This window comes from Dromaius novaehollandiae, chromosome W, assembly GCF_036370855.1.
Source record: "Dromaius novaehollandiae isolate bDroNov1 chromosome W, bDroNov1.hap1, whole genome shotgun sequence".
In the NCBI taxonomy this organism is placed as follows: Eukaryota; Metazoa; Chordata; class Aves; order Casuariiformes; family Dromaiidae; genus Dromaius; species Dromaius novaehollandiae.
The window spans coordinates 18,351,965-18,496,143 of NC_088130.1; the positions used below are offsets into that span (position 1 = coordinate 18,351,965).

The 144,179-nt window shown below is 36.9% G+C and overlaps 4 long non-coding RNA genes across 4 annotated transcripts; all 4 read left to right on the top strand.

The window, feature by feature from the left end:
* Nucleotides 1-30,176: 30,176 nt before the first annotated feature.
* LOC112978794 (uncharacterized) lies at nucleotides 30,177-44,891 on the top strand. The gene is made up of 4 exons (XR_003258018.2): nucleotides 30,177-30,307; nucleotides 34,157-34,250; nucleotides 38,486-38,625; nucleotides 44,814-44,891. It is a non-coding gene; the product is annotated as an uncharacterized LOC112978794 (long non-coding RNA).
* An 8,145-nt stretch (nucleotides 44,892-53,036) lies between these two features.
* Nucleotides 53,037-55,250, top strand: LOC135324348 (uncharacterized). The gene is made up of 4 exons (XR_010385708.1): nucleotides 53,037-53,601; nucleotides 54,003-54,275; nucleotides 54,718-54,846; nucleotides 55,147-55,250. It is a non-coding gene; the product is annotated as an uncharacterized LOC135324348 (long non-coding RNA).
* An 11,512-nt stretch (nucleotides 55,251-66,762) lies between these two features.
* Nucleotides 66,763-94,360, top strand: LOC135324311 (uncharacterized). The gene is made up of 9 exons (XR_010385678.1): nucleotides 66,763-66,873; nucleotides 78,164-78,245; nucleotides 80,987-81,112; nucleotides 82,189-82,316; nucleotides 82,801-82,960; nucleotides 87,348-87,571; nucleotides 89,904-90,010; nucleotides 91,077-91,212; nucleotides 94,231-94,360. It is a non-coding gene; the product is annotated as an uncharacterized LOC135324311 (long non-coding RNA).
* A 2,246-nt stretch (nucleotides 94,361-96,606) lies between these two features.
* Nucleotides 96,607-112,773, top strand: LOC135324195 (uncharacterized). The gene is made up of 3 exons (XR_010385553.1): nucleotides 96,607-96,660; nucleotides 108,152-108,328; nucleotides 110,093-112,773. It is a non-coding gene; the product is annotated as an uncharacterized LOC135324195 (long non-coding RNA).
* Nucleotides 112,774-144,179: the final 31,406 nt, after the last annotated feature.

The window sequence follows — 144,179 nt, forward strand, 5'->3', positions numbered from 1 at the left end:
TTTATTGGTCTGTAACATAATTAGGAGTACCACAGGTGCAGTATACATTCAAGGCTATACCTTCTCTAGAAGCATACAAAAGGAAATTGAATGGAACAAACCCTGAAATATTGGATGAGCCAACACAGCATTTGTAAAGTTTGGAAAAAGTTAGGTTGCTATCCATTCTGAAAGTCCTAGATTTCTTTGTAATTCATTCATAAAATATTTTCCTGGGTTAATGCATCTAGACATAAGTTATTGCTGTATATTGCTTGGAAAATGACAGGTCATTAAAAATGTAATGAAGATTTGAAAAAGTTCTGCCAACTTACAAATGTGTAGAAGAGCTTAATTCAGGTTTCATTTGCTCTTCCTCCAACCAAAATTGAAATGTAATGATGTAGAAATGCTCAGGATCTTTGTTTTATCATGGTATGCTTTACTGCTTCCCTTACACATTGAACTATTTAAAACTAATTTAGATAGCTCTAGCAGGTTATCTGCCAATATGCAAATAGGATAGATGATTTAATATTCCCATGAAATCCATCTTCAACTGGTAATTTTACATCAGATAATTTGTATCTCCTGCTCTTAACCCTACAAGCAAGAAAACAAATTGTATGACAACGGAAAACTGCCAGTCCGACAACCACTGTTTTCAGTTCAGTGCAAAGTAGGGTTAGCAGTCTGTACACACAGAGCCTTTTACTGGAAAAAATTTCTGCAAAATGAATATAAAAGTAAATCCTGAGTAGTACATGGATTCAGAAGCCGTCAGTGTACGCAGTGCTTCCAGTGGGGAAGTTTAATAGTCACACCTTGTGTTACTGATATTATGGCACTCATTATTGGATATTGTTCCTATGTGATGTGAAGACACAATGTTAAAGTGAGAATATATTTCTTTATTGTTTTCTTTTCATACTTTGGAGTGCTAATTATGTCAATCACTAGTGAGATTTGGGGTGCACAAGATTTGATTTCATTTAGTTCTACAGAAACTATTTCATTCATGTGGCATAGATAGTGGATTTAAAGCAGATCTATTCTACCATTTGCCACGTTATAATTTATATTTAAGTTTGCTAAAGAAGCCCAAAAAAACCCAAGAATGAAGGATGGTCATTACTGTTCGGGCTAAGAGTGCCTATTTTCATAGTCAGGTATGCGCAGCTGTATGCATGTGTTGGAACCCACAGTAAAAATGCAGATAAACGCTCTGTGCAGGTTGGATCAAACTGCGCTGTGATGAGGAAGCTGCACAGCTACAGCCTTCACTGATCCTAATGATTTAGAAAGGTGAAGGACTACATAGTTCTTTTACATCCCTGCTGGTGAATTGGTGTTGGAGTGTGTTCGCAGATCAGGCGTTGCTATGCATATAGTTGGTACTATCTACAATTGCCTGAAAAAAAAAACAGTCCCTGTCTTTTAAAGTAGCATATGCTGCAGTCCGTCTGATTTCTGTGTGTATGAGGTGTAGTAAGAATAACTTGTTTGTGTGTGCCAGATGATGTTTGAATAAAACTAGTCATAAGCATAAGGTTGTGCTGTGAAGACTATTTGGCTTTGGAGTGAAATAGAAAATATCAATAAAGAAAACTCAGAGTAAGAAAAGGAAGGAGGGAGAAATGTTACTATAAGCTAAATGAGTTGAACAGGAAAAGTGGCGGTAAGCGCGATGGCAAGCAAGCTGAATTATTTCTGCTCGGTCTCCTGGTAAAAGGACACACAGTGACAGAGAAAATAAGATAGATGGAAACAATAAACACTAGCTAGATGGTCGTTTTCTTGTCCATGCTTGGACTCCATATGGCCTTTCTTACAATTTCTAATGAATACAATAAAACTCCAAAACATTATTGTATACGAGTGCCATTTGAACTGTTTGGCTGGCAGTTCAGCATCAAGGTTTGAGATCAGCGCAGCCGTAAAACACTTTCAGAAATCACTTAGAGGAAATCGCTTTTATTTTCAGGACAGTGGCTATCTAGTCAGACTGGACTTGATACCAGTTTACAACAATCTGTCTGCTGAATATAAACGTAACAATTCAGATCCTATGAATGTGTCTGTGATTCGGTGAGTTAAAAGTGTAGCTGAGATTGATTGATCCAGCTGAATTACAATAACAGAAAAAAGCAATCTGCAGCCAAATTAAAGTTTCCTAGTACCTTGTACTTCAAGTGGCATCAGTTGAAGTGGCATGGAGAGCCTGAATAAAGTTCCTGTAGCTGATGATTATGAGGCAGGGAATCTAGGAGAATAATGGCACTAACAACAGTAAGTTAGGAGTATAAATATTCCTTAGACTTAGTTTACTTTTACAGACCTTGTGATGCTTGAGATAGGAATTCTATATTATTGATGCTGTGTACAAAATTAAGGCTCTAAATAGACTGCATACAGCCTTCATTTTCTTTTTAAAGACCTTTCCCCATTCTAGGAAATCCTGATTTAATTTGCTTATTGAGTAGTGCCACACAAAATAATATACATTAAAAAAAAACCAAGTAGATTAGTTGGTACTTGTGCAAGTAGATTGTTGGTACTTTATTGATTCTGGTGCATATTTTATTTCCTCTCAGCTCTGTAAGGAAATACAGAAATACAGCAGTCTTCCTTCAAAGTAACCTGCCACACTTTACTGTTTTCTGGGTTTGTGGTGTTTGGAAATGGCCAGAAAAAGCTTCCTATACTACAGTAACTAGCTCTCATGAAACATCGTGTTCTGCTGAGAAATTGACATTCTTCTTATTTTTTGCTGATAACTAGAAAGGATATAACAAACATTTTACGCTTTCTTTTCCCCCTTCTTGGTTATGCATTCAGCACTACTCCACTCCTGCTAGGCTCCCTGAGAAACACTGAATATTAGCTTCCAAGTATGTTTGAATTTCTGATATATATCACATACATTCAGTTTTATGATCACATTTTTTTCAGGTTCATTCCTCTTCATTTATTTTCTTGCTTCAATATCCTTGAGGCAAATACAACTTGAGATACTCCGAAGAGTTTCCATGGCCCTGCGGCCCTGCCTGTTCTTGATCTTGGGAACAAGTACAATATAAAACAAGTCTGCTTGGGTAAGTGCAAGTTCCTCCACTGTCTTCTCAGCCCTATGTGATAGCTTACGATTATAAGAATATATTAACTATATGACAGATATATACCTAAAATTTAGCTTCTCACTTTTTCCTCAAAAATTATGGCAGAAAAAAAGAAACAAACAACTGCAATATTTGTCTCTGCTCAGAATTGAAGAGCATAAATCCACTTTTTATCTTTGTCTTACTCTAAGGGCTACCTCTTAAAATGTATTTCTCTTTACTGCAGTAGGGACATTAATGCACTCAAATACTTTTGATTTCAGAAACCATAAAGATGAAAAGAGTAAGGACGTGTTTATAAAAATTTCTGTGTAATTCAGACATACTGCATTTAAAAAAAAATTCATAGTTTTGCTCTGACTTATAGTAGCTAAATAATTGATCCATTAGTTCTTGATTTAAAATATGCTCAATTTTAATTGATATTTCTAATGCTAAATAAAAAAAATCTTGTTACATGTACATATAAACCAAATAGTTGCTACTGGATTCCCATAATCAAACTGCTGTTGGTACAGAGAGAGTCAAAATAACTAAAACAACTCTTAAAATAATCACATTCCCAAGTCAGATTTTCTGAATCACCATGCCTAATCACTATGTTAATTATAGCTGAGCCCTCAGCTTCTCTGTCATCCATCCATCATCCACGGAGGGATTTTTCTCCCTACATGCTGATTCTGAGCTATTACTTGGTGAAGACTTTGGGGCTCTGTTACTTGCAGTATCCCTTGCTCACATGTTCTATGCTACACAGAACTGAAGTAGAGATATCTCAAAAAAAAAAAAAAATGCTAAGGAATTAAATTAAAACAAAATCTTAATTAAGCTGGGCATATTTTACCCTTAAAAATTGGGCCTTCAAACTAAAACTTAAGTTCAGAATAGCACTAAAATGCAACACAAATTTGGCACACTCCTGAATTTTTCTTCTTGACTCATACTGCTGTGAACCACTGCTCAATTCTAAGCTGCCATCTCTTTTTAGATATTTGGGACAGAGTATACTAGGAAAATAATGTTTTATGGTTAACTATGTAAAACTCAGAGTAAAGGGAACAGTCCATCTTTTCTCCTAGTAGACTACCTTGAAGTCATTTTATATTAGATCTTGCTGAAGCTTTTCCTTTTGAAATATGTTGAAGACCCCTTAAAAACTGTAGGGCTGAGAATCTTTCCTTCTCATATGATCCATCCTGCTCTGCTTGAAAGATCACTATATTGGAAAATGTGATGGGTGTGGTTAAAAGTCAAGTGAAAAGCTTCTGGTAGAAGTTTTAAGCTAGATATAACAATCTGTTTTGGAATAGAAAGTTTTATTTTTTTCCCCCCTCAAACTAGAACAGAGTACTAATAAATGTCTCAAAAACTTTAAATAATTTAGGTAACTTGCACTTCATTTCATTTTATTGCTTTTAACTAGATCTGAAACAGAACCGTTAAAGTGATAAATGTTAAACTGCTAAAGCAGAGATCATCTCATATTACATTTGGTATGGTTCTATGTGCGTTGCCATAAAATTAAAAATAAAAAAAGTTGCTCTCAATACTGGTGTTTTAAAAAATGCAGAAAGGCAAAGCTAGTGCTAGGGCGTGTGGGGCTCCTCTTGAATCAGAGAATATACTTGAACTCATTAAAATCTCAAGAACTTTCTCAACACTGCTCATTATCTAATGGAATGTAAATACTGTTTCAATCCTATGTGAATATTGACTTCATGGAAGATTCTTATGGAAAACTCCTTATATTAAGTTTATATAAGGGGTCAGTCTGAGGTTAAGTCCCTATGCGTTCTATTTCTTTGCTTTATTCAAAACTGTGTAAATAAACTTAGTGGTTGAAACTCAAAGTATTAGCACAGCTTTCCTACCAAGATCAGTGAGATTTCTGTCTAAACTTTCTCAGAGAAAATAACTTGACGCATCTAGATGGTGCTAGAAATTCAGGCTGATTGCTTCTGTTACTTAACATACATTATACAATTCTTAACATGGTAGAAAGTTGTGAATTAATGTGGGACGCAGAAGATTAAAAAGGCAGAAGGTCTAAACTGTATGACAGTCTTTTAAAATCTAAAATCAGAAATTCAATCTTGCTTTAAGTTGACAGGATATTTTAAAAAAGGTAAAGAGTAATGATTTTAAGATAGACTTTAGAACAAGAATAACACTTAAAAGAGATTAAGTACGTTACTTTACTTGCTTGTTTTTCTTTACCCCTCACATTGGTTACATCGTTAAAGGAAAGCTAATGATATGTTAGCTTCTCTGTTGCTGTATTCTGTGAAGTACTTGGTGTGCAAGTTCATACCACATTAAGCAGTCCTGTGATAAAACCAGTTCTTGGAGAATAATGACAGCTTGCAGTGCAACCCTGTCTAATCATGAAAATTTTCTCCTGTGTTATCTTGTAACTGCTGTTCTTTTACAGTGGGTACTGGCTAGTGCTGTCAAAGAGAGGACAAGAAAGGAACTCTTTAAATCAAACTTTAAGCTGTGAAGTCTAGCAGAAAGTGCTATGTACTAAACAGTTTTGTGAAGTGTAGATCCTTGAAAGCTCCAAGTAACCTCACAAGAGGTGGTAATTCCCTTATACATACAAAATAATCTCAGAGGACAATGCCAAAAGGATCTTTTGATAGTCTGGCACCATATAGATCAGAGAATAATAAATTTGATGAGCTGTTTATCTCTCGTGAAGAAAAAACTATGAGGGATACCTCTTTGGGAGATGATAAACCTCCAGAAGTGGCTCTGTAAAACAAAGATGTACACATTCGTGAGTAGAAATGTTGAAGCAGGTTACAGTTAGGTCTGGGCTCTCACACCTAATTCTTATTATTCTATTCTAATAATAATTGGGGAGCATTGTAACTGGACTGTCTTTTCTATACAGAGAACATCTAAGTGTTTCAAATTTCAGCCTAATATTCAAAGCCAGTCTATCTTCCCTCTTAAAATAAGGCTGTAACTTCAGAATGTTACTAATAGGAGGGGAAAAATGGTCTGCCCAAGATTAAAGACTATGCCTGTGGGTCATTTCTTGAAGGTCTGGATTTGAATAACGGTGATACCAAACGTTTTGACTCAGGGTTAAGTTACCATTTCTAAAGATGCAATGGTATCTTTGGATTTCTGAGTGTGTAGACTGAACTTCAAAATTTCTGCCGTATCAGTAGAAAGCTTTATCTAAGAAGAATCAATTTCCTTCTTTTTTGTGCATTCCACAGAAAGTTGGAGGGTAATCCAAAAGTATGTATGCCTATCCTGAAGGTCTAAGTGGGCAGAATTTGCAGACATAAGAGCTAAGGATCTCCTGCTCAAGAAGGAACAGAAGAAAAATCATGCCTGAAGGGATACTGCCAGGGCTTTGTGTATACCACATTCTGTATCAGTGCAGCCATGACATTTAATGTGATAGTTACACTATTATGGATATAGTTTTATTAATATTAAAGTTGTTTTTATGCAGAAAAGTGGCGTACATCACTTGAGATAGGTTGGCGCAATGTCACAATGATACTGCTTTCACTATTTTAACTAGTTCTTGTCTTTCTGCACATAGCTGTGCACAGTGTAATGTGCACCTGCACAAAGATGTCTTATGCATGATATTCAGTGCATTTAAATACTGAGGCTTATTTTGGGATTAAACTAAACGTAATCAACTAATATTTCATATTGCATAGTCATTTTAATGTAGAAGTTTTCCTGTCTGTAGAAATAGCAACACTAATTCTAATTCCAAGATAAAATAAAAAAAGAATATTTTGCTTTTTTTCTGTTTCTTGTAAGAAATATGTAGCCAGTATTAAAGAATGCCTATATATGTGTGTGTGTGTGTGCACGGCCATGTAAATATGTGCATGTCTGTGTGTGTAAACAGATGGATACACACATGCATCCATATCTTGGAAATTCAAAGACTCCAACAAGAAAAAAGAGGAAAAATATGCATTTCACAGCATGAACAGAACAGATCTACAAAATTACTTTGTTTGACCCAGAGTACAGTCATCTTTTTATCCTTCCTTCTTTGTTCCATTTTTACAAAGTTTAGAAGCTATTTATTTTTAGATTTAAAAGTTTTCTGAGACCTGTGGCTTATAGCCAAAGAACATTTTAACCTTTGAAACCCAGAACATTAGTATAATAGCTGCATGACCATAACATTCCATTTTCCTTTCATCCTGTTTTTTCAGTATAGGATATCGAGTTTTTAAAAATAAATGGATTGTATTATAGATTTAGAAATGGACTGCTAAGACATGCCATTGGAATTATTTCTTTAACAGTTTTTTATGTATGTTTTATCTTTAAGATTCTAAGCACGATGTTTCATCCTTCTTCCTGTAATTTCTTTTTCTTCTTCAGTATAATTTCTTTTTCCCCCTTAAAAAATGCTACAAGTGTGTTGGATAAATAGTCTCAGAGTCTGCTTCTTTATTCTTATCCGGAGAAGTAAATACTTTCATCTGTGAAGGATGTCTTTGAATGCATTAAAGCATTACTTAAGATTATTAAAGTTATTTCAATCATCATTTTTAGCGTAATCCTAGAAAGAGATATTCATTTGAGTTCTAGTTCTGTAAACAGAAGTCAATAATAATGCCTTGTTAACTAATATTTACTTTGCAAAAGTCAAGAACACTTAACATTTAAATTGTTACCATCGTGTTAATGTAGTACAGTATGTGCTTATCAGCTTAAGGATAAAGAAGGCTTTTAACAGACACTAGCAGGGCACGCAGCTCTCAGTCAACATTGATGTTCTTTTCTTGGCATCCTTCCCTTTATGTGGTAAAGGTTGGTTTAAGTGGTAGAAGGTCGGTCCATGTGAATGGACAAAATGCAAAACAGCAGGCATGAGGTGTGTCTAGATAGAAAAGTTTTTAGACTAATGTTCTTAATATGTTTGTAATTGTATGTCATCTCTTCTTGGTGACTAGAATACTGTGATTGCTACCATCTTGTTTTCCCTGCACAATTACCATGTTCTCTTTTTCACAGCTGTGGGTGAATGCTGACAGCAACTGCAACAGAAAGACTGTGCAGAACTCTGATACCTGATATACTGATATCTGATAACTTTCTTCTATGGATTTTTTTTCCTCTTTCCTTCATCCATGACATCAATGTACATTTCTAGAGAACAGCATTTGTGCTTAGTGTTCCTATATGCCAAAGCTTCACACTTTGCTTGCTGATTCACTGAGCACCCATTTATAACTTATTTTGTCAATGCCAAATATTCTTTGTTTTAATGTAATCATTATAAGGGAGTGCTTGCTAAACAATTTCTGTCAACAGTAACCCAAGTGGTTATTTTTTGTTAGTGTGAGTTAAAAATATATATTGATGCTGTTTTTTAGTATCTTAACTTTGCTTGCGTGGTGGACAAGGAAATAGCCTTTCCCTATAAGTAAGTTACAACTTTCACCAACTCTGTCGGGTTCATATTTGCCCTCCTAACCTTTCCCTCTTTTAATCATTAATCTTTTTTCCAGCCAGCCTTACTGGAACTGACTGTTTATTGGGGTGGTGGTGGTGGGAAGCTGTCATTCCTGGAAGCGATACCTGCAGGCATGGCTTTTGCATCTTTCTTTTTACCATGTGGTAAGTGCTTTATCTTATATTTACTTTCAAAGAGCTAACATAGTCACAGAGTAGTTTTCTAGTTCCATTCCCAGCTCCCAGTACTCCCAGAAGGTATTTGGATTTTTTATAAAAGCTATTAATATGGTCAAAAACTTTAATATGACATATAAAAATCTAAATTCGGTAACAGTTTTTTTTCATTTTATGAGGGATTTGGGTAAGTTCATGCTACTTTATGCAGTAGGAAATCTTAGGAGAACAAACTGTTAGTGAAAATTACAGCTTCAACTTGACCCTTACTAATATTAAACACTGTAAATCTTTTGCTCCTTTAGGGGATAAACTATCTGTCTGTGTTTCCCAGGGCACCTGTAGCAGATAATCCTGTTTCCTTGCTTTGTGACAGGAAAAGTAGGGCAATGTGTACGATACAATTATTTAACATCACCCTAAATCTGAAGAAGATAGTGATTTTGCAGCAGATGAATTACAAGAAAAGAATCGAATACCAGTAATGCTTTTATAGCAGCTGACTTGCTGCTGCTGGTGAATGATATGGAGCCTCTGTTGTGGACGTGACCTTGGAGTACTGGGAATGCCTTCAGAAACCCACAATACCTCCTTTTTTTGTGGCTGGTAATGGCATAGAGTTGTCTTATTTGGATCTTCATTAAAGTAGAAATCCAAATGAATGAACTGGATGTTCATTTAAATGTTGCTCAAATGGGAATGCTAGTTTGTAATTGGTTACCAGTAAAAAGCTGTTCTTTTAATTTAAGACAAGTGAGGCAGAAACACTGGATGTGAAGCTGTAAGGGCGTGTTCCTGAGCCACTGAGTCTAGTTTCCTGTTTTATAGGCAGCTGAGCTGTATAATCTCATTCATGAATTTGCCACTTAAAATCAGTTGGTTTATTTGCTTGTGTTTCCCTGAGGAGGATTAATTTCACTTCTGTTTTCTAGCTAATTTAGATCAACTTTTTGAGCCAATGTCATTCTTCAGGTTAAATACTTTTCTTCTTTTCTTTCCTCCCTTGTATTTTGCCCTCCCCCCCCACCTCTGCCCCTCCACCCCTTCCATCCCTGTTCCCAGCTGTGTTTAGAGACACCAGACACCTGCGTCTCTGGCTAAATAAAACAGGCTCTGCTCCTTTAATCTCATCTTGCAACACAGGCGATCTGTTCTATAAAATTCCAGATGCTAAAGCGCTAAGTTACCTCCTGTGCGGCGAGACGCGAAGGAGAGGTCGCTGGGATTTCCGTTCTGATAATGGGATTGGGCAGGTCTGGGGCAAAGCAGACTCTCCGCTCTGTCTGAAGTTTTGGGAAGAGTTAGGCTAATGTGGCTCCTGAGGTCCCTGGCTTCAAATGGAGCAGAGTAAACAGGCCACCTCCACCTTCAGTGTGGCGCAGAAGCAGCCTGTCCTACGGGGATCGTATAATGTTTCCTTCCACAGTGGCAATGAGGAAGGCTGTGGAGTATATTATCCCCAGTCTCTTACGCTTTTCTGCTCTGCAGCTGTTGCTAATCAGCCTTGTCCCCACAAGGGGAATCTTTAGTGATCTAGTGCTGGTATGGCCCTTACGTTTATTGAACTGAAGTCAGCAATTGCCAATTAAACAGAAATTTGCCTGAAGGAATGGATGAGCTGATCTAAAGGGATTTTCTTTTCTGACTTCCATATCCACTCGCTCAAGTATCTTTAGTGTTTGCCTTCATTGAACCACATACAAATGCCTGTTGTAAAGTTGTTCATAGGAACTGCTATTTCATTTTTAGCAGAAGTGTTCCTCAAAATGAAATAACAACAATTATACCTTTTCTTGCTTGTTTCATCTTTAAAATTGCAGTTCAGCATATATTCTGCCTTCTCAGTGCACTGGCCCTGTGCTGACTACAATGGAAAAATCAAAAAGCAAGTTTTACTTTTTGTTATGTTATACCTATTTATTGGATGCTCTTTTTTTCAATGCAATACTATGAAGTGATACTGGTTTAAAATCTGTTCTGTCATCAAAGTAAATTTGGAGTAATCCCACTGAAATGGATCAGAATTTGGTTTTTCAGATGGATGGGTTTACGATTTCATTCCCACATTGTAGATGTTAGATAATACTTTAGATTTTAATGAGTCGGGTTTTTTTCCTAAATCTAGTAAAAACAAGAAATTTTATATTAGTTGCCTCCCAAATGTGGTTCACATATGAAGAACCCATCATCTAGGTGAGTGCCTGAATGCTACAATCGAAACTCTGTTCTGAAAGAGTTGGATTGCTGCGGTCGTTCATGCCCTGTCCTTATGCAGGGAACCATCAGCTACTTTTCTGTTCATGATGTAATGATTAACCTTACTGTCCACAGCCTCACTTCTCAACTGCTGTAATGAGATATTTTTAATGCATCGCTTGGACCATAGCAGACTGCTGACAGAAAGAGATCTGTTAGTCTTTTGTCCTTAAACTCAAAACCTTAAACAGGCTGATTCAATCTTTGACACTCTTAGTAGTTGAACGTTATGTCAGTTCTTTAGGATCACCCGTGTGAAACTTAAGGAAGATAACAGCACGTGGGTTCCAGAAAGGCTTTTGAAGAGTTAGGAGAGGAAAGCATGTTAAAAGAAAAGAAGCATCTTTTATACGATAGATGTTTGGAAATGCTGCCAAAATTGGTCTATACATACCCTTTGTTTGTTTTCCCTTTTAATGATACAGTCTTCAATTTCTTGAAAGCATTTTTCCCTAAAATTCTTGCCCAGCATTTCTGCTGTAGATAAAATCTTCAGTCTCAAGTCTTTCCCTTTTTCCTTTCTTCCTGTGAGCATTTTTGGTTAACCTCCTCAGAATTGGATCTGTCCACTTCAGATATCCTTTTTAGTGTTATTTTCATCAATATCCCTCAGACGATATTTTGAAGTCTCCTAAGAAAAACTCATTATATTTTACTCTGTGCTTTCTGCTTCATATGTACCTCTTATAAAATTTCTGAATTGTTTTCTAATAGTGATGATTTGCATGTTACTTCTAAAGATGCTCTTTCTTTCCTGTATATTCCTTCTCTCTGTAGATATTAACCACAATTTTATACATCATCTTCTTTTAAAGAGAGACTCAAGCAGGTTTTCAGTGGCTTTGTGAGTGCGTTTATTATTTTCTGTAAAGAGGGAAGCAGTTTCTTTAGGTGAAGCTCTTAATGGTAATCACAAATTTAGTAATAGAAGGATGGAGCATATTGAAATCAAATATCATATCTAGAGTGTAAAGGATTGCCAAGGTAGAATTCTGTCTTTTACATTCTCTCTCTTTCCATTTAAATGTACTCCAAACTTGAGATGAGCATGAAAGCAACGCTGAAGTATTTTGAATTCAGCATTTACTGGTAGAAGTGTTGCCTTTACTTGAGTAATGTAGTTTAAGCTTCTCTAGAAGGAGATATTTTAAATAAATACACTTCGTTCAAGTTAGATTTTATCATATTTTTCATGCCTTCTAAAAGGAATAGTAATAGAATGTGAATCATTAAGTTTCACATACCTTGTCATAAAGGGCAGAAACATAGTCTAAAAACCTAGATGAGCTGTACAGATTGTGGATATATGCCGTGTGTATGATACACATTTTGTATACTTGTGTCTGTGTGCATGCACATGTGACACATGGGAAAATGTATGTCAGGTTCTCAGCAAAAAAATTGATTTTTTCAAAGAGGATCTTAAAACTTAGTTAGATAAATGGAATATAATGGCTTCTTTTTAAAGAACAATAGGTAGAAAAGCAATCTTTATAACTTTTATGACAGTTAGCTAATACAATGTTTTCTGCATTTGTTTCAGAAGAGATCATAAATATTGCAGTAACAATAGCTGTTTAACAAAGGCAGTCCTATATAAGCACTGATATCACACTAGATGCAAATCAATTCTGTTTGAAAGGATTATCACCGAACCAAAACTATGGAAATAAAAGTAATATCAAATACAGAAGACCTCTGGCAGACCGTACCAGAGATATATAAAGGGTGGACTGTTTATTATAATCTTGATATTATACCTGTAACTCTTTAAGTTCAAAAAAGCATGAGAAAATGCATCAAAATGGAAAGTCCTTAGAGAAAAATATCATAAAAATTATAATTCATACTGTAGCAATTAAGCATTTTACTTGGAGCTTGAAGAACTGACATTTAGGTTATGATTTTTTTCCTGATAACAGTAGTTCAATAAAAATTGTGTAAATGAAATATAAATGTAGTACATTATATATTTTATGAACTAATGGAATATGGACTTCCTTGGCTTCAGGCTCATCTGTGAAAAATGAAAACTAAGTGCAGCTAAATTTAATTGTTAATTCATGACTTCGCAATGGCAAGATCAGTGAAATTCTAGATTATTCCTGTAGATGGTGAGTTCCCGTGATAAAATAAGCATCTCAAAAAGACACATCTGTGAGTACATTAATTTTCCTGATTTACCTGTGTACAAGAGCAGAGATAACGTATGTTCTTTTTTTATGACCCTTGTAGTCTATGTTTTAACTTTTTTTCATAGAAGTAATGGAAAAAGTTGCGTACTAACACTGACTATGTCCTAACTGCCTTGTTTGTGTGTAGATCATCGTGGAATTGTGTGTAGGCCCAGAGACTCTTCCATCCTCGAAGAAACGCCCAGTGAATAGATTTTCTCAAGCTACTTGTTTCCTGCCACATAAATACAGAAAATTAAATGCGAAAATATTTTGGTATGGAACATAAGCATCTCCTGTTGAATTAGCTCCAGATCTGTAAGACTGAAGCTCTTCAATACATCAGTCAGTCAACACAGCATCATAGTGACATGGTTACTGTTCCTAGGAGTGTAATTTTTGTTACTGTCTGTGCTGTGTAGGAGCACTGGCCCACTCAGTGCATCCTACGTACTATCACTGATTTGCAGCTTATTGACATGCACGTTATTTCCCTCTTTAATTTGATCTTAAAATATTTTTAATGTCTTTGTTTGCTTAATGTGTTTTATAGGTCTTCAGTCTCAGAATGACCTGGACTAACTTTCCCACCAGCATTTTAAGTCAGCTGACCTCCTTAAATGTCTGTTTTGCTTGGTTTGTGTGTTTCTCACTTCTTTTTCTGCATGTGCCCCAGTAATGCTTTCCCAGATTTTATTCCTCATTCGGGATATTGAAATTTGCATGACTTCTCCGAGATTAGTATCATTCTCTATTTGCTTCATGCGGTTTATAAGGGGAAAAATCCACAGGGCTTTATTTTCCCCTCAATACGTGCACAGAACTCCCATTACTGTTAATGAAAGTTTCATGCACCCGTTAAATCGTAGAATCATTTAGAAAAGAAGGAAACTTAATTGGCCTATATTTTTGCAACATGGCAGAATTTAGTTCATTATCTCTAAACTAAACTTAATCAGTCTTGTCATGTCTATAGGCTAACCTTAAATATCTCCAGTGATACTAATTCTGCTGTTTGACTTTGCAGTTTTCTCCAGTGTTTGTGGGAGGAAGAGAGGAAAAGTAATAAAGTGTTCAAAATAAGAATTCCATCTATTTTCAGAGGCTTCTGTATATGTCATATATAATGAGCTGTGTATAACCTTCTGGTGATCCAAAGAAAATGTTTGGAGGCTACAAGAAATCTCTGGGTTGTGTGTAGAGCTGATGTGGAGAATGCTGCCTCTTCTCTCTGCCTGCTTGCATATGAGTGCTTTCGTTTTCTGCTTCTCTTTCAATTTTCTGAAATAGTTTTCTGTGGATACTACAGATTTCCACCTGTAAAGAATAATGTATGTGGCAAATGGCCAGTAACTAATATTCCAAAGCACTTATAAACCTGACTATCTTTTGCAAGCATGATGAACTACTGTAGATTTTAAGCCATTCCACGTTAACACCAATGGGGTGTCACAGCATAAAAGAAAACATGAAACAGACTCAGGAGCTCAGTTTTACCTTGTTAGCCAGATATTTTGTTCTTTTCTGAAAATACATTAAGCAGTAAGCTGTCTTAGCAACCTACCTTTGGATTATTTTGAAAACAGTTGGCTTACAGAGAAAGACTTCTAAGATATATATTGTTTAAATAGGACAAAGCGAAAAAATCTCATATACTTCTATGATAAATCTTTATCCACCACTAAAAGGTAGCAGATTCTGGATTTGGAAGCACATAGAAGTTCTGAAAGTATCCAGTACCTTTACTTGCTGATAGTAACCTAATATTTTGGGAATGCTCTTTTGGCACAGTTACCTGCACTACCCTAGAGACAAAATACTTGGAGAAATAAGCTTTTACTAGAATAAGCACAGTTAAGAATAACTGACACTATATAGCTTATGTACTTGAACTGCTGGAGAAACAAATCTGACTTTGTGGGTATCATTTGTGAACCTACATTTAATAAATGGACTTTATACACATACACATCTCAAATGCATAAAAGTCCAAAACTCTCTCCTGTTGCAGCTAGGTGCTACTTGTTTTACGTGAAAGCTTTCTGTTTTCTTACAGTTTTGCCTCTGTGCATGCTAAGGATTGCTGCAGTCCAAGAAAGCCAATAATTCAGATGCCATCCAAAGTCAAATAGCATATAGAAACTAAGTTATTCCAATAGAGACTAGTGTGATAAGTGAATGTCTAAAGATGGACTTGCAAGATTTATTAATTTATTCAAAAAAAAAAAAAAAAAAAAAAAAAAAAAAAGCTGGGGGATTGGAAGTGATGATAGGGCTGCCTGCCTGTTATTTAATAGTCTAGTGGTTAAGAGCATTTGCTCAGGCCACAGTAATTTCTGTGCATATTGCCAATTACTCAAAAGAGTGCTGTTTAAGATGAGGTGTAGATGATGGAAACTGGTACCCCTTTTCCTAAAATGTGCACCATTTGTGTCACTGAAAAGAGAGCAAGCATAGTTCTCTGGGCAATCTCTATTTCTTCTCTGTAATCTAGTTCTAAGACATTAATCAAGAAGGGGAGAACTGGATTTCTGGATCCTATTCTCCTGTAATTTAGATTTGATAATCTTTGTATAAAACATCCTAACAATCTCTGGTGCAGGAAACAGTATCTGAAGAATTCTCCCTGCCAAAATATCCTTCAATTTTTTTTTTCCACAACATGTTCTGTAGGGAAGATAGTTCTCCCATGTGCTGTGAGCATTTGCCTCCCTGTTGCTTCTTTCTTTGAACCTTCCGCACTTGCTGTCCCCAAAGCAGATCATTATGTGAATGCTGTAGTTACTATTATGCTGTATTTTAAAAGCAGACATTAATGTCTTGGAAGACGATAATGAACCGTGTTTGATTCTTTGAAATAATAGCTGTAGGCATGCACCCTCAAGGGGGAACTAAAAAGAAAGGCAGGGGAGGGGAAATAGAGACGGTCTAGGTCTTGCATGTACAGAGAAGCTTGCCTGCAGGTTATGTGAGACACAATGTTAATTTAGAGTTTTCCTATTATTAATTACATTGAACTCCCATACATTAGGTATGTGTTTAGATTTCCATGGCAAAGATCGAGACTCTTCCATGTTCTGTTTTGGAGATCTAAGTGCCTAACTCAGGTTTCTGGGACGTGCTTTGGAGAACTGGGTTTGTATACTGCAGCCTCAAAACTTAGCTTAAAGTGTGGTTGCATTTATTCTTCGAAGTAACTTCAACCTAAAAATATGAGGAGAAAATCAACCCCTATGTGTGGTGGCATATTATAAAATTTTTCATCATTGACTTAATTTTGTTTTTACTCAGTGGTGAGACAGATGGTAATGATATCCCATATTCCACATGCGAAAATATAGACAAGGAGGCAAAATGAATTCTTCACAACAATAAATCAATATTAACACTCATAAAGTATTTTTCCAGTCCAGTTCATATGATGTCTTTCTCACTTGTCTTTATTCTTTTCCTAAACTTAGGGCTGGTCTTTCCTAAATTACCCTTGAGCTAAGCAAGATAAACATCCTAAAAATCTACAGAATTTTGTTAGTGAGAAAGTGACATAAAAGCCCCTGATTATCCAGTCCTGTTGTTTGAGTTCTTTTTCATTCTGTATTCATATTACAGTTTATGTGAAATTCACTAATTGCTAATATTCATAGCGTGAGTTTATTTTATAATTAGGACAACTCAAAGTTGTTATTGCAATTGATGATGAATGTTACCTAATGCATGTTGTATGTTTATTACCTCAAATTATTTAAAAAAATGGTGTTTTTACAATTTAGAAGTTAATTCAGGGACAATTATTTAAAAGTGCTTCTGAGTTTTCTGAACCAATTAGGATTATATTGCTATTTAAATAAAACCTCTAAAATAGTTTCATATATTTGTATATATAGTCTCAGCTGAATATGGAACCAATGAGGGGATGCATGACTTTTATTAAATAACTAAAATATATTTTATGGATTATAATCCAGATTGGTGATGGAAAGTGCTATTAAAGTGGATTAATAATTTTAAATGTTTTTAATTGAATTAGAAAAATGAAACCATGTGCACATGGTAGCCTTTAAAATGACATATCTTTGCATTTTTGTATAATTGGCAAAACTTATGGTCTACACTACAGGGTATATACAAAGTATTATCCATATTCAGTAAGGACAGAAATCTAGTTTTTACACATACACTGTGTTTCCTTGAGGAGCAGAACTCAGTTGCAGAAGCAGATTTACAAGGTTAAGGTTAGAAGAGGAAGCAGGACACTGTCATTTCATTAGGGGCCCAACTTCTTCACATGTAACTCCCACAAATGTTTCAGCACTTATTGGTATGAATGCTGATTAAATTCAGTTTTAAGCTTGAAAGGTTGAATTTTTGCCAGAAGCAAGTTTCTTATTTCATTATGGAATTTAAACTTTGTGACGTTGGTTAGCTACATAAACCATGGAACAGAAACAACACTGCTCCAGCTATACAATTAACAAGTGCAGCTCTAAGTGTGAATATTCTTCACTCAAAAAGTAAATGAGGATGAGGAAGTAGACACTGAAGTGATGCTCGAGTGCTTTTGCCTAAAGAGTACAGAGAATTTCATGAACAGTTCATAAAGAGAAAAATTTAGATGATGAGAATAACAGTTATTCTGTCACTTCTTTAACTGAAACAATCTGGCCAAGAGAGGTGTATGCCAAGCCACTGATAATACATCTGCAGGTGCTATTTTAAATTGGGACCAGAGGTTTCCATCAGAACTACAGAGAATCATCATATTTAAAAAAAAAAAAAAAAAAAAAAGAAAAGAAAAAAAAAAAGTACTTACAGGTGTGACTTTAATGTCCTAGCTTCAGTCTCAATCGTTTCTTTTCCAAGAAGTTAGCTAGGTACAAGCTTGAGCACTCTTTTAATATTGTATTTTCCATTGATAAATTAGTCATGAAAAATGTTTTTTGCCTATATGCTGCTTTTGCCTGTGGCGTCAAACCATGCTTTTGATACCCTAAAATAAATTACCTTGACTTCTATGAAAATGGAGAGCTACACTTAAACTACAATTAAAAAACCCACTACAGCTTAAATTACAATAAAAGTCTATCTTATAGCTAGTGGAAGAAAAAGAAGAACACAAAATAACTATTTAATATGTATAAAAATAAGGTCTTGCAGGAGCATTCTGCTCCTTAAAGGCATCTTTGAACTATTTAATTGACACAGGTAAGAATTTGAGGCAGCCAGGAAATATCTAAAGCTTTTAGACTGATATAAGTTAAGCTCAGATACCCTGTAAGTCTCTGCATGTTAAATGGGTTGTATTTGCATTTAATAGGAAAAGAGAAGGTGGAAATATAAGGGAAATGAGGAGGAAAAGCAACCAAAGGAAATGCTAAAGGAAGAGTGGGGGGAAACATGAACAAAGCACTGGAGGCCCAGGAGAAGATCAACAGCATTTTAATGCAGCAGAGAGGGAGGATGAGGGAAACGCCGTAGGTAAGACAGAAAGGAGAGTACTGGAAAAATGGAAAAGATCTACAGTGGTGGAGAACAGCTCATGACAACACCTATACGTGGGTAGGAAACATTAATTCATTAAATTCCTTTGTAATTTCCAGCCTGGAAACAATAGTGGCAATTTTTTTGTTGTTGTTGTTGGCTACAGACAATGAAAATTTTGATTTAAAGCTGTGTGTTGAGAAATAACATAGGGTGTAGGTGGGACTGATTCTACAGCATCAATGTAGTTCCGTGAAACTTTGGTCTCTGATGGATTAGACAGTTTTGACCAAATGGGTGGATAATACACTAAGCTGGGACAAATTCAGTAGGGAGCAGGAAAAGGAGGGAAAATGCTTGTGGATTGTAATAATAAAAAGAATAATTCAGAAGCAAATGATTGTTTGAAGAAGTGGCTTGTCAAAAGTAAACACACCTAGACAAAACTAATGTTTATTACATTTTTTGTACTTTATTTTGTGTATATATTTTTGATTGCCCCATGTTGTTTTTGTGTTGAAACCCCTGTATTACAGTGATACTGAATTATTTCTTTTGAGAAATGCTAATATGAAAAGAAATTCATAAATACTGTCCTCGTACAAGGACAAGATGTAACTCTATCTTTATAATCGGAGAGTAAAATTGTTTATTTAACATGAAGGGAGATAGTTACGGTTACTATCTTCTCCCAGAGTATTTGTAGTGTAATGTTTTCGTAACGGTGAGGTAATTATTAAATACAACTGGAAGACAATTGCTTTGTGTTAATGGTGCAAAGTAGCAGGTACTCAGTTTCATGGTTTGCTTGATGAAAGCTTTGTCTGATACTAATGCATTTTGTAGAAATCTTTTGTATCTGGTCAGGTCATGCACTCTTGGGGCTGCAAGGAAGAGAAGCCTCTCTGCAGCCACCTTCCAGGACACGCATCCTTGGGAACCACACATACAAAGTCAATCTCTTACAGAAAGCTGGAGTGCAGTTATTGTAACCAGTATTAAAACAGTATTTTTGTAGTGAAGAAGCTCACAAAGGGGCAGGCTATCACACAACTGTTTCATTTTTTGATCCACTGGTTAGAAGGTGCCTTTTACGAAAAATTATTGCTCTTATTAGCAACACAGACTTGGTAGGAGACGGAGAAACAGTGACATGAAGCGACTCCATAGCCTGTATTCTACCTGAATTCTCAATATTTATGTGATTTTGGTAATTCAGAGAAAAAAATATTGCAACAGAAATGTCTGAATTTTCAGTACTCATTTCATTTTCCCATCGATTTTTTTTTTAATACAGAAATTGTGATGTTATGGCACTTGGAAATCATATTTATAGTTGTTCTGTGGGTAAAAATATATCACTGTCAGTGTTGATTTAATATGTGACAAACTTTTGTAGCTTTTTCTTTATCAGATTTATTTTGACCCTTGTAAGTAAGAATCTTCACTGGTTTTTTTTCTTGATCATTATTTCTTATCTGAGTTGAACTCCAAATTCCGGTGCATATATTTTGTTGTGTAGCAGCATTGCTTTAATATTTTAAACTACAACTGCTCATGAATAATAATCCTATTATCACCTCTTTTGGAATTCATCAGTTTTCTGTGCGGTTTTGGCAAAGTTGATTATTGGTCATAATTAATAAATTATTAAATTCAGAAAGGATATATAATTATAATTTATTTTGTCAATATACTTACAGGAAACAACATTGGATCACTAAAATCTTCTAAAGTGTGCCATCAGTGTTACCATTGTTCTGCCTCACAAAATCCTGTTTGTACTGTTATGGTCAAAAAAGAAAGGACTGTTTTATGAGGCTGAAGTCTATGATCATTACAACAGTTTTCTAAAATAGGATTTTTAGGGTAGACGTTATTTTCCATTTAATACCTTTAAGAGAAGGAAAAAGAGAAGTTTGTATTTTGTAGATCTTTTTTTCTCCAGTAGTTTGGTTAGAAAATGTTTTTTGATATGTCTTTTGTAATAATCACAGTCAAGCTATTTTATATCTAAGCTGTGCATGCTGAGAGGAAGGAGAGAAAGCTCAGAAGCATGCTTTAGCTAAAAAAGTAAATTTTTTCATAACACAAACTTCTCGAATGTGTTCGGGTGCATCCTGAATCAGGGAGGGAAGCTCATTTTGGCATGGAGACTGGAGCAGCAGGTGGGAGAGGAGGAGGAGAGCGAGGGACGTGTATCTCCTTTCACCCCAACACCCTCCTCCGGCTGGAGGAAGGCTCAGAGGTAAGCCCCGGCTCCTGCGGCAAAGGGGTGTATTAGGAGGAGGAAGACAGAGTGAATACCATGTCCTACAGGGCTCTTGTCCCATGTCCAAGAGGTTTAAAGTTTAATAAAATTGCAAGTAAATTTCTTTTTGTTTAGTATTGATACTGCAAGGAAAGCCTGTTTGGTTGTTTTTTTTACAAAATATTTGAATTCTGAAGCCCTTTTGGTATTTTAAAACAAAACAATACAATCCTCTTATTTAGGGGCCATTTTGAAAAATGAGTTAGTTTCTTAAGTGCTCAGCTTTCAACGACACTTGTCGAAGATCAGCATTTTCAGGTGTGCGTGTGTGCATGCGCGTGCACACCTAGCACTGCTTGGGAAAAGAGTGGTAAAACTGGCTAGGAGTCGTGCTCAAATAATGGTTGCCACGGGGGCTGAAACAAAAACTAGGTACCGCAAAGGATCGGCGGATAAGTAGTTTTTGAACTTGAGACTTCAAAACTTCTGAAAATATTCCCTTCTGGCACTGTTTTATTAACAAAATAGTTTATGTATCAAACTATTAGGTATATGCGTTTTCCCCTCTTTTAAGAGTTGAGTTAGGTCCCTATAATACATACTGTTTATTTGGAGAAAAATGTTGAAAATCTAGTACAGGAGGTAGCTACACTGCTGCCATTGACTTTGTTAGGGCTTAGGCCTTAAAAGTTTCTTGTCAATGCCAGTCATTGGAAATGCTTTTGAATTTGGCAACAGTTCAAAATTTGGTGGCTATCTTCTGTTTGCCCTTTTGAAATATGTTAGCATTTATCAGTGTTTTGTGTCACTTTCCATACGTCACACAAAAACGTAAAATGTTATTAGAGACAATAATCTCCGACGTTGTATTTATTATAATCGAAGGTGATCTCTTTAAAGCATTATGTTAAGTAGTATGTTAAAAATCTGTTACCCTGCAAGATTAAGAAGTGCAAAGATCTTTCCCAGATCCTTCTCATGTAAGCCTTTCTTCTTTATTTTCCTCCAGAATTTCTTAAAGAACATAAACCAGAGGCTCCATATTGTTTTTAGCCTATTAATCCTAAATACCAAATGTACTTTGTACATTTTAATTTCTGCTATCTGTATGCCAGTCCCCATCATCTTCATAATGGTTCTCCAGAGCAGACCTAAAATCAGCAAGGGGGAGGAAAGATCTTTAGGTTGCTTAAGTCACTTTAACCTTGTATGCAGATGAGAACAATTTTTTTCTTTTCAAGTGGTGATTCATATTCACCATCTTCACAAGGTCTCTAAGCCCAGTTTGCTAAGGTTATCCTAGGCTGCAGACAACATCCTAAGTGTCCTTTGACCTTAGTGATAAGACATCTGCTGTCTTAATGAAATCATTTCTCTATTTAGTTTTTTTAAGCTTCTCATGTGGGTGATGATGCACAGGATTCAAGTAACCATGTTAGTTTTACAGAGAGTCCAGCAGTGAACTTACACGTGGATACAAGTATAAAGGGTTGCAGGCTAAGATTATAACTATGGACTTTTCTCCTTTCTTAACATTAGTTACCAGGATGATCAAAACCAATAGTTGCTTCCAGGAAGAAAAGGAGCAGATGGGGCTCTGTCCTAACTTTTTTTCTTATAAGGTGAGAAAATCTGTTCTGCCTTATCGCTCAGTGTTTCCAGTGAAGTCCTAAGTACTCAGGTCACTGCAGGAAGAAGGGACAGCTATAGAAACCCAAGAAATGATCCAATACCAATAGACTCTGGAAAAAGCAGCCCAATGTATAGCTTTCATGAGCTAATGGTAGTTTTGATAATTTTTAATCTTTACTTATCTTTCTATTTCAGGGAAATGAGTTTTACATATTAACTTCATCTGTATAAAATGTATGGGGGGATTAGCAGCGTTTTTTACATTTATTATTTTATCGTTACTCTAATTGTCTGAATCGATTACTACAGTCTTAGGACGTTATATTCAGAAATGGACACTGACCATTTTCCAGTAATGGCTTGAGTCTTCCTGCCACTTGTTGTGTGTCAAAAGCATCCTAGCATATCATGTCATATGATGAGGGCTGGCTTGAGCACAGACAAAGGAAAAAAATATATATATAAAATTGCCAGCTCAGTATTTGCAGTGCTGCAGGTACTTTCTAACTCCTTACTTTTGACATGTGGATTTGGATGTCAAAAAGGATTTATGGCACTGTGCTTGGGATTCAGGGGCTGAAGTGGTCTTAAACACTCTGCTAGATTTGCGTCTGCTATACTTATTACATATTTTATGTATATATTTCAAATTCTGAGGATTCCCCTATCTAGTTAACTTTCATGTATATTTGAAAACACTGAAGAGAGAGAGAAAAACTGCCCAAGAGAGGTCAGTTCCTTGTACTAATCTCCTCTGTCAAGACAGCTCCTGCAATCTTAATCACATTAAGAGCAGTACATATCAACCCAAAGAGGAACATTTCTGTTTATCAGGATTTTGTGGAAATGGAAAGTGAGTTCTGCTGGCTCTGCACTTAATAGAGAATACATAGTCTCACAGTCACTCTATATCCAGCTTTCAGTATTTCTAATGTCTAAATCATTTATTACCGAAGTTTATGTCCACAACTATAATGCCATTTCCTGAAGCTATTACTATGATATTTAATCAACCTCTGTTGGACTGTGGAACTCAGCTACAACAGTTTTATACATCTATTTCATGTTGTCTTAGCTGGAAGTCTGACAGACACATCTGCAAAGGAATTCTGTAAAGTGCCCTAATATTTTATCTTTGCCTTTCTCTGCTTTGCAAGTATAGCAACTTTGGCTTCAAGATGCTGTGTCATCACCCAATGCTTCACTTCCATGAATATGCTGTATAGTATAAGGCAAGCAGCCATTCAGTATTGCACTCTGTGCAGTAAATGACTGCCTGTATCTCTTTTGGTTTCCAGTTTTCAAATTTCCCGGGTTCTCAGGTGATAAGGAGACCAGGAATACGGAGACAGATGTGGGAAGTCTCCTGGGGGACAAGCTTCCTCCATCCTCTTGTACATGTGCACAAGTCGGATAGGGCCAGGATGCCTAGGAGATGATTTGATGTGCTTTGTTTGGCTGCTGTGGAGCCCTCGCTTGAACCCAAGCCTGCCACACTCTTACAGGGACCAACAGGATTGCTCCTTACGCTGTATACATGAGAGAAGTGAGAGCTTCTCTCTGACTTGTATGAATGAATTGAGCCTGTTGTGTTCCAATTAATATTGATTTTTTTCTCTTATTTTGCCTTTCTAGAAACTCTAAATGTATTGAAATGTTTGGATGTTCAAAATACAATGATGCAATGTAAAATATCCTATATATAGTATATATGTGTATGTATACAGAGAGAGAGAGGATATAAATATAAAGTATCTGATTAGGTGTTTTCAAAATGGCTTAAAATGCAAAATCTGAGTCCACATTTCAGTTTCTGTAATCTTTATAATTCTGATTTGATTTTGGAGAGAGTTTTGAATAGAAGGTTTTGGATGGCTCATAAAAAGGTGAGGAGGCGGGAAAGCTGTTGGAATATTTGTATGAAGTCCAGAAAATGAGATGGAAAATTTGGATTTAATCCTAAATCTAATCTACTTGAAAAGAAGAACTTCACCCACTGTAAAACTCTGTGCATCTGCATAAGTGGGTATCAACTGAACTGATTTTTGAAGAACTTGCTGTACTGCTGCCATTTCAAAACTCAATTAAAGAGTGTTTAGTGGCAAGGTCATTAACTGACCAATACAATAATTTTACCTAAGGCTTAAAAATTACAGGTATGCACAGTGCATTTTATACAAATGACTTTAAGAAGAATGTAATGTACTTGGTGTTATGAATCCATAATATTCAAATTTGCATTATAAGCCATTGTACAAAAGATTCTAGTCTGTCACTGATGTATGAAAGATTTACCTGGATAACTTCCATCAGTGCTAATGGGACCACACTTCTGTATGAATTCATAACATCTACAATAATGGCCCTGAGATTAGGCAAAATAACCATGAAATAGCCAATTGACACGGCATGGTGCCGTCTTGTTACTCCAACCTTACAAATTTGACTTTCTTTCTCTGCAAGCATTATTTTAAGAACGTGTCCAGGATGAAAGAAAGGGAAAATTCCTGAGAGTTGGACAGCAAGTGTAAGGATATCTGCTGGGATTGGCTTGAAATGTGAAATGTGATAGCCCTGAATTATGAGATTATACTGCTTCAGCTATGTAATGAAATACGTATTAAGCAAGGAGGAGGCACACATCTCTCGCTCTTTCCCTGTGGTCCAAGGCAGTTAAATCTGAGGTGAAGGAGAGCATGCAGATGGGGGCACTGCAAGCACAGGGGATAAACGGAGTTTTGGTGTTGGCCAACTTGCTAGGTTACTGGTGTAATGTAAAGCCTTACCCTTTGTCGACAGCTCCTCGCTACTTCCTAGCTAACACATTAGATTAAATACTACTTTTAGTTAAAGGCTCCCTTTGCTTCTTAAGAAGCACCGTGTAAGGAAAACTTTGGCCGTGACTGTCAAGAGGATGATGGCACTGTGGAAATAGCACTGTGCTGTAAGACAAAGAAGGAGTTTTATACAAATGCTCTGACTTTGAACCTGAGGTCTAGGCTATTTACTTGCAGCAGGGAGCATAGTCTTGGAGTGTTAATAAAATAGTCTGTTAACAAATGTGTTTGAGTGTTGGAATTTCCTTTAGAGTACAGAAGGTGAAGTCTACGTTTGGACATTGCGCTCATGCTGAAGAAGATGACAACAGAACTAGGCTTGCTATTTCGTATTTGCTTCTTCCACAAGGCTTTTTTTGGCAAAAATGGGTTTTCCCTCTGGTTTTGCTGCAGCAAAGTTTGACCCTTCAGTTCTTTCAAGTAGTACCTCTATATATTCCTATGCTTAGGAGTGGGCTCTAGATCCTGAATGAGGAGAGGACATACCTTTGAGCTAGGTTTGTAGTACTGTGGCAATCAAGAGGTGTATGTGTGCGTTCCGTGCATGGCCACACACACATTTTGGATTTTCTTCTTTTAATTATCTTTCAAAGGAGCTTAATTATCTTTCAGGGGAGCTTGCATCTTCTTCAGTAGAGTAGAGGAACTCAAGTGCTTAACTGTCTTTTGAGATGCAGATCTTCAAGTTCTTGGTTTGATTTGTTGGGTAATCATTTCTCCTCCTTTTAAGACTTTGTAGATGCAGATGTAAAGTAACTGATGTCATCTGTAGTTCAAGCATCTAGGATTCAGTACAAATACTGTTACTTTTTTTTCATTTTTAATTATTCTTGGGCATGTATTTGGTCTCTTTTGCTGCCCTATTTATTTTAAGGAAGTGCCTTTTTCAAGGGGAGTAGGGGTAAGGTTTTGTTTGTTTTTTCTTTTGTCCTTTCTGCCTACCTTTTCTCCTCAAGCCACACACTACATTATTACTATTATTTTCTCTTGCACTTCTTAGTAACAGCTTACATTGTCTAATCTTTGTGGCATTCATTTCACTCTTATCTTATAGTATTATTTTTGCTATCATCATAACTGAAATTTCCTGCACTATTTTACCTGGACTGTCTTTTTTAAGAAGGCTTGTCCTGTTACATAGTGCCATGTGGAGGCCCACTTTACTGTAGTCCTTCCTCTAAGAGATGTGAGGTTGCTTGATTAAGCTCTGTCTTTCCAGAAGTGCTGTAGTCAGACTCAGCTATTTTATGCTTCACATGTAATTTTATCACCTGTCCCTGATTCAGTTAGGTTGTTCTGATTGCATGCTCCTTGGAAATGGTGTTTCTTCCTTGTAAATTTGAACTTTATTCTGCTGACACCTGTTTTCAGGCTTTCTGAATGAATTCAGAAGTTATACATGATGTCAGCCAGAGCTGAATACAAACCAGCGTGGTGGTTTGTATATTGGCTGGTAGTTCACTCCTCTTTGGCAGATGTTTTCATTAAAAAAAAAAAAAAAGAAAGAAAAAAAAAAAGAACATTTCTACTAATGAGAGAAATTTATTCCAGTAATTTATTTTTCAATGTAATGTCATTCATAAGTATTTTGTATGAACAGAGAAATGAGATCTAATATTACTTTGAACAGAGAATACCGCTGTCCTGTTCTCTGCATTACGTTTAGAAAAATACTGGCAGTATTAAATGTAAATATATCAGCTAGGACTAGGTACTGGTGAGTCTGAGTCTGCTCATAACTGGCTTTATCTCCTTTGCCCAACCTCCCCTGCCTTAAATACTTCTTTTATCTCAGATATATTCCGCCATTACTGGGGAAATAATTGTCCCTTTAAAATGATTGGGGCTACTTGGTAAAGTACTTCAGCATATGCTGAAGTACATCACTGGAAATATATACACAGTGTATGTTGTATATGTTTATGGACCAAGATACTCTTTTGTTTTGGGTAGTTGATTGTTGTTTTCTTTTCTTCTTTGATTTATCTACAGTCAACAACACCAAGTTATTATTAGTTGACACTGGAAATGATACTCTTGGCCCTTCACAAAGAGGAGTGCACAAACTGTTACAAGGCATCCATCTCCAAATGCTTACATCCACCACCCTTCTGCCCTCCCTGTCTTCAGCTGAGCAGTAATCGTAGGGCAAACAAAACAAATATGGGTAAGTATTAATAATTCTATATTACTTTCATAAGTTATAAGTACAACATATTTTAATTGTTTTGTAAAGTTTAAAGTAGTATTCTGTATTGCAGTACCTGCCCTAATTTGCTAAAGCAGAGGCATGTTAAGGGGAAATTAAAGATGAGATCACATGGGAAAGAAGTTTTTGAAGCAAATGAGGTAAATGACAGTGTCCATGTTGTGGGCTGGTTGCCATCTTGGGTATAAAATCTCTCTTATGTTATTCAAGTGATATGGTATCCCTCTGCTTCCATGGAATACGTAATTAAAATTGATTAAATTTAATTGGGAAAAAAAAAGGAAAGATGCTCTTAGGAATAGAGAGATTTTTCTTCTGGGAAATCAGAAATAATATGCATTGTTGATTTTATCTAATAATATTAAGGATTAAATAAAGATGCATGGTCTTTCATTTTTCTGTATGCCATATTTTACATGAGAAGCAATTCTTTGCTATACTAACAGATGGCAATTTAATTTTACTGCAAGCCGAAATTGGAGAGTGCCCTTTGGGATAAAGGGAAAAGGGAGTATAAAATCCAGATGATGTTTCCAGTGGAATTATGGTGGCTGAGGAGCAAAAGAGGTAACTTAGAAGGTGTGAAAAATGCTTGCAAAACAGAAAAATGCTCCTATGGAACAAGGCAAAGCTTTGAAGGAGGATTTTGAATGCTTTTATTTTGGCTATCCTGCTTGAGATACCAAAGCCTAACTTTTTAACATACCTTAAATCCATCCTCCAAAGGTGAAAGAACCAAATCATCATAATATTTGAAAATGAGGTGACCATGTCCAAGGTGAATGCTGAAAAGCTGATGTTGACACATTGATGCTATGTGATAAGGTGAGAAATAACATGCATTATTATGTATTTGCCTTCCAAATGGTTCTTTTTCAGAGTCAGTCCCTGCTTTTCTTTCTTTTCTTTTTTTTTTTTTTTAACTGTGATTTTTCTTGGGGGCATTATACAGCAGTCACTTCCTGAAATATGCTTTATCACGCATTGCCTACCAGTTTACAAAAATAGAGAAATGCCATCATCAGGAAAAGATTTCTTTTTTTTTATTTAGTACCTTCCTTTAGTATTACAGTGCGTCAGTCAACTCTAAGTATTTTATTTTATTTTATTTTATTTTATTTTATTTTATTTTATTTTATTTTATTTTTTTATTTTATTTTTTTTATTTTATTTATTTTATTTTATTTTATTTTATTTTATTTTATTTTATTTTATTTTATTTTATTTTATTTTATTTTATTTTATTTTATTTTATTTTATTTATTTTATTTTATTTTATTTTATTTTATTTTATTTTATTTTCTATGGATTAGTGTGTGTCTAATATGTGAAGACTTCCAGAACCCAGTAGTGAACTTAATGACTAAGTTCTTTAGGGACCGCAGCCCTGGTCTTACTCTTCATAAGATCCACCAGCTGTGAAACACGTGCACACATATATGTGTGTGTTTGTATACATACTATGTATATTTATATATATAAAGTTAATGAATAAATAAACTTTATTTTGACATTTCTTCTTTTGTGTTCCACTGGCATAACAACTCAGAGGTAGATCCTATTACAGGATTTTCTTCAGTGGGGATCCATTTTGAATGAAATGATACACTTAGGTTTAACCAGGTAGAGGAACTAGCCTTAGAGTATCAATTCTACTAATTTCTTCTTCTTCTTTCTTTTCCTTAAGTGAAGCTCATCACTTTCAAAGGTATATTGTAATAAAATTTGTGATATTGTAAAACGTATCTGTATAAATTTCCTTGTGGTTGCAATGTTTTAAATAGATAATCTTTATATGATGTCATTAAGCTACCGTTTCTCTGTAGGCTGTAATATAAATTGCAAAAGTATCTATTTTAAAGCCATTAAAATGAAAAGACATTGCTCGAAGCTAAAAATCTATGTGCTCCTTAATAGTATCCAGAGTTTTAATCTATGTATGAGAATGGCTGATTTCTAAAAATTAATGCAGCAGCCAATTAATACTTGCCCAGATACATTATAAATATGAAGATAATGAGATGGCAGAACACAGATATGTTCTCTCCCATTTGCATAGCATTATTCTTTAATAATTAGTAGACTTGGTCAGATGTTTGCTGATTATGTAATATGACAGATTTTTCAAATATTAAAAAATATATTAGTCAACTTCAGCAAGGATATATTTTGGGCCAAATTCTGCTTTTGTGAAGGTTTGCATAACTTAAGAATAGCTCTGTTAATATTGGTGCACTGTGCATCTTCTTGATGAAGTACTGCAAATGAAATCTGTTGGTCAGGTTAATTTTATTTTTCTCAGAAATACATTGCAGTGTTTGCTTCTGTTGTTGACATGGAAGAAATCACCAAGGAAACCAGGCAGTATATTTCCTGCTACACAGCAGTGTAGTCCTAACTCTACTGTATGCAATTTATATTGCTTTCTCAGTATTACGATGATTAATGGGGTAATAGGATAAGCCCCATATTTTATTGCTAGACCATAGTGAAATCACACACAAAGCTTAAGTGAAGTGGGTTATATTACCAAGGAGAATGATGCACCTGCCTTTTTACTATTATTTTATTACAAGTGATATCCTGGTCCTCTCTTTTTTTCTCGGCAAAAAATACAAAGTAAAATAAATCTAACCAACTTCTTTGTAGTCCAGTAGATGAAGTGGCTGATTCTGTTTTTCCAGGACTCAAGTCCTCTGTGGAGGTGATTTCTTTTTCCTAATCTTCATGGAGGCATCGGAAAGGTAGGTGTTGTGATACTAGCTCAAGCACCTAGATTAAATATATACTATAATTGGCCTTGTTGATGACGAGAAACCACTTTGGGAGGCAGGGGGGAAAGACGTCACTGCCCTGTAGCTACCGAAGCCCCTTTTGCTCCCTCCGGCTGGACTTGTGGGGCGTCTGCCAGCACTGCCTGCAGTGGCAGAGGTGGCTTTCCTCTCTCCCCTGGCCAGTCAATCAAAACTTACCTTGCTTTTGGCATCCAGCCTTTGAGGGAGCTTGCAGGGCTTCAGGGAAGTGCCGGGGGCTGGGTTTTTATTAGCTGAGTGAAGGAGCAGACGGTGAGCTGGAAGCAGAGAAAAGGCAAATGAGAGGGCTCTCCAGCAAAATCTGGGGACTTGAGGAAGGCAGCTATGCAGATGAGCCGTAGCCAGGGACAGGCAAGCTGCAGCCCTGGTGAGCTGTGTGGTTTGCAGGCAGCATAAATCTCGCTTTGGCTGCAGGACTGTGGCGCCTCCGGGCCATGGAGGCTGCCTCCGAGAGGCGTGGGGGTCATGGGGAGCGGTGCTGCTCTCACACGAACATTGCTGTTTCTCCTCTGTAAAACAGGAGATGGGTATGTAATAGGCAGTTTGAGGGTCTTGGAAATACGAAATTTTGGTATTTGGCGTGTAGGATCAGAAAGGTTTGTTATTTCTGAGTAAGGTATTTAGTTATTTGAAGGCAGAGTCAACAGGCCACAGATTCTTGCTTGGGTTTGTATATTTCCCTTCCTCTGTGGCCCATGTCATAATTTATATTTACTTTAATGCATCATTTTTCTTGTTGTTATTCCTTCATTTTCTACTGTTTCCACAAAGGGAGGAATGGCTTCATCATATAGAGTAGCAGCTTCTTCACCCAAAACTACCTACAAATAAATTCAGAAAGTAAGAAATACATACTTTTAGGAGACTAGTTAAAGTATCATTCTCACCCCTACACCTTGTATCTGCATGTTAATTATTTGGAGAGGATGGTGAAGACTTCAAAGTAACAGGAGAAAAGCTTAATGCAAACTTTTATTTTGTTAGTTAAAGAGCATTCAATCACAACCAAGTGCTTCAAAGAGCTCACATAGGTATCTCCTGCCAGTTGGCCTTGGGGGTCACTGCAGTCCTTGACTACTTCTTCCTCTGAAAGGTCTAGGAAGTGGAGGCAGGTTTCACCTTGTATTTCAGGATTTAACATGAGAACTCTTTTTCTTCCCTCTTTTTATTCAGTTGTGGTGGCGAATTTCCATTTTCTTTGACCGCATTTCAAGCTAAAGGATCTAAAAATGTTGTAGTTGAGATTCAGCATCGCCCTCTGGAAAAGGACTGACCAGTCTTTGGGATTTTAGCTGTGATGGAAAACTCCATCACTGAATGATTTAAAATCAATAAGGTTTACTGCGGAGCTTCCCCTTGAGTAGCGTAAAAGACAGGTTATGTGAGAGGTCTTTTCAAGAAAGGTGGTGATGGTTAGCCTTCTGAATAAGGTAACAGACAGAAGACATGCATCATTGTCAAGGCAAACATCTAATGATTTAATCAACTTACTTTAATTCTGGCAGCTACTTAAGGATTCCTGGAGCTTCCAAAAATAGTGATATTTTTTCTTTTGCTGTCAAGAGATTGTTGACAAGCTGCAAATAAAAGGAAAAAAAAATCCTTTTTAAACTGCCACTGTGTATTTAAAGGGACGCCAGGTGTGTGTCTCATAGATCTGGTAGATTTGGTACCCCAATAAACTGTTGGGGGATTAATAGAATAGAAAGCATTGTTATTAAACTTTTGGATGACACCAAGGCAAGTACGTCAGGCAATGTCACCAAGTTTTAAAGGATGTTTCTTCAAGGAGGGTGTCGATCAACAGAAGAAAATTCCAGAGGACATCAACAACTGTTAAAGAACCAAATCTAGAAAACAGAAGGAAAGAGTGAATGAATTGAGGGTTTTTAGTCGGTAAAAAAGGCAACTGAAAAGAGACCTAATAACAGTCTTAAAAATTGTAAAAGCCTGCTTCAGAGAGAGAGAAGAAATAGAGTAATCACTTCTCCATGTCCAGTGTAGGTAAGACAAGAAATAATTGGTTTAAATTTCAGCAAGGGAGTTTTAGGTTAGACATAAGGAAAATTTTTCTAATAGTTAGGACTGTTAAGCATTGCAGTGTTTTGGCTGGGGTGCTATGAAATCTCTGTTGCTGGAGGTTTTTGAGAAAAGTATAGACTGTTGTGAATGATGTAGGCATTTTGCTGATGTTGTCCTGGGGCAGGATCAGCCACCAGAGGACCTTTCAAGGTCCCTTTCTGCCCTATGATTCTAACTGTGCAACTGATAAAAGCTTGTGGCTTTGACCTAAGAGGTACAAGCTGTTAGCAGAATAAATCCTTATCATAGTTGGAGTTTTCCTTGGTCCAATCTAAATCTGAACCTTGAGGCAGAGAAAGGATTAAAGGAGAAATGGCAAGAATTGAATGACTGGACTGGGAACAGTATAACAGGTTAAAAAATATTGTTGGGGGACTAATGAGTTATGGGGAAGGACAAAATGAGTAGGGATTTAACTAAGGAAGGAAAAAAAAATCACATGCTTTTAGGGAAAAGGAATTACTTTATTTGTGTGAAAGTGGTGGATGGCTCTGAGGGGAGTGTAATGAGATGTCACTTTGTGACTTTCAGTGTGGGATAACATAAATAATATTTATGGAAAATTTCTTAAGCTGGTTGCTTAGAGAATTAGCTTCTATTTTATTTTTCTGATACCACTTCTGAAATTGCCAGGTCTCAAGAAAGAAGAGGGAGAGAGAAAGAAGGAGGCAGAATGCCTTCCTACAAGGCATTTGCCCTGACAGCTTTGGGCTGGAAGGGAATTAATTAAAAACAAATACAAATCTTTTTTTTTTTTTTTTTTTTTTTTTTTTAAATCATAACTTTGCTGTATATCAGGATCATACCCTCCATCCACTAATTGCTATACAACCTTGCAGCACAATAACTGTTAATGCCACAGCAGCTCTAGTTTGCTCTGCTTCTCCAGGCTATGACGCTAACGCCCAGCTCTGCGAGTATTAACCAGTTTGTGCCAACTCCCTGTGTAATCACCATTAAACCACAGCTCAGGGCTACAGTCGCAGTAGACTAAGCAGCCTGTGTCCTACCACTATAATACCAACACTGAGATTTACTATTGGAGCTCTGCAGTATGACTATAGTTAGTTTAAATTTTATTATAAAACCTTTCTGTTCTGTGTTTGTTCTATAACAGGCATTGAATGTTGACATTTTGAGGCTAGATTGCTGCTGCTTTTTCTTACTCAACTGTGTCGCATAAGGTGGGTGGTTTAAGGGGAGAAGAGGAAGGGAAAAGCAAAATCTCAGCACTGTTTTTCAAGGAGATAGAGTTACTTTGAGCAAGATCGAAACGTACACTGAATTCTTCAAACACCCCTGGTGTCCTGGGAAGCACAATGAGAGGGGAAAAAAAACTATAAATGTTCTGAGGTATAACACTTTTCAATTTTTGTCTTCATCTCTGCTGTACTAAACTCTATCTGACTTACGAATGTTTACTCTCCTCTAAGTTTCTCAGCATTTAGTAAAGCTGCATATAAAAGCAAACCAATTAAAAAAAAATTCTTGTAAGAAAAGGTAAAACCTTTTTTTTCTCTCTCTCTCAGGTAAAAACACCACTGAAATTGGTGAGAAATTTTCCTATGGGAGTTAGGACTACAGAATTTGGCCAATAAAATCTTTTAATGAAAGTTACTGATTTTAAAAGTTCGAAGGTTTATTTGTTCATTTTTTTCCTCATGATTTTATACATGTGAAATGTTTTGTTTTGCACAGTCAATAACTGCTGCTTACTGCAAGGGGACTGAGAAGAGACTATTTCTGTGCCTACAAAGATGAAGGAAAAAGGAACAGCAAGAATCGTTTTCTGGTGAGTGGTCATGAGATAACGGGAGACTTGGTGATGGTCCTTGAATTTCTAGGGAGATCAAGCTCCAGGAAAAAAAAGGAAGAAAGTGTTGATCTAGATGTAGACTTTCCTGTATTTAACTGCCATCTTGTTTTGTTTTTCAATCCTGAAAATAGAAGGTAAAATAAAATGTAAATCAAAGCCCGTCCTTCAGCCTTCTTGAAGGGCTTACATCTGCTGCAGTGTGGCTTCAGAATTGGAACACAGTTTGTCTTACAGATTAACTTCAGATGTAACTGCTGTTGCTTAATGTTTTATTTCTAAACTGGCAATTGGAATTAGTAAAAGGAAGCAACAGGAAATGAAGGCCATGAAACTCTTATTCCCAAGTACACAAAGGATGTGAAAGATTGAGAATAATGTATTTACATTTATGAAACTGCATTGAAAGTTTTAAACATAAATTGGAGATAATACATTTTATGATATGTTCCCAATTTTTCCCCAAAACAGAGAAAATAATTTTTACTACTGCAGCTTTATAACTCACTACCACAAGGAAAACTGTGGTGTTTCATCTAGCCAGCAGTGATGATGACTACATGACTGTCCTATGGAAAAAATAAATATACAACCAGTGTAAGATTACATTGAAATTATATTTATGGAAGTTCTTCCAAACCAACTAATTAATCGCAATATTCTGCATCAGCTGAACTAGGCATTTTTTTTCCCGCATAAGTATCCAGTATTTTTATCGCGTTAAATGGAGTTGCAGTCTGTGTTCCTTCCAGGCAGCCTCAGTGTCGGGCTTGTGGGTGGTAGCTCTGCTCTGACATGTAGCGGTTCCTCTTTGGGCACCCTGCTCTTCCATGGTTTTCGACATCTGCATAACAGTATTCCTCCCTGCCTCTTCTGCCGAAGAGTTTTGTAGACAAATGTCAGCACTGGCTGCCAATCCATAGACCCGCACTGATGTTGTGGGTACTTTTTCAGCAGTTTCAGATACTGCTCTCCTGTCAGTTGCTAACCCATGGCCTGTGTCAAGCCTCATTACGTGCTTTTTCTGTTTGTATTGCCCTAATCTCCACAAATCATTGTAATTGGTCTCTGTTTGCAGTGTGCTTGGCTGTTGGCCATGTTAAGGCTATGATACTCCTGTGCTACAAGGCAAAATATTGAACAGTGGAAATGAATCCCCACAATACTGTGAAAAAATTATTCGTATTTTTAACTGAAGATAAGTAGAAAATGGTTTTCTTGTCCTGCATGATTCTGGAAGATTTCCAAACATTTCTCATCGAAAATATGCAAAATTGAAAGATTTTAAAAATGTTAATGGGCATGTTTGGGCGGAGGATTTAGGAAGAAAGACAAGTACCTAGATTCAGAGCAGGTCCTTGAGCTTTGGCCATTCACATTTGACTTCTTATCCACGGCTATTTAGTGGTATGCAGCATTTATTGGAGGTGTTGCATTCTGCAGAAATAATTAATTTTTTAACTGATCAGAGATCAACTTTTCTCTCATGTTTATGAAAGTGGAGGAGAATGGAATAATAGGAATCCATCTGAGGCGAACAGTTTAACTACCTGGCAGTTGGAGTGGCTGCCATAGGATGCACTTCCTTACTTGCATTACTCGTGTTAGGAGTGCTGACAGAAGCATTTCTGTTTCAAGAAAGTTGAGGCTGTGGGCCACCAGTGAAGGCAAAAGTTTATTTAACATAACTGACTGCAATCTGTAGGACTAATACTGTAAGTACGCAAAGACTTCCCTATTGATCAACGTTTCTTTTGGCAAGATGTTTCTGTTGGTGAGATGCTCTCTCGTCTTTGGCTTATTGGGTTTTAGAAGTTTCCTTTCATGCAGGCTCTTAGTGAAGTTAAAGAGGATTCAAAAGATTCCAGAGGATCAAAAGATTGTAGCTTCTGACCCTTTATCACCACTATTTAGTAGCAGATCTTAGGTGTTGATCTTGTTTTGCTGTCTAACTGTTTTGCTTTCTAATTGCTGATCTTGTTTACCAATTCTGCCTAATACGTGATGAAACATAAGCTGTTTTAAGCTAACTGCTAAGCTCAAGCGAGACAGAAAGAACACTAACTCCTTATTTCTTATGGTAATAGATAAAGAGACTTTCATCTTTCCCCATTTTACGTACGTCTCTCTTCTTCAAGCTTTGCATTGCTAGACTTTCAGTATTCGCGCCACGAGCACTTGGGCCAGAAGAGTGAGTGCTTCATCTGCAGAATAGTTGTTTGGCGATTGAAATTTCTTTCCCAACATCAGTGTGATTAAAAAAAAAAAATGTACTTTTTCTCAAATGGCTTTGGTTTCAGTTAATCAGCATTTTCTGACAGAAAGCTGTTTAATTGGAAAATCCCCAATAGAGCTGATTATTGTTCAAATAATTAGTGGCCAAAGAGGGATCAGGTAGGAGATGGATTTAGAATGATGATAATGATTATCATGTTCTGCACAGTGCAGTGCTCTGCCTGTCTATGTATGCATTCAAATACTTCTAAATAATATCTAATGATGATCATCCTTAAGCTCTGGATTTGCAGTATACTGAAACAGTCAGGGAATGGTTTCTGAGCTTGTAATGAACTGTTGGGAAAAGGTTAGACTTTATTTTGCAGGAATCTTTTTAAATTTGGATTGTATTATAGTTTCTTAAACATATACCATTAAATATGAGGGTACGTGAAAAAAATGAGAGGTAGTGTTGCAAAGTAAGGATAATTTATGGCTTATTTGCCAAGGAAGGTTTTATAACGTGACAGAACAAAGAACACGTAAGAACACAGTACAAAGTAAAAGTTACAGAATGGTATAATTGTCTGCAAAAATGAAATGGTAGAGTTGCCTTAAATTATTCATTAAGAATAATAAGGTTAATTTTTAAGCTTCGTGTTATTAGTCAGTGACTGATTACAAACTTATGTTGATGCATTTATAATTCATAAGAGTATTTTTTCAGATCAAATTGTTCACAAATTCTGTGCCTTGGCAGTCTGGTTTTTTTGGTGTTTAATCATTTCGTTGAAGGGTTATTATTGTTGTTTCTTGACTTCAGTTGAGCTAATGGCAAGACATTTTCCACTGGATGTGTTGATCTATCCTTTTCCAGTAAGCAGTAGTTTATTAAGATTATCTATAATCTCAACTGTAGCTGTTGGTAAAATTATTACAGTAATTGTGTTTAAATTTTACCTAATATAACCTGTTACATGAATTAAAATGTTTTGAAATTGTGATGCATCTCTGTTTGAAAGCCTGACATACTTGTCATAATATAAAGCTGCTTTTATTTATAATTGCTATTCTAACAGCTTTATGAACCTCTTACTAATATTTGCATTGAGCTTCCAACAAAAATGATCTGAATTTTTTTTGTATACACTTGATTTCACTTCTAAAAAGAAAGACTTTTAAAGAAATATTTCTTCCTCTGCCATACTCCTAACACTGAACAGACGTACTCAGCTTTAAAATGATTATTTCCTCAAGACAGCTCAACATATGTTGAAAGAAAAGGCACTAACTGGAATGCTAATGGCTTTACAGTAAATGCCATAGGTGCTTTTGCAGTTGTTACCTAAGCATCTGAATAGGTTGTAAGATATGATACCATTATTTTTCCTGAAGAATCCCTGTCAGGGCTAATAATACATCTACTGTAAAGGTGCTTTTTATTTCAGGGAGGCTTCAAGCTACATCTGTTACCAAATATAATAAAAAGTGTACAGTATAAACTATATCAGTTTGTGAAACTTCAGTTCCTATTAGCTGTGAAAACTATCTAGTGCCATTTTTATATTAAAAGAATAAAGTAAAATACAAGAATCTATCCTGCCTAGTTCTGCCCTACTGAACTAAGTCCAGCAGAGAAGGTAACAAGAAACCCAACAACTTTTCTCTCTGCTGCTACTTTTTAATGTATGTAGTAAGAAGAATGGCTGCAGATTCTAGTTCGTACGTTCAGTGCAAAGTGGCATCTTTGTAGCTATTGCATTTATTATTGCCTTTGACCTCTGTCTTTGAGCTATCTGACCATATCTGTGAGCTATCTTACCATACTGAATGATTTGGAAGTGTTGGGCTCTAGAGCAGCCTTTCTTATTATTTGTAAAATATATATATTATATATATAATTTAAGCTACTTTTTATGTAATTTGCAAATAACTTTTGAAATGTAAAACTGTAAGGATCGTTCATGCATGTGATTGCTTCATCACCTGTCATTCAGAACCGTGCAAGTGGAGAAGACATGACCATTTGCCTGCTTTTGGGGCTGGCGGGTCATGGACGCTTCGTGCAGCATGGTGCTGGGCCGCAGAAGGAACATGCAACTCTGTGGATGACTGAAGATGAATCCTACATTCGCAGGTAAGAGTAGGGCCTGGCCACCACAACCTTTTTGCCTGCTCTGGAGAGCATGTATTGGAAACTCCGTGAGCTGCAGGTTAACTACGTTGGTTTTGTCTTTCCTTGGACTCTTCTGTAAAAGGTTTGGGTTCATATTAACAAAACTAAATTCTAAAATGACTTAGAAAAGTGTAAAATACTTAATTTTTATAGCTGAAATGGAACATCAAATTTAGTAAAGAGAACTAGGTTAATAGTTATAGCCCTGTAAAAATGTGAGGAAAAAATGGAAGTTACAGTCCCCGTTCTAGCTGCATCATCTGGCGTAGGTTTGATGCTTTATATTGCTAGCTATGGCTATGATCTTAAAACTTTCACAAATTCTTACCTTTATGTGCTACATATTCAGTTGGTCTATTTTCATTTATAAATTGAAGCATATAGGAAAACCTGTGTAGGATTGACATCTAAGCTGTTAATACCTGATTCAAAGCAGCTACTTTCTCCTGTGGGTTATGGGATAGAATTTTGAATTTGCTGAAGTTGTTTTCTGTAAAATATCAAGGGAGAAACTGTTTTAAACAAATCATGCTTACAAATAACCATTGTGGTTCTTTAAAGTTTAAAACCGAAAGACAAAATACCTAAATAGCTTAGTGACTGAGGTGAAATTTATATCATTATGGATTGTGCTGGCCTGCAATAATTTTTTTCTAAAGTGTGAGGAAACTTAAAGAAGATGACTTACTCCTCAGCTGTACACAGATGTTGTATATGTGTGAACATGTGTTTGCATGTGTGTAGTAGTGAGAGACTGTCTAGCATGGTACAGCCATGGCTTATGTATTATTTTTATACTTTTGACTCACATTTTAACTTGTACTGAAAATAGCTACGCTTCCATACCAACAGTTTCAGTTTAATGTACTGAGTTTTTCACCTCCACTCCTAAGACAGTACTTTCCGTAGCCTTCTGTCTTTCAGTAATACTCTGTTCTCTAATTACTTCGGCTTTTCTCCCTAAGAGAAGCACCATTCTTTCTGCTTAAATATTGTCTTCACTTGGGAGATAGTTCAGCTTAAATCCTGGTACCGGTGGTAAAACATCTCAGTTATTTTTCTGTCTCAGTATTATACTCAATTACTTACTTAATTTGAGATGTTAGGCTGTCCATCAAAAATATCTTGATTTAACTCTCTTCTGTTTTGAAAATCAAATCTCCCAGGCATAACTCAAACTACAGTTGTAGCTGAACAGAATGTCTAACTCCACTGAAATTATGATGTCCCTGAGGATAATTCAGGGTGGAATGTGTCACTTTAATTTGATTATGGGCAAGTACTGTGAATCATGCATCTTGGTCATTACCTCTTAATAAACAATTAAACATTCATAATTTCCCTTTTTCATTGATTTTCCTGGTAATTTAATATATTACTCTTTATGAAACTTCCTTCAGTGGAGTATGTCTTTGAACAGAAATGTGACTAAATAATAAAAAGAATGTGTGACAAGTAATAATATATATTAACTTAACAGTTCCTTCATCATCTTTTTCAGTATCTCTTTATTTTAATCTCTGTTGGTTTTTTTCACTGCTCTTGTCTTATTGCAGAGAGGAATCATATGTTGGAATAATTAAACTCTACCCTGGGACTTCAGAACTCTGTAAAACTAATTTTTGCTGTCTTCTCTTTTTAATACTTCAGCAAGTTCATAAGGAAAACAGTGGTGGAATCTATTTAAGTAATTCTTATATAGATTGCAGTGAAATCCTCCGTGTTCCATTTTAAAGTTACATAATTTGATACAACTTTAGTACTTTACATTATCTTAAAATGCTGCTGTTTGATGAAGATTCTGTGTGAAAGATTCTGTGTAAAAGTATAATTTGTTTCTGAAAATTACAGCTAATAGTAAGTATTGTACAATATCCAAAACTGTACAGTATCCAAGGAGTCACTATGCCAATCTGCTTTATGACTGTACAGCATATTCATGTAATTGAGAACAGAATTTGGCTGAGCAGTTACTAATAATTTGGGTTTTTTTCCCCCTTTTTTTTATTCTCAAGCTTCTTTTATTTTACATCTAAGACCCATCAGGGAGAGAGGTGTGTGCCTGTGCACTATAAACAGTTAACGATGCTGCAATACCTAATCTGTTATGATGCAAGAGGTAACAAAGTACACCCTGTGTGGCCCATTATGGAAAAACACTATTAGATGCATCAGCAGTGGGTGAAATGAAAACTGCGGGAGGACTGATAAAAAACAGTGAGCAAGAAAGTAAAGCTGGCAGTAGCTGAGGCACTGCTCCGGCAGTGGTGTGATTGGAGAGAGAGCCCTGGGAAAACTGACAGCAACTACCTGCACTAAAATTAAGCAATGCTGTGCGGGGTGTGATAGGCGTGTGGCATGGTCCCTCTGAAGCAGTAACACACTGGCTATATCTGCCAGTGCCTATTGCAGTTTTGTGGTGGCAGCAGTTAGAGTTTTACTTGGTTATGCTTGATCTGTTAGAATTTGGTGAAGAGCATGTAGTGAAGCACCGCAATACTCGAGTTTCTCAGATTAACCTTCAGCACTGAAATGAGTTAGAGAGACTGGGTAAGCAGCTTCCTGCACTAGCCTTTTGCATTTGGAGACCTGGAAATAGTGAACTCCAGTCCTCAAAAAATTCGGTGATACTTTTATTCCGTTCATGAAAGCAAGATTTAACCCTACCTTACAAGTTGTCTACATTCCTTACATTTGCATTAAGGTCATGATGTTAAAGTAAACTGTTTTCAAAACTCCTAGCATTTGTTCTTCCATGAGAGAAGTTACGTCTCCCAGTATGAAAAATTCCTGGAGTATTAATTTCTCTAAATGCATTCTTCCATACTCTCCCATACTCAAACTCAGTTTGAGGTATGTATGTATTGTTGACTTCTGAAGACACCTGCTTGGCTCTCTGAAGCTGCTCTGGTGACAGGCATGTTGACTCTTGGTTGGCGGAATCCCCACTCACTGCTGGTCGGTGTTGAATCCCTCTCCCTCCCCATGTGCTTTGTCCCTTAAATGTGGGTATTCTCCCTTTTTCACAATGATCTTTTTCACAATTTTTTTTGGACTCTGGTTCCTGACTTGATCATTTCCTCTGTTCTTGTGGGACCAGCTGCTCTTTTGCTCCTGTTTGCCCATCTCTTTGTTTTCCATTGCAACAAACTTCTACCTCCCTCCTTTTAAGCATATCCTAAATTCTTTTGTGACTTGAAATATATGATTAACTTTCTTCCTAAAGCGAAGTACCTCGACTGAATAGAGGCTGGTTGCTGAGTTAGGGTCTTCCAAGATTCTTTGGTCTTAAGGGCTTTCAGTTTTAACACATTTCATGATCTATATTTCAAATGTTCAAAGAGCGTCTTTCTTTCAAAATAACAGAGCATATAACTCACAAGCTTGATAATTGAAAGGGGTGGTAATGTCATTACATACATGAGGATTCTGATATAGGCAACCTTCTTCTCAAAACATTTTCCTTCTTATTGTCACTACTGCAAATTTTTGCTCAGGAATTTTAAAGCCTCTACAATTATTGTTAATCTTAATCACATTTTAAAAGGGACAAGGTTTCCAAAAGTTAGTTTTTGTCATCTCTAAGTCTTGTTGCTTTAATCTATAGTCAATGTTTTTTAATCTCATCTCAAAGTTATGTCTTTGAAGTCATATGTGCCCCAGTCATTAGTTTATTCAGAAAAATGATGAGCCAAATAATTCTTAGTAGAATCAGTAAAATAGCCTGGCTGATCAGCAATTTTTAAAACAAGGCTTTTTATATATTTATGTACCAAACTATAATTGAAGGATTCCATAAAATCTATGTATATATTGACAATGAAGTGCATATTCAACTAATTATTCATCCATATAGCTGGTAATTTAATCCTAGAAAGTTATAAATATTTATAAAAGTTGATTCAGAAAAGGAGCCTTCTTTATGAATATGACATTATCTATCTCAGGAAGACTTGTGTAAGTAAGCCAGAATCCATCTGATGATTCTGTACATGAGCCAGAATCCATCCATTTTGATGGTATCCATTGGAATCAGAAAACAGAAGGATTTTGTAAACTATTTAAAGAAGAAAGGTGAGAAATAATAGAAGTATAACACATTAGTGTGTTACTATTAGTATTTTGATTTATAAATGAAATAATGTCTAACTTGAAAGATCTGCTCATATATGTCCTTTCTCTTCTATGTCACAAATTCCATTTATATCATTTTTCATAAATCAAAAGTACGATTGATAAAAAACTGATGTTTTCACTTGTGTGTAATGAAACACTAGGCTACAGAAATTTACAGTGGCTTTTATACAGCTTTTAGTATAGAGAAAAATAAAATGACTTACTGAATCCAGAGTAGGGTCTGTAGTCTTTCATAGTGCTGTCAGATATAAAAACATACTTTAAGATTATGAGGTGAATCTTCAAAAATCTAAAGGCTCATTGAAGATACACTAGTAAAAGTTATCTCCCAAATTATTGACTATCATTTTGGCCTTGTGATCTTAGTTTTATTTTCTAATAAGCATTGGAATAGTAATTAAAATAATAATAAACAGAGGTTTGCTATGGTATTTCTGCTAGTAGTGCAGTTCGGAATCACCAGACCTTAAACTGTGTATTTAAAAACTTGAGAATTATGTTGGTGTGAATTAAGTCTAATGGTTATTTGAAGGGTTGAATCATCCTGGTTTTCCCATACCTAATCTCATGAATCCTGTGTATGACAGGTGTGAAATTTGAACCATAAGCCATTGTTTCTTGGCTCTGATGATTAGGATGAGCTCTACCTTGTAAAAGATGCAGGTTTTTCAGATTCATAGTTTATACTTTAGTTTCAGCAGATTCCTCCTTTTTTTCCAAACATCTTTATTTTTGTCCGTAATTAATTTTCTTCTGACTTTTTAAATTTCCTGCAAGCATTTTTCTACCATTGTTATTTTCATGTTGTCCCTGCATGACTATGGGCATAAGGTATACAGATTTCCCATTAACTGAGTGTGAAATATTCAGTAGGAATGGAAACTTGGTGCGCAGCATTGTCATTAGACTGAGTAGCTTCATACACTGCAATTGCAAGTGAGGTCACATTTCTGTTTACTTATTTTTGTCATTTAAAGTCTTGATTTGAAAACAAACAGACAAAAAGAGTAAGAATTACTAATGTTGTACGTGCCACAGAGTTTAATCACAGGGTCTTGGAAAAGCTAGGACATCAGTTCTCCAAAGATTTCTTTGACAGCTCCCTGAAGATGCACTGGAAAAGGTTAATCTGATCAAGCTTTCAGCAGATGAAGTAGGGTAGAATAGTGCTTGCCTTACAGAAGTTGCAGCCGGCTTACCATGCCAGTCAGGCAAACTGAGAAACCAATAATAACTCAAACAAACAAAAGGAAAGAGAATGTGACATGAGTAATTCATGTAAGTCCTATCCTGCTGCCATTATATTGCAAATGCCAACTTTCGACAAGCTGAAAATTCATTTTTCTGCTCCATACTGCTTTATTTTAAGGGATATATTTTAAGAGAACTAATTAAGTTTCATTTATTTTAAGACATGCCAGTTGGCAGGGTTTTATTTTCTTGCAAATAATGGAAAGAAGTAAAAGATCTACATGAGGTCACAGGCTCTGGCTGGTGGGCATAAGCATCTGTGAGTGTTTTGCTGTTGCTGCTTACAAAAAATAGAAATAAAAGCTAACCAGGAAAGGAAGAAGCAAAGAGACAAAACTTTTTAGGAGGAGAGAGTCTTTCCGGGAGGCTTTGTGGTCAGAGAAGGGTCAAATATTGAATTCCTATACATAAGTAGAAGCAAATACTAAGACTGACTGGAAATAATTTCCTCAACATATTACTAGAAGGAAAAAAAGTTTAGCCATAAACACAATAAATGCATACAGTAACTTGGTAACTTTGAAGAAATAGGCTTAAAAAAGACAATAGAGATAAAAAGCATAGTGGAAAATGACAATAGCTGTAGTATCTTCTGTAATGCATTCAAAACCTACCATCTCGAGGATCAGATAGGGACCAAGGGAATTTTATGTGCCCCAAAAGAGTAAACTCTATCCACTGGTAATATTGCACTGATAGTATGACTACGGCTGAGGAAAATGCACATATATTTATTCTATATTTATTCTTATTTATTCTAGAGACTTTTCCTTGTTGGTAATCAGATGTTTTTTCCAGGTAAGCAATGTTCTTTTTATAGTTCTCCGAAGTTTTGCTCTGCGTCTTCAGTGACATACATTCTCCTTGTAGATATGCATGGGCTTTCAAGTAATAGAAGCCTAATTCAAATAGTGTTGCTTTTATTGTTATGTTTTTCTTTGTTTTTCTATTTTAATATCTTGTTAATTTGTTCCATTATTTGTGGTTTCTTTATTTTCTTGCCATTTTATTTCATTTATTGCATTTTTGTTTTGTTCATTTATTTCCTTCCCATACCTCCCTAAGTCTATTTTTTCTTTTAATTAATTCTTTTTTACTAATTTATCCTTATTCTGAGACAGAAGGAGAGAGGAAATGCAAAGATTAAAAAAACCCTGTGGTCTCATTTTTTTTTTCTTCCTTGTCTTTTCCATTGTTTTTAAGAAATCTTTGATTTTTGTTTTCTCCTCCTCCAAGCATAGATTTGAGGCATACACCAGCACTACTTCTGTAACATCTTTAAACGGAGCACCCTGGGCATAAGAGTGCTGTGAATTTCAGGCTACATTACTGAATTTGTCATTTAGTTGTTATATGGAGTTTAGCCTGAGGCATGGGGCAGGTGAAGGAGGATGTTGGCCCTGGTAACCTCTGGGCTAATGCCATCATTTCAGTAGGGGTCAGAAGACTTTTCTGACTCCACAGTGTTATTTTCAGTTGTTGTTAATGTTCTTTTTCTCTTTCTTTTTTTTTTTTTTTTTTCCCCCTGAGGACCAGCAGTATACAGAACTTAAGAAATGTGATTCATCCTGTAGGAAGCGTGCAGTGGGAGAACAGGATTATAACCAGGCAATTGGTGCAGAATTCTAGCCAGAAACAATTTTCTTTAGTCTTCAATATGTCTTACCCCTGTCATATTCCTATCTGCCATTATGAGTTGTCCGTTAGCCTTTGCTGCTGAGTCTTTTTACTTTTTTTCCCCCTGCCCCCTCCTCTTTTTTGGGGCTGTTTTCTTTATATAGCCCCTTCTATGTGCATGATGTTCCCTTTATTCATCAATTCTTTGCAATTTCTATGGGTGCTCCTCATCATTTCTCTCTTTTCACCTCCTGCTTTTTTCTCTTCAGTGAAATACTTTGTGTTATTAAAACAGAAAAGAAAAATGAAATTTAACACTATCATGTGGAGGAATGGGATAATATCCCTTCAAGGAGTTAAGGAGTTTATCCAATACCCTGTACCATTTTATGTAGACTGCTTTGGGGTTTAAGTTACTAATGGAATGTTTCTTTGCTTACAATTTCTGATGAGATTTCTCTTCTTTTAATTCAAGTCTCTGCTGATTAGAATTGGATGAAAAACATAACTGTCTAAGGTGAAGTTCTGCCTTTAAACTGTATGCTCTGTTCAAATCAGGCTTTTAAGATGCTGCCTTTCATGTAAGTCTTATTTGATTTAGAACTGTAGAATCAATCTCCTACTTTCTATTCTTTTTTCCCCCTAAACTATTTTCTTTGATTTTTCTTTAAGGCTGCTAGGCATATTATTTATCTTTGATAAATGAAAAGTAATGCACATGGGAGGGAAAAGGTTGAATTAGGTAGCAGCTTAGAGACTATGAAATGAACTCAATTTTCATGGAAAAAGACCTGTTTGTCACTGCAAATAGCTTGCTAAAGACTTTTATTAAGGATATAGCTACAGTCCTAAAGGTAAACAAAATATTAGGATGAAATGGAATGGAATTGAAAATACAGTTTATTTGACCTTACGTGGAAGTATCTCCTCCTTTCAAGAACAGAATACTGCAGGAGTTGAAGAGCTTGAAGAGTAATATTCAGGAAAATGTGAGTTTTCAGAGAACAGCAACAGTTACATGGAGAGAGGATAAGAAGCCTTTAAATTTTCCATCTGAAAAGGAGACAAGAATAGAGGACATGATAAAAATATGCAAAATTAATAACGGTCTACAGAAGGTTGCTTCTCCTGCCTATTACCTAACACAAGAACAAAATGACCATCTGTCAAACTGACAAATGGCAAATCAAAAACTGGTCAGATTATACGTTTCCAGGGAGAAGAGATCATAGAAAAAGCTGTTACTTTTTGGAGACCAAGATTTTGCTGAACTTCAAATACTAATAGTTATGGATAAGAAGAATACTGAAGAATTATATGAGGATGCATCTTGTGTATCTTGACTTACGTCAGTCTGTAAGTGCTTCAGGTGAGGGCTGAGGCTTCCAGGGAAGGCAAGGTGACAGGGAGAGAATTTGTCAGTGGAGGGATTTCTTCTACTTGGCTTTAAAGTATGTACTCTTAGACATGGTCCAGATAGTATCTGTCCTGGAAAATAGCAGTTTGCCCGAGTGTATATTTCTGTGTATGTACATAGATAGAGAATAACTTTGGAACCTAATAATAATTTCGAATATTAGTGTGTGTACTTTGTATCAGATTAATATCTAGAGACAAAGTGATGCAAAATGCTTTAAAAGTATCTTGAGTTTTGCACGTAGATGTTCTACATCTGTATTTTATACATGCTGGAGGATACAGCAGGATACTGCAATACAGAAGACAGAGATCACTAGGAAAAACTAGGAAGCAGGAAATACTGCTGTTTGTTTTTGTAGATTGTGTATCTCCCTGCACTCCCCCCACCCAGCTCCTCATTCTTCTTACCTTAGATTTCCTTTACTAAGTATATTGCAGGCAAATTATACCATCAGAATTAACTCTTCTGTGTGATTTCTAGAAACTTCTTCCTAACTTAGCTATGGAAGCCACTATTTGGATGGAAATGTTCTTCCATTTATTTATTTTTTTTAATGAAGCAGATTTTGAGAGTCTGAAGAAAGTGTCTGAGTGCACATCACCAGAAAAGCAGTATTTCAAGTTAGGTGGGTAATGTAGGGTTATAGGAATGTATAATGCTTTCATAATCATGAATTAGTGTTTGCCAGATTCTTGGATCCTGATCTGGAATCATGCGATAAAAATCTGTGGAAGTTTTACATAGTGTCACAGTCATACATTCAGTAGCTGTGCTGTTCAAGCTGGCTTTGAGAGTCCTTGTCCCCGTGCCTGTGTTGTGCTGCCAGAATTATTTATGAGTTTGCACAGTGATCTGGATCAGGGTATGGTCCAACTGAGAAACTGCCTGGCACAAAAATGATTTTTTTTTTACCTGAATTTTTATCACCCCCCCCCCTTCTTCTTCTTCTTCTTTTTTTAATCTGTCTGTCTGTCTATACACTATAAAGCAATTCACACAGTTGCGTTGCTACTATGTGGAGAGCAATACAGAGGCAGAAATAAAGCCTGGGACTAAAAAGAAATGTTTGTAAATAATTCCATTAGTTCAATCTTACCTTTTATTTAACGTTGCTCTAGTTAGATGATGTACTGCTGGTACCTGTTTCCCTGTGAACTGTGACAACTTGAACTACTCTAGTGTTCCTGAAAGCAGCTAATTATTTCTGAGGAGGTCTACTGCTTTTCTGCTACAATTCATCCTTATATCAGTTAGTTTTGAATGAGTGGCTAGCGAAGCATCACAATACCTGCAGCACAGCCACGTATAATTAGAATTCACTGCAGCTTAGTTGAAGCTTTGCCCAAGGATTGCTTTAAATTGAGAAGTTACAGTACCATGCATATACTATTCATAACTTGCTTTCACCCGTAGGCATAGGCATCATATCAGTGAAGTTGCTGGAGGAGGAGGAGTAAAGTATTTTTAGTGCCCTCTTCTGAAGATCATGTTGACTATTTAAAATATTGAGATGTACTGCTGGGGATCCATGGCATAATCTCTGTGTTGTAAGGACTCGTTTTAATTGTAAGCATCACCATTATGAAATGAGTTGAGCAAACTACTCTTTATTCAGTCTGATGCCTGCCATACTTATGTGCAAATGAGTGTTTAGTGTGTGAAAAAAATGGAATCTGAAATTTCTCCTTGTTTTTCTTGAGAACTAGTTGCCTGGATAAGCAAATGGAATTAGATGACCACATTTTCAGATGTGCTTAAGTGGAAGGGGAAATCATGAGAGTGTCAAAGAAAGGGGATTAGGTCACAGGTCTTGCAGCAGCATGGAGGTTTGGTCCTATGTACAGTTTTAGAGCATTAACCCTATTTGGATGATTTCATACACATGTTCTTAAAAAAAACCAACCACCAAACATGCATTTCTTAAAGAGTGTTTTTAAGCAACTCTAAAATGCTTTTCTCTTTCATTTGTGTGTGCAAATTAACAGATTTTGGAGCAAGTGTTCTGAACTGGAAGCTGCTCATACAAATTTCAGAGGAGAGGAAAAGAGTTGGTTTTGCAGAAAACTGTGATGCTGTTTCTATTCCATGAACAATTTCATTGGCATATATGCTATTATCTGTGAATGTGACATAATACTTTGTCTTCTTTTATAGGCAAACACCATAGGTTTTGCAATGCAAACAGAACACACATCGAGCACTTGATATTGTCAGTTTGAAATGCTACAATAAGAAATGTAATTGGATAAAATAAAATGGCTGGATTTTGTTACAATGTTGGGAAAAAAATTACAGATGAGAATTCCTCTAAATCAATTAGCTCCGAATTTCCGGTGAACTACATTTCATAAAAGAAACAGACGTATGTATGGAAATAGCCTACTTAATTCCTCTGTTGTTTGCATGATTAGGAATAAGTTAGTAGGGGGGACTATTTATTTTAAATGAGAAACAACATTTCCTTAGCCCCCCACAGAATAGTGTAATTTACAGAAATTCTTCACAGGCTTTTATTGGTCCCAGCTGTGAACCAAAAGACTAGTTACATGCTTTCAATATTATTTCAGCAATTCAGCAGAGGGGGAGAGCTCTAACACTGGCATCTCTTCTTTACTCTCCTGTTGTCCCACCTAACATTAACTCAGTACTGCACCATAACTACAAGGCAAAGGGCTATGTTTTCATGATAATAGAAAAAATATTGCAGTGGAACCACAAACCAAAAATGATAGGGCTGATACCCTTAATGTTTCAGCGCCAACCAAAAGCTGCCACTATGCAATTCTACCTGTATGAGATGGGATCATGCAATGTCTTCTAGCAGGACTGTAACTTTGGACTGAAACTTCGGAGAAACAAGGACTCCAGAAGCATTTCTACTGTCGTGTTGCACATGATATCAGAGCCACTGAACCCCCTTCACCACTCTCTTCGTTTGTCACCATAGCAATATACAGCCATACCACTGAGTTTAACATCAGGTATAGCTGTTGAAAACATAAATGCCTGCCTAATTTTGGCAATATCATAGCTTATATAAAATAGAAAAGTTTAAAAACTTTTTGCACACTTAGTCTTAAGAAGATCAGTGCCAGACTTTTTAACCTTCTGTTAAGCATTTACATAGTATGAAAGCAGCTTTATTTCAGCTGCAGAAATCCAAACTTCAAATTTCTTTACATCTCCCTAGTCTTTATTCAGCAATATATGTATTATTAACTTGAAGTTTCAGACAGCAGTTTGGCATCTGAAGCATCAGCTGAGCTCTGGCTTGCTCAAGTGTTGATGATAGTTGCTGCTATTGCAGACATTTGCTGCTAGGCTGCTAGTATTGCAGATAAACAACAATTTGGAATTAAGCCAGTGCATGTTTTGGTGTATATCTATACTTACACAGGTAAAATACATTTATAATAAATACATAGAAAAGATACACAGATACATATTTTTATATGTTTGTGTGTATGTATATAATATATGTGTCTGTATATATGTAAATATACTTGATGGCTGGCTAGAGATTTCACTCCTCCATCTTAGAGAACTTCCTTTCTCTTCTTCACCCAGGTAAGGATTTTCTGTTGCATCAAAGACTTAGTATAAAATGATAAAGTATCGCTTAAGCTATTGTTGTACAGATCAGTTACAGTGATCAGCGGGACTGGATAAAGACTGTTCCAGTCCTTTGGTTATTGGTAACTTGCTCAGGCATGAAAGAGTGACTGGTAAAATTGCAGTTGGCTCTTGCACTCACGGCTAAAGCTCAGCTCTCATGGTTTGTGCTTTTGCCTGTGATTGCCTCCATCAGGAGGCTACTCCATCCCGTTCAGCCGCTTCACAGTTTCAAATCCAAAGATCTTCACTTTTATTCACCCAGTGCAGGGCTTGTCCTCCTCTTTCCTCCTCCCCTCCATCCTCACTGTAAGGGATGATATCCCTTTGGCAGCAAGATTTGGTTAAAGACTGAGTAAAGGTATTTTCATTTGATTCATTTTGCTTTAAGTGGGCCAATAAAGATGCTCTTTGAAATTCTATGCTCATATAAATCTTTAGAGCAAAAAGTGAGTTTGATTCAGTGACGTTAGGAACATTTGATTTTTCTTTATGAAAATAATAATTTTCCATAGGAAACAATAACTAAGCCTGCCAGTACCGTATTTCGCTTAGTTTGAATCATTTGAAGTTAATCTGTATGCAGGAATATGGGTGAGTTGCAATATACAAAGAAGTCTTTGTATTTATGGCAATAGCTTTGTGTAGGGCAGGATGAGGTGTTTTAATTCACTTCTGTTATAGGATTCAGAAGTTTCTAGCTGCAGAGAATTTATAGTGCTCTACCTTGTGGTTAAACTTACTTAGGTTAGTTTCACTGAGATAGAGGAAAAGCAAGCAGAATATGCCTTGGGGGGGGGGGGGAAAGTGTCACAGATGTATACTAGATTTATAAGGACATGCACAGACATTAACTGGATTTCTTCATAGACTCGAAATTAATCAAATCGATTTGCCAGATATCTGTTTGCCAGATATTACTGAGATTCACACAGCTTTATTAATCTAGTAGAATAATAAAATATATCCATTAAATAATTTATTTTTACTATGTCAGCATATCACAAAAATAATTATTAATTTACTAGCACTTAATTATGTTTTACTTCTGTTGCCTCTACTGGTTCTCACCGAGTATCTTATAACCACACGGCAACCTTGCCTTTTGTAAAATCTGTCTGTTCAAACTGCTTTGACTACAGCACCGTTAGTTTTGTCAATTGCAAGGAATCACTGCAGCCAAGATGAAGTTTTATTAGGAATTGGAAGCAGGTCTGAATTTCTTTTTGTGCATTCATTAGAATATTTTCTAAATCTTATTAATAATCCCCTGCTTCCTTTGGACAAGAAGGTGTAACTCTTCCTTTGGATAACTGTTTTCAGAAGTCTTCCTCTACTTCAAGGGCTTGGTTTACTGTATGATGTGAATTAAATTTCGAAGGGCTTCAAAATGATGGTGATGTATATTTCTAAAATTAATATTTAATCTTTGCGCAGTACTTCTGTTCCACGTACTGAAGTATTTTTCCCCGTTTTTCACATGGGTTACATCTGAGCCATTGCTTGTGTGGGTATATGACTGCAGTTTATTGTAGTCTGGTAATAAAGTGGTTTATCAGATACTCGTAATTAATTTCCAGCTTCAGAATGGGACAACTGTGATGCTCTCCTTGATAATCTTTTTTGGAAAACATTATCTCTCACTGTGCCTAAAAAGCGTAATACAGGTAGGAGCCTGCATCCTGTTAATGTTTTTAGGTGTAAAACTGCTTTACAAAACTGTATCCCAGGTTCCTGGCTGAGAACTGCTTGGAGTAAGTCCATATGGTGCCACAGAGTCCGGTGGCGGTGGTCTCCGGACAAGCACCTGTATTGCAGTACCGTTCAGAGGCACTAGCCAGAACAGGCAGTCGGGGTGGCTCCATTGCTGGCCTTGCTGCCATAATAATTTGTTCGTGGGATATGTTACCATTCTCATGCAGCTGTACTGATTTTGGTTCAGGACCTTAAGTGACTCATGCTGAATGACTCTGTACCACATCCATTTCTCAGGCTAGCCATGTCCTGAACCTTATTTTCAAAAGGGCCAGATTTTCAATTATTTTTAAGGTTAATAAAGATATAAATAGCTCTAGCTGAGATTTACAGAACAGTGCTAGCCAGACCGATATCCTTGTTGTTGGTCCGAAGGAGTCTTGTTTATAAATATCTATAATTTTTCAATGGAAAGTAATTTCTGGTTTTGTTTTTCACTAAAATATTTTTTTTCTTTGAAAAAAGAATGCGAAATAAACAGGAAAAATTTCAATGCAAAAAAGTTTCTAATATTTCATTAAAAAGTGAAATTTTTCCATATTCTTTTGTATTTTAAGGTGAAATACAGTGTTTGCAGAATACCGATATACAGTAAGACTAATTTTCTTTGAAATTACAGAGTCATCTGATGAACATTTGATCCAAGTGAGCACAATTTACAGGGAAATTTAGAGTGGTATAGGTTTGTGTTTGAACTCATGTATACATACATATACATTTGTATGGGGAGAAATAATTTAAAAGTCAAGGTTTTAAATCTTTCATAGTCTTCTGAATTGTATTTATTTTATTTCAGCTACGCAAGCAGCGTGTCTTACACACAATATAATGAATGCTATTTGCATGAAAAGATCCCCAACAGATCATTCCTCTCCTACTTATAATTGTGGCTGTTGGTATGAAACGTAAAATAGCATACAGTATATTTTATCTTGTATTTTCAACTAATATATGAAGAGTAATCAGTTGGTGTATTCTCCACAACAGAAGCGAAAACCGAGCCCTTAAAGAAATCTTTCTTTCTCCTCCTTTGATCGTAAACAGTGACTAGGACATGAGTAGAAACTGAGGTTCCCTGGAATGACATGATAACTGTGCAGCAGGTGGCAGTGAGACGTGCATGTAGTCTGCATCATCTTAGAAAGGTACTGTCGAGAAGTGCTTAATATTCATTAGACGTTCTCTGGTTCAGCCTCCCGTAGTCTGTTGTGGGATACAGTGGAAGCAAAGAAAGCATCTATTTTCACTTGCAAGTTGTAACACTGTTTTTGATGCGTTAAAGCAATGATCCTTCAATCTGCTGCCCTTGATAGTGGCTCCAAAACAATACCTGCTGTGCAGCAGGAGGGGGAAGCTGTGCAGTGCATTTCATTGATAGTAGACTAACAATGAACTATGATGTCTGTTGTGCATGTTATATTATTCATTTACGTGTTCTTGCTGTATTGTCTTTTTTATGGATTTGGAATCACACATATTACTGAGAGTATAATCAGCATGACAAGCAGACCTTTATTTTTTTTTTTTTTTTTTTTCTCCCCTCCAGGATAATCCCCTCTGCTTGTATTTCCACAGCCTTTTTATCCCATCTTCAAAGCTTCATATTCAAGCTAATGTCCTTCTGGGCAACGGTGTCTGGGTAGCTCTCTTTTTAATCAGCCTGTCAGAGCCACTCTGTAATCAGGCTGAGGCGTACTTATTGATCAGTTGATCTTTCCTCACTTTCCAAAGCTTGCCACTCCTGCAGCCTTTTCACTATGCGCAGAACCCTATGCAGGCGTAAAATAACTCAGTGAATGCATCTCAGCATCTTTAGATGGTAAGATTATTTTGTTGTTCTTGGTATTCCTAGCGGTGTGCATACTCCCTGTTCTGCCCACTGAATATGCCAGGCAGCATAGCTTCCCCTGCCTCCTCTGGGAGGTTGTCTCACACTTAAAATTTCTCTGGTTTGGCAGTTAGTCTGCTTCCTGGACTAAACTGCTGCTTTTGAATTTGACCCCGTGTTTATTGGTTACGTGAACTGGTATTTACACCCTACCTCTTCATCATGTTTTGTTTTCATTAGTGGTCTTTTATTGTGTGTAATTATAAGTTGCATTGTAATGGCTTTATCTCATGCATAATAGCTAGACCTGGCTCATTTTGTGGTTGAGCGGGAGGGCTCTCTGTAGTATAGAAAATGAGTGTCCTAACCACAGCTACTGTCTTATGCATTTTCTCACTGTCTTGCATTTTTATTTCTTTACCTTTCTCTGCAGAGGTTTGACTAGAACAAGAAGATATCATATATGACTACTCTAACCAAGCTCAAATGAGAAGCAGAGACATGTTCCGATTCCTGCAATAATCAAGAAAGTTTATTTCCTAGAGGGGGATGCTCTTTATTGGTATGCCTGGTGGTGGTGGTGGTGTTTTTTCCCCTGACCGAGAGGTCATAGCTACTGCTGCCATCAAGCTGTTCTTTTGAAGGGATGCCTCTGCTTGGCTTTTTGCCCGTGCCCCTTCATTCCTCTAGCTACAGTGGGGAAAATATCAGCAGCAAGCATCTCACTGCTTTCATCCTAGCTCTCTGAGCAACTTGGCTGAGGTTCCAGGCCTTGCGCTGCTCAGAGGATTAAGATCCGTAATAGTGGATATAGCCAAATTTCTCTTACATAATTTCCTCTTTTTTGTTATGCTTCACACAGAGCTTTGTTCCAGTCTAGTAGCCTATGGCAATAAGCTGGAGAGTGAGACTGAGGCTGATGAAATGCAGAGGACAGAATGAAAATGCATGAAAAATTCTGATGACGAATATATGGGGAAGTCAATTTAATTTCTTATCCAAGGTGTGTATAAAATGCAGCAGCAGTGCTAGATATTTGAGTCAGTTATATATTCTTGTAAGTATTGAAGATGCTTCACTCTTTTTGGAGAGTCTCCCTCTACAAGGAGAAGTCGTTTAAGAGTAACTGCACAGCTCTGCAGTAGCGGGATTTGGGGAAGGTTACTAAACTTTAGGCCATCGTGTCATGCAAGGCTTGTCTCATCTATTTACTATGATGGGATTTTTTTTTTTTAATCAGGCTTTTAAAATAGAAAAAAACATAAGAGGAGGGAGACCTATATTCCCAACACCAGAAATTCAAAATTCACCAGGTGAATCTCATCCTTTTCCACGCCAGAACAACGTGTCACCTAAGAGCTTTAAGTTACTGTTTAAAAAAAAAAAAAAAGAAAGAAAAGAAAACAAAAAACAAACCAAGTGATCAATCAATAAAAAAGCACCACTGACAAAGGATTTCAGTTCATTTTATTGTCTTCTCTTTTCTGGAGCCTAACAGTACACCAGGGCTACATTTTTAGGCTTTCTTTTCCCCAAGTATTGGAACTTGAGAAATGAAATTTAAGTGTCTCTCATAATTATCTAACTCAAACAGCTTAATGAAAGCAATAAATACTTTGACGTTTTAAATTGTAGAGCTGGCTGCATGAAAAAAATACAACGCAAAGGCTTTAACTGAACGAGGAACAACTGTAAAGTAACAAACTGAAGAACTCTTCAAAATAATTTAATGTGAAATTGCTTTCTTTAAACAAGCATAAATTACTCTTCTGAGGTAGAAAAAGCACACTGTTATACACTTGCAGGAATGGTAAAAAGTAAACAATATTGAACCCAGGGAAAAAGACTCGGCTCTTTAGTCTGCTGCACGCGCGTATGTTCCAGAAACGTAACACTGTTCTTGTCACATGCTGCTGCTGTGAGATTCGGGGGAAGCTGTAGCATGAAAAGGTAAAATGAGGTAGTTGTACCCAGTAAGTACAATAACACCATGCTATAAAGGGAGGCTTTGAAAGCCTTGTGTTTGCCTGCTATTCTCAAACAACAGAAGTTGATTTAACGATGGTCCTGTTTATATACTTTTTCCTGCTTTTCTGCCAGACTGCAGTCAGCTCTAACAAACTGCTGTCCTGGGAAGGAGGGATCCCACCTCCAGCCACACGTGTCTTTTTGACACTCTTTAAAAAAACAGCCTTTCCATAGTAATGTCCAATTAAACTTTCTACAGTGTTTAGTTTTTTTCACTTGTCTAATGGATATGACTATAGCATTTTAATTTGGGGGGAAAAAAAGTATGCTTGTTGTAACAGCACAAGGGGAACAGTTCCAATGAAAGAATATTTTGCTTTCAGAAAACATTTCCCTTTTCTCTTTCTCTGTCTCCCTACTCTTTCACCTAATTGTATGAAAGGTTGTTAAGCTTTAAAAGGTGCGAAGCATCCTCAGTTCACATTAACTTCAGCAACTTCGGTGTTTTCAGCATCTCAGAAAAATGCGGCAGTGTTACAACTGCTGTTAGTACCTTGCGCTATTAGGTAATCCCTCGGTAGTGTGTTGGATAGATTTTGCTCTGTGTGTATCCATGCATCACTATGGTACTACAGGTCTCCACTCATTTATTTTAGGTTTAGCTTTTTGTAAGTTAACTGGGCTTTTTAATGTCTAGTTTTGAATAGATAATTTAGATTATATCAGATTTCTTTTGAAAATGTGGCTGTGTTACCAGAACTGACTGAAAAATTTTGCTGAAAAAAGCAAAATTTAAGTATTTTATGTGGAAAATCGTAGACATAATTGGACAACTTAAAGTAACAATTGGAGAAACTTTTCAAAATAACATTTTTAGTTTCAATTTCCTCTTGACTTTTGTGAGCCCAGGTTTTCCTGTAGGCAGTTACGTATCGCCCCAGTCATTTTGCACTAACTAGGTGCATAATGTTTCTGTTCATTCTTTTAGCTTCTTGACCTCCTATTTTATATCTGATAGCTTGTTTTGCCTCTTTGGGCAGAGGAAACAGGCTGCTTTTCCTGGAATCGAGAACCTTTTTGAGAGGTTCTTCCTGATCTTGAGAGTTATGATATAGCCTTTCCTTTGAACTTTGTTCTGCGGTGATTCTGCAAAGTGTGAGGCAGTAATTGATTTTTTTCCCAGCCTGGCTACTACTCCTCTCTTCTTTCCTCCCAGTTTTTCATGATGAAGAAAAAGACACGGAAAATCACTTTTTTTTTCCCTCAGAAAAGAGGGGAAAAAAGAGCTAGTATTCTTATAACTCTGCCAGTTCAGGCTGTAACATTTACCCATCCATGCTTATGGCCTGTCAGGAAGCCAGCGTAAATGGGCTGAGAGACATCAGGATACTGCTCCTAAGAGGAAGTATTCTTTCTTGAAGCATTTTAAGAAGTGTGTTTAATAGCTCTGACAAAGTACCACTTAATAGATTTTTAAAAGTTTAAGGAAACAAAAAGATGTAGTAAGTAATGATTTTAATATATAAAAAAATCAAATTTATTGAAAAGTCAAAATCTTATATCAAGCATCTCTGAAACAGGATCAACAGAATCATTACTTGCAGTGCCTTATTGGAAGAGGAGACATTGTGATTAATGTTGCTGTTAAGATAAAACAGAGACTTTTCTTTTGTTCCCTTGGACTGTTGAAATGGTTGATTGTTTGAAAACTGGTCGGAATTTATAGTCCTTCAAAGCATACCATTATAAACAGTTTAGCAGAGTAAAATCATTGTCTTCTAATGATTAGTTCAAGCTCAAAAAGGCTCTGTGCGTGTGTGCGTGTCCAACAGCACATGTACATTGTGTGTGTGCCGAGTCTTCGACTTTCAATTTCATGCGAGTTAAGGGCACTAAGTGAAACCACTGGAACTCAGTGAGTTTTGTAAGAAAATTCTTATACCCCCTACTTTTGGGGCCCTTCATGAATTCATTAACTTACTATTCTCTGACTACGTGAGGAAAGGTTGTTGCCTACATGTATTTCCACAAATAGCGATATCCCCGTGACCAGCTGGTTCTGTGCTTTTTGAAACTTGCGGAAATTTCTAGCTTGCTTTCTTTAAGTGGAAAGCTTAACACTAAAAAAACTTTTCTAGAAGAGCAGGATGGAAAAATGCTTCTCTACTGTTCTTCTCTCCTTGTTCTTTGAAATTCAAGAGCTTTGAGACAGATGTGTGCTGGTAAATAATTCAGGAGTAACTTGTGTATTTGTTATTGCTATAATAATCATCTGTTCTGTCTTTGTGTATTCCCTATCTTATTCTAGTATGTTCTACGTAAGTAACTTTCATAGCTTGAGGTGCAAGCTGTTCGGCACAGTTCAGTGCTATCCAGTGCGGTTTCGGTATTTGAACTGGAAAACTTGTAAAATCTGTTGTAACAGTGTGGTATTTTCTTCTGTATAAAACAGAGAGCCTTCTATTAGTCTTTCTAAAAATTTTGCTCTGGGGTTTAAATTACATACCTTTTCTGAGATTTTGTGAAGCACTATTTTTCACTGTCCTGTCTTTGTGCAGTGGAAAATATCTAGCAGTAACTGTCTGTGTGAAGATGCCAGTAAGGAGATGTGATGAGAAAGGTAAAGTAGAATATGCTTTTTGTATTTTCAGTATTTTAGAAATTTGGTTCTTGTTAATCTTTGTAGTTACTATGAGGCAGAAGATGATGTATTATTTAAACACATTGATAGTTCTGGTGGATTTTATGCTGTAATACTCTGCCTTGCAGAACTTGCACTGCATATGTACCAGAAGCTTATCTGCTTTTATGAATCTTTCTGTTTCTCCATCTGCCCACTTCTGCGTTTTGGCAAATGAACAGGCTTATTTTGTGGTTTTAGTATTTGGATGAAAAACTACTGGCTAGGGATTCATTACAGAAGACTAATTCTTACCTAAGATGAATTGGTCTCAACTCATGTTAATGATTATCTTAAAATATGTCAAAGATCTGTGATAGTTCATTAAGTACTTGTTATGTTAATCTTCATTATGACCTTTTGCTGAGACTTGAGGTATGACTACAGAAATGAAATTCAGGAAATTGCTATTATGATAAAATTACTGCAGTAGACCTTTAGGGGCCAAATTCCAAATAACTTTGAATCAAGTGTGTTTTACTTTTCAAAATGCATCTGAAAAACTGTTTTTGAACACTTCTGGATCTGAAAGGATCCTACCTGAAAAGGGAGGTAAAAATGGAAAGCTATTTGAATTTGTTTGGGTTTTGGATGGTGGGAGTGGTTTCAAGTTGTAGTAACAGATACGTCTCAAAGTTACCTCTGGTTATAAAATATAAATAAATCAATTTAAAAATCTGGGTTTCAAAAGAAATAAATACTATTGATATTTAGAATTTTTCCAGGCTCTGGTCAGAGAAGTTCATGGCCAAGGCCCAACTTTGTGCACTGAGATTACATTAGTGTGAATCACTCACTCAGATTGTCAGCTCCTCACCTGCCATTGCTCTAGTTAGCTGCAGGTCAGTATGTTCTTTTATCTCCTGCATTACAGGAAGGAGCCACAGAGTGTTTGATTTGCTTTTATTGGAAGGTTTATGTATTTGAAGATCTGTTTATCTTTAGCTACATTTGTTCAAAAGGTATGGCTATCTGCAGCTCCTTAAAAGGTAGGTCTGATGAAGTCAAATAACATTGTCTTTTCTTGATTTGGTTCCAGTTTCAGAGATTATTAGATTTCAGAGTTTAAGAGCTGGAGTCTATATGTGTTACCCTTATACTACTGCTAACAATAGTTAATATTATACTGCGGCAGGACCCCAGGCCCCATTCAGGTCCTCTAATACTGTGTTGGTTGCAGTTAAAGATTAAATATTTCCAAGATCTCCCATGGAAAAAAATACAGAACCAATTTTAGATATTGATTGTTAATTTACTTATGATATGCTTCAGCACATTCCCAGGCCTGCCTTAGAGAGTTGTGTCTTGGGCTGGAATCTGTTGCCAAACACAAATTTCTTCTCAGGCTATCTCACCACACTTTGTTTCAAACCTCCCAACATTTTTTCTAAGCAGGTTTTCAGAAAGTCATCAAGAAAATGAGTGAAAGATGTAAGACGGTCATTAGCTGTTACAGTATCTATGAAGATATTGTAAACTCCATTAAGTGTCCTGCATAAAGCAGATTTATAATGAATGTAGACCATTTTTAACCAAGTGAATCATTCTGGATTTTTAGCTAGTGAATCATTCAGTTGTTCAATGAATCATTCAAATAATGAAGGCAAAAAATGTCTTCATTATTTGCTCAGTAGTTCAGGCACATTTGCGTAGTGAAGTTGGTGGTTTGTAACGCTTTTTACTTTTGCTCATTTTATTGTGGACTTCTGTTCACCATTTAAACAGATACCCAATTGTGCTAAACTTCATGAAACATTTTCTGATCTTTCAGTTGCTTTTATGAATACCCAGCAGTCATCCTAATATTTGAAAATAATGAATAGTATGACCCTAGGAATTATAGCAAACCAAGCTCAGGGCTTTTATGTGGGGCAAAAAAACACCCTGTGTTTGATTTCCTTTCTTTTCTTGTTTGAGGACTGAGGCTCAGAGCTCTGTGTCTGGCAGCTGCTAACTACTGTTTTTGTAGAAGGCAGGTTCATGACTCGGAGTCCTCCTGGCTTCCTCACAGGCCCAGGGGACAGGGGTAGTGTGTTGTAGCTGCTGGTTTTGAATGAAGTGTACGGCCTTACGCTCCTCATCCTCGCTGAATGCTGCTTTGCCTTCTGGCAGGCTGTCATGTAGAGAGGAAGATGTGCAGTCAGTCGTTTGCTCTTTGCTTTTTCTCTCCTCTGCTTGCCACATGCTGTGGGAAGTAGTACCTGCAGTTCAGAGTCTACTTTTCTTTCCCCAGAAGTCAATAACTACTTAAAGCATTTTGGAAAAAGTCTGCAGTTTTCCTCATCGGGGCACTTTTGGCTAATTGAAAGAGTCATTCTTGCACAGCCCTACCTAGACCATTTGGCCAAAGCCTCTGTCACCCCCCAAAACCATATGATCCTGGCCTTCGTGAAGAGGCTTAGGCAAAAGTGCACGTGTATTGGGCTAGGTCTCATTCCCCTTTCAGTGGCTTCACCATATGTAGTTGTGATATGGCCCTGAAAGATAAAAAAGAGTGATCTTTTAAAAATGCTTTCTCTCAGCTGGTGTCTGTGTTTCTTGCTGTGTATGTTGGACAGTTGAATCTCTTTGAGCCATTATGTGTCTCTGCCTAGGCTAAATAAGATAAGAGTATACATGTGGAGAAACAGCATTACATGAAAGAAGAGGGTAAAAACATGTTTCATTCCAATGAAATCATTCCAGAAAGACTTGTATTTTATTTCTAAGAGGTTTTGCTTTTTTAACACTGATAAGTTGCGTAACCAAAAGGTGGCAACAGCCTATCTGCAACTGATGTATGCTTATGATGCATGCCCTTCGGCACTTGCAAGATTATATCCCCTGGTGCTTCCCAGATTGTCTCAGTATTGGGGAAAAAAAAGATCCTTGGGTATTATTTCTCATTAAGAATGCTATAAATAAGAAATATGATTACTGATTACAAAAATTATTTTTTATCCATCTAAATAAAGCAGATGAATAAAAAGATATGTTTGTATGTTTATTGCCATTTTAGCAGGTGCATTGAAGTATAAATTACAGCAGCATCAACGAATAAATTAATCATAATTAGCACTCAGTTAAAAAGACCTTTTCTCATCAAAGATGTGGATGCTATATTTAGAGCTGCTAATTTTAGATGGGGAGGATATTTACCAGCCAAGGTCTGATGCTTCTTAGAGAAAAACACTTAAGAGTAAGAATTAAATAATGAAGTTACCCATCAAATTAGGATTACAGTTAAAATACTCCCAAAGCAGGAAATGAAATGCGAGCATATCCATTTGTTTTAATTCAGTTGCATTCCTCCCATTAACATAAAACTTTAAATCGAATAGCCTGCACTTGACTTTGCCGCACCCTGCTCCTTAAGAGTAAGGGCTAAGCCAGAGGTACCTGAAGTAAAAATTAGGCACCACAAAGTTCTGCGCTGCAGTGTAAGTGACATAAACTGGAGCTTACCATTTAGATGACCAAGGCCCAAGTTTTGTTCATAAAACCTTCCAGCTGTCCCCAAACGCATCTAGTCATCTCTATGCTGTGCAATGGTACTGCGAGTCATGCAGCCTCGGTAAGGCCGGGGAGAGAGCGAGCAAGCGGTAGTGTAACTGGGTGTCTCGCTGCCTTCAGTCCCTGCAGGTGGGGGTCTGCCCGGAGACTGTGTAGATGTTAAAGAATAATGTGATGAACCACAGAAACGCAACGGGAAGCTTGGAATGCAAACTCTCCTCTCTTCACTGGCTCTGCATTTCACATAAAATGCTCTGAGCAAATTCACTGGGTCAGTCAGTATCAGTCTGCTTTCAGGAGAACTGCTTGTGCTATTGGGCCCAGAAATCAAAACTGATCATGCGCCCGGTTAAAAGAAAGGACATTGGTCTTCAAATGACTGTGTCCACGTGTAACCCCGTGTGTGAATTAGGTGACTAAATAGCAAACTAATTTTGTTAATAATCCCTTCAAGTTTACCCAAGGATTACACCACCATCAACACAGAAGTCTGAGCTTCCCTTTTTTTTAAATAACCTACTAACTACTTTTTTAAAATAACCTAAATAACCTTCTGTATGTGGATGAGTCAAAATTATTTGTATAGCAAACTTCTTCAGGCAGAACTTTCTCCATGGAGAACGTTTGACTGGAATTTCTCTACCAAGCAGGTTAAACTAAATCCATGTCAAACTATTTTCAGAAAACAATGTAAATCTCAAATTTTCACAAAAGCTTTTCTCTGATTAAAAAAAAGCAACCGTTCTCTTTAGTGAGCAACTGTCTGACATTATCTTATTGCTGAGTCAGTGACAGTGAAAAAGAAGAAGAATGTAGGTAGTAAGAAGATTGAGCAGGGGTTCTGTAATCATGTATATATACTACATATATAATTTATATGTGCTTTAGATACAAATGGATTAAGCAAATAAGGCGTGGTGATTTAGTAGTTCCAGCTTCACTTCTATTAGTAGGACAGCAGAAAAGTCATAAATTTGACTATTTGTCCTAAATCAGTGTATATTTTAGCAATCCTTCAAATAAATCCACAAATTTCAACACTTATCTCCAACCTCCAATTTATATGACACTATTTTATTTGCAAACAAGCAGGAAATTATGGTTCTCTTAACAAAAACTCTTTGCTAGCACAGTTAGTTTCATACTTCAAAATGTATATGGATTTTCCAATTAAAATGGAATTTTAGCTGAGAGTTTAGAATTTCAGACAGAATAACAGCTCTTCTCTTAAACTATTCATTGATTACCAGTTACTACTGCTTCATAAATATAGTAGTAGTTGATTTGAAATGCTTAGCAAAAAGCAGTATTAGATTGTCTTTCAGAAGCAGACTTTTTCAGAATGTTTGGACTACTTGTTATTTATTTGTCATTTTATTAATTCTTCTAAATGCAGGGTAATTTCTGTATTGGAGGGCAGTACAAATAAGTTCTGTATTTACTGCAGTTAATCATTATAACTCTTTTATACTGGTAAATAAATCTAGAAAATTAAACATTACATTTTTTTAATTAAGCATAAAATGATTTATTTTTGAGCTCCTAATTAAAGTGCCCTGAAGTTTGTCCCTCCTCTTCAAACCTTGAAGTTGGAGAAATGCAAAGTGTGGAAGATTAACCCACTAATGGAAATTGGATGCTGTATTTATTTCTAATCTCTGTTTGTCCCTGAAGTCACTATTATTTCATATCCCTCAGTTATTCCCAGCCTCTGTTCTCCATAAATTCCTACCATTTTGCAGCTTTGCAACCAATTATTTTTCATCCCATTTCCATAATTCACTCTCATGACAGGAAATCAGAAGGGAAATGAATTTGTTTTCTCTGAAAGAAGTTTTAAGGATGAATGGATGAGATTATCAGATGAACTTTGAAATATTTTAATGAAGTAATTAAAGTAAAACCTGATGAGGGGAGGGTGTTAAAAGCAAAGATTATTTTATAGCTGCTTTATCTTTTAAAGAAAAGAAGGATTTACTTAGTACACACTCCAGTTTTTATGCGCTTGGAGTGGCAAGCTCATGAAGTCAAGTACGACAGGCAGTATTTGCACTGATTGTGTTCACCCTAAATAACAGGCATAAAAGTGAAACCTGCTTTTGGATCTGCACTCCAAAGCAGTGCTGTAGAATATCATTGAGCTATAAATCTGGTGCAAAATGCAAGATGAGTTTAATTCTGGGTTAACTCACAATACTTAGAAAGAGTGATGTGGGCGCTGAGCATGCATTTCAAACTTTATCACTAGAAAATTAGTCTGAATTACTCTTTTAAGAAAATTAACAAAAAAAAATTTCTACTTTGACAGGAATATGGACTTTGGGCAAGTAAGTAACTGAGGGTCTGCATAGCAGTACCTGTATAAAATTCTCCAGTTATGCACAGAGAGTCAGATTAGATGATTTAGCAATATATTTAAAAACTTGTAAACTCTGAATTGAAACAAATTGAATGACTGACTTGTATAAAACACAAAAGGAGGCTTTAATATTAACAGTGCAAATGTCCCCAAATTCCGTAGTTGCTGTTCTTATTTATGTGGGTTGTTGTCATTATTCAGGAAAAAAAAAAATCAGCACCGTCTAATAGAAATGGTTGATCAGACAGCCTAAACAAATTGCTAAATTTGGGTTATTTTAAAGAGCACTTACATAACTTGTCAAAACAAGTTATGAATAATGTCTATCCATTGAAGATGTATGATAAAAAAAAAAAGCTTTTATTTTAAAGATTTCAAGAATAAAGCCTGTTAAGCACATTAATTGTGGCAAGCAGTTGGGATACACCTAATTCTTCTGTAATATTTACCCTGTAGTGCAAGAGCTCTTAATATTAGCCCAAAGACCAAATTTGCCAATTGTATCGCTTCCTTGATGAGCGTGTCCGTGAGCCGGGGCCCAGGGCTTACGCTTACGTGATGTACGTAATGCTTACGTGAGTGTGTCCTTTACCAGGTGCTCAGTTCCCTACATGTGGGAATGGATTGATGCCACAGCTAAAGCAGTAAAGAGACTTGTAGTCCCCAAGAGGGGCAATGCCATTGCAGCCCACTTTTCTGTCCCAGCCTTTGTTTCAGTTTAGGGTGGCACTTAAAGACCGGTTGACCAGTAGGGTTACAGGAGTAAATGCCCTTTTAGTTTTGCCCTAATAAAATGACCACAGAAGAGATGGGTAGTTCACATCTGTGTACAGAAATAGATTACTTTCTCCCTAATCACAGACAAGTTTATGCGAATATCAACGTCGTATGAAATTGCTTTAGAATTCTAGGGTGACCTTAATGTTAGAATTTTCTGCCCAGTAGATTACGTTTAGGTAAAGAGAATGAGCAGAAAGGCCTAGGGTCCACATCTGATCAGGAAAGATTGATGAATTCTTCATTAGAAAATGAATTTTGAGTGTTGTTGGACAAACTCGTATTCATTTCAGTGGGGCAGAGTTTTGACTCCTACAGTATTTCTTAAAATACAGGTACTGTTCTGTTTGCTTGGAAACAACTCTAAAATTCTCAGTGCACAGCCAAGCTGAAAAAGATTGGATAAGAGCAGTTTAGGTAATAGATGCAATGCAAGAAGCGAATGGGTTAAAAACATTAAACATAGGTGCTCTCAATTTTATATTGGTTTAGTTAAATCAGTGTAAAATCACAGCTTTAATCTGGGACAGTTTTGTGAACAGACCAGTCCCACATGGAAAGTAAAAAATTAGCTTCAATGTGCTGATTCAGGATTCTAGTACTGAAGGCTCATCTGCATGAGGAAATGAGTTGGTGTAGTTATGGGGAAGCTTTTACTTTGGAGAAAAGTGTTTTTTGTCCTTCAGTCACTGCAGAAGAAACATGAAGCATCAGGAAAGAGCTGTTTCAAAATATTCTGACCCTTCTAGATATAGTACTAGAAACCCAACCTATTGGGTTGACGACGTTATTTTGGTGAATTTTATTTATAGAAAATCACACATGATCTGACAGAGGTCATGTGAGAAATCTGCAGCAGAAATGGAAGCTGGATGAGATCGTTTCTATTGCAATTCAGTGTCTTAGATATAGATAAGCCTTTAAAATAGTTGCCTAATTCTCAGACTATGAGATTCATAGGTTGAGAGTCTTTTTGTTAGCATTTCTGTGGCCATCTGGAGATGCATTTTTTTACCTTGAGTAGCACAAAATATTCAATATGTTCTACGTATTATTGCTGTCTCAGAAATGCACTTCTCCCCTGTGGTGTTGTTGCTCATTTTGAAGTTCAAATTGTCAGTGGAGATTTCTGTAAGTGAAATCCATACAAGACACACAACTGTCATTGTGCAGTGGAGTTAATTGTGTCTCTCTTCAGATTCCTTTGTAGGTTGGACCCTTGCTTGAGGCTCTTGGAGAAGACTCCTCCCCCAAAATTGGGACTTGGCAAACCAGGGTTCACACCAACTTCTTATAGACTATTGCAAAATTCTGTAAGTATTTCCTTGATCTGCGTACAGATCCAACAGGATTAACTTGACATAATGTATTTTTATTTGCTGTTTCTGGGGAGGCAGAGGAAACTATATTTGCGATTTTCTTTCAATAAACTCTTTTGGTCAGATTTTGGGTACTTTAATCAAACAGAAAATATCATGTCAGCTTGTTGGCTGACTGCCATTTCCTAATTTGTTGTTCACTTTGTATTATCCATGCTCTGCCAATACACACCTGTTAAATACAGCTGCAGATACTCATTATGTGTACATTTTGTTGGCGTGATCTCCAGCTTTCTATAGAGACTGCACTTGGCACATTTTTAATTCAGATGACAGGTCCAATAATCAGTTGCTTTGTCTGGGTCATTCCTATGGAGAAAAATTTCCCATGAACCCCATTTGTATAAATTTTTCTAATTGTGAAATAGAGGAAGGTTGCTGCATCACTGGCCTGTGACGTGATCCCGAAAGAAATTTATGGCATCATATACCACTGAAAATGCATGCAAGTAAGCTGATGTGCAATGATCAAATGTAATTGCTGCTTTTAGAATATATGTCCTTCAGAATACATTTCTGTGCCTTCCTTTTGAATGTTTGATGTTTTGTACCCATCTTTCTCCTTTCATTGCTATTACTTCTTTTCCTTTCTGGTAACTATAACTCTTCTTAATTTAATACTGTATGAGCTCTTACTTAATGTACTACGTTTACCTTTTTCCTTTGGCTCTTTGTTACAAATCAAGACTTCCACAGGCCAGGCAGCACCACCCCTTGTACCTCTTTTGTACTTGTACTTGCCTTGCCCTTGGGCAGTTTTTAGTTCGTGTAAGACTGGTTCGAATCCAGATAATTCTAACTTTTTTTTTTAAGTCAGATTTCCTCAGGCACTTTATCAAATGCTTTGCTCAGCTCCAGTTATATCACATCTGGCATATTCCCATTTGTCCACAGACTCCCACATGTTCTTCCCTGCTAAGGCAAGAGTCAATGGAGCGAGCAGAAATTGAGGAAAGTTTCCATGAAGAGAGGGCTGCTGCCTCCTTCTGCTGAGGTTCTTCCTCTGGAGTTTTCCTTGCCCTTGCTTCCTTCTCCTTGTGCTTTCTTTGCAGCAAAATAGTTTATATTTCTATTAAAAATAGAAATATAAATATGTTTCCTGTTTGTCATCTTTGATTCTTTCCCAGGTCCCCAATAGCTATTCTTGCTCTGGTGGAATCCATATCCCTGGGTTAGGAATGACGTGCATTTCTGCGAGGTTGGGATAAACCAGTAAAACAAATCTCTGTCACCTGAAAGTGTTTGCACTAGAGGTTTGGAAAGTGGACACAATGTGAGCATGTATGATTCTCATCGTCGTTGTAACTCAGTTTAAACAATTGTCTTTGCTTTCATTTTTCCTATTACTGGAAGCTTCAGGGTGCCATTTTCTTTTGGGACTTCATATTCTTTCATCACTACAGAGAGCATTTATCTCTGCCTTTTTTGAGCTTAATTGTCTTTTGGTTGCTTTTCATACTAGTATTTGTAATTGGCACCTTTGCAGTCTGAGCAGCTACTAGTACTGAAAAGCTGAGTATGTATGACTAGTATGTTGCATAATATAAGTATTGCTATAGATATGTTCTTTTGTGCTGCTGCTTTTTACCATTACCTGAGACTCTTGAGTCTGTCATTTTTTCTCTTTTTCTTCATAAATGTGATAGCCAGTATTAACCCTTTGTGTTTCTCCTGCCTGTATTGTTCTCTGTGATCTCTTCACTTCAGCCTATGTGCTTTATCTTGAGCGCACCTGCTTTTTGAGTCCCTGCAATTTCTGCAAAAAGAAATTGAGCTGTCTTCTATTTTTTGTTGAACTTTATTGTTCATGCAGATATGGGACTGCCAGGCTGTATATCTTCCATATCACCGTTATTCCTCTGGGAAACATTGTGGACCATCTGATGAGAGAATACATTTTAAATGTGTAGCACAGAAGCAGTTTTGTGCGATTTCAACTCTCTAGAGTAACTAGATTCAAATACCCAGCTGTCATGTAATACAGCAAGATAGCAGGAAGTTATTCATGCATTCAAATTTCATTTCATTTTAAGTGCCCAGAACAAATTAATATATTTTGTACACAAAGGCCATATATTTCTATGTTGAAGTTCCTAAAAGTTTAAACTTGAAACGGTTTGTAGGCATCTACAGAACTGGTTTGGTCCATTGCTGAGGTTCTCAAAAAAGCACTTCAGATTTTGGTGACAAAATGTAGATGGAAATTCCACTAACTAGACTAGTTTTAAGAATTTTTCCTTTTGGGCCAAATCTGCTGTTACTGAACTCGACAGTCATTTAGCCCTTAGATTAAACAGGCCCAAGAACAGTGCCTTAAAAATGTGGCCCTACTTTATATTAGATGTACGAATTATTCATATATATTTCACACTTCTGTGAAGATGTCTTTTTACATTTTTATTCAGTATCTGATGAAAATATCAGGGTTTGAAAGTTCTGCAGGATTCCCATGTTGGCTGCAGGCAGATCTCTGTGCCAGACATGCTGTACAGTCTTGTTTTTTAAAAGAAGAAATGAATATAGTTATTTATGTCCTGGTAAGTGCTTCTGGCCTCTAATAATGCCTGTATGTTGAGATTTCTCATGGGCTTTACTCTTCAGCTTGTCCTTTCTCTGAACTCCCTCAGCAATTCTTGCATTTTTGTGTTTGTTGATCTCTGAGTTCACTAGGATTTGGATCCACAATGCAAGTCAAATATTTCAATTTAGGAGTCCCCATTTATTAAAGAAAACATATATATCTATATATATCTACATATATAGAGAGAGGTATATCTCAATCCTACCATTGCTTTCAAACAGCTTTTTGGCTCCAGTATATTTGTATGGAAGGCAAAGCTGTTTTCCTGTTTTCTCCTAACATGTCCTTGGAGTGAAATGTTTTGCAGAGTTGTAGATAGTAGGCTATTAGGTCTTGCATGTCTTGCTTTCCATTGTAATAACCCACAGCCCGAACATTTATTCCTTGGAGTCTTCCACTTAGGTGCCTTAAGAAAGAGGGCCGAATTCAATGAATTACTTAAGCCTGACAGAGATCTAAGTCTGCTGAAATAACCTGGGCACAAAATTGCATTTACATGGTAGTGAATCTGACCTTAAAACTGTCCTAAAAATAAGCATTTTCTAAGCATTACACAGCTCACCTAAAAGCTAAGAGCTACGAAATAGTGGCACATGGTACGTTGTTAAATGTTGTTAAAAACAACTTTGTTTACAGTAGATTTATGCTTATATCTGCCAATGCTGAATCTGCACTCTGTGTTTCTCATCAGAGAATATAAACTACAAAAGTAGTATATACTTTCTGTGAAAAGCCTTTGAAGCTGTTCTGATTATAGTAAGTGTACCTGTTTCCATTACACAGAGTATTGCACAGTGCCTGCTACGGTTAGCTACTCACTGTACTAGCACAGGCGTAGGCATTGCAGAGGGGGAGGAACACCAGGCTTTATTTGCTTTTTTCCTAGAAAGCCTGACTTTCTGGGCCGTACTCATTTATTCCATGTGTTTGGGTCAGGCATGGTGAAAAGGGAGAGAGAGCTGACGGTTTGTTTGCATTAAAACCTCGCCTTGGTTTAACTAATTCAAACCCTGGCCTGCAACCAAAACAAGAACGTAGGTGTTGATGCACTTTCAACTGAACCAGTTAAAAATGTCCAGCTTCACTATCTAGACAGCCTGAAAGGGAAGTACTTTTGCCCCTTTTCTACTGCAAAGAGAATCCTCTGCGCTGTGTGATCGATAGGAGCCGTTCCTGGCACCTTGGCGCAGAGCCATGCCTGAGCACCACTGAATAGACTTGTGGGTGGAGATAATTCCTAGAGCTGTTGCCCAGTTTATATTGTAAAATAGCTCTTCTGCGGGGCAATTTCTAGTACGCTGCATTTCTGCTGTGCTAGCAAAGAGGACCCTGAAAATAATACGGTTGTATAACTAATTAATATTATAATACTCTGTAAATGTACAAATGTGGCAAACGCCAAAGGAGGAAAAAGAAAGTTGACACAGAGAATATGAAAATTTAGCCTGATTGTGAAGAAACTTTTCTTGGCACTTTGTAAGACTATCAAATAAGCTGTGAAAGGAAGTCTTCCCATCAATCTTATCATTTTAAAGCAAGTCACAAATCAAGGAAAGCAATCAGGTGTGTTCTGGAAGGAATCATCTGTGCTCTCTGGGAACGGGTGAGATGACCTAAGAGCTCTTTTGTGCTTCTGATTTTCACGCCTAACACAGCCATTGAGCCTTTGCCTTTAAAAAGAGAAATTGAAAATTAAATTGCCACATGGAAGAATATACTTGTCTCACTTTTGTAGGGTCTAATTATTATAGAAATGTATTCTTCTGAGAGCTTTTTCACATTTAATGTGAAAAGGCACCACACAAGCAAGCGTGGGACTCTGGATGGTGCAGCCCACAGAAGAGGCGTTTGCTCTGGGGGCTCCCCAGGAGTTAACAAACCCCAGCTGCACCACGGCTGCAGCCACCGTGCTGTCGGGTTGCTGCAGCCTGGGGACGCACTCTCTAACGGCCCCAGGATCGACAAGTCCAGGCAAAGGAGAAGCGACACCACAGACCCGCACTTGACAAATGATGATCTCTCGAGTTCAGTGCAGCTAAGCCCTGAATCTGAAAGAATCATGGATGCCCGTCTCGTGGCATGTCACGTGTGCAATGAAAAAGAGTTTCTCTGCAAAAGCAGTTAGAAGTATGGAACATTGCGTTTTTGATTTTACGTCTTGTCCCAGAAGTGCTCTAGGTGCACCTTTTAAAGGCTTGCTTTGTCCCCATACTCATATATCCTGGTCTTTAGTTGCTCAAGAAATAAAAATACTGTGTTGTTTAACAGCTAAGGACAGAACCAGCTTAAGCGGTGGACACCAAGCTATCAGATGATAATGGTTTGTGTTTTCATCTAGCTCGTCCTGTGTCTTTTTCTGTAAAAGCAGTCTTTGGAGTGGCTTAACCACCGGACATTCAAAATTAAAATAATCTAAATTGCTTTATGCAGGATAAGACAGGAAGCGTATTTGTTTTCCAAATAAAAATGAATGAAGCTTGGATCTTGGAAATCACAGGCACAAGAACTGTCAGAGTGTCTGCAAAATCTGTGTACATATGTATGTTGGAGGAAAGCTTGTAAGGGAGTGTGGCAGTTCTCAAATTCGGGGAATATTTGATGAACAGGAACATTATAAATTGTCCCATTGGTTTTGTAGGATGGGTTTTGCATGCCTGCTTGCACCCAGTGGGGATATGGTGAGAGGAAATAGTTAAGCATTGGCAGTCACTATCCGATAAACTTCTCCAGGATCTGCTGTCACCTATTTTTTAGTGTTTTACAGAAATGTCTGTATTTATTACAAGAGAAAAATTCTAAAACCCAAGTTTATTGCTTGAAATAAGAGGCTTGAGGGGGAAAAAAGGCCAAATGCCTGAAGGCACAGAGATTCGTGAATCTGATTTCAAGCAAACAGAGAACAGTGAGTCAAATTTTCTTTATTTTTGATACCAGCACTTTCCCAGTGTACCAACAGAACTAGTGTTTTGCTATGCTGTGAGATGAACTGTTTTGGCCAGACAGGATGGAATACATACCAAAAAACTTACTAAACTTTTTTAAAATTTAAGTCTATTGTTTTTTTCTCTGTTGGAGGAGCATAAGCCAGAAGTCTGGGTTTTTTTTTGTTTTGTTTTGTTTTTTTTTGACTTTTGCCACCTAAACTTAGATTTCCAAAGGAGATCCGCTCCCACAGATCTCTTGAGTGTATGCAGTTCTCTTAAATTTTAGCAAGGTATCTTGTTTCTCTTTGGAGCAAGCAATTTGGGGCAAAATTCTCTTCTCCAGAGTTCTGTTGAAGAAAAGTGGAGGTCATAGGATGCTTGGGGGAAATGGTCATTTCATTTAGATTACTGGAGATGGAAATATTGAATTAAAGATTTTCCTAAAAGGAAGGTAAGGAAAGACACTCATCAGGCAAATAGCTTATGAGAGCTAACTTTTGATTATTCTGAGTAAAATTAGTGAATAGAGAAATAAAGCAAATATAAGACTTGTCAAAGTGCTTGGTTAGCAGGTTGGCTCTGACAGAAGAAAAAAACCCTTTTCTACTCTCATAATTATATTTTTGCTGTTAGAATCCTATATAAATCTATTGAGCAAACATTGTTAGCAATGATAGCCTAAAAGCAGGATGAATCAAATATACAATAAAATATAATTTGTAATTTGTAAGTAGAATATACAATAAAATATCTTCCAAAGCACAAACCCACAGTTAGGAAAGCTTTTAAGAGGCAGCGATCTCAGACTATTAAAGGATTTTATGGAACGACCATCAATTTTGCAGAAAGTAACAGAGTCATTAAAAGAAAAATCAAACGCGCTGCAAGCAATTTAATTCTGTTCAAGTAACGGTATACTTTAGCTGTGATAGTACTAGTGTTTTAAAGAAACGTAGACAAATAAGATATATTATTTTGACTATTCTGCCAGAACATGTATTATCAAGAAATATTAGGGGGAAAAAGAATGATACTAGTTATGATTTATTGTAAAAGATTTTAATATAGAATAAATAGAATCATTGCCTCTAGGAAATTGTCATATTCCTTGTAGTTGATTTTGAAGACCACGTGCAGTCATTTTTTAAAATATATTCATTTTACCTTGAGAAGGTTTTAGTGTATACATTACAGTGACTTGCATCTTGGTCCTGCAGTTCACCTGCTCAAACGTACTGAGGCTTCGATTAACAGATAAAAGATTAAATAAGACCATTTTGAATGTGAGCCATTTGGATTTTATTTACATAACTTTGTAAAAAAGCATACTTTCTGTACTTTATTTCTGCACTTCAAAAATTAGAGAAATGGTATCTTTCCACTTAAAAACCCAAGAACTATTCCATAAGTATTGGTAGCTATGACCTGGTACATCTATTTTGTGTTATGTATGTTTATATTTTATTTTTCTATTGGTGGTTAAGTACTGTGATTACAAGTACTGAAAAATATTTTCCTACCTTTCATCTATATAGGATATAGCACAATATATGACAGTGTGTAAAATATTTTCTCAATGAAAAGTGGAAAAAAAGCATATGTTTACAGTGTTGAGACAGATTTTGAAAAAAAAAAAAAACCCTTTAGCTCAAATGCAAATCAGTAGAAGTACTTGCATACACTGGATAATGGGACAGATTCACAGAGAGAGCAGACCATAAAAAAAAAATTTCAATATCTCAATTTTACTGCTAGACTAACAGAGACACAACAAAATTGAAGTATCCTGTTTAAGATCGGATACCAAATATCTCCCAGGCTTGGGAACAGAATCTTATTCCTGGACTGCAAGATCTTTCTGTAGTCTGTTTTTCACAGACTTAAGTGAAGACATCTTCAGATGTTAAAATCAGTGTTACATGGCCTATCTGTGTAGTTATTTTAAGGAGTAAGATGTTAGCCTTGAGGGAAGACTGCCATCAGCAAAACCACTCCCAAGTTACAAAATCAAAAACAGCTGGAACAATAAAAAAAAAAAATTATGATTGAAATAAAACAAAGCATTACTCTTCTGCGTTATGAGAACACAGCCAGTCATGGTGTTTACCTAACATTTTTCAAATTTAAACAAAACAGAAGCCAGGAAATAAAGGTTTAATGTTCCCCTCTGTGAGGTGTCAATAAACTTCCTATTTCCATTTTGATATAATGGTAAACATACTTTTCTCTCTAAAATATTCATTCTAACGTGCATTTGAACAAAGTAGCTGATGCAGCCTCCCCAGTTAGCGATGTAGGCAAACAGATTTTGTAATTTTATAGTAGAATCTTCGTTTTGTGTAGAATCCTCAAAAGAAATCAACCCTAAATAACAGAGGAGAAAGATGAGACAGTTTTAACAAAACATTGTGCCCATTCCCATAGGACAGGTCCGTTTAGAAAGACTCTCTACTCCAGAATGCGCTGTTCAGCTATTATCTAGATTTATTACATCTGCTGCAAAACGCCATGATGTTCTTCTGCCAAAAGAACTGTTATTCTTCTTTCTCAGAAACACTTGCTGAACTCCTGCAGGCTATAAACAAACTTGCATTCACATTCCCAGTACAAAACTATATAGGAAGAAACTATCCGGTACTCAGAATAATAGTGCATGGTAGAAATAAATATTCTGGTGGAAGAAGAAGGGACTTTTAAGACAAATTCCAAGCTTGTAATTCAGCAGCAGCAGCAGTCCTGCACACGTTCTCAAAGGAATATATTCTTAAGGGAAGGTGAAATACGATTTTCAAACCAAGTTTTTTCTATACAGAGTGTCAGAAACCTGAGACAAGTCACATTTTTTCTGATCATTTATACTACTGATTTACGCATTGAGAATATTTTTATTACAGCAGTCAATAGTATGTAACTAATGATGGATGATGATTTCTAGAAAAAAACTGTGAAGCTTGGCTATTCTTTCATGTAAAAGATTTAAAGATTCAATTTTTACATTATAAATGTTTTCATTTAATTATTGTACAAAAAAACACTGCATTGACACATTTGTGTTTAATCTCATGTGGAAAGAGATGAATAGATTGGAATATAATTTTCTTCTACTTTTTTTTGTGCATTATCATGTTGAAAGGCTTCTATGGCTTCATAAATCAGTATGAGTTAAAATGAAATTAGTAGCACACATACTAGTAAATCCTCTGGAATTTCCATGAGAAAGTGCTGTCCTTAAGCAAAGATGTAGTTTCTCTGTAAATAAACCCAACAAATCTCTGCTTAAAGAACAAAAACAATCTTAGCTTTTACACTAGAGATGCAGTGCAACTTCCATCGTGATGTGTCACTTTTAATTCCAGTTAGAAGTCAGGTTTTAGTGCACCTACTGTTCATATATTTTCCTTGGGTTGTAAAAGTGAATGTAGGACAGGAAGTGCTAGTTAGACATCTCAGGTCTCTACATGTCTCCTGATTTTCAAACTGCAATAACTCACCTTTTGTTTTTTTTGTTTTTTTTTTTTTTCTGTTTTCTGAGAAATGAAGAGATGCCCAGTGCTGTTAAAACATGTGGGTGGATACAGTTGTAGGTTTGCTGCACCTTGCTTTCCTCAAGTGCATCAGTCCAGGATGTGGTGGCATGTAATAAAACCATGAAATAATACAATATCAAATTGATGCTATCTTCCAACTATTTTAATGAAGCTGTTTTTCACACTGATCATGCGTGAAAATAGTTGAAAAGCAGATTTTTTTTTAGACTGGGGAGCCAGACCACTGGTTTTGAGTTTTCTTTTCTTACTAATTTTTTAAAGTAGTCCTACCATTTGTGAAGTTTAATTTGTGCAGCTCTGATGCCTCAAGAGATTGTTTGTATTTTATAAAGGATAGTGTGTGTCTTTCAGTTCGCAAATGTTCTGTTTAAAAGCCACTATTCTTATAGATATATGTGTTGTATCTCCATGCGTAAAGGGATTTCTCAATGATAAGATAGCAGAAAACTGTGATTTGGTTTCCAAGGCTTTGTTTGGAGAGTCCCATGGGAAGGGATTACCAGTCAGGCAAATTAAATGGAATTATGTTTAATGGTTTTGTAATAAATAAAAGTTTTCATTACATGAGCTGAAATAATAAGCCTGTTTAGTTTAATATTCATTTTATCATCATAGCAATAATTCTTCCTGTGATCTTTAAATCAGATGATGGGATCCTTTGTATTAAAAGTTATTACAGTTTCAATTTAAGTGCCACTTGTTCAAACTGTAGATTTGTAATTGCTCTGATTATTTGTTCCCATCAAGTCCAAACCCTATGGACTTACAGAAAAAATAAGCCTATTTTAAATATTAAAAAATATAATTTCACAAAGGGTCATTCATTGCCACTATATTTATCCGTCTTCCAGTGTTTCCATGCCCTGATTTGTCTTATCGGGGAAACATCCTTGTTTTGAGCCCGTCAAAGCTGATGTGCACCTGCACAGCTTTAACTGGAAGTTTGTAAGAGTTCCAGGTGGAATCATCCAATTTTGAAGTCAATGGGAAACTCGGTGTAGTGGTGAGGGCGTAGGGCCATGTGGCCTCCTGCAGTGAGATGAGCAGTGCTTTAGCAGTGCACGCGCTGGACTGATTTCATCCCCTTTACTTCTAGCCATTTGAACACAGCCAAACAGAGAGGATCAGCCTCCATAGGCTTTGGATATAGTGAACAGGGAAAGGTGTTGATTCCAGGGCGATTCTTTGGTCTCCACTGAAGAAAATGCTGCTGCTGAGGCACGGTGGCGGTGGCCGTGTGAGCTGGTCCTTGGTGCCGGCTGACGCTGAGCGGGCGGAGGAGCTCTTGGGTTGTAGAGCAGCACCTTGTTTAGGGCTTTGGGAAGCAGCAGGGATTCAGATTGTGGCTGTCAGCTTTAGGTAATTGTGTCAGCTGATTATACAGCGTAAAAAGTGCTGTAATGGACTATTGAGCTACCTTGAATACTAGCCAGTTTAAAAAAAAAGATTTTGCATAAAGTTTTCAACTATGCAAATTCTTAGATGTCTGTGGTGTGACTCCCATCACCTCAGTTTTGACTACCTCCAGTCTTTTGGACATTAGTTCTACATTATAACCAAATACATTTAGTTATATTTAGTTGGATAAGATATTTATGAATAATCCAATGATGTCATGAGGTCCGGTGTTTCAGTTGAAATAAACACCCAGCTAATCTACTGACAAGGACACTTAACTACTAGCTGATTAACAACAAGAAAGGCACAAGCATCTGGGCAGGGTGAGAGGAGAGGGAAAAAGGTGATCCTAAAAAAAAAAAAAAAATTGCCTTCCCCCCTCCCTAAAGAAATGACTGTTACACTGTAGAATAACATACATATATATGTATACACACACAAAAACGTATATATGAACAATATAAGAAAGAGGCAGTGCAAGCAGTGGTGAAATCCTGACTCCATGAAGAACTTGCCTGTTTTTTTGAACTGTCAGTTGGTCTAATAAAAGATGCTGTGGTTTATAAACTCACAAACCTGATTTCACCTTTGACTCCGGCATGGCACAGATTTCACCACAGGATTTTTTAAATAAGCATGTTAAACTTTGGATGTAGCTATTTTAAAAACAGACCACATATGTTGCTGTTAGCCTTGCTCCTTTTATAAGGCTTCTGAAATGCAATGACAGAAAGTTAATGATTAATATGATTTTTTTTCTCCCTTTGTTCCAGGTTTTGGGTGTGTTGGGCACGTGTTTTGTATTACTAAGACACATTGAACGCATACGGAGAATCTCCAGCAGAACATATTAAGGTATGTATATGTACAAATAAAACAACTATATTTTGCCTGTGTGTTTAAGGTTTGCATACCACCAAGTTACATTACCAGTATTGCTATAGTTGCACATAAACATTTTACCTTTCCTGTCACAAATATATTAATCAATTTAATTTTAACAACTTCCTTCCCTGCAGGAATATATTTTTAAAAGTGGGTAGGAGTATGATCATCCGAACTGATGCATGTGTAACCCAGGCTAGTAATGTCTCTCTTAAGCACCTAGCATTTGAACTCTGTTGCACAGAGACAGCTAGTCTTAATTTAAAGGCTCAAGCATTGGCCATCCTACCAGCTTCCTAGATAAGCTGTCCCAATGATAAACTATCCTTACTGTAAAACATTCTTGCTCATGTCTAGCTTTTTTCCCCCTAGTTTCATTTTCCAGGCAGTGGATTGGACTGTACCCTTTTCTGCTAGATTGAAGAGCTGTCCACGGTTAGAAATTTGTTCTTCATGTGCATACTTGTAGATCTCGGTCAAGTCTCTTCTTAATCTTCTTTTGTTCATATTGGAGAGAATGAACTAACTAAATCTCTTGCTGTGTGAAACACATCTTCTGGAGGTGAATCATTGCTGAAGCACTTTCTGAAGCTTTTCCTGTTTTGCAGTGAACTGGACAACATAGTCCAATAACAGTCTGCTATGCTGTATGAAGTGGTTATAAACTTGCCTTTTTCTGATTTTTATTTTCTACTTTAGGCATCACCTTGATATAGCAGGAAAAAAAACCCCAAAATCTTTAAAGCAAATGAATCATTTCTCAGTGGATGGTGCAGTTTCAGTGATTCCTTTTACCCAGTTAATTTTAAAGATATCCCTTTGGCCTTATCAGAGACTCTATCAATAAAACTAAACATTTCTTTTTAAGCAAATGTAATCTTCTCTTTAGAATCCTGTTTTCTTTAAAAATCTTTAAAAAGTCTTACTAAATTCGTGTGAAATGTAAATAGAATTGCTATCAAATTGCTTTTATTTATTTTCTTATATTTGCTTTTATTTGTTTGATTATGAATATGTATTATAAATGCATATTCTGCCTTCATAATTATAAACACTATACATGTATAACTTTGTATAGCATATGTATTATTACATTACTAGCATTGCCACACTTAAACATTTTACCATCCTTCTAGCAATCATATTAAGCAATTATTATATAAATAGACATCAATTAGAAATGTGTAGGAATTTCAAAATAAATATTTTAAAGGAAGTGTAGATCTTAAAAATTTTAGGGACAACCAATATTTTCATTTCAGGAATAAAAACATTATGGTTAATAGCTATCTTATATCAAACAGTCTTATACCAAATTTGTTTTTCCTGAAGGTCTTAAAACAAAAATGGTTATAGAATCAAATCATTTTGATAAGGATATACTTATGGTTTCCCAGACTTCTGTCTCTGCAAGAAGGGTAAAGTTTAGCCAGCACTGGGTAAAAAAAAGTCATTCAGGTCTTCGGTTCAGGAAAAAAGTTTGCACTTAAAAGCCATCATTTTAGCAGACAGTAATGTTTCATTGAAAGTTGAGGGCTTTGCACACTATTGTTTCTCTGTAAATATGTATTTTTATATATTTCGATATGACAGTCTTCTCCTGAAAAGGTGACATACTAAACACACATCTCTAGACAAGTTTGTTTAACATGGAAACTTGAGGTTTAGAGGAAGGGACTAGTCATTATTCTAGTTATTGGTAAGAAGTGCATGCTCATTGTCTTCCTTTTCGTATAGTACATCAGCTGCAAGATTATTCTCCTTTTCTTCAATTTTAAATTAAAATATTTGACAGAAACTGAAAATGACAAAACAACCTATAAGAGGTTTGGACAGGATATACTGAGAAATATCAACTCAATTTTTAGCCCAAAGTAAGGAAAGGCCAAGTGGATAAGGAGAAAAGGGAGAGGAAAAGATATTTAGTATCTTTGGAGAGTATAAAAGATGGATGCTAACTGAAAGAAAGCAAAATAAGGAGGAAATAAGTGGCTCTAAGACAAATGATGTGAGAAGTGGATGTAGTGTATATTATCCTGCAGGAGATGACAGATGTTTCTAGCGTCAAATGAAAAAGTATTTCTGGGAGTAGAAAAATTTTACATTACATCTTCAAGAAAGGAAATGATATATAATGCAACATGGTTACACAAAAGAGCTGTCACATATGAGCTCCAAATGATACGTCAAAATACAAGACAGAGAAATGGAAAAAATCAGTAAGCAGCAATAACTATGGCAAACAACAGAGATCCATCAGCAATGTGTTTAACTGTTATCAAAGAAGGTCAAGAAATTTCACTGAGGGACCTCTCAACCACAACTGGGAAAACTATAAACATTATCACACAACCAGAAAGAAAATAAAAGAAAGTTATGGATTCTGTTTCAAACTGGAATCAAAGGCTCTCTTTTAGCAACTGTGTACAGAATAAATCATTTTCTCTTTTATCTTGTTAAGTGCACTAGATGATTAGCCAGCCCCTCCAGAGATGAGTAATGATTAGAGCTGAGCAGAAAGCCCTCTGAGCACTTGTGCCATTGTTGCTGATTATGCTTTTAGCATTGATTTCAGGAATACAGAATTTGGCCCTTTATAGCAGAATACATCCACCAGCATTTTGGGGGAGGCATGTGTGTAGAATCTATGTTGTATTTTTAATAAAATGTCTTCACCCATATTTTTCCTTTCCTTCTATTTTTCCCTTCAGATACGCTTAGCCATGGTAACAGATGTATAATAAATCACAGTTTCTCCAGATTTCACAAAGAAATTATGGGACTGCAAACCTCCAGGCTCCCCCCTCGACTGTGAAAATGCTTCCAATCACATAATGGTAATAAAGTTGGCCAGGTGGTCTTCCCATCAAAAACCATTTTTTTCCAGCCTTTTCTATGCGTCAGCTCCCTTTAGAAACATAACACTGGGATAGGGAAACTGCAGAAGAGCCTTGAGGTACACACAGAGCTAATGCACCCCATTTGTAGTTGGTAAATCCCATGGTGTTAGCTTCATGCACCACCGTGTTCTCTTATTATTCCTGAAAATCTCTCTAGGTGATCCAAGAGGATTAATGATAGTGACATCGAGGGAGCTATCACCTCCATCCCCTCTCTCCCCCCCCCCCCCCCAATTCTCACCAGATTTCAAGCTGTTTTCACTCTGCAAGTGAAAATCTGTGCACATGACAAATCATTCCTCAGGTTGCTTGGATTAAAGAATAGAAAAGAAGCTGGATAATGATTAGGTCAGAATAGCTAAATTCATTGGCTTGCAATAAATAATTGACAAGATGTGGGGAAGATACAGTCTCTGCAGTGACAAAATGATCACTGTTATATCAAATTAAAATGTTAATTTTTATCAAAGACAGAAATATTGTATAATTAAATGGAATCGTTTGCTATTGGACTTGACTGTGAATGACATTTGATTGCTTTAATTTCTGACATTGGACAATTAGATGCCACTAACATGACTTTCGAGAAAAGTAAGAACGGGAGACTTTTTACTCTACTTGAAAAATACTAGCTGGTTTTCTAAAGCCAAATCTAAGATTTCTTAGTTAGGATGTAATAAAGACTTAACGTTTCCTTTTGTATACAATTTTGCATGCTGTGTACATCCTGTGCAAACACAATAAGAGAATACATATTCGCGTGTTTTTAAAAGATTTATGTTTATACATTTGGAATACACATTTTACCAACAGCATGGAATAAGTTATATAGGTCACTGATACAACTGGCAATAAAAACTTCATACTATCCCATGCTATTTATGCTACAGATTTTATAGATAAGAACTACTGCAGAAATATTTCAGAGTGTTTTTTGAATATATTGGTCCTATTCCTTTGTTTTATTCCTTCACTTGTAGTGACATATCTTTTGAAATTATTTATACCTCTAGCATATTGAAAATGGTACTGGATAAATGTGTTCATGAGAGCAAAGAAGTAGTTGAATTTGCATGAAGGAGAGAAATCAGCTATTTCTGCAGATTCTCACATTTGTAGATGCGACATAAATGACAAGTGGGTATGTATTCACTTCACTGATAGGCTAATAACATCCCATTCTCATTATGATATATGGAGTAGTGTGAAGTTTTTATTAACATTTAGGTGATTTGGCTTCAGTTCTGAGTAAAGGAATATGCTTGAACTGTGCCTATACATCTTTATGCTGCATTGCTGTGTATTAACTGACTGTGTCTGCAGTGTATTTTTCCACACATTATTTCTTTCCCCTCCCATTTTTTGCTATTCTTTGGATTTATTAGTAAAAGGCTAATTGCCTTTGTACTGTGCATGGACACTGGCATTTTAAAACTGAATGGGGTCTCTGATATTAGGATAATGGAAATAGTAATAGCCAGATTAAATATACTGTTTCTTAATTATATATTATCTATGAACAGATGTATTTTTACAGTAATTCATTTCTATTATCAGAACTTAGTTTTTTTTAAGGAAAATTGACTTGTGCAAATGGAGGCTGACTTTCTCTATTTACCTTGAAGCAGAAAGCCGCAACTGACTCTTTCAATACAATATCCCATTATTTTATTGAAACTTGTTGTTCAGCCCAAGTTCTGCTCCTACAGAGGTATTTGGGAGCTTAATCGTGGATTCTTGGATCTTCCCTAGTAGTGATGGACATCTCGAGTTCCCCACTGACAGGTACAGGAATATGGATAGAGACTGTTTGTGTCTGTTCTCGTTGTGTGAGACTGGCTTAGTTCTTGATAGTACCACTTCAAGAACAGGAAAAAGATGATTTGTGGTGCTCTAAACTGAAAGTAACTGGGATCAGGAACAGAATCCTGCATGGAAACTGGGGGAGAAAAACCTGAGATTGAAGTTTTGCAGTGTTGTGGTTAGACCGATGAACTCTAAAGGTGTTCTCATACTTACAAAATTTTTTTGTAGCAGGAAAGACTCCTATTTTTTAAAATAGTGGACCAGTTCTTCTTTCACTGTTTAGAAACATCTCTATTCTTCTCATGCTCTCTTGAGACCACTAGCAAGTAAATGATATTCTCAGTGAATAAGTGATATTCTCAGTGAAGAAGTAAGTAAGTGCTTAACCTATTTTTCCTTGCTTAGAATGGAGATATAATAAATAATGGCAAAAGTGGTTTATTATCATTTTTACATTATGTAATTATTGCAGCAGGGAAAGTCATTACAAAGCTTTCACATTTCTGTCTTTTCATCCCATCATTTGCAATAGTCCAAACAGTTTGAAACTGCTCCTCTCTCAGGAGAGATTTGTGGAATTAGCTGAAAGTCTTTTCTGCATTAGACTTGGACTTCCATCTTTTATTTTTGAGAAATAACTGGCAAACTCCAGTAAAGGCAAATTCTCTGGGCATGGGGTCCTTTTCTTTGCATAGCTTTGGAAAAGAAGGGCATATTTCCTTCTAAAATTCTCATATTGCCCAAATCTGAAAAGGCATTCAAGACAAATTTAGAGGTCGTCAGCCTTCATGTGTCAGTAAGGGACATAAAATCTCACACAGAATGTCGATGACCTTTTAAATTTAAGGAAGAAAAATAAAGCAGGAAAATTATAATAAAACCTCAAAGTAAATACATTTTCAGACAAGGGCTGTTCTGCAAGACCATTATACAGAAGAAACACCAAGAATACCTTTAAGTAGATAGCTTGATTGTGATTTTATTCAACTGTCTTGTTTATGGGCAGAATATGATCCTGGTATTTCAAACTGTCTGCAAAAAAGTCATGAAAAAATAATGAGTCTGGTTACTCAATATAGGATAATGAATACTGTGGCTCATAAAATCACAGGAAATCATCTAAAAAAAATCTGGAAAAGTGATGTGCAATTATGGCAGATTTCTGCAGCAAGGAAAAAGTCATTTTATGGTTCTGCTATGCATATGTTTTGCTATGCAGATGATTAGTGTTGTGCAAATATTGACCTTTTTGCTTTTCTAATCTAATTGAACAGCTGGAAATATAATTGTCTTCGGTCAACATAAAATGAATTACTTTAGCCCCTTCTATTCTTTTTTAAGAAGTATCTTTATTTGGGTTAAAAAGAAAAAACAATTTACACCTTTTTTAACTTTCATAGACTTAGAGGTACTTCAAAATAAACTGACATTTTGAAAATGTCAAAAGAAATATTTTGACTTTTAGAAGGACTTCTGAACATGTTAATTTAATAAAGTTGACATGAATTCATGAATTATTATAGCTGATGCCAATATGAAATTTTTGTTTCTCTATATTTTTTGCCAGTTGTATCAATTGTGCACATTTGTTTCTACATCAGTAGAAATAATTAAAGATTAAGTAATTACTGTTCATTAATTGATGATCAACAAATATTGCCAACAACACTGGTAACTGAGCCAGAATTATGCTAATTAACATAAAGAGAGGAAAAAAGCCTGATATTTGAGGAATATGACGTCTCCATTATGATGTGCACAAGAATACTTTGATTTTAAAATACTTTCTTATATACTATCTTAAGACAGATTCCTTTAACTGTTATTAAAATCATTATGCCAAGCAGGACATGAAATAGTAAGGTTATTATCAGGCATCTGTATCCTTTCTTGAACAAAATCTACTGTCCATGCGTGCAGAGGTGTTGGGTTTGGCTTCTAGGAGCTGGAAAGTCTGCAAGGTTTGTAAAGATACAAGGACCCTTAAAATGGCACTGGAATTAGTGATAGAGGAGTTAAAATATCAAGTGGTCTTTGATATTGAGCTTGGCTAAAAACAAATTCTTTAATATGGTGAACAATGGTACTTTCCTCGTAGGTCCAAAGTTTCAGCAACAGCAACACCACAATTTATGGTAGTCAGTATTTGTTCAGGATTGTAGCAGACATCTTGAAATTCAAAACCGTGAAAGTTTTGTGAGAAATAAATGTAAATTACTTCAGGTCTGTGGTTCAACCAGGACTCACTGAATAGTCAGCTTTGTACAAGTCAGCTTTGCTTTAGAGAAAGATTTTGCTGAAGTCATTTAAGAAACAGCTCAGTTCACTCAGCCCAACTGTACATTCAGGACTAGATTCAGTTGCCTGAACATTAGCATCTGTATGGTATCGCAGACATTTGCCCGGCACTGTGAGGACCTACACGTGAGAGAGGACTTGCAGGGGAGCCTTTCTTTGCTCACTGTCTGCTTGAGGCCAGACAGCGTGTTAGAGAACCTCAGTGATCACTAAATGCCGCACTTCAGGTGATGTTCCAGGTTGAGTAACTCAGCTGCCTCCTGCAGTTTCTTCTGTACTCTTTCTAATACGCTGACATCACTTTTGATTTTGCTGAATTCTTATTCTTACATGATTCATACAAAGTGTAACTGTCAGCGGGTAAAATGAGCATCACCTAACTTTATAGGCTAAATTGTCAAAGCCAAGCACGGGGAATTACACTCACCAGTGCTGTTAGCAATAATGCTGTCAAACAGGAAACTCCTTGTCTACTGCTTTAAAGTTATTATTTTATTCTTCTTGTTAATTCAGTTGTGGAGTCTCTCCAGACTAAATGGTGATGCTTCAAATCAGTATATACAATTCTGGAAATAGGAAAGGATGTTAGTTGCTCTATTCAAATTAGGTCTGATAATAAATTTTTAAAAAATCACAATTTAATAATAAGTATAAGAAGGGGAAGGACTTGTTATTCTTTTAGTGTTATTACAGGTGTTTTATCTTACTTACTAACTTGAAGAGTCAAAATAATTTAGGTTGGAAGGGACCTCTGAAGGTCCAATCCTTTGCTGAAATAAGGGGCCATCTGAGATCAAGTTGTGCAGGGCCATGTCCCGTTGGCCAGGACAGTAGACCCATAGCCCCTCTGGACGCTTGCTCCGGTGTGTGATTACTGTCGCTGAAAAAAATTGTTTCCTGGTATCAGGTCAGAATTTCCCTTGCTGTGACATATGTCTGTGGTCTCTTGTCCTACTACTGTGCACTTCTGTGAAGTGTTTGGCTCCATTTCTTCTCTACCCTCCCACTAGGTTCATGAATACAGCAACAAGATCCCTCCTTAACCTTCTCTTCCTAAGACTGAATAAATCCATTTTTCTCAGCCTGGAAACTTACAGGGAAATTGAATTACAAGTGGAATACAAAATGTTCTAAAGAAAGGAAGAGACAATATTTAACCAGGCCCAATTCATCCAAAGCTGTTTTTCAGTACATTAGCCATGGGCAGCAGAAAACAGCATTTCTTAATCTTGCATTACTATGCACAAGAATTGCACTGCGATTACTTTGTGATTGCAGGCAATGGAACACTTAATTTTGTCCATGACACTATCTCTGCGCATTCGTATGCCCTGGCTCACGTTGCTCATGGCTGTGGAAATAGGGGGAAAAAAAAAAAAAAAAAAAAAAAAAAAGACTTCTCATGAGAGTTATGGTCTGTGTATCAGTCCTGGACCAATAATCAGTTTTTCAAGTTTTGACCAAATTAAAAACACATAATTTCAGCCCTGATGATTACTTTTGGGAAGAAAGGACAGAAGACGAGGGTGACTTTGTTTGTTTTTTAAACTTAAACTAGGGGAAACAATGTTGCTGTAGTATTAAAATGCTGAAACCTGATGTTTCAACTGCTTTAATATTTTCCCATGTTCTTGTGTCTCACTAAAACTGGCAGTTTGTGAGTTCTCAGTGAGTTCTCATTTATTTAAAATCTGCACTTTTTTCTTATGGTATTAGACAACAAGAAAGCAGCAATGTCAACCACTAGTACTACTACTGAGTGAATCCTAATCTAGTAGGTACTTTTTTTTTAAAAAAAGGAAAATTTAGGAAAGTTTTGCAATGATCATGCCACTCAAATCATTTCCCCTCAATTGCATTTTCCTACTGTTCCTTCAGGGAGTATCCTTTAGGATTATGTCACACAAATTAGCCAAAGTCAGTTCTCATTTAAGAAGAATTTTCTTTGGTGCTTAATATCCTCTAAGAGAAACTTATTTCCCTTTTAGGAAGGTACAGACTTTTCTGTTTGGAAACATAATGCCTAACTTTAATTCATCTCCTTCTTCAATTCACCTGACTTCTGCAGATACCTTTCATCAGAACCATTGTATAGAGGATTTGCAAGAAATGAATATCCTGAGAGTGGAAGTTCATTGTGTTCTTGCAGAGAAATGGAAAGTCATTTGACATAACAGTGAGAGAGAGAACTGTGTTCTCCTGTCATTCGAACCTCCTGTTTGAATTCTTGAGAGGAACACAACAAGGACAATTAAGGATAAGAAGTCATCACGTGTATGAAAAAATTGTCAGGTAGTATTAGCAGAGAACTTAAGTTTTTTTCTGAAAACCGTTTTGCTCTTAGCAGTTCAAGGAGTTAACAAGTGTTATTTTATTCCTATAACCATCAGGGAATGAAGGGGAATCTAAGAGATTTTTTGATCATATAAAAGAAATTTGCTCTCCAGTCAGCTGTGAGTTGAAAGCAGCTCATAGCTCACGAAGATGTAGAAGATCATCAGTAATACTAAGGAAGCAATTTCTGTCACTGATGCTTGTGACTGACAGAAAATTTTTCTGGGACAAATGCACTAGAACATTATATGGCATTTCATAACCCACCGTCATGTAAGATACAGAAGCAATCCACTATGTAACTGTGCTGTTTTGTCATGAATCTGTGGATTATTTTTTACTTGTTTTACTTTGCCAGATTTTATGTTTTAAAATGAATTTTTATCATTTGTAGAGGGAAAGAAAAGCTATAGAGCTATTAAGATGTCTGAGATCATTGTAACTATTTAAGTTTAGCAGTGTTATAGAGGAAAAAAATCTCTTTCTTAGTGATATATTAACTTTTATTTAAAAGATTGCTAATTGGACCAGACTGAAATTTATATTGTAAATTTATCACTACATGTTCTGCACTGACAGAGCCCTTCTGTAGGTTGTTTATATCTGAGACAAAAGCTGTAAACAAAAGTTTCTGACAGAGTAATTGTTATTCTGTTATTCTAACAGAACAATTCTTAATTCAGTAAAGCAGCTCGATCAATTTTCTCTGTGGTGGAAAAATATACTTATCTTCCTGGTTAAACACATTTTTGCTAGCCAGAATGTTTTTCATCCCAGAAAGAATAAGAATAGAGCTTATTTGGGAACTCAAACCTGTCTGTTGCAAGATTTAGAAACAATGCAGTTTGATTGTCTTAATGTGTTGTTGTTATAAAATAATAACAAGAAGAAATACTAGTTTTACACATGACATTTCCCTTTTCACATGCAGAAAAATAAAGTCAGACAGGGTGATTTTTATGCTTAAATTCAAATATTTTCAAAATAAATCAGATGTGAGTTATTGTAGACAGGGTAAGCAATATTTCCTTTTCTGGTAATTAAAATACCCAGTGGATTATTTAATGTATCTTCAGCGTCCATGTGAGAAGCAACTTGTATTCCTCATTAAGCTTTCACAAGATTTAAACACGTGATCATTTTTTAGAGATTTATTTTGAAGAGATGCCTTTGATTTTAATTATGTAATTGCACAGTACTTTTTATGGGTCTATTAATTGCACATTACAGATATTTCTGGAAATTAATCTAGTTTAAATAGTGGAAGAGATTGATGTCTCTGTGACTGTTGCTTTCTTTTTCTGTGGAAAGTTTGGATGAGGAAAAAGATTCCATGATGAGAAGGGGTGGTCTCTTGATTAATGTTATTATGAAACTGGGCTATATATCTATCTTTCTCCTTGGGATCAATATTGTGATAGCTGCTCAGCACTTGTAGTTTGTCTCCTTACTGGTTCCCATTTTGGTCTTGAGGGTGTCATTTGCACAAACTGTGAGCATTCATAACTGAGGATTAATTCTTTGGAAACTGTATTTTTAACGAATAAGGTGCTATGTAAATCAAAACTGCAAGAAAAGCCAGGCCCTCATCATCTCAAATTGGGCCCCTGAAATTAATGTTGTGTTTTTACTCTTCGTGAGCATAGATTACTTTGTACTCCTACTTCATAAGAAATATTGCAAAGATAAACTCATAACTCAAAGTTCAAATCATAATTAAGACTCTCAAATATATCTGTGCTAAAACCAGAGAAATAAAATGATACCTAAGCGCTGGAAACTACCTCACTCAGTTACTTGAAACACTCAAAATCAGCAACATGGAGATCAGAATGAGCTAATGTCCTTTTCCAAAAAGCAGTCATTTTTAGTTTCAGATATGAGGATAATGTTGCTCACACAAAGAGTGATTGGAGAAGTAATAATTTCTTTAGTGGAGTAGCATTTGAATAATGTCCTGTAAATAAACCGTGGGGACATTCACTAAATATTGTGAAGAAAACAAAATTCTCAATAACTACTCATTAAGTAAGCATCATCCCTTCTGTGCACAGAGTGATGCAGCTATCCTGGGGAAAAAATAGTGTATGATTCTTTAATTAAAGACTGTCTTGTAACGCACACACACAAGGCAGACAATTAAAGATTTTATCAGCATCTTAGTTCTACCTTTTCTTGAATTCTCAACACTTGACAGTGAATTCTTAATAATAATTTTATAGGACAATTGGTTAATGTTTGTGAGAATACTCATATGGAAATTTTCCTAATCATTCTTTTTAATTTGCAGCTTGCAGATATATCTTTTACTCTTGCTTCAAGAAATTCTGACAGTGAATTTGGTGGGCGTTTTACCCAACTGTTGCAACATTGGACACTCTAAAGGAGAAAGAACAGGTACAGTTTTGCTGCATGCTTTAAAAAAAGTCTTATTAATTACAATGATTTTCTTCTGGTTTTATGCAACAGAGAGCTCAATGCTATTGATTTTGAGAACAAAGTAGATAGGTTTGCTGATTACTATTACAAAATGAAGACGTTTACCAGCTATTCAGCTTGCTAATCTATTTCCTTTGCTTGGCAACTTGGAAGGAATAATCTACACTGTTTTGCAGAATATGCAGATTTGCTTTCTGTTTTTCACATTACACAAGTGCTTTAGAATTATTTTCCAGAAAATGCTGCCTCTTACACAAATTCTATAGCAAAAGCACATTCCTTACCAAAGCATGCCACTTTAATTAGCGATTTGCTAATAGTCTGTCATGTGTAAACTACTGTGTAGCAAAGGAAACTGTCATCTGAGAGCGTATTACTGGTTTGTGATAGACTCCAAATAAGAATTCTGAATTTTGGTCTGGACACCGGTGATCTGAAAGCAGACAAAAATGAGGATTTAAACAGCAGGCTGTGGCTTTATTAGCTTAGCATATTTAGTATTTTAAATGGGTCTAGAGTGGGGAGACTGAAATCCGTGCTCCTGCTTCAGAGGCAAGATCTACCAACAGAAACCCAAGCTCATTTTAGTTAAGGACTCACAGGCCTAAATTAGGCCTTTAGAGCTCAGCCACAAAGTCTAATGATCTCAATATGCCTCTGCAAAGCACTAAGTGTTAAATCTGCATTCCTATACTCTAACAGAGCTGTATCTCTGGGATTCATGAGGATAGAAAAATCCTCACTGGTTTCTGGACTGGTCCTGGTCCAACTGGAAAATCTTTCTTGTCAACAAGAAGACTTCAGTGACCTTTGCGAACAGCCTCCTAAACTTTTTAATAGGCAGGAAGGTGAATTTGGCAGGTAGAGCGATCCAGACTGTTAAAAAAGCTGGAAAAAGGGGAAGTGGGAAATGAAAGTAAGTGGTTGTTCAGTGCCAGTTTCTCTTTAGCTGGCTTTTGGGGGAGGAAAAATCCTTGTAAAACTGGAAACTTTCAGGCATACGTGTGCCTTGTCCTTTATGTAGGCTGCTTGTCATCCACAGTCTGATCAAATGTCCTTGGATGTGGGTCAGGTGCAAATCTTATGAGAAGGCTAAGGGGTCTAAAGATCCCTGTTTAATGCTGCCTCTTGGGATATGCACTGCAGCGGTAAGTGATAAGGTAATGTATCAATGCAGTCCCTTCCCTTCGATATGTCTGCTTCCTCATTGGTCTGGTCTATGAATGATATTTTTTATTTTCTTGTGTAAACTAGAAAATGCCTAGTCACATTACAGATTGCAAGTAAATGTGTTAAATGAAATGGCTTCCCAAAGCTGAACCTTTTTTGGGGCGTATGGCGTAGAGCTCAGTTGTTCTTTCTGGGGTTTCTTGAAACCATGAACCTCCAAGAGGGAGAAGCATGTTCATCCAACAGGAAGCAGTATGAATGAGGCATGAAGGCCAGTTTTGTGGTGTTTTTCAGGAAAGGATTCAAGGCTACATCTTCATTTCAACTTACGTGCTAGTGTGTCTTCAGGGATACCTCTGAGGTGTAGGTAGTATAATTCTCCCCAGGAGATAAAACCTTGAGAGTATCTATATTTTAGAGAGTACTTGCAGTACATTTGGATTCAGGGAAACCTGAGTCAATCCCACTGCCACCATTTATCCCATCTGCACACTGGTATTAGACTTTCTTAACTGAATTCTAATCATTCAGAATACCTAGGAAGTATAGGTAAACAACTATAATCTTTAACCACTCACAGTATCAAAAATACATAGGTTTCAGGGACAAAACCAGACTAGATTTGTGCAAGTCAAACACCTGCCCATTTGAAAGGAAATAATATGTTTATTGATACCCTCAGTGTCAAGTAGCTGCTAAAATGTTTTGTGCAAAGGCATATTTTCTAGGTGAAAAATTATCAAAGTTCTAGAGGGAAGAAAGAAATTGTCAATTTTGAAATCCAGCCAGTACTTCCATAGAGTAATATACAAGGCTGCCTTGTTCATTTGGCCTCATAATTTGATGGAAAAATTTCAGGGGAATTTAAAGAAGTCAGAGATGCCGACTGAATGTGAACTTAGAGGTGCATGGATATCCTGTAGGCATTGCTGAAATAATAAACCCACCTATACAGAACAAAAAAGGGAAGACTTTTTAGCATATTTTTCTTATAACATTTACTATCTTTACTAAAACCAAAGATTCATAGCAGGTAATTTAGCGTAATCATAGTTTAAAGCTCTCTTTTCTTTTGAACACATTGTGCTCTTCTGTCAGTTTTCCCTTTGATAGCGTGATGGCTTTATGTAATTTTCATGGATAGTTTTTATTGAAAGGACATTTAAAGCCTGTGTTCCCCTATCACTGACTGTATTTTTACTGTATTTTAAAAGAAGTGCTGAGCACAGCACTTTTATTTAAACAAATAGAAATCAATAATCTGTTGTTGAATTGCTGGGAAATTTTGATGGCTTGTAATTTCATTTCAGAATCCTATTTGGTACAAAAAAGTAAAAAAAAAATATTTTTGGTGCATCTTGTTTGTAACTACTTTTTCCTCCTTTTTTCTCACTTATCAAAATTGAAAAGCTTTATCTATGACTCGAAAAAATAGCTAGGAAACCTTAGAAAGGCTGGAAATGTAAAATTTATGTTAGATTTTTAGGAAATGACTACTATATATTTTTAAATCAATATTAAAGCCATTCTCTTAAAAAAATAGTCAGTGTTAAATGCAGTGGGAAATTTGCACATTTATAGAGGCCAGATCTTGGCAGGAAGATGCATCACGCAAACACAAGAGCAAAGCTTATCTGTAAGTGGATAAAATAATTAGCTGTGACTAAGGATCTGCTAAGGGTTCATCATGAAAAGATTCACAGGATTTCTAAAGTAAAGAAAAAAATGATTTGGATAACATTGGAAGATGAGCTTATAATTTATAACTAGCCTTTGAATATTCAAGAATTCTTGAAAAATGATTCATTTAATATTTGTGTAGAAACTGGAAATAGTTTTAGCTTTTTATACATATCCTTGTATCTAACAGCTCAGGGCTGTTAGAATCCCTCTCTAGTGAGAAATTATTCATTTTTTACTTATTGCGGTTAAATGGAAGTGTTCTGAAGTTGTAAAACACTTAAATATATTGTTCCCTCAGTATCCTGCTTTCATTCCAGAGCTGAAATGCCAGATACTAAGCTTCAATTTCTGTTCTAAATTTGTTTGCGTGAGAAGGAGAAAGTCTCAGGAACATGGTCAATACAATCATACATGAACTGCATTTCAGGAGGTGAATGAAAGGCTTAAGTGTGTGCAATAGTATTTTATGTTGATATATGTAGGTCAGGATAGTTCGAAGTTACTGTTTTATTCTTTGATTTTCAATATCTTATCCATACTATTTTATTCTTTGATTTTCAATATCTTTTCCAAACTACTTTGGAACTTCTTTGATTTTCCCTTTGGGTGGAAGCAGCAGAAGTACCCATTTGTTTATTACCTTTATTAACCTTACAGATCAGTAGTGGCAAGAGGACAGGAACTGACCCCACAGTTACTAAGACTTCAGTTTAGGTAAACAGATGCTATCAATATTATTGAACCATAAGTCTGTTGTAGTGCCTACAGCATACTCAGCACATTTGTAGGTGAAAAAGGACAGCTGATCAACTGCTAGATAAATGGAATAAGAGAAATTATCGCAGTCATAATGAAAGTGATTACAGCTGCTTTCCTTATGGTATTTGGTCTAACTTCTCACACTTTCCTTGCACATACCTTTGCTATCTCTTCTGTGCCATTGAGGTTGCACCCACAACATTTCTTGGTCCTTCTGTTGGCCACACAGAGAGCAACAGATGTTACTTTTCTTTTGTTTTTTTCCTAAAGAGTCTCTGTGGTTCAGAGAGAGAGACATGATGCCTTTTGCCATAGCTCTCCTGATCTGTTTGGCCCTCTTTGTGCTGAGTCCCATTAAAAGCTAAAGGAATTATGTTTCTTGCTCTGATAAATGCATCAAAATTTCTTTCCAATTTTGAAATAGACAGTCTGATACAATATATGTCTATCTCTGTCTGTCTGTATATAGTTTAAGTACCCTTACCTACCACCCATGCACTTTAACGCACTTGTGGCGTGATCTGCAAAAGACCTTACCAGTTCATGTGGCTTCGCTGTGTTTGCAGCCTGCGTCGTGAAAAATGATCCTGCAGACAGTGCTGAAAATGGCCGTGCTATCTCGCTCCGTGCCAAAGGCGTTTCGTTGACCTTTCTTCAGTACCTCCTTGCTGAGAAGTGGAAGCTCCTGGGCTCTGTCCTAAGGCACGGTACAGCACAGCACTCTCACTAAAGTTACCTTCTCCAGCACAGTTTTAAACCCTATTTCAGAAGGTGGCATGTATTAATAAGGTTTCTTCAGCGGTTTGTGGTTTGGTGCACACTTTCATGAGATGCTGTTGGGCTAGATTTAACTTCTTGTTTCGATAAAGCAACATTGCCAGTGGACAGAGTTGTATGGTCTGTACTCAGTTAAATACAGTAGAGGTCTACTTTTTGCCCTCTCTCTATCTGCTATGACATTTCTAACTGTATGCTGTAAAAATGCAGAGAATGCTGCAGAAGAATTAGATAATTTATCAATAACCTTCCTCCTCACATGATTATTCTCTATCGCTAAATCTCTGTCCCCATTCCTCAAATTTACTTTCCCAAAGTATCTTCTGTTATACTAGTTTTACATTAATTTTCTATTGCCTCATGATTCTGGTTTTTCGTTCTTCTTGATGTGTCTTTTCTAACTAAGCACGAGCTTCTCTAATGAGACACGTCATCTACTGTGTTTCTAATGTGGCCTTTTCAAGGTAGGTCTGTATATAGATGGGAATACTTGTTTACTTTTGTAAACATTTGTATTACCTTTTGAAAATATTTGTATTATAATGCTTGCACTTCCCTGCTTGGGAAGATGCACAAATTTATAGCTCAACAAAGTGAGATGTACAAAGGAGGAAAAAAATTGCAGAGAGAAAGACATTACTAAGCTTGACACAAGAAGGACAAAGTTTATGTGGTTAAAAAAAAAAAAAAAGAAAGCCTAAATAAAATATGTGCTTATGAACTCTTATATTATGTTACGTTAATTCTCTGGAACCAGGAAAAATAGCTACAGTAAAGATTTATAGTTTCCTCAGTTCTCAATGTCTTTTGTGATGGTGTCTAACTACTACAGTGTTTCTTCTTTTAAAAAAGAAGAAACTTTCTGCCCTGACTTGCACATGAAAAACAAAGTCCTCTCAGTAACTTGTTGATGTTGTGCTAACGATCTGAGTTCTTAAGAGTTTTGCAAAGTAAATTGTTCAGTGACTTGCCAGCTCTACATATACTTTCTCTCAAAAAAGAGAAAAAGATACAAGCAAAAATACTAATGCAGCAGTCAATATATCTGGGTTCCTTCTTTTTCCTGCACATTTTTGATGCAAATTGCTTGCTGTGATCTGTAACTGCCTGATTGTTTTTATTCTGATTTTGGCTTAGAAGGAAAATTGGAGAAGCTCTATTTTTGTGCTAAGTAGTGTATATTCTCCAAACCTGCTTTCCAGGAGGCATTAGTATGCTTGTCAAACGCATGTTTTTCTAAAACTATTGAAAATAATGAGGTAGGATTATTACTTACAGTGTTTATGCCTGCACAGAAGGCACTTTATTAACTACAAACATGGATAATATTATGAGTTAGTCATTTTTCAGACAAAGGTTTGTTTTTTTAAATTTCAGATGAAAGGACGTCATTTCATATTTAACTAACCAGGGTCAATGCAAGGTGGGTTTGGCTGCCAGAGCAATGTATTTGTTTTCATACAAAAGTATGATCTAACATCATTTGAATAAAATCTTAATGCAGTGTAAAAACAAAAGTGCTGTCTTGAGTTGTTGTAAGACAATACTCCTGGAACAATTGCTTTATTCTTGACAGCACCATGAGACCAGCTTTTCCTGCAGACAAGTTGTAAGATAAGTCAACTTTCACATCAGTTAGAGTGCATTAAAGTACTTCAGTGAGCCAGTTCCATGCCCAACCACACATTAATGTGATTCACTACCAGTTTCAATTTTATTGTGTAAAAAGAGCCAGACAGATGTCAAAAGCAGAGAGGAAGGCTGAAGCTGTCTTTTACAATCTGATCAAAAAACTTCATTTTCATAAGACCATACTTTTGTGAGAAAACTAGAAGCCATTGGGCTAAATTCTGTGAAAATATTATCTAATTACGTTGCATCATGTAATTCTAAATAATATAAATAATATGGTACAATATAATATTGCTCTAATTATAGGCTTGTTTTCATATTGGCACATATATTGAAGGTGTCATGCTCATTACATGGACCAAATGATTTAGCTGGCAGTAGTTACACGTTACTAATCAATGGCCTTCACTGTCTAGCTTTTAATCAACCCACCATAGACCAAAAAGGCATAAGTTCAGGCCATTTCAAACAATATTCCCGTAAGAGTTACTTTCTATTAATTTTTCTTTCATTTTTACATATTTCAATTTAGTCAGCTGTTTATGGAGTAGATACGGTGTACAGAGAAAATACAACATCCTTCTTCGGTAAGTAGAGTATTTTTCTAGTCTGTAAAGTAAAAGCTCTCTCTTCTGTCTTCTGCCTGCAAAATTACCATTAATATCCGTAGGAATCTGACATGAGAAGTGAATGCAGATTTGGCAGCAGATCTGTTGTGCTGGAAAGAAGATTTCAATTTCTGACTTCCCCTTGGTATTTATAAGAACAAAAAGCTTCAAAACTTACTGTAGAAAATAAGATTCCTCTGCAGAAGTATCTAGAAATATACTTTTATTCATTATCCCAGAATGTCTTCTAAATCTTTTTTCTGATTATGCTAATTTAGGAGGATAAAAAAGTATGTAAAACCAGAGAGGAGTGTTTGCTTAGTGGACAGATGCTGTCCACTAATAGGGTAAAGGGAATACGGAATGGATGTATTCAGTGTTCACTGAAAGAAAAATAGCTGTATCTTATGGCTGTAGAAGTCAAACATCCATTACATTTTTAAGAAAGAGTGGAATTTAGTGGAATATTTAGTTTGTCTTGAACGAAATTTCCTGTCATAATACAAGAAAGTCCAGTCTTCAAGGCTGTATAGAGAGGCAATTTTTTGAATGTGATGGTTTTCATTTGTGCATATTACTTCTTCTAAACATGATGAAATGCTTTGCTTATGAGAGACATTACAGAAAACAAAATCTGTTCTTTTTGTGTCTTGCTCATCCTTCAGTAGTGTCACCACGTTGTAATTACAGTTAATGAATAACTGAAATTTTGCTTTGTGTCCTCTCAGTCAAGCCATCTGTCTAACTCCTTTTTTTCAGCAGTACATAACTGTGTGATTTGAAATCAGCAAACATATCCATAGCCTTATTAATATCAATATACTTCACAACTTAGTACTCTAAGACTAAAAGCAGAAGGACACATGCTTAAATGTCCATTGAAGAAACTAATTTTCATAAAATCTTAACAGAGCACAATGGATGGTATTCTTTTTGTTGCAATTCATGAGCCAGATTTTAAAACAAAAACCAGTTCATGAGCCAGCTGGCAAAGGGAAAGCTAATAACCACAAACTAATTTCTGCATGGTATTCTACTAATAATTAAGAGACCAGCAATATTTTTGAATAAAGAGGAGAAATATTGCAAACAGTGAAAACTTCTAGCCTAGTAGCATAAATTAGAATTTGGTGAAAACAAAATCTGATTCGACAAAAGAATATTGAATATTAATAAGTATTGTGATGAGAAAAATGTAATAGTTAGAGGTGAAAGACAGAGGAACTCTCAGTCCTAGGGGTTGCCTAGAGACCACTGTTCATTTTTATGGAGGGGGAAAAAACTCAATGTTGAAGCTGCAAAGCTAGCAGAAATGTAATTGTTCAGAACACAGGGTATCTTATGGGGGAAAAGAAGAGGAATTACTTGGAATCAGGCATTGGCAGCATTGTAGTTGCTGCCTATCTCATCAGCAATCTGTTTATTCATGTTCAGTACATTAATAGTGGCCTTGGTACTTTGTGTAATGGTGGTCATTATCAATCATTTATTGAATTTCCCTAATTTGAAAAAGAGCTTGTACTAAGTTGAAATAACCCAGGCTAAAGATCACATAGTGGAATTCTTTTTTTTTTTTCTTTTTTTTTTTTCCCCTTAACTGCTAACACTCTGTCTTTCTTTGGGTGTAAGTTGCATTTAAACTTAATATTTGTATCCAGAAATAAAAACAGACTCCCATTTAGGCAATTTCTACATGTAGTTCTGTTTGTGCTGACATCTCACTATAGTAAATGGAATTCTATGGAGGGGCCATAGGCAGAGAGCTAAGGACTGCTATTATAAGTCTGTGCTGCCAACTGAAAAACATGTATAAAAGGAGCTGCAAATTTATTTTAATAGTATCTGCAACATGTTGAGGAAAAAAACAAACAACTCTTTCCCGGTGATCACTTCCATTATTTGGCAGGACCTCTGAACCAACTGCTAGGACCTCAAGTATACAAAATCTATGAGCTATTTTTGGTATTATGAGTACACATAATGTCTTTAATACTCATTTCCTAAGTAAAGCCAGACAAAGTAGCCAAAACAATGCATTTTTATAAGTTTGACCAACATTAAAAATGTAAAGAAGCTTCCTTTAGGTTTAATGGTCCTTTTGCCTGAGCGCAGGCAAAATGGAATTGAATGAGGTACAGAAACAATCACATTTAGTCCCATTGTAGATATGCCATGGTGTACCCTACCTGCCTGCCCGCTGCTTATCCAAGGGGAGTTGAGTCTCTCAAAGGTCTTCTGCCGTATCTGTCAGCCTTCTGCACATACCTGTGATATCCAAAGCATCTAAATAGCTACATTCCAACACTGAATAGAAGTGAGTATGGGATTTCTTTAATGTAGGCTGTGTCACGAAAGTGAGTCTGTGTGTCTGTGAAGGAAGAACATGCAAATCTGAGAAATCTTTTTTGAAGGTCTTTTGGATTACTATTGATATCTCATCGGATGAGACATTGTTTGCCTTGCTTTTCATTTTCAAGGTTTTGACTTATAATTCCTGCCATGAATGATGAAACAAATGTTAAAATTTAGACTTCTTATACAATTAGAGTCATAAACACCAGCACATTTTAAATATGCGTATATATATATAAATATATGTAAAATGCAAAAAACTCTACTCTATAAAGTACGTGAGGATAATATCTTTTTTATTTTGTAATTTAGTTATCTGTAATTTAAAATATATTTAATTTTGGAAAGTTCTCTTCACAGACCAGATGTCAATATTTTACTCTTTCAGAAGCTGCTGTTGATAAGCAATCAAGACACCTGTTTAAATGTGATTGTATATATTTCCTGTATTATGTGGAAATTCTTCCTCTGGTTTTGGATGCTGTTTTATTGACCTGCTATAACCATGCAGCGTAAGCATGGTTCTTTACAAACATATTTTCACAGAGCTCAGGAAGAAACAGTTAATTGCAGATGCAGCTTGAAAACATTTGTACTTCCTATTTAGCTTATCTCTTTGTATTGCTGTACATTTTCCCCTTGTACTATGAGTCTAGTGTCTGCTGATTTTTGGTATGGCATTGTGCTCATTGATTTACTGCAGTTTTTTAGAGGCTTAAGAGAATCGGATTCTTTTGCCCCAGGCTATGAAGTGATACTACAGCTGTTCTGCAGCTACTGCAAAAGACCACTCAGTTTTAAAACAAAAGTCACAGAGAGCTACACTTTCAAAAGAGTTGAATTACCAAAATGGTGAGCTCTAGGTATTTATTTTGAAGCCTCACTGGGAATTAACCAATAATCTGGTCTACAGGAGCAGCCACAAAAACAAGGAGATATATAGGGCTAATTTGATTCCACTGGGGAAAAAAAAAATCTATAAATATAGCTTTGAAAAAGATGAAATCTTTTACAGGAAAAATCTTGAATTATATTAAAATTATTTTTTTTTTAGGAAAGAAAATAGATCCTCAGTGGAAAAAAGTTGGATTTGTCAAGTTAATTAGGCACCTTTTAAGTTAAGTCAATATCCACCTGTATTTATTTCACCCGCGTGCCCCGTATTGCCATCTTTCTTATAGACTAAGATGTCCGCTGGGCGCTATCCCCTGGCACTGCTTTCTGCTCTTCCCTGAAGTGACGCCTTGCTTCCGATGGCCCTGGGAGCACGGCAATTGCTGGCGGAGGGAAGACCAGGAGCTGGAAACAGAGGACAGGGACAATGTGAACTACAGCTCCTTCGAGGCAACCTGACAGCTCAGAAAAACACAGATTAATGTTGGATCAAGATAGAATCACATCAAAACACTTCTTAAACCAAAGCAAAACCAATAGGGCTTTTCGAGAAAGTTCTGAAATATTTTAAACCGATTCCAGCATCTTTTTGTTAAGTAAAAAATGTATTCATCAGAAGTATTTCTTAATGTAGACATACATGATCCTATGTGCTATGTACAGTCTACAAAGCTGGGGAATGTTTAGGGAGTATTGTCTTCAGGAGGACAGAAATCTCACAATCTAAGGGTTCTGACAGGATGTGCTGCATTAAAAAATTCCCTTTAATTCAATCCCAGTATTAAATAAAATAGCTACCAAATGCACATACGTTCTTGTCCAAGATGTAAGTCCGTTTCTGAAATTACCAGAATGGATAACACTGTTTGTATTATTGTTTGAAATGCATCTGACTTGCTGAGCTTTGGAATGACTGGTGCACATGTAAGAGAAATTGTACTGAATCTGAATATGACTGTTAGTTCTGCAGAGGATTCAGTCTCAGCATTATTGAGGATGACTGTGTAATTGGAACTGGAGTGGGGATCTCTAATAGAAATAGAAAAATAGTTTGGCTGCCTGCAGATAGGCAAAAATTGTAGAACGTAAAATAGAAAGGTCATTGAATGTCTCTTCTGTTTTAAGAGATAAATTTGACGTATTTACTTAGCCCAGTATTTCTCTGTAAAGCATATTGAGTAAAGGTTTCATTTTTAAGGACCTTCATCTGTTGTTTTATTTATTTCCTTGTCTTCTCACACACAAGGATATTTTTAGCACTTCTGTTACAGAAGGAATTTAGGACTGAAGTGAGGATTAAGCCTTGTACCTTTCATTTTCAGTGCCATGTTTTGCAAAAATCAGTTTACGATATTTACAGGAGGAGACAGGAATAATATCCCTTTGAGCACCATGGGGAATGGAACAGCATATGGGTTGAAACTGCCCAGCTATATGTACTTAATTGCAATGTTGCAGTCAGGAGTCAAGTTGTCTTTGGCTTCCTGTATAATCAATAGACAGAAAAAGATAGGGTGCTCCTTCTTGTCCTGGGAACTGAACCATCCTTTGAGAAATCTAATCTCTACTGACTACTTGGGGTAGTTCGGTTAGGCATCTTGAGCTATTTATGAATCATACCTCATATACGTTATGTTTCCAGTTTCTATGCAGAAAAATGCTTCAATAGACATCAGCCACTAATAGGCAAATTCCATAGTGAGAGGAATATATGCAAAGCAGGTCTAACATGTGCATGTATTTGGGTTGCATATATGAACTAATCAGCATAAAATTTGCAATGCATGTGTTAGATATTCTGCTGTGTCTGATATAAGCTGTTGATTTTGTCTTTCACCATCCTATTTCCCACTAGCTTCATGAATGTTTATAAAATTCTTCTTATTTATGTTTTCATTAAATGCCTAGCTCTGCTTTTCAGGCTTTCCAATTTAGAATGGTTTATCTTATTTCTTGGGAAATATCAAGCTGATATCAATCATACCTTGATGGTAAAGTTCAGCAATTATTAGTCTGTTAATTAAAGTTTCAAAAATCACAGTCCTGCTGTGTATTGCTTTTGATTATAGAAATCTTTCAGTACATAATTATAGAAGTTAACGCAATATTAATAATACTAACCAAATGCTGTCATTTACCAAGATGAACTGTGCAGATCCCTGCCTGCATGCGTACTGTCACTCACATGTTTGGACACCCCAACACCCGTGCACGCAGAATCACTTAGTTCATTTAGGCTGCTTTACAGTGAAGCTCAAAGAAAAACTGATTCTCCACATTTTTCTAAGCTTCGTAAAATGGATAATGTAAAGTAGCAGATACTATTGGTTGCAAAAAAGTTTTATACTGTTATCAAACAGAAAAAGAATACAACTTTTTCTTATTGTCTATAATTTCCCTCTTTCCTTTATATTTTCGGGGTAAGCAAATGCCATGTAGGCAGTTGAAAGCTTTCAGTGGAGTCTCACAAGCTGAACCTTTTTTCTGTGAGTGATTTTAACTTCTGGAACAGCTGGTTCGTCACATTTTTACTTTCTCTTTTCATTTGCTTTAATCTCTACATTGCATTCTAAGGTGTATGTGGCCCACAGACAGTACTAGAGCTCAGTGCCCACATTGTCTCAGTCTGATCCCTTGCAAGAGAAGATTTAAAACTTAAGCTAATATCTGCTATTGAGCAGAGGGAGTGAATTCATGCTCCACTAACACTCATATTTGTTGGATCGTGGAAGAAATGATAAGAACTAAGCAGGGATGGAAATTTTGGATGGATTTTACTTTTCAAGTCAATTAGTTAAAATGCTTATAGTCCCTGTGCAGGTACTTTTGCTCAGAATTAAAGCAGCCTCGATTCAACTTTGGTTCAAATAACTCCCCAAATAATTAAAGTATGTGGAACTGAAGGTTCTTCAGTTCCAAATGAAAGTGTTTACACTGGGATTTAATGCAGTTTAACAAAGCCATGTTAAATTCACATCTATCTTTGTATGTCTCCATGGAAATCAAACTGGAGGTAGGGCAGGTACTTTCCAACACGAGCTAGTACTTCAGGTGTTTGATGATTTAAAATAATCCTTTGAGTTGTTCATTTTACAATCTGTTCTCTCTTATTTGTGATGCAAAAATGCTTCTTGAAGTTATTTTGTAAAATGATTGAAGCATTTAAAATAGAATAACAAACATCAAATGATGAATAATGTAAAACTAATAAGGAAGAATTAATATTCTGTTCCCTTGTGAATAAGGGCATTTGTACAAAGTACAGCCGTTGTCAAATATTTGTATGAACACAGGAGATCACAGATTCATTGCATGACTAGATGCTAATTTATTTTTCAGAGAATAAGGCTGTCCAGAAATCCTCACAGTTACACTAAATAAGTAGACTTTGGTAGAACTATAACATCTGTCTATTAAAGAAGTCTTGATAATAACTCTTTTCCTTATTTCCAATCAAAGTCAATATTTTTCTTTTGCTTTTTTTCTTCTCATATTTCCTTTTAATTTAAATTTTATCTTGCAGATGTGATATTGAATGCTGATGAGCAATTCTAGACTGTAATTTCTGAATCATTTCTTCAATGGCTGTTTGGATATTAGATGATCTTGCAGCTACTATATTACCTGTGGATATTTTTTTTTATACCAGTCACTCATTAATTCAAATAACTATTTTCTGTTCATATGGTTCTTACTGTTTCTGCAGAAACAGTACAGCTATAATATTATGAAGATGTGTTTGATAATGAAAAGTATAAAATGAACAGAAAATTATGTATGTGTACTGCAAATAACAATATCGAAACCATATTCTACTGAAGTTCTTGGTTTGGGTTTTTGCAGGGGGGTGGATTTTAGAAGACAGTTTCTTTGGAAGAATAGTTTCTTTTAAGACTCTATTTTAAAAATACATATGGTGCATTAGATGCTACCAACACCATTTAATGAAAACTGCAGAAATAGCATTGAGAGCAACCACTCTCCTAATTCTCAAGATACAACTTACCTTTGAACTGGAAGAAAACTTTTGCAGATAAACTGGGATCACTCAGTGCAAGGGTACAGCAGGTCAAAAATTAGATAATTGGCTGCCACACCTGATGAAAATAAATGATGTGAGAAAATCAACCAGCAATACATCTTAAAAAGCACAGGAAAGGTAGATGAATACTCATGCAGAATGAGAAATAGAAATGTATGGAGTCATAGGAAGTGTATATGCAATGAAGAAGAAGAGAGATTCTCCTTTGATTTATCTAATTTTTGCTGAGATTCTCGTAGAAGGCTCATTAAAGGCAGATTCCTCAGAGTAAGGTCACAACCCTTAGCAAATATTTAATACAGTTAGGTGAATTTCAGATCATGTAGTTATTAAGACCAAGGTACAATGATAAATAGGTGTTTTCATTTTTTAAGCCAGTATCTCTGCTTGAATATTTTATGAAAATGGTGATAGATGATGTAGATGGTTCACAGATCTGCTTGTGACAAACACTGCAAGATGAAAGACAGATGCACAAGAAACTACAATAGCTGATATTTCTTAAGGAAGATTTGTAGCACATAGAAGTTTGTTTCAGAATAATCATACTTCCAATTTGGATTTTTTTGTTAGAAGTAGCCTCCATGAAAGAGGTAGGCCTGCCCAGTAATGGCTTTCATCTTCCTACCCATCTAGAGCACTATCACCAAGAATAGCTGGGGAAACGTGGGTGTGTACTGATTCTTAATGCAGTGCAACAGAAATATGGAGTGGAGGTAAGGAATAGAAAATGGAGGCATAGCACTGCAGATTTCTCTCTGCTCACTTGTTCTGTGAGAGATCCCTTGGTCTGTTTACAAATTGGTTTGGATGTGTCCATCTGTCGGTTGCACATCTGCAAATGGTGGCTGACTTGAGTGCTAAAGAACGAGTTTTGGGTTTCACGAAAGAAAAAAAAAGAGAGAACCTCCATCTGTGCTGGTGGTGCTTCAGAATTGATGGACTCAGCAGAAAGAGTGGGAAAGGAGGGAATACACGCCAGAGTAAATATGGAAAAAACAGAACTCAAAGAAATGAAGACAAAGCAGCTCCTGTGTAATTGACTGTCTCTCACCGAGATGGTAATTGTATGCGTCTCAAAAATGTTTTCGCTAAGGCAATGTCTGTGTGGCATAGCTCATCCCTGGTTTTCATGACTAATTAATCCCAAGCAGATTGCTGCACTAATGTGACCATTTTGCTTCTAGTACCTAAGCTAGCTTGGATATTTCTACATGTTGTCCAGTTCAATTATACTGAATTGCATTGGGATTTCTCTATTTCTGTTGGAACAAAAACACCCATGCATATTGCCACAGTGACTTTCATTATGAATGTGTAAAGAAAAATCTGTGGAGAGGTGGTGTCTCTGTTTCTTGTAACAGCATTCAAACAAAAAACCCAAAGTTTAGATGACTATTCAGATTATTTCAAAAATCTAGACTAAATGTATCTAACACAGGTGCTGTAAATATGCTCTTCTTCCCTGTTTCTAAGACTGCATTCATATAAACAGAAATGCCTAACAGCCGGAGAAGTGAAGTCTTCCACATTTTATGATACCAGTCTTCTAAGACTGTGGCTCTTGCAGAAGGTAACATGTTCCCATAACAGTAATTAGCAAATAAGGTGCATAGCAGTCAGATGTATTAATCAATATTTTTCTTTCATCTATATAAGTAATGTCAGTAGAAACCAGCAGTCAGTATAGTGGTATATTTTTGCAGTACATTTACTGTGCAATTTTTTTCCCACTATATTTACAATCTAAATTTGTGAGAAAGTTTTTCAAAGGATTACACAGTAGGTTAAACATTTATTTCTTTGTTTTTCTTTGATGCCTCACCAAGTTCCCTATCATGTCCATTTTTTTTTTTTACACAGGAAAATTCACTCTCTGTAGGCATTTATTTTATTCTTGTACAACTGAATGTTTGGTTCTATACAACCAATATGTAATGCAAATAATTGACCATTAAGGTGCTTAAATAGCAAACATGCCTGTGGTTCAGACATAAAAAGCAAATGATAATAACACTTCTGCTTTCATTCACAATCCATATTTTATCCATGTATAGCACAAAATGGGATGATACATGGTATACATATGCAGATCTTTAGATTAGCTCTAAATTCCTCCTTTGGAGATGAAATGCCTCTGTAAGCAAGCTCTCCCAGATATACTGAATATTATGCAGATCATCACAATATGATCCTTTCGTGTGCTTTTTTGGGGTACTTTGATCAGTGGCACAACAGTTATTGAAATGCTCAAGAGTCACACTGTCAGTCTTTTTCCCAGAGCTGAAGCTTCTTTAAGTGAATGAAATAGCAGTGCCTATTCAGAAGACTTTTTTTTTTTTTCTGTTGCTTCAAGCTGGTATAAAATCAGCATGACATTTATTCATTTATTTATAATTGGTAAATTGTCTTTGAAACCATCAATACAAGAAACTTCTTTTGTTAGTCAGAATTTTGATTCTGGAGCAAGCAATGGCATCCATCGGATGAAGTAATGACTTTCAAAAATTGCCTGGCCACCGAAAATGATGCCTTTCCTTCTGCTGTTTTCAACTAAGATTAAATATTTTTATTCAAACTAGCACTGGCCACCTGCTAGTTTCAGCGGCTCGTCAGTGCCGTATACAATGATCACTTGAAGGCATAACTGCAGGTTCCGGGGAGAGAGTAGGAGAGGGAGAAAGCAGGTCATTGCAAAGAATTAATGCCTTAACCTCATCAATTAAAAAATGCCTTTGGCAATGTACCTTTTCTAGGTCTGCTGCAGAGTCAACGGAGAGATACTGTCTTGAAGCATAACTGGCATTTAGCCTTAGTTTCCATAGCTACTAGGCTGGTGTCACTGTTCAGGAAACAAAGCAGTCTTGCAGTGTAGAGCAGGTCCTGGCTTGGTTTTCCAGAATTGCTCTGTAGTGGATGAGTGCGTTATTTGCCCTGACTAGACTTTTTGATCATTCATAGCATTTGCGAATATCCAGACCAAAATGTTTCAATTCGGTCTGGATATTTTGGGGAAAATTGAAAAACAACCAAACATACCTTCTCTGATGTGAAGAAAAAGGTCAGTTTACAGAAAACTGAATCCAGAATTTATTTGCTTTGTAATAGAAATATCTTTCATTACAGAAATAGTAGTTTTTCAACAGTAGGTTTTTTTGCAGTTTTGCAATGCACACTTCATAGTCCAAGTTTAACCTTTCAGGTGGCCAGAGTGACTGTAAGTCTTATCTTTTTTTTTTTCTTTCTTTTTTGTTACCTGATGTTCACAGCAAACCACGTAAGAAAAAAAGAATTAAGATGAATGATGCTGCAGATTTAAGCCAGTTCATAAACATAAAGTCTTTTGCTAGCTTTCAGACTGCATGAAAAGCTCCCTGGGCTTGTTTGATTTTTTTTTTTTTTTTTTTTGGTGCATTTACAGAATTTAGCTAGCAGTCTATACGACTTTTAATAAGTATTTAAAGCTAAACAGTTAAATATCATTTAATCAATTATACCAATGGTATTTCTATATGTTTATTTATAAATATATTTGTTTAAATTTATCTGCCTTCCTGCAAAGCTTTAGAAACAGAGAGAAATCTTCAGGAAACAATTTAGTAGCAGGGATATATATCAGTAGTATGCCATTAGCAGAATAAACATTCACTGTTAACATCGTTTATTTTGGAAGTGCTTTAAAATAATGTACCAATCTTGATCCAGGAAACGCTTCCTGTCATGATGATGGGCTCAGATATTTAGAGGCGTTAGCTAGGGGTAAGGCTCTCCATCCCGGTACGTGGGGACAGAGCAGCAGTTCTCGCTGCGGAGAGATCATGGTAGAGCAAGGACATCTGTCAGGTGGGAAAGCTCCACCTGAGGGACCTTCGTTTTCTGGACCCCGTAAGGTAGCCGCAGGACAGGTTTAGCCTGGGAAAGTTTTTCAGGCGCGCTGTGGAAGCGGGCTTGGTTGATGGCAATTTACCTCCCAATATCTAACTGCAAACAGCAACGGAGCGCTGAAATAGGAGAACGCGCAAGCGCTTTGAACAAGAAGAAGATATCCTAGGACGGGAAAATGTGCAGGGTGACAGAGTCAGGGTTAAGTAATTGTGTGGTTTGTGCCATAAAAGCATATAAGGCTGTTGCTGGCTCACTTGTAGTACCGTAAAAGACTAATGACCTTTCCTCTTTCTCCAGGCAGGCTTGTGGGGTTCATGTCTCAGCCCGCCGCCGTGGCTGACATTAGAAGGGAACGGCTGAAGGGAGAAGAGGAGCCAGGGCTTGCTGACACCTGTGGAGAAAGCGGCAGAAAGCAGGGGATCTCCCACACGCTAGAAACAGAGCAAGCAGAGCTGGAGAGCACTTCAACGGCTTGTGAGTAAAGGCTGCAGTACCGATGATGTGAAATAAGTCTACTGCATTGAGTTTTCTTACCCTTGTCCTGCCTGTGATGCTGAAATACGTGTTATGTAATTATTTTGTTTTGGAAACACGGACATGTCTGATCCTTCAGTTAATGTCCCCGAAAAGCCAGGCTGAACGTTAGATTTCAGCCTTGCTTAGCTGTGAGTAAAAGTAATAAGAATTACCTCAGTCTTCAGTCCCTGCCTGCTGAGATTTATTGCAGCCATAGGGCTGTGCAATTCCCTGCGCCACAAGCCCACGCTGTCCTCACTTCCAGCACAGGGCCAGGTGGAGCCAAGCGCCTGGATTATTGGGGAGGAGCGGGAAGGGGGACACGGAGGCTTGACAGGCGCAGGCTGCCTGCCCCCAGCTCCCTCGCGCCCGGGCAGGGTGGCCAGGCCTCCAGGCATTTCCCCACGGGAGGAAAAAAAAAATAAAATAAATTTTTAAGGAAAGCAACAGGCAGAGGAGGGAAGCGAGCCTGCCCCAGCCCCATGGAGCCACCTCGCTAGGCTCACGGGCGGCCAGCGCCCTCCCTCCCTCCCTCCCTTCGTGGGTCAGTGGAGCGGCTTTCGCCCGGGCTTGCCGGCAGGGCTCTGGCCATGCTGCTGGGCGCCGCTGCACGCCCGGGGGAGGCCGCCCCGCCGCAGGGGCAGCGCCTGCCGTGGAGCCACGGGCAACGTTTCCTGGGGCCGGTTGCCTCGGGCAGCCTCCCCCTTTCGCCAGCAACGTTTTTTATGTTTTTGCTCCGTGTCGAGTGGCAGCGAGGCCCTGAGGCTCGGCCTGTGAGCACATCCGTGTTGTTGTCATGGCTGTCGTAGCGGGGAGGAACAGAAAAGGCGCAGCTTAACGTCAAACATATCATAACTAATTAAACGCGCTATTGTGAAAGTGCGTGCGTGCATGTACGCATGAGCTTTTCTCAGCTATATTGGCATTAACACCCGACGTTAATGACCAAAACAAAAACGTTGTCGCACTTTGTGCTGACATCCAGGGAGGATGCGTTTCCCTAATTGGAACTGGAGGCAGGATTGACAGCTCACTTTTTACGAAGAATATGTTTTTATGATCTTTTGTGTATTTTTATAAGTTTATTTCAAAGCTTGTTAGAAAGTGTCATGTAGGAAATGTTAGGCTTCAGTTATCTTTCACTTCTTTGAACAACTAGAGGAGGAATTTTTGAAGAAAAGCTAGCTTTTAACCCAATGGAAAAGGACCTTTCCTTGTTATAAAAGCAAATTACTCACTTAGTAAAATCGCCAGTATCCTAAAACCTTATTTTTTCAGTCACTGTTAAAACAAGGAAAACTTTAAATGGCTAATAATTTTCCTTCCTTATTGGGTTGCCTTTTTCTATGCCTTTAGTCAGGACCTGAGCAAATGTGTGAAACTCAGCTTGAATTTATAGGCACCTGTTTGAGAAAATATTCCAATAAGAAGTGATCTTTCAAAGATATTTATGAATCCTTTAAAAACAAGATAATGTTAGGAAATCTGACTTTTTTAGGAAACTCCAGAGAAAATGGCTGCGAGTGTTCATAATGTTGTCATTTGACTGTCATTCTGCAAAAGCAAATATTCATTCTCTATACTCTGCACAGGTTAATTTGTTTAACGCTCTATAAAATATTGTGTTAATATCATTCTTCTAAGTTGGCTAGCAGATATCAAATATGAGACTAAACGCCTAGAAAACTATATGGGTATTTTTGTTCTTTTTATTATCATCAGGTCTTGAAAGTGCATCTCTCTTGTGTGAAAGAAATGAGTGAGGACCATGAACATCAGGCAAATATCTGAGCTAGTAATTTTGGAGGGATATTACAGTACTACCTGCGGTTGTCAGCCAGGTCTGGAAGTGACAGAAGAACACCTACACAATGCTTCTGCAATGCTGCTAGATAAAGACTGACTCCTGTGCAGCTCTCTCGGGTGTTTCTGTACAACCAAGTCCACAGCTGACATTGGTGAAACCAGTCTGAGTATCCCATTTGCGGTGCTGCTCATATTCATGAGCTATAACGAGTCTCTGTCAAGTTCTTGTTCTATGAACAAAATTTAAATTTTAAGTGAGAAGAGCAGTATACAGAAAGATGAGTGTAGAAGGAAAAATGGGACAATTTTGGTCAGCTTCCTGAGTGGAAACTCAGCAAAGCAGTAGCTTTGCTTTTCTTGTTAACGTTGTTGAAAGGATAGGAAGCTTCCTGAAGAAGGGTATTAAGATAGCTTTGTAGAGCTCTGCAAGAACCTTCATTCAAGGATGAATGGTATGGAAGTGAAAAGCACAGAGGTGGTTTTTTAAGAATGAGTAAATGGGCAGATGGATCCTAGTTACTTGGAAATAAATCTTGATAATTAGGTTGGAAAGAGCTTGTGAAGTGAATACCAGCAGCCTATGATGAATGAGTTAGAGAAAAGACTACCTATAAGATTTTCAAAAAGAAAGGCAACTTGAAAAACTGCTGAACTTGGGAAATAATAGTTGCAGCATGGCTGTTTCTGCTGGTGTTTGCTGGTAGTATAACCAGCACAAAATTAATCTCTCTGTACCACAACATCCTGTTCTCTGATGCTGACAAGTGCAATTTTTGTTTTTCCTTTGCTTTCTACTGCCCTTTTTAAAAGAAAGTGGGCAAGAAATCTGAAGTAGTTGTCTGATTTAATTATTCTATGATTCATAAGAAATCAGCAGCAAATCCGTTTCAGATTCCAAAAGCCTCCGAAGTTGCCCTCTTTCCTCTTTAGCATCCTAACCATATTGAGCTTTTGAGGATCTGGCTTCCAATCTTCAAAGGAAAGGTCAAGATATGTAAGACAGAAACACAGCACCAAAACACCCATTCTGCTCCACATCGAGGTCCCGCTCTGACAGATGGAATTGTCTTTGACAAGGAATCCTTTGGTTTATACAGTGTTAATGACGGTTTCTAATAAAATATTCTCATTCATCCATTGAAAATATATTCTGAGTATTATAATTAGGGCAAACAAGATAAGACACTCATTTAGATAACTTTTTTCCAGCTTCTTCTAGGTGAAACTCCATATACTTTTTTAGGTCTACCAGGTAAAAATTAATTTGTTCAGTAAATATATCAAAATACTGATATTTTATAGCTATCTTTAAATTCACTCAGGCACTAATTATGTTTCAATGCCTATGGAAACATAAAGACAGTGGGAAAAGAGACACAAAAAGGGAATTGACTTGTCAGTGCATGGTAGTGGTGGAGCTGAAAAAGGATCCAGGTTTCACTGCTTGTCTAATGTTCATATAATCTGAATTCATTGCTTCCAGATGGAACTCGGAGTGCTAACAGTTTATCCCTAATCTGAGAGATTAATTTATAGTTTAAACTTCACATGTATACCAGGCTCTTCTGAAACATAGATCTGAAAAAAGTGCATATATAAAAAATTAAGTTAATTGCAGAAATGATGATAGTACTCACTGAAGCTTATGTACAGTGTTGATGTCCTTCATTTGCCTAGAAAGTCAATTTTGGCTCTTGGAGCCAAGTATGTGTTTCAATTGACTTTTGGTGAAACCTGAGAGCAGTTTTGTGTCTTGAATATAGAATGGCTCTACAGCTAAGATAAATTGTTGTTAAATTGCAGGGGCATCCTTTAAGAAGCAGAAAAACTTGACGTTTCCTGTAGCATAGGAAATACTGTGCAACTATCAGTACCACTTGATTTTTGACTTGCTCCTATGACCTATTTAAGAAGACATAGTGTCTACATGAATTTGCCAGGCTTATCTGTTTTTCTATGTTTGTGTTCCAGTAAAGCTAGAACATGTTTAAATCAGGCATTTGAGGTCACAGATGTATGTTTCAGAATCACTCGTCCAAAATGTCCTTGGAACTTCATTCTACAGCATCAGTCGCTAGTGGAAGATTTAGAGGGATTCTAGTAAGCATGTACAAAAGCCTAGGTGCAAAGTAATAAACGAAAATAAAAACAACCCACTTCCCCAAACCAGTTATCCATTAACTATGCAATTGTATTTTTGTTAAAACGTTCTTTACAATTATAGCATATTAGGAATTCAATTATCATTTAATACTGTACCTGTACCAATTTAATTAGATATCTCTTAGCATTATTAAGGTCAGAATTTTTAATAGTGGATGTCTGTAGGCTATCTTGCTAATATTCTTTGGATTAATCTACATTTAATAGTACACGTCACTGAGATGTAAAGCTATTCATTTGTTTGACCCCTGACAACCAAAGTAAAAAAAAAAAAATCTCTGACTGTAATAGATATGCTTATTTGAGTAATAATTGCATGAACTGTATATTTTATTGGAAGCCTTTCCTATCTGTATATTTTTCAAGTATATGTGCTTCTATTTTACACAGCACTTTGGGGGTATTTTTGGTATGGCATGAGACATGAATATAACTTTAACTGTGGATTTTACTATATTTCTTAAATTGATATATGAATTAAAAGTATAGGGAAATGGTATTCTCATGAGTATAAAACACTGATCTTGAAGATGTTACAGAAAACTTCCAAGTATACTTTGTGGTTAAACAGAGACCTAACCAGCTATTACCCAAGAACCTGTGTCTACAATATGCTGAGCCTCTCCTAGGTTATTCTAGACACTTTAAGTTGTATTTACCTCCTTAAAAATGAAAACTCTTGATATCATCTGTGATGCATTCAGTAGCTAGCACAGTGCTTAGCAAGCTCAAAGTTCCTTCAAAGCCATTTCCGTCACTTGTCCCTATAAATCAGTATTGGCAGGACAGAACAAACAGTTGTGAACTTCGTCAGATATTCACAGCTCTGCTCCTCAGCCCTCTTTAGAAATTCACTTGACACAATGTGCTCTTGCTGATCTTGACTAAGTGAGGTGCATGTGACATGTAACATAAACAACCCTGGAAGTAAAATATCCCAGGGGTAGATAAATTGGAGCAATAGTCAAAGCAGAGATTATCAGCAAATATTAGCAGTTGCCAAACAAGTCAGCAGGCTTGCTGTTGACACATCCTTTTGAAGTTCTCTGTCCTCAGAGATTACCTCATTTGATGGTATCTGATATTATTTAAGGTGATTGTACTAGATGACTTCAATCCTATGGCTGAAGTATTGCGCTTTACCCAAGCTATGCAAATAGTGTTTACGTACCCAGACTGTCTTGATGATCGCCCTAGCTTGCCTGGCAGTTTGCACCATGAAGATCATAACTGAACTGGCCAACCATATCGGAAAGCTAGGATTACTTAAAAAAAAAAAAAAAAAGGAAAAAAAGGGGAAAAGAAAAAAGGGTTTGTCTCATAAGCAGTATCTATATCTTGCTCTTGTGTTTTGCCTCGGATTGTCAGTTACTCGGTTATTCAGGTATAGCGCTTGCATTGATACCAGTATATCTCTGAGAATCTGGGCCATTGTCACAGCCCTCCAGTGCAGGAGTTGATCATGTCATCAGTATTTCATGACACTAATGTGCAGTTTAAGCTGCATTTACTCACTTGACTAAAAGTTCACTTAAGCTTGAGAACCGGAGGAAACTGTAAGGATCACTTGCTGTTCAGTGGCCCCAGAAAACAATGTAAAGAAATATCTGTTTTATTGTGGGTACAATATTGTAGGAACAACATGATGTGTTCCTACTCTTCCTAAACTCTCTGTATTTATTTCCCCACTGTTTTTTCCACTATACTGCTTCAGCTGCATTTAACAGTCATCAACTTTAAAACATAGCATCCCACTACTTCCAGGTCACACTTTTGTAATTTATGTAGTTTAATCAGAGTATTATAGATGGTTTTTGTTTTATGCACAACAAATCTCTTTAATCACCTCATGTATCAGTGAAGCCTACATAGCCGGAGTGGTACACATATCAGAGCTGGAGAACTGCTGTCACAGCAGATGTTAAGATATAGCCTTCAGATCCTCTTTTTTCTCTCCTTGTTCATGAAGACATCTTTCAAAAAAGAAAGTTTTTTTTCCCTTCCACTAGCTGTTTGATTACTCCCCAGATGACTGAGCTTGGAAACATGGCTTTTTACAATATTATCCTGTATTTGATTATAATCTTCTGAAAAGGAAGTAGGTAAAAAAAAATTGCATAGAAATGTGTTGGAAGTATTGGGGTTTTTAACCATTCACATACTCTTCCTATAGGTTTTAAAAATCTTGTTTCAAGATAAGAGATTTCATTACAAGAAACTTACAGATTATATTTGTGGAAAAAATGCTATTGTGACATTTCAGTTACCAGGTCCTACTATTAAGACAACTCTGATCTGAAAAAAGGATCAGTGCAGGAAAACTAGAGGGCTGCAAGGCTTGTTGATGTGTAGTTTGTGTCAGGATATGCATTTTAAATGATGTAGGGAAGTAACCAGTGGAATTTCTGGGGAATAAATATGAGGAAACCAGGATATTAAGAATGTATAATAATGCCATTCTTATTGAACTGTTGAGAAGAAAATTTAAATTTGCTGTATGACCTACAATAGAGAGGAGAGAAGAGAAAAAAAGTGATAAGATAATAACATGTATTTATGGGCTGTGTTGAAATTTTTACTTTGGTTTTTTTTAAACATGTCTGTCCTGGCTGCTAATTCCCCCTCAATTTGTCAGCCTCTTTTCCTAATTTAATATCTGAAGGTTGTAACTGAAATACTTATAAGAAACAACTTAACATTGAGCACAACTGCCTAGCTGAATTTTGCTAGAATCCACATATCTGAAGTAACATGAGTAAAAATAAAAATAAATTTTGTATAAAAATTCCTTGGAGAAAATGTGGTGGTCTTCTCTCTGAAAATTGCTGGAAAGGAGTGGATTTTTTAAAATGGCATCATAGGTGACCAAAGGAAAAGAAATGTAGACTAGAACTTATGTCTGTGATACAGGTAATGGGACTTTTGTTGCAGACGAACAGGCATGTTTAGATGAACCATGAAAAGTGAAAAATACAGATGTAATCTGTTTTGTTTTTCTTGGCAAATCCAGTCACTTTGATTCTGGATTGCCCAGGTTGCAAGCTTCTCACTTTAATTCGTAGATGCTTCTCATCTTCATGAATTTGAGATGTTGCCTGTAATGCAATGACTTCTAGGCAGACAGTTTATTCTGTTTTGATATTGGTCTATGAAAGTCTGGAGTAGTTTGGATGACTATGTTTCACAGTCCTTTAAGAGATCCTTCAGCAGGCTTTCATTGCTCCTTGATCTGACACGCTTAGCAATTCTGTGTCTTGCAGAGCAATGCAGTTCCAGATATTATGTCCATGTTTCCTTTGTGTGGGCTAGTAATGTAAATTACTAAATTAGGTTGATTGCCTTTATCTTTTTCTGTCTTATACATATATATACACACATATTAATATGTATATAATATCCTGGATTCAGTCACAGGTAAAGATGGAAAGTTTTGCAGTGGGGAAAAAAGCCACGTATAATGTATTCACAGAAAATGAACGTTGTATTTTGCATCATAGTTCTGCAAATGAGGAGTGAATGAGTTAAGATTTATTAATGAATGTTTTGGAAAGCTTGACAAATATTTATGATGCCCAGAAGCATCAGTCTTCACTAACAAGGAAAAGTGTGCATCTGGAGGAGAGACAGTCCTTTAAATAATGGACAGGTAGCTGTACAAAGTGTTATGTAGAAGTCATTTTAAGTTTACTTTCACAGAACACAATGGGGAAGAAAGCAGTAAATTCCCCCGTATTTGTTTCTACAGAAGTCATATTTAACTATTCAGTTACTGAGAGCTGGTAGGACTTCATGTAGAGGTAATAGCAAGTGTACTATGGTACTACATTTTTAGTGGAGTAGCAGATGGACTTTGAACGTATTTCTTCTAGATGACATGGTATGGTAGCGGTAGGAAATTGGAAGCCCTATGGCTGAGAAAAATTACTTTCCTCATGCATTCCTCTAAGGCCGTGCTTTTGATTGTGTCTTGTCATTTAACCTCACTGTCTATAATCTCTCTGTCATGTTTAACTACAGTTCATTGCAGCATATATTGAAATAAGCACTGGTTTGGTTGAGCTAGTTTGGTCGATGTGTGGGTCTGGAAGTATTGACAATTAAAAGATATATATATTTTAAGTTGGTAGCACTAAAATTTTCAGATATTGAGCAACATCTGTGCTTTGGCTTTCATTAGAAAATGGACCTCTTATATGTAACAAGTGAAAGCAGTCGTAATGATCTAGATCTGCAAAGACCCCTAACAAACTGAAACAATTCTAGCAGTTCTGTGTCTTGCAATTTATTGCTATGTTATGCAAGTCCTTTATCTTTCGGTTCCAGAAATCTTGCATTTATGTAAGGATCTGGTTTTTATTGAACATAAAGTTTTCACTCTCTTAGTACCGTGGCAAAAACTTCTGAAAGAGACCTTGAGTGACCTATAATGGGTAAAAAGTAAAAGATGAACTACAAAAAGAAGTATCTGAGCTTATTTCAAAATGTCATGTAATTTTAAGCCTATCACATGTTTTTGGTAATGTGACTTAGACTTTTAAATGTGGTTGTGAAAAAAAATCTCCCTGTCTTCCCCATTTATTATTCATGCTGCAAAGCTGTCTTTGGGTGCATGAACTGGGTTCTGTTTGGATGAAACTAAACTAGAAACTTTAAGAACAGTAGTATCACTAACAGCAGATAATCCTATGCACAACAGGTTCTCTGGCAGGAACAGTTTCTTAGACACTTCCCCTTATCTCCTGCAAGTTTGGTGACTGGTAAACGTATGGGGAAACAGTCATCTCCAGGCAAACAGAAACAGAGATTTCTTTTCACACTTACTCATCTGCAAGTAAAAATATTCAGTTAACCCTGATTTTCATACAGTTACAATTCTTCCCTGAAAAAGGGCCAGACACTGATTAAACATGTAAGCTAATAATTTTTGCTATTTTGTCAGTACAAAAGGGAGAAGGGGAGGGAAGAGGAGAAAAATACTACTGACTTAGAATTGCAGAGCCTTCATACTTAAAATAGTAATGCAAATTAAATCCCTCTGGAAGGTTTTTTTTTTTTTTTTAATCAATAAAAAGCAGCCAGTGAAATGGCTGAAATAGTACAAGTAAAAGCCTCATTTATTATAGCTATCTTTAGCCAGAACTGTGATGCACATTATCTTCCTAACATAGTAAGATTCCTCAAGAAATGAGAGATGTTAGTAGTGCGAACTTTTTCCTGTTCCTATTGCGCATGCAACTATAGTGCAAATAGTATCCAATGAGCCATGAAGGTAATTTTTTCTAGTAGCTTTACACTTAATGGGATGCGGATGCAATGATAAATTGAAATACACTGCAAAATCTATGATGCTACTGAAAGCAACTGTAAAATGAAATCTTTGCTCCTGTGAATAACTGAAAAACACACAAGCTCTTCCTGTTCTTAACCTCACATACAATTGAGTTTCTATATGTACATTTGCAAATAAGACTGTATATTGATCAGCAGCTCTTGAAAGCTGTAACAATTAGACATGAGAAGACACTACAACAGGAGGAAACGTAATGCTGAAGGACGGATAGATCAGAGGGTCTGATCTAAAAACTGCTGAGGCTGATGCAGAATAGATGATATACATTTCCAAAAGAGATATAAATTCAGTTCTTTTTTAAAAAGGAAGATAGGTACAGAAAAAAATACCATCTGTATTTCTGAAAGAATCGTATTCAGAGCTCAGTAAAGCTACTGAGTTTCTTCTGTTTTTGAAAGGCTATTTAGGGACTTGTCTACCTCCATCTTTAATCAAATGCTCAACATTGTGGTGTGGCGTGCTTTTTTCAGAGATAGGGCTTCATTTGCCATTTCTCTGGAGCCCATCAAGGTCAGTCCTCATACAAAGAGATCAGATAGTCCTACGTAATGTTTCTGAAGAGGAAAATTTGGAGAGAGAGGAAGAAGTATGTGAAAAAACACAGCAGGCTGATATGCCCTAAAAGCATTGGTCCTTTAAGAAGGAACAGACACATTTTGTGCACATTAGATTGGAAACATCTGCAGAGAAGTTATGCTGTGCACACAAAACCCTGTGGAATTCGTTAATTGGGAACCCTAGGGTTTCCAATTAAAATAACTGAACAGGAATACATTTGGACCCTCCCGTGTATCCATTTGTAGCTAGTGTAAACCAAAATTAAACCACAGATTTCCTTCTGGTGCTTCAGGGTGGTTGCTCAAGTGCTGTGCAGCAGCAAGCCCCTCTCAAAAGTAAACTTAAGAAATTAATTATGGAGTAAATTATTAGTGCACAATAATTGCTCTGCTTAACCGATAGCATAGTTGACAATGACTGAAACAATTTGAGACATGTCTACAGAAATAATGTTTGTTCATAATTGCATCACAAAAGCAAAAATTAATGATCCAGACCATTGAAATGGGTAATATATATAACCAAAGAAAATTACCTTTTTCCCTTGCATATATATATATATATATATATAAAAATACATATGTGTATATGTATAAATATTTTAATAATAACTTTACTGCAAGTCCAGTCCTTCAGACATGGCTGTACGTGTTCCATTTTATGCAGGGGGAAGCATTATTGTTTGCAGACTACAGAAGGATGACAGAATTTTCCTTACTTGCTCTATCTGCCTGTGAGCTGCAACTAAGAATGCCCAATGCAAAATCGTCCCCAAAGACATCGTAAGAAACTCCCTCTGCCCCAGCAAGATTGCAATCTAAAGAGACTCAAGTCTGTAAGGAGTGAAAATCAGAAACTCAGCTCAGCCAATCAACCCCAGCAAAGCCAAAGGTTCTCTTGAATTAAATGTATGGATTTAGTCCTTTCCTTGCCCACAAGACAACACAATTTTCTTGTAAACAGCCTTGTACAAGCAATTGCCTGTTTTTATTATGATAGTAGCTGCCAGCTGAAGACTTCATTTAGTTATTCTTGGGGAGTCATAGAGACTGTGAATTTAAAATCCAAAAAACTCCAGTCAGTGGAAAAATGGCATTACTATAAAAGCAAACATCTGGAGATGACTGTTTTGTGTAGGAAGAATTTGTTTGTCCTAGTTTTCTTCCTTCCTTCCATAGATAAAAAAGTAGAAGTAAAATCCTCAGCTTTGTTCTTCCCTGCCTCCCTCCCACCACCACGATCCACAAACCAATTAATATTTTAACAGAAAACATACTCAAGAAGATGACCCCTTCTTCACAGTCTTTCCTGGTTGGTAGGAAACTAAACAATGTGAGGAGAAAGAAATCTCATTGCATAGACATAAGTTCCATAGAGAAAAGTCAAACCAACTGTGGAAGAAAAATGGAAATATCATCTACTTACCTCTGTACATTTCATCCCCTCTAAGGATTTTTATTAGACATGGGCTTTAGGGTACTCTTGTCTGGAACATATGCCTTGGCAGAAAGGCCAATAGAAAAACAACATTGAGTTTACTATAGGGTCTTGTCTCACTTGTCATGGCAGACTTCAACTGCTCTAGCTCAGTGTTTTTACTGGCAATGCTATGTGTTATTTTTTTCTTTTTAGAATCAAAATCTATTTGCATATCATCTGGAATACTGTGATTTACAATAGACAGGGCAAATATTTTACTAGCTATACATGAAAGAACATACTTTCAGAGGTAGCTTTTTCTTTCTTAAACTCTGACACAACCATATTGCATTTGTGGGACAGAATTTTGTCCAGATATAACATACTTTTGAATAACAAAAGAACAGACTAAAAGAATGAAAATGGATTTTAAGTTTTCATGATGTGGAAGGCACCGCTCCTGTTTTTAGGCCACCTTTGACAAAAGTTTTTTTAGTTCTGCAATTTCAAGATGTCAAGGTTGTCAAGAAATTTGAACTTGGAAAGTCAGGAAACTAAAATAAAGGAATTTATAAACTGATTCATCAAGAAATAGAATTTTAATGGATTGTGATTTTTAGTATCAAAAGAGCAATTTATTAACGCATAGAGGCCATGTCTATCACAGGACAGAATTATGTCACATTTAATTTAACACTGTACCCTAGATATTGATTCAAAAACACCACCACAATTTACCAGCATATAATTTACACCAGCATTTGATATTAATGAAATGGCTTGAAGTGTTAGTGATATGTATGTGAACTGGTGGCAGCCTGCGTGTTTGTTCCCAATGTACCTAATATCTGTCTTCTCTATGATTCATATAGATTTTTAATGCCTATTCAGAAACAATATTTTTAAAAAACCAGAATAATTCATATAGCGGTAATAAGTCAAGCTCTTAGTTGGTCAGAATACCTTTGCATGGTAGTCTTACCTGGCAGTGCAGAGGAGAGAGTTTTTTTAATCTGTGCCAGTTTCTGCATCCTCCTAGTCCTTAGTTTCAAAGGCATCCCAAGAGCCCACGGACCGACAGGGCCAAATTCCACTCCACCCTTTAGCTGCGACTAGTTTAGGCTCTGATACCAGTTTGGACTGTGTGACCAGGCAAGCAGTGCAGTGCCACTACCTCTCAGGATCACCAGTCCTGTTCCCAGGCACAGCACTGATGCTGCAGTGGTTCCAGGTTTTTTGCCTTTGAAAATAGAACATAAAACCCGCTCATTTCCCAGGCAGTGAGCTGAGAGGTAAGAGCTGGAATCCAAAAACTGATATACTTGAGTAAAATCACTTTAATCCAACTGAGAGCATAAAAAATTGTCATACTGGATCAGAGCTGGGCTTCATTAGTTTTGTATCCTGTCTGGGAGTTTTGGGGGTCACAGTAGAGAATGAAGGGACCGAGCAAAAAAAAGAATTAAATAATCTACTTCTGTTTGGGCGTTCTGTTTGTTTGCTGCACAAGTGCTTACCATCACCCAAGGCAATTTCACCTGTGTTGAAGGCAAATACCGGTTACTGAAAAGCCTAGTCTAGCCCATGGTAACTTGTTCACGCATTCATGCCCATCACTGGCTGGGGAGAGACTGCTGCAATTCAGTACAGCTACTGTTTCTTCAGGATCAGGTGCCGATAAAGAAAACAGTCAATCTTAAATATTGATTGGAGGATGGGAGGGCACAGCAAAAGATTGATGTTTTCTCCAATCAGTTTCTGGAGTATGATGATGTTTTCCATTTAGAGCATTTGCCTTAGATATATTCTAGCCAGTGACTGGGTTGTAATTGCCAAGAGCCATCTCAGAATTTAGGATGCACACCTTCCTCAGAGACAGCCGCTGGGCCGTGTGTGGGGAGGTCCTGATGGTTGAAGTCAGGGTGAGTTTTACCTTTGGCTTCAGTCATGACAAATGAATGGTTCCTGTGTTCTTCTACATCTTTTCTGTGGTCCCTAGTTTCAAAGGTTTGGCTGTACCTGTACAGAGAATTTAAAGTACTCAGCATCCTCTAGCATCATTCATGCAGCTGTTTTTTTCCCCTCTAGTCAGTGTTCCTGTATGTGTAGTTCAGCCCTTCACTCCTGAACAGCTTAGATAAATACATTAATTATGTCATTAGTTTTTCTAAACTATATATAAATAGAAGATATAGCATGGTAGGGAGTGTAATTACACTGGTGGCAAGCAGTAATAGCATAGTTACTATATGAGTTATCACAGTTGATTTCACAAAAACTCCTGATAACACCATTTTCTCTCTTCTGTAAAATGGAGCTAGGAGTAAAAAATCTGTGTTGGGGAAAGAACCAGAAGGTTTTCTGCTGGTATTCCTTCCATACTCCACTTCTGCTGCACTTTACTTATCAGTAAACAGAACCAATTACATTATTATCAGGAAACACAAGAGGAAAACAAATTACATAATTTTCATGTATGCAATTATAGTCATTTTATGGTAATTTATATAAGATCACGAAAATTCACACCCACATATGGTATCTTTTATTGTTGGTTTGGTTAGATTAAGAAGGCTGCAATTACCTCTGTTTTTCCTGTAACAGTCACTGGGGAGAGACACTAGCACATGGAAGGCAGCCTTATTGTCTGCTTGGTAAGAGGGCCATGAAGAGGGTGGCATTTAATTAATTAGCTCATGTTGGTTGAATGCTCTAAAGGTGAAAACAAAGAGTGTAGCTGTGATTCTCCAAATACTGCAGTATAGAAAAGGATGTGAGAAGCTACCACTTTTTTTTTTTTTTTTTTTTCTACCTGGCTTCATGTCTTGATTATATTTTTTACACCTAGAACACAGAAAATTCATTCTCGTCAGGATGATAAATAGTGTGGCAAAGTGGTCCTCCTAATGAGACCTACATAACCGAAACTAGAAGCTTATCTTCACTTCATCTGGGGATCATTGCACCTCTGCGGCACTGCTACTGTGGGGAGTGAACACATCTGCTGCTGAAAATGGCAGGAATAATCTCAGCTGTGTGCTGTGCTGGCAACTGGGAAACATCCTAGTGTCCATCTACGTTCCTTTCCTGCTTGATCAGGCACTTGGCTTTAGTGCAGAACTTGATCTCCAATGCAGGTCGACTATCTTACAGCAGCACACGGTGTTTCAGTGTTCGTTGCTGAATGTAATGGAACGCTCCCTCATTCCTGGAGCTTAGTGCGGGTTATAATCGTCTCTCTCAGGCCTTAGGCACATTCAGATGGTGCAGCACGAGAACTGTTTGGCGCTAAGGCTGCTCCAGCCAAAAGCAGCTCTAAGACTTCTTGTACAAGCTCCTCAGGCTCATCAGCTTCCAAAATATTTACCAACAGCTGGATTGGTACTGATGCAGCTGAACTGGTGGTAAGACCAGTGGGAATTCTTGTGCTAAACATCTAACACGTAGACACAGTTTAGCCTGTCTCAGAGGTAAGATGTGAATGAATGCAGTGTTAAAGGCATCTAGCGTAGGAGTCAGGGACACGGGTGCATTGCCTTTGCCCTACGGCAAGAAAACTGTGAGAAGAACAGTGGGATTCGAGTACTCCTTTGGGAAACTTCAGACCCCAGTGGAGAAAGGTGTACCTGCAGACCGAACTTGTGTCAGACCGAGAAAGAAAAGCCCCACCGCCCATCTGTGGAACTGGCATGCTGTTGCGGTGAATCCCTCAGTAAGTAAGAAAAGTGACTGAACTTGGTATTTACTATTGATCTATGTCCAGAGCAAATACTCTGAAAAACACATTAACACTGGTATTAGGGTATTTTCTAATACAGAGTTTTAGTTATGCCTAGTGCTGTGCTGTAATCGGAAAAGAATTTAATTAGTTATATAAATCCCGTGTTTTTTACTTTGTTAGCCTCTCTTTCTTTTTGTCATGCTTATCAGAGAAGGATTATACAGCTTGGATAAAGCATACTGTTATAGGCACAGCAGGTGTATGCAGCTAGTACAGGATTGCTTTTTCAGTTCAATAAGCATACTGTCCAGTAGCATGAAAGAGCAATATCAGGCTGACATTAAGTTATCCATACTAAGTTATACGCAGAAGAGGAAGAGTTACACTAGCCCAAGGTGCAAGAAACAGGTATTCAGACAGAATTTTAAAAAAGCGTGGGCAGGACAAGCCTTATTTTTTAGCACGCCATTCAACAAGGTAGTTATAGCAGCGTTGCTTCACTCTGTAGAGGTGGTGCAAAATAAATCTTTGCATCATCAATACAAAGATGAAAAACGTAAATGCAGTGACGGTAAATTCTGGGCTTTACATCAGTAATTTAGGAAGAAGGCCAAGTCAACTCCAGAGAACTAATGGCTGCAACCAATGGGATAGATTTCAGTCTGTACTGCTTGTGGCCTGTTTAGTTAATATGTTAGCTGGTCAGTTAGGAAAGCTTTTTAGAAGGAAAAAACCATATATATGTGTGTGTCTGTGTATATATATGTGGGTGGGTATAGAGAGAGAGAGAATCCAATTTGATCTTTGATCCTTTTTGTTATTTTTTCTTATCCCCAAAATGCATGTTTGCTTCAGTAGTTGGAATTTTACAGCTGAGTGTATGTGTGTTTTTATATATATGTGTATGTATACACATATGTGTTTATGTATGTGTGTATATCAGGGATTTGGAAATCATTGCGACGTGAGTGTTTAGAAGACTGATAAATCACTCCAGTTTTAAACTTTAAAACAAACCTTTATCAGGCTAACCTTCTTTAACAATACACTTTGTGCTAATGGGTAGTTCTTGCACATCACCCCTACTTATCACTATATGTACAGAACTGTTAGTCCTTAACAGTTATACCATAAATTGGCTGCTAGTGTTCAACGCATGGAGGAGATACTGTGTAGTTAACTTTGTCTACATCCTTGGTGGTTCTTGGAGGTCAAGGTGATCAAGCTTGAGAGCTTTTTGACAAGGAAATGTGGAACTGAAGTGGAAGACTGCCTTTCTTTTCCCCAGTGTTCCTGGGGAGTTTTGCTGTTATGCTGCTTGTCCTGCTCCATTCCCTTCCAAAAAAAGGAGGTGGGGGGCGGGGGGAGGAGAATCTCACCTGCTCCTGATGATGCGTCTGCTTTTTTCCTGTTATCGATTTATTGATTTATTTTGCCAGTCGTCTTTCTCACATATTCAGTATGTTCTCCCTATTCGCAATCCCTTGTTCTTTGTCTCTTATGTTGCAAGTTCTGTTTCTCTGGTTGCTGCTGACATGTTTTCCCATGCCACCTCAAGGCCGGCACACACATCTTTGCTTCTTCAGTAGTCACATTGCTCACAAATTTATGAAAAATGTTTATATCTATATGTCCGGCAGTGACATCACACTGTTACAAAATACTTCCATATTTAAATCGTGACAAACAGCAGTATCCTTATATTTGGGGCCAAGGCCATCTCATATCTTGAATAGAGTACCTCTAACATATAGGTGTCACAAGCAACTGTTCTGGCTATTGGACACCAAACTTGTACAGCTATTTCTCTGCATTGTGTTAAAAAATATCCTACAGAACAGTGGAGAACAAAATAGAGATTGACTTTATGGTTACTGTGTTCTCAGAAGATGCGAAAGATGAGTTTTCTAATGATAGTGATTTTACTTAGAATGACTCTGACAAAAAAAAGGGTCTTCAAAAGAAAGCTGAGGTCTATGGTTTAGAAAAGCTTTTGCAAGATTTACACTGGTGATAGTGTATGGTTTGGTATACTTTTAATTTCAGATTTTCCAGGCAAGAGCAATGATGGTTGATTATTATTTATTCCATATTTTTTTTCTATTTTTTTCTTTGTTTTTAAAATGAGAAACTTTGAGTCAAATATTTGCTTTCTCCAACTGCAAACTGTAAGACTTTCTTAAAACTCAAGAATTTTCACAGGAAGGGAACACTATTTTCTGTTTATCTCTAATCATCCCTGCTCAAATACATATTGCTGTAACAGCTGGTCCCCAGAACTGCTAGTGTGGCATGGGTCTGGGGATTTAAAAAGAAATGAAAAACCCATTAGAAATCTGGCAATAAAAGCTGAATATTCAAAGTCTGGAAGATAAAGCTCACCAAGTCAGACATTTTAATATGAGATTTGGAGGGTTTTAGTACATGCTCTGACCACACTCTTTTGTATGATAGTGTAGTGTTGCTGGCCTTCTGATTGCTTCCCAGGGAAAGGATAGGGAGGACATGTTTTACTTGGAAAAGTTTTAGTAAAGAGAATATCTGATAGTATTAACATATGTGAACAAACCTGTTATCCTGAATTAGAAAAACCAGACTTGGCTACACCATGGAAGATGGAAGAACTGGTTACTTTTGCTGACTGTCTAGATGTCTTTGGATGAAGGGCCATCTATGCAGTAAGGGTTCCCACCTGTAATTTTCTGTCAGAGTAGCTGATTTACCCCTTCTCTTCAGAAGATGATGAAGAATCTGATGTGTAAGGGCAATAATTTTTTCTATAAGTCTTTCAATCTCCTCTGGTTTCCTGAACATCAGGAGACGATTTGATAATAATTGTTGAGTTGAAACATGCTCTATCAGGGAAAATACCTTCAAAATTATCATTATAACTTTTACATTTGGCACCTTGAGCTTCAAACTAAATGTCAGTCGGATTTAACGGCAGAATTTTAAGCATGTGATTTCCTTCTCTGGAAAAATGTCAGCTACGTCCCTCATACCATTAGCATCTGCTACGTAACGAATGACCCTGGGCCTCAAAACACTCAGTGTTGTTTTGATGTGCATAAGTCAGGGTATAGACTCATAGAATAATTTTCATTGGAAGGGACCTCCAGAGGTCATATAGTTCAACCTCCTGCTCAAAGCAGGTCCAAGACTGCATAGGGCTCTGTCCAGTCCAGTTCTGAATGTCTCCAAGGATGGAGATACCCCAGCCTCTGGGCAGCATGTTTCTGTATTTGACCACCCAGTAACATAGCTAGCTTGAAATCTGAGATTTATGACCCTTTTATTTCAATAAAAATAGATTTTTTCCCCCACTTATTTACCTTACAAGTTGCATCTTGAAACATGGAAGAGGAAAATGAGTTAAACATCTAAAATATTGAGTCAGAAATTTGACTGGATACTATCAAGCCCATATTTTTTCTTTAAGACTTTGCTATTGCTATTTGAGCTGAGGCTAACTACAGTATATTTTTGTGAATGACATGCAGCATGGATGTTACCAAAAAAAAAAAAAAAGTTTTCAAAAGCAAACATTGTTTTAAAAAGCCCAAGTTTGAAGCCAGACACCTATGTGAGAAGAGCTTACCAATAAAGACAAAGATTCACAGACTTCGGCAACTGAAGCACTGGATCTTTTCTTCTGCAGGAAAACTGATTATTAGCTTCTGAAACAGTATTTAAGCTTTACTCTTTGGGAGCTAGGATTGTTTGGGAGTAATGACTGTTAGGATTTTTAGGTGTGTTTTAACTATTTCTCTCTGCTATCTGTTGCCTTCTTCATTAGGCCTATTGTTAGGGTAGCTATAGATTATGTCCCCCAGAAAAGGTCAGCAGAAGACAAAGGTTCTACTAGTTGGAGAACCTTGCTGGGAATACAAAGCGGAAACAAGCAGAAAAGGCTCTTTTGCATAGGTCTGCATGATGGAAATCTAAATTCCTAGGGTACTTTAGACACTTTCCAAATTAAGCAGCACTAGGAATTGGTTTTGAGTTTGATTGCGCCCTGTGGATTTAGCTCTATCTTTTAAATATTTAGATACCATGAAATTGGAAGATCTTTCAGTGATGAAGTACCATGAGTACACTCTAGCTTGTTTGTATATAACATGTAAAATGCCTCCTGGTAAACTAATCCAGCCACAGTGAAATGTAGAATGAAAGCCAGCACAGATGTACACACACACGTGGGCATGCACACAGAGGAAAAACAGAGATAGATTCACCGTATCTTTAGTTTATTCCAAAAGAGATATAGAAAGTTCTCCAGTAGAACTAGAAATGATTCCGTTAATGGCTTCAGTGACACAGGAATAGGGAGTAATCTTGCATGGGAATGGTATTCTCTAGCAGCTTCAAATGTAATATATATCTCTGTAAAGCTGTCATTTGCCATAGGGCTCACTGAATCTCTACTGAAAGCTGTATAGGTTTTATGGCTAGTTAACAGAAATCATGATTTCTGTGAAAATTCCAATTTTTAAATAATTGTAAAACTAACTAAAAATATGAATATTCCCTTTCATTTAATATTAAAAACATTTTGGAAAAAAGAGGGAATTAAACTGGAAAAACTGATATTAGCTGAGTGTTTTCTTTTTTTTTTTAATACTCAACACATTAAAAGGAAAATTGGCATTGTCTTAAAGGTCAGAATATGACTTGTCCATCATTCTGCTCCCTTGCTACTTTTCCTCAGTGTTGTAATCACGTTAGGAACGTCAAATAAAATATTTGAAACGTTCAGCATGTTTATATTTGCCAGCAGGTGGCACTGTGCAGTAAGGCAGTGACATGGCTTGGAAATTTCAGTCTAATTGTTTTTATTTTCTTCTAATATTTTGTTTTATTTTAAGTCACAAGGTTCCATAAAGGACAGGTCTCAGGTACACAAGATATATCATCTAAGTTGATTTAAAAAATGTAAAGGTTTATTCATTAAAATCAGGGCTTGGAAAAAGCAAACTGCAATTTATGTTAACAGGTTTATGCTAATAAGTGTTTTATTAATGTCTCAATTTTTAAACATTTTTCACTCAGGATATAAAAAAATACATTTTCAAACGCGGGTGTACACTGCTGAAGGCAATGCTATTAAAACTGTGCAAAACAACATCATTGTCTTATTGCTTAAAGATGATACTAAACTACAACCACACTGGAGAAAAAATCTGTATTAGAGAAAATTTAACAACAAGAAGTAACTATGTCAAAATTTTTCTGTTGAGGAATGCTTTATATAGACAGTCACTTACTGCTAATCAATTCCTTATATGGGCAGCCAGACATCCACAGAATGGCTGAGGTTAGAAGGTACCTCTGGGGCTTGTCTAGTCTAGCCCCCACGCTGAAGCAGGGTCAGCTAGAGCAGGTTGCCCAGGACCGTGTCCAGTCGGGTTCTAAAAAACTGCAAGGATGGAGACCCTACAATCCCTCTGGACAAACTCTGCAAGTGTTCGACTGCCCTCACCCTAAAGAAGCTTTTTCATGTGTTTAAATGGAAATTTTTGTATTTCACTTTGTGCCCATTGACCTCTTGTCTTGTCACTGGGCTCCACTGAGAAGAGCCTGGCTCCTTCTCCTGTATTTCCTCCCATCAGGTATTTATACACATTGATAAGATCCCTCTGAGCCTTCTCTTCTTGAGACTTAACAGTCCCCACTCTCTCAGTCTCTCCTTGTATGGAAGATGCTCCAGTTGCTTAATCATCTTTGTGGCCCTTTGTTGGACTCACTCCAGCACATCCATGTCTCTCTTGTACTAGGGACACCAGCACTGGACACAGCACTCCGGGTGTGGTTTCACCAGTGTTGAGTAGAGGGAAAGGATCACCTCCCTCAATCTGCTGGCAACACTCTTCCTAATGCACCCTAGGATATTGGCTTTTTTTTGCTGCCAGGGCACATTGCTGGCTCATGGTCAAGCTGTTGTCCACCAGGACCCCCAGGTCCTTCTCTGCAAAGCTACTTTCCAGCCCTTGGTCTCCAGCCCGTCCTTGTGCATGAGGTTCTTCCTCCCCAGGTGCAGGACTTGGCATTTCCCTTTGTTAAACTTCATGAGGTTCCTGTCAGCCCATTTCTCCAGTCTGTTGAGGTCCCTCTGAATGTCAGCACAATCATCTGGTCTGTCAACCACTCCTCCCAGTTTTGTATCCTCTGCCAACTTCCTCAGGGTGCACTTGGTCCCATCCTCCAGGTCATTCATGAAGATATTAAACAGTGGTGGACCCTAAGTATACCACTAGTGACTGGTTACAGCTGGACTTTGTGCAGCTGATCACTACCCTTTGGGACTGGCAGTTCAACCAATTTTTAGTCCACCCCACTGTCCACTTATCTAGTCTGTACTTTAGTTTGTCTATGAGGATGCTATGAAATGCAGTGTCAAAAACCTTGCTAAAATCAAGATAAACAACATCCACTCTCATCCACCAAACCAGTTATCTTGTCGTACAAAGCTGTCATGTTGGTCAGGCATGACTTCCCCTTCGCAAATCTGTGCCGACTACTCACAATCTTCATCTTGTCCTTAGTGTGTTTGGAAATGGTTTCCAGGATTATTTGCTTCATCACCTTTCCAGGAATCGGGGTGATGTTCACTGGCCTGTAGCTCTCCTGATCCTTCTTCTTGCCCTCCTTGAAGACAGGAGCAACATTTGCTTTCTTGGAGTCTCCGGGAACCTCTCCTGACCACCATGACCTTTCAAAGATAATGAAGAGTGGCTGTGCAATGACATTGGGCAGCTCCTGCTGTACTCTTGGGTACGGCCCATCAGGTTCCATGAATTTGTGTTTGTCCAGTTCGTTTAAATGGTCAGTAACTTGATCCTCGGCCAGCAAGTTTAAGTCTTCCTTCCTCTGGACTTTTCCACTGTTCCCAGAGACCTGGTGTACTGAAGACAAATCATATCAGTAAAGACTGATTCAGTACCTCAGCCTTTTTTGTGTCCTCTGCCCCATTCAGCAGCAGGCCCTCATTCCCCGTAGGCTTCCTTTTGCTGCTGATGTACCTGTAGAAGCCCTTCCTGTTGCCTTTCAGGACCCTTGCCAGATTCAACTCAAGGTGGGCTTTGGCTTTCCTAACCCCATACCTACACCATTGCACAGTGTCTCTATATTGCTCCCCAGTTACTTCAGCCTGCTCCCACCTCTTGTATGCTTCCTTTTTACATTTGAGTTTAGTCAGGAGCTCCTCGTTTATCCCTGCAGGCCTCCTGCCGCCTCTGCTTGATTTCATGTACGCTGGCACAAACTGTTCTTGAGCTTGGAGGAGGTGATCCTTAAAAAGCAATCATCTCTCTTGGACCCCTCATCTCTCCAGGGTCGTACGCCATACGATACTTCCAAGCGGGTCCTTGAACAGGCCAAAATCTGCTTTCACGAAGCCCAGGGCTGGGATGCTTCTATCTGCATTGCTCCCTCCTCTTAGGGGGAACCTGAGCTCCACCAGCTCATGATCACTACAGCCAAGGCTGCCCTTCACATCCCCAAACAATTCTTCCTTGTGTGTAAGAATGAGGTCCAGTGCGGCATCTCCCCTTGTCGGCTTCTCAATCACCTGTATCAGGAGGTTCCTAATGTTAAAACTACCATGGAAGTCAATGGACAGTGCATGGTTTGACTTGAACTTAAATCTAACTTGTGGCTTGATTTTGTTTGTGGTTTAGGGAAAAACTAATTGGGATGCTCTGAGCTGTTTGGTGCAACACAGCACAGAAACTACTATAAACAAATATATGAACTAGTAAAAGGAACAGTTAAGTCATTCTTACTTATCCTGAACAGAAGATCTTCCCATCTGCCTACTGGATTACCTGTGCTGTTGCTTATTTAGGCTAGAGTCATCTTTCCTTCTTCTGTTCTCTCCAGGACTGGTGCAAGTACCATGAATGACCCGTATGAATCTACCTCTGACCACAGAATTCCCTTACCTCTCTTAAGGCTGAGTTTCACATGAGGAAATCCAGTCTTCCCTGAAAGCTTTAGGAGATTCCTTATATATGAGAAAATTTCTCAAATAAAGTACTTGAAAATGTCAGCGAGTTTACCAAATTGGACAAATTCTCACAGTCTGCAAGTACACTTAGTTGGCAGAAAGCCTGTACTGCTTGTTTGTGGTATTTTCAGTGATGCTGAGACAATATAGGCATATTCAGGATGTGTCAAACAGTCATGAAAATTGTAGTGGAAGAACATAGCAACAATGGCATGTATAAAGGCATGGTGGTAATCAATGAAAAGATATTTTACTTCATTATAGTGCATGCTAGACTATCACCAAGCAGATGTTTTCCATACAGATAAGCTAAGCTTGACTGGCTATAATAAACCATACTTAGAGATCATTCTAACATTTCTATTTGTCATTGCTAACTGGGTATAGAATAACAAGTTCCTAGAAATTGCAAAGCCAGACTACAAGTAATCTAACTCTTCTCGTTTCCTATTTATATTCAGCTGACATTTTAAATGTTTCCACAATCTAGCAGCCTCTTGATTTTCTTACTCAGGAAATTAAAAAGAAAAATTAGCCTATGGATTCTCAGAATTCCCTGTTTGCATGCAGCATTTCCAGTTTGCATCATTTATTTTTTTTCCTTCTCTGCCTTCTCTCTTCTGCATCTTTTCACTTTGACAGGCATATTGAGTTTTGAAAAGTAACCTTTTCTGAGATTGGAGTCTAAATTGGCAACACTGATATTACGTGGATCAAGCTTACCTTCAAACGGTCATTATCAGTAGAACAATTCATATACTGAATATATTAATTTTTTAAATTTTGCTCCCTACCACAAAAGGTACTAGCTTATTTTTTAAGCTTGGTTTTAATTAAGAGTTTTTCTGAACCTGTCCTGGAGATACAATTGAAAGTTTTCCTTCCAAAATTCTTAATGAGAAAAAAGTAGAGACTTTACAAAAATCCCTTGGCAGTAAAGAAGTAGAAGTAATTCAGACTCCTTGCCTTTGATAAAGCTAAAACCTGTGAGTAGGGGAGAAAGTCAGGAAATGAAACTCCGTGAATTCTCCAGTGCCAGAGCCTTATGCTTTTACAATGGTTTACAGGAAAAAGGAAGGATGTATGTCCTAAAGATTAAGTATTCGGAGTATACATATTGTATTATGAAGAAATGAGCATTCTGCTTGGGCTTCAATTCTAGTTCTTCTTTTCATCCTCTCTTTATAGCAGGTCTATACTTCAGAAATATTCTTCCTGATTTAATATCTCCCTTTTCATTTCGCCAATTAAATTTAGGTAACTTTTGTGTTCACTCTAAGTTTTCTGTTCTGTAAGGGGACATCATTATTTATGTTGAAAAGACTGTCCATGGACACAGTCCTTTCCTCAAAATGATTTGAATCCCTACATTGTTTTTAGAACAGAGGAGCCTGCTGAATATCACTTGCAGTGACTCAAGCTCATCTTGTCTGATGCACTAACCAAGCCATTGCACTGCATCCTCGCTTTGATATCTCTAGGTGGAATAAAGAACTTGGATGTGCACCCATCAGAGCTACCATCAAACCTTCATTTGCAGTCAGACTTTAAGCCTTAGTTATAAGGATTCTTCAGCTTTAAGTTGGTTTGTCATTTTTGCTTGCTGCTTTTTGCTGAGAGTAAATATTCTATTTATTCCTGCAAAATAATCCTCTTTCACAAGCTTTACTCCATCATCCTGTCCTTTTTCCATCAGAAAAGGAAACCAGCCAAGGGGGGATGGAGGGGGTGATCTGCTTCGCAGCTGCTTCATATCTTCAGGTGTTTGGTTCAATCAGGTATCAAATTCATGTTACACAATGTCATGTTTATAGATAACAAAGTGGGCCCCACACGCCCCTTACCTGCAATTACATCTGTCTCTTCCTTTCTGCCTGGATATAAAGCCTTAGTCACTTGAGCCAGTGCAGCCATGGAAACCACTGTACTGGGACAAACTTTCTGGGAGAAATTTATCATTAGATGACATAATTGCTATATTAGGCTCTATTAGAGAAGTAATTGTGTGACCTTTTTTTGGGCCAGAGTCAGAACAATAATCGGATTTAAACTTGCTTATTTCAGCAGGTTTTGGATGGTATTTTGTCTGACTGCTTACACTGTGCATGAAACCTCTGTTCTTCCCCGTTCTGATGTCCTTGTTCTGAAAGAATTACGAATGTGTAGGCTCAATAATGGTCAAAACAAAAGGCACAGTTTTCCTTACACAAGGGAATTTCTTGCAGAAAGGGGATAAAATAAAGGTGAATGTTGTGACCATAACATAGCCTTTTGCTGGTCTCAGTTGATCCAAGCTGGTGTTTGCTGGTAGCTGAGATTAGCCAGGAGACTATGTATAGTGACAGGAAGGAGAAAAAGAAAAAATCAGCTGGATGCATCTGTGTGTGCCCTCATTTTGTATTAATCCTTCGATACTTGGTGTTGATTCCTTGCATGAATACTGGAGAATCTGCTAACTTTGTGACTCCAGGTAAATGCACTTGCATACACTTTCCTGCATGAAATAATTTCACCTTATTTAAAAATCAAAAATTGCTCTGAATAAGGTAAGTATTAAGGGCAGAGGGGACCAGCACAATCACTTGGCTTGACTCCCTTCATGATACAGGCCATAGAATTTTAGCTGTGTAATTCCTGCATTTAGCTTAATAACTTCTGCTTGAGCTGGAGCATGTATTTTAGAAAGCTATCCAGTCTTTATTTAAAGTGCCTCTGTCATCTTACAGGATTTACTGAAAAGAGAGACTGATTCAGTCCACAGATATCTTATTGAAATAATGGCATTGGGAAAGGCAATTATTTCTTTCAGTTGATTTCCAAAAATAATTACAAATAAATTTCAGACATTTTGATTTATACCTGGAATTTACCCAAATCATGGAAAATTTCTTAACTTTTTAAAAAATGGATGGCTTTCATATACCACCATATTAAGTCATGACCCTTACTTGATCCTATTCCTAGTAAATTTTGAATTAATCTAATTTGCATTGCCAGAACAAAAATCCACTTACCTATGGTACATCAGCCTGAACAGCAGAAAGACTTCTAAAAAGCTACGGAAATGCAGCTCTCTCTCATGTGGACGGGTAGCCTGTGTAATTTAGACCAGAGAAATACTGCAAGATAGGGCAGGCACACTTCTACCGCAGCTGACATTGCCCAGGAAAGCTATCCAAGTTAATTCATTTTCTTGTTATTCAAATACAGTGCATTTTACAAATACTCCTGTTATACATGCAAATTTGAAAGTAGCACCAACTTTTCCAAAGAGCAGGATATTATAGCTATCTATCTTTGAAATACCTTTTTAAGCAGAGTTGGATGTGAACAATAAAAATATACAATATTCAATATTGTTTTCTTTTTCTTTCTCATAATTCAAAATGGTTACATTTCAGTCTATCCTGTTTCTGTATGCACCTTTTTATATAGTATAATCCAAGACAAGAAAAGATAGATCACTGATAGGATGAATCTCACTCTGCCTCACGTAAAAAGAAATCTTGAGGAAAGAAGATATCTCAGAAAATTACTTAATGTTCTGCTCTAGAATCGAAGTACTGTTGGCATCTGAATACTCTGAAAGTTGATATAACGCATCATTCTTCACGGAAAATGTCTGTTTGCTTTTGCTAAGTCAAGTCAATTAGCATCTCAAAGGATAAGGAATTATATTTTGAATGAGAGGACCACCTGGATTCTATCTGGGTTAATCACATTAAGGTTTCAGATTTTATTTCCTATGAATCAAGGTTTTGCCATGAAGCAATCCTGAGGGCAATGAGGAATGGGCCTTTTAGGGCAGTGCCACAGGAACAGGCTGTCCGAGACCCTGAAGTGTGAGACAGGCCAGCTGATTGTAAAGCATTATGTGTATTTAACTTCTGTGATCTTGAGAAATTATCTCACAGTTTCCAACTTCCTTTGTCTATGTAAAATTACTGTGATGATGATTTATATCATTGCTGGGTGTCACCTAAGTGAATCATTGCAAACTACTTGGTGTTCTTAGATGAAAGTATTTGCAAAGAGGGAAGGATTCTTCCACCTCGAGTGCAACATGTTAAGTTTGAGGCAGGGTTCATAAAGCTGCTGAGTTACAAGTGAGAAAAGGATGCAGGGAAAGAACTGGAATATGTGGGAGAGATTAAGACAGGAGACTAATTTTGGCAGTGAGGCTGTATGATTTAGTGATGGGAAACATAAATATAGTAATTATTTATCATTAGAAGAAGTGACGGTATAGATGGTATATCTATGCAACGGTCAGTGGTGCAAAAGTCTCCAGGGTGGTGGAAGCAGGAGCTAGTACCTCCACGTGGTTTGATATAGCACACAGCGTTATATGGCTTTACCAGTTTCATTCTGAAGACATGAACAACAAGCATGGTTATATGCAGGTATGCATGGGCCGAGGAGCACTTCTTGGACCGATTTGTCTGGATGAAGTCTGTGTTAGTTTTGGAATTTATCCTCCTCTTCTCCTACCAGAGTTAGGGGGTGGTTGTTTCTGCAGTCACCACGTGGCATCCTCTTAACAATTTTTTTGGAATAGGCATAACTGCAAGATGTATTGTGAGGCACTGGTAAATTTCAATACAGTAAGTATTTTAATTCAATATTTTATGTGTTGTTATTCTGGGTGAATGCACTCCACTATTTTATTTGCTTGCTCAGATGATTTGAAAATACAATAGGTTTTGCCTGTGGTAGAAATTAAGTAATTCAATCTATTAACATTAATCTGGAAAAAGATATGCAATTCCTCTGGAGGAAGTAAGCAGTAAAATGCTGGTTGTATTGGCTATTGACATTTGTTGCGTGCAGCAAATCTGTACTTATGTAACTGCACCTTCCTTTTCATTAACTACTGGTCTCCATAGGAAATCTGCTTAAAAAAAAAGTGTAGTTCCGGTTGTGAAGCAAATGAATTTAAAGCAGGTACTGCTTTGCTGAAATTTAGTTCTGTAGCTGAGCTTAATTCTGATTCAGTTCAATGAACTACATGATCTCTTGAGGTCGATTTCCACATTTCTACAACCTCTATGAAATTTATATTTATTTATTATGGCATGTAAAATTTTCAATATATAAGTGGAATTCCCACTGTAAAGTGTTGAAAAGTATGCGTACTTTTCAAAACACAAAACTGACAATGAGAAAAAAGAGCAATGTAGAGAGCTGTCAACACAGAAGCGTTCGTTCTGATTGCACCGAATGCATGCAATCTCATACTGCCTAAAGCGTAGATACTGAATATGCCTATTAGGTGATAACATCAGAATGGTAGTAATATTTGTGTTGCATTTTATTACTAGCTGTCCCGATCCAATATCGGGAGGGTTTCGTTACGATCCCAAGGACGAGATTAAGACGCTAAAACCAGTCAAATATCGTACAACCTTCTAACTTTATTTTCCACGGGGGGTGGGCGCAAGGTGGGGAAAGGTGAAGGGGAGGAGAGAGAAAGAGAGAGAGAGAAAGGGATACCACCACCCACCCGTGGATCCAGCAGCGTCCCGTTGGTCCTCTTCCCCTGGGTGTAAATTTTAGCGATGTGCGTGCAGTAATTGCAACTCGAGCAGGGTCCGACCCTAGGTTCCAGCTGAAAAGTTCGGAGCCAAATCAAGGCAAATTAAATAAATAAATCGTAATGACACGCGTGCAGTGGTTACAGCTCGAGTTGGGTGCCTCCGAAGAGGGACCCCGAACAAAGAGACCCCCGGGCAATTATAGCTTTTTCAAATGAAGTTTCCCGCCCCTCACGCGGTAGTTCAGACCAATAGTAATATTTAGGTCTGGGGTCTCCTGCTCCCTACTGGGTCTCCTCGTTGTTCCCAGGCAGGCTGCTTTTCTCCCTTATCTTTACTGTTGCCGTTTCTGCTGACAGATGTGTTTTGATTCCTCGGGTTCTGCCCTTGTCTCTCAAGGCACAAACACAAAGAGGCGTTGTTCCAGCAATTAGCACTGCCCCAGCAGCGACAGTAGGTGTTATCTTCCAAGGTCCTGACGACGAGGACATAATCCAGACCCCCTAATTAACACTGTTTCAGCAGTGAGGGGAGGCTTTGTTTCCCAGGGTCCTGGCGCCCAAGCAGGCCTCACTTCAAAGCCTTGACATGCTCCCTCCCGGAGTGTGAGGCACAGGGATGCAAACTGCCGGTAACTCCCTTATCTTTCCTGCCTGCACCAGCTCTGGGGCCCTTTCTCACTGAACTAGGGAGTGCGGCCTAAGGCTTCAGCAAATTTAGCTACTCATGCTAAGCAAGTTTTATAGAAGTTGTGCTAAGTGGCAATAATTTACAGTCCAGGTCCCAAAGTCTCTGCCCGGTCGCAGCAGCTCAGTCCTGTTCCCGCCGGGAACAGATGGCTTGTTCGGGGTTATGGTTTGCTTGCACCTTATGTACCAAGAAATGTTTAAGGCAAAAGTTCACTCATCTGTCCACCACACTAGCCAAGAAAAAGCTTCACATGCTTTAGGAAAAAAAAACGTTGATTATTAAAAAAAATGAAACAAGCTGATGTTTGACTGCAGTGAAAGATCTGTAGAGAACTCGGATCTTATGGAGGAAGATATTAATGTTTTTTCCTCTTCCCAAACAGTAAAATCACTAAAAGCGATGAGCCCAGTCACAGATGACTAATTCAAGGAAAATAGTGAAATACTGGTACTTGTTTGCATATTTGTTATTAACTTTATTTACAAGCTAATAATACCTTTAATCTGTGGGTCTGAAAGTTTTTGGACATACATGAATTAAGCTCCAGTTCTACTGCTACGTTCTCATGTCCAACCTTCATAGGAGGAAATTCAAACAAAATAATACTGGTACCTTGAAATCAGGTAAGTCACCTAGAGTAAACACTTTTCCTGCTACAAATGACTTCTCTCTCTTTACTGCCATGGAGAACTGAGGTATCAGGATCAAGACACCACGCTGCCTAACGACCTGTGCAGGAGAGGAGAGTTAATGATTTATTTCATCTTAACCAGAAAGACAAACCTGGTAAGAACACAAAAACTATTTTTAGGGAAACGCAGTGTGAACTGAAACTTAATTAAGGCAGCAAGTTGTATTGGATGAAGATCCTTAAGATTGGTGCTTCTTTCAGTAATGCCCTTTCTTTTGTGACCTTTTATGATTTAGGACCTTTAATGACCAATTATTTTTGCTTGGTTTTTGCTAACTCTTAATTTTTCCTCAGTGATCTGAGGATTGACTGGGCAGAATCTTAATTTTCCAATGCAGAGTTTCCCTCTAATTCTTCTTTCTTTGTGCTTATTTCTCTTCTGTATTGGATTTTTTTTCTAATCAACTGCAGTACTTCAGGCTATGTCTGCAATGAAATCCAGAGGTGTGACTGCAGTACATGTATCCATACCTGAGCTAGCTTTAACATCACTGGCTTGTGTAATAATAGCATTGAAATCACTGGTTATGTACTCAATAGCTAATGCCCTTGCAACAGCAGTTCCACTTCTGTGAGTAGTCAGATATATTGCAGCTGTGTTGGGTTTATCTACCTATCCTGCAATCACAGCTTTGGCAGCATAGATATAACAATAGTTTATAGAGACATAACTCAACAAACAGACAGTTCATAAGGAATAGGAAAGTTTAAGAGTAATTTCTGAAATATTTTACAATCTGCATCATGGCAGGTGCTGTCAAAAAATCAATAGCTTATAACGGTTAAACGAAAGCAAAGTTATAAAAATAAGGGACTTAAATTAGACAAATAGAATGGAAAGCTGATTCCAATATCCTTGTACTCATGAAGGTCTGATAAAAGCTTAAAGCAAAATATTGCAGGTTGACATGTAAGGAGTTAGATTTCTAGGTAAAGAGATACAACTTTCATCAGTAACAGTATTCATTGCAAGCAAGGATCATTTGTCCAAATACTACAGGCCAACATTGTCTAAGGCACTGTGTGTACTTATTAAAAGAAGCAGTTCTTGTCCCAGGGAGTGCTGGATAGACTTTCAAATGGACTGGACCAACGCAGATGGGAGAAGAGATGTCAGTGGCAATGTGATATTAAAACACAGTGACTCTCTCATGCAGTCTGTTAAACTTACTGTCCTCCTCCCATCCTGAACTTTTTGCAATGTGGTTTAGTGCTCATTTTGTTGCATCACTGACAGTCCAATCGCAAGTAGGAGCTGTGAATGCATAATATGTGTTTTCTTCTAATTCAGTGTTTGAATCGTTCTGGAAAAAAAAAAGATATTTCTGCAGATTGTAAAATCTACATATCAGCTTGGTAGTATTTACATATACAAATAACTGTTGCTTCAGTAGAAGGCAGGTAAACATATACACCTATGCTTCTTGTACCTCTCTAAGAGAAGTTGTTGAGGCCTCCTGCTGAAGTGACATGGCAATTCCCAGGCCTTAGAGCCTAGAAAGTATTTCTGCAGCAGCCTTAACATTCAGTGCTTTATTTTTATGGCACTCTCTAAAGTATGAGTATTAAAATATGCCACATGAAACTACTTCTGCACATCTGCTGAGCTATGTAGTACCTGGAAAGTGCCTTTTATATTTACCAAGACAGAATTCTTTTAGAAGTTAAAATAGTTAAAATCCTTTTAACTGCATAAAACCCAGACCTTCAAATTGTGTTCCACTGTGACATCTACTAATGATCTTTAGGTAAATGTGGTGCCATTTATTTAATGCACACAGAAATATATTTGCTTTGAATTTTTAAGGCAAGATATTTTGGACTTGTAAAATAAGAAGGCACACTTTTTTCCCCCCAAATTTTCAGGAATTCCAATGTATTGGAAAAGGTTATTGCTTCATCGAATCATAATAAGTTCTGTCTAAGAGTTCCTCCATTGTTAGCACTGATTATAAGATCAGGTTAGCAACACTAGTCTTTGATCATTCAAAGAACCAGTGAGAGTTGTATGATTGCTTATGGAAGGAGAGAACAATTCAGAGCATTTGAGGTCAAGAATCCAAAACGTGTATTTAATCAGGAGTTCTGTGGTCTACTAACACAACTATTTAAGAAGAAAACACGGCAGAAGCATCCCACTGATACTGAATGCAAATATTAGATCACACCTGCCGGCTATAAGCACTGGTGGTTACTATGAGAATCCTACTAAACCACTCCAAACGAGGTGTCAAACTTGCTCGCAATTAGCAGCTCATCAACCCAAACAACTCAGGAAGCCAGTGAGAATATGTGACTGTTTTTAGGTATCTGGTTTTTAGAAATTATATTGTGGGATTTCTTTTTCCTCTCACAAATCTCAAATATGTGCCTCTATCCAAAACCTTGACTGAAATAAACACCAATGGCAATTTCTTTCTTTTGAGACTGCAGTGATACTTCAAAATGGGTTATTATTGTTAAATGAGTGATAAAATGATTGTGGGAAGTGCGCCAGTAATGCTGAGAGTTTATTAAAAGAATGGTATTAGTGTCACAGTATTTAAAAAGTGATAATTACTAATTTCCAAGTGCTGACATGGACAATCAGACGCTCTCTGTGCAATTGCTTTGTAGTTGCTGGTAGGTATTTGGAAAAAAGATCACAAACAGAAATTCGGAGGAACAAGCACACTAATAATTTTCTAATACTTTTATATATTAGAAGTCAAAATGTTTAGATTCCATTTGAAAACATTAGCAAAGGGATTAGCAGGATGAAAAAAACCTGGAAGCTGGTTCATTTGATGCTCTGGAGTAGTTTGGCTGGCAACATGTAATTAAGTTGTTTGTTCCACTCAGTCACACACTGATGTGCAAGTCAAAACCGACTCAGGCCAAGAAAGGGGAGACCGATTAAGCTAAAAGTGGAATAAATGTGTAAGTGCAAGGACAGCATCTCTCAATCACAGTGGAGAGGAGCACGTGGAAGGTGCCTGTTATGTCAGGGTTAACAGCAGTGAGGGGAGGCATGAGGACAGGATATGGCATGTGAAATACACACCTGACGCCTAAGCTCTGATCTTTCACCCTGGCTATATGTTTATGCTATGCTCACTTAAGTCTGGAAGCAACCAACTAGCTCTGTAGGCATGGAAATTCAGGTGTGTGGCTAGTCCAGCCTCAAAAACTGTGGATCTATTTGGCTTAAGCTCGAGGGAACTAAGACCCACCAGTTAAGCATCTCTAATGAAAACAGTATAGATAGAATATATATGGTGAATTTGAGGATTTGTTATCACATTATGAGTTAGAGATTTGGGAAGGCTTAATTTCATGAGTGTGAATGAAAAAATGGAGTAGAAGATTCTAGTGCTAGATTAGACCATAGGTTGTCTAGACTGGGCCATGAAAAAGTAGATTTCTTGAGTATCTTACCAGTTCTTAAATATTTACTCTGATAATGGGTAATCAATTAAATTTCCCTTACAGAGTTATAGATAAGTTGTATATCCCACATATTGACCAAAGTTGTGAACCAGCTCTTTTAAGTTCACTTTTAGCATCATGGTTTCCATAGTCATATAAATTAAAGAAAATACAGAAGCACCAGTTAGCAGATCAAAAAATAGAATTGTTATGTCTGGATTTTTTTGCTTTTTTTTGATCATATAGAAGAATTCTCTGTGACTGTGATTAAGGGTCTGTCATGTCATTTTTTTATGCAATCAACCTGGCAAGCTAAAATAAATATACGCATTTGGCAATTTAAATACAAGATGCTTGCCAGCAAAGCTTCTGTTGCATTATTACAGCTTCTCTGTAAACTTAAACCCCAAATCTTCACTAACCGTAGTATGAAGTAAAAGTCTAACATCCAGCTGTGGATTTATCAACATAGATGTTATTGAAAAATCTGTTCTCTTGCTTTCCTCCATGGAAATACATGTGTGTGGATGAAGGCTTTGAAGGTGCACTCTGATTTGCACACACTCCTCTAAGGATCTAACCCTCAGAAAAAAAGTTAAAAATAATAATGGTGAATATTAAGATTAAAGATTTTCTGACCACAAAGGATCCCTGGAAACTCCGCCTAATTTGGAGCATTTGAATTTTGATGTGTTCATATGTTTAATCAACAGCTGGCAATGCAAGTGTGCAAATAAATGTGGGTTAGATCCTGACTTTACTGAAGCTGATAAAAATTTTGCAATTGGCTTTAGTGACACCATGATTTCACTTCTACTCTTAGCTACACCGATGAAAATTAGAAAAGATCCTTACTGTAAGCTGTTGCAGCTGCACATGTAATTCCAGGTTGCTCGCTTTCTCTTTACTGAAGCAAAGCCTCCACAGAAAACTCCCAGTCAGTCACAGGGTGTAGCTATGAGACAATTATCGCTCTTTAAGAGACAGAATGTCATAGTGACACGGGGTGTGCGTGTGCGCCAAAATAAAATGGAAAAGGAAGTTAACGGAGAATCTTGTTGAACATAGTCTGCCATGTTATTAAAAGGTATAGGAGAAAGAGCAAGTATCCCCCCAAAGTCAGCTTAGATCTTCCTTGTCAAAAATTGGCTTTGTAATAGAAGTGATGATACAACTGTAAGACAAGGAGCAGTGTTTGGCTTCACTGTTATGAAGCATTTTCCAGAGTTCTTTTTCAGAAAATTTATTTAGACAATTTTACTAAGTAAAATAGTGAGAAGACAGTCAATTTAATAAAGAGAGTGAGAGGAAGAATTACAGCAGCTCATCTCCAGGTGAGCTGTCTGGTTCATACTGCAAATATATTTCCTTGCCTCATACTGTACCTCCCTAAGCCAGGAAGGCTGGGGTGTTGTGTACCGCTTTACAGCTACACTCTTGGGAGATGGTGGAATTATAAGAGAAAAGAGAAGTATAAGAGGCACAGTAAAGAAGGTAAACCATCAGTTCTGTTATAGTTCCAAGCTACATTATTTTGTATTATACGCATTATATGTTTCTTACCCAGTGTGGATGATAGCCCCTCTCCTTCCTTCCTCCCAGATTGTTGTTACACAGACATGGTGGGGTTTTTTTTAGCTGTTTTCCGGGATGTGTCACCACAATTGTCTGAATATTAACCCTTAGAAGGAGAAGAGAAAAGTTTCCTAGGTAAGCAAGACCTGTGTTGCCTTTAAGGGTTTCATTCTTTTGTAAGGAATTTCTGAATGGTTGCATTAGTAATGAGTCTTAAAAGACAAACTCATATGTGAAGTGTATGCTATACCTAGGATTGGTCTGGAAGATTTGAAAAAAAATGTGTATTACTAAGATAGTGAAGGGTGTTTTGAGTCCTGTCCATTGAATTTTCCATATCTTATTATCTCCCGTTGGACAGGAGAATGGGGCTGACTCCTTTACGATATTTTAAATGGAGAAGGGTGAGGTTCTAATTCATAATTCAGTAATTATTTGCTTAATTATGTGGCTGGATTCTACCCTACAATCTCCAATAATCCAGTAATCTCCAATAACTGGGTAACGAGAAACCCAACCATTCAACTCATTGACATGATGACAGACCAGAGTTTGAGTCCCTGCTGTGAATCATAATGAGTGAGGTTTGTATCCTCAGTTCCCCACATTCATTAGCTGCAGCAAAAAGAGGACAACCTTCTGTTCACAAATGTGAATGTAAAATACAGACTTCTTTTACCTTTGGTCTAGAGCTGGGTATTTAAATCCCTAGGAGTTAAGTACAAACTTATGCTCATTTTGGAGCCAGTCTTCCTGGCTAGCTTCCCAAATTATGCTGGCTTTTGGGATTCTTTTGTGTTTCATTTTCTAGGGAGCCTAGACACTTGGAGTTGTGAATGTCACTATATATCCAGGGAGATCTTACAGTAAATGCTGCAAGGCCCTCACA